Below are 144,179 nucleotides of genomic sequence, written 5' to 3'. Positions count from 1 at the left end.
AAATAAAGTGGAAAAGCTGAAGTGACGCATATCAGATGAGTTGGGTATTTACACTTGGCTGAGAATCATGCCTATCACCTGTTTGGTGCAGAAGGGGAAAACAGATAGCCAGAAGCTGCTGAAAAATCACAGCTGCCTCCCAGTTGCAGTCACCCAGAGCTCTGTGAGGAATGGGTAATACTTCCTTTTAAAAACTTGCTTAGGGGATGCAATCTTCACAACAACAACACCAACAACAAAAATTTGCAAAGCTTATAAAAAATATACCATGTCTCAAAGTACAAGAACTCCGGAATTTAAAAAAGACCTGCAAGAAAGTGATTTCCAGAGTCACAAACCCTTCTCTATGCTAAATTACTCACCCAGAATTAATTATTGAAATCATCAGGATGTCAAGAAATTATCTATGCGCAGAACTTAATTCAATTTTGGGCAGTCTAAGCACACATACTTTAAATTAGAGTCAGCATTAGTCTGAACACTGTAGAGCATACCTCCAGTGATACCTCTGCAAAGGATGTACCATGCAAAGACAGTAAGGATTTTTAAACCACTCAGCCACCCAACCAATTAAGCAACCCCACCTTTCCTGCTAAAAAAAACCACATGGGAGCCTTAGGGAGGTTTGTGAAGGAGGTTTGGAGACCACCATGCCAGAATGGACCATTCTGACAGGGACTGGTCTCAGTCCCCTGGTTGCCATAGAGTGTCCCAGAACAATATTTAGTCATAATAGAGACTGCAACCAGGAGAAAACCCTCTAATGAACAAATCTCCACAATCCCTCTTCCGTGCCCCAATTCCTTCATTAGATTAAGAAGACTTTGAGAGACCAGAGTCTAAGAGCCTCCACCCCACAAATGTTACTCTTTGTACATAAGCCCTTAAAGAAAGATTTCTGTCTTCCAGCCCATCATTAGAGCTTCTTTTAAAGCACAGGATTAAAAAAGTAGCACATAAAAATTCCCCAAAGTCTCCAGTATCTTCCCAAACTCCAAAACAACAGTACTCAAATAGTTTGATTTCATAAAACCACCCTGGCCCTTAAAAAAAAGAAGGCTTTGTTAGCCTTACTTAAACCTCATAGCTGCAATCAATATCAGTGTGTTGAAAAGTTTGGGTTGAAAATAAAGTTCCCATATAGGCCAAATATTACTGCAGGTCAGGAGTACAATAAAAATGCCTTAGAGGGGTGCAAAAACTTGGACAAGGGAGACTCAGGCTTTTCTCGCTGTCCCTTTCTGCTACTGCTGATGTTTTTCACCCTGGCAATACAGCAGATAATATTTCTCTTTGGTATATAACTTCTAGGGCAAAAACCTCTGTGAAAGCTGGAGGGACTGATATTGAGGAGAAAAGCTATTCTATCATTTCTGCAGATCTCATGGGAAAAGAACTCTAAAGACAACCCAGTAGCAGGTGCAAACTTAAAGCATCAGACACAGTTAGTTATGAAACTAGAAATAATTGGGCCTCTCTTTCCTCAACACCTGTGGTTTCCTCCCAGGAGAGCACACAGAACATTTATTAGAAGTACCAAAGGCATTTGGGAGCATGAATTCCTTTGGACTTGCAAGAGTTTTATGCATTTTACCCAGGTGGTGCTTTTGACATACTTTCAAAATGTTTCACTGGAGGAAAAAAAAAAAAAAAAATCAGACTTCAGGGCTTTTAAATAGCAGTTTATGGACTAGACACCATAGGCATCTGGAAATGGTTGGAGACAGACTATCATTATTAGACAAATGACAGGTCAGGGAGTTGCAGATATATGGCCCTCACCCTATTTTTACTTTTTCAGAAGGATTTAGTCCTGCTCAAGCCTCTGGAATGAGGTATTTCCGTTGGTTAGAGGTTACAGTCCATCACATGGTTATACTGGGCAGTCTGCCTTATGGTGGGTTCTTCTAAACTCTGGCATTATAGAGGCACAAGAAATTGATAGCATTTGTGGTTTGCAGATTGCTGCAGCCCTTGGAACAGGCATTACCTGGCAGAAGGCACTACACGAGTGGCCTCAAGTGCTTGGCAAGGAGAATCCATTCAATGATCAGATTGAAGCCATATTCAAAGATCAAGGTGGACACTGACTTCCGAACTGCTGGAACCCTCACGCAATTGGTGACGGCACTTCCACGAGTCAAGGTGATTAAAGACACACACAAAAAAAGGTGGAGAGGAAGTTATCAGAGCCAGTAGCAGTGGACATAACACAAGAGCATTATTTTCAGTTTGTATCTCACCTGCACAAGTAGGCTATGCTTTTTCTGTGGAGCTACAAAAATAAAAATCAAAGGATAGCTGCCAGCTAGACCATTTATTGTTCCAGTTTGAAAATCTGTGCTTCTTTTTTCCACATGCAGCAAACTCCTACCCCTACCTACTCTTTTTTCCTTCTGCAGAACATTTCTAGGTTTTCTGTTTGCAGTGTTTCAACAGTTAATCTGATCCCAAAAGGAGAGGGGGGGAACCCCAAACTCATTATGTTGCTATAAATTGTGTGTATGTAATTGCCTTGACTGTCAATACATTATTTAGCTGCTATTTGCTTATTAAAGTGTGCCAGGAATAACAAGGCACTACAATTTTGATGCGCCTGGCAGCATCAGCACAGGCTGACTGAGCACAGGTTCTCTTCCCCCATTAATAAGTTATTAGGTTGACAACACTTCATGTATTTAAAAAGCAGGTTGTTTTTTCAACCTGTAATGTATCTCTGCTTTTTTTGCTTCCTAAGGAAAATAATATGCCAAGTCCTATGTCTTTTATAGGCAAGGGAATCACTGAAAATACTGGGTAGCCCTTGCTTCATAGGCACTCGAAGATGGAGAATTACTGTATTTTTTCACCAGCTTATCCAATGCTCTTAGCAAAATAAATAAATATTTAAAAATCAGAGACAGCTCTACCCTACTTGCAACCTTACTGATGATGGAGGGACCAGAGAGCATTAAGTGGCATTAATTATGGGTGGAAAAGATCCAGTAAACAGAAAGCATTAACATGACATGACTAAAACACACCCCAACAGCCCAAAGCTCAGGTGGAGTTGCTCTGCTCCTTGTTCTGAGCACAGCCCTTGCACAAGGCTGTCACACATGAGGCAGCTCTTGGGCTGTGGTCCAAACCCAAGGATAGGGCCTGGCTGTAGGATGTGCACCCACTCAGCATTTTGAACAGGCAGGGAATGACTTGGCTAATACTATTTTGATTGAAGCATGTATTACTGCTTTCCTAGATCCTGATCCTTTTTATAGGGTACAGTCAATGCTGGGTCTTTTATTAAGATATTAAGATAGAAATTAAGATAGAAATTCCTTTGGGATGACTGCTAACACTTAAGTAAATATTCAAGTCACCATTTTAGGAAACCAGAAGGGAATACATTCCTTAATTGAATGATACTTGTTAATAAGGCCCCAACTCATTCAAGGCATTTAGATGTTACCAAAATATCCAGTCTCCCAAGGAATAGTTTCAACTCTAGAGGCAGACCTGGGGAAGACTATTTAGCATTACAAGGAAATCCCCTTGCTTCCCATAGAAATTCTCTTCAAACAACATAACATTCCATGTACCCTGGCCAGGTAAAGCACCTCCTATTTTTGTATTACTTCTTCAGGACTCTTATCTTTCATTAAATACAACACAAGGACAGAAACAAGCACATCCACACGTTTTCACTACAGCCCAAGTACAGCACAGGCAATAATTACAGAATATCAGATTATTTTCTCTACATCAACACACAGAAGTGTAGCAATTAAAAGGGGGAAGGGAGTCATGTTTGGAACCTAATTTTCAAGGCAATTTCTTTGCAAATTATTGTATTTCATTTGAGGTTGGGATTTAATAACACCAATTAGGAGTTTTACTAAGTAGTAAAACTGAAATTTCCTCAACTAAAATAAGCTACATTGGCCAGAGGAAAACATTTTTCTCTTACAGAATTTTTCACTTGTGCATTTACTGAATTTCTGAACATTGGGGAAAAAAGGTTTCTTATAAAATTAGAACATCTTTTCAAGGACAACCTGAAACCTCTGTAGCTGAATCCCAGAGCAAAGCCCTCTCAAAGGTTTGCCCAGTACAACTGCTCCATGCTGGATACAGGGTCTCTGAAGGACACCAAGGAATGGGCTTGCCCCTGGCTGAAGGCACACAACACAAAGTACATGCCATTGTGCCTCAAGGTGAGCTCTGCACCTCCAAACACAGCTGCATGCAGAAACCTGATATGTAGCTAATGCATTAACTATTTATCAAAGAAAGATGAATTTGGGACTATTAAGCCATCAGCTTTTACAACCACTACATCTCAATTATTTCAAATGCAAAAAACAGCTGAAGATCTGCACCCTCAAACATCAATCACTTACCCATACCACTCTAAAAATACATATCCTATATTTAAAAAACACTGCTGAAAAAGCTTATTTATGCTAAAGCAGTGACAAACTATGAATTCTGGTCTACTCCATTAGGTTAACTGTCTCCTGGTGCTTAGATTGGTTGAAGGTGAAAAATGCACGGGGAAAAGAGAAATGGGGAAAAAAAGTTTCTCTTGGAAAGTTTATAATTCCATGCAATTCAAAGCTTATTAGCAGTATGAAGTTCTAGAAGAAATGGTCTGTCAAGGTCTGTTTTGGGAAAAGTCAGAGCATGTGAATGAATACAGAAGGAATTATGTCACTGGCTGGGTCCATCTTGATGTTACTCAGCAAACACTTTTTACAAAACTTTAAGCTTTGCTTGAAATCAGAGAGCAAGAACTCTTTTTGAGCCATAGAACATCTAAACCTACCTGAAGTTATTTGAATTCACAGACTGGCCTCTTCACAAAGAATCTGCTCCAAACATGAAAAAACTACGTAACCATTGTTGCAAACTTTCACCACAAAACCTTAAAAGAGCAGAGGAACATGGGAGGGGAGGAGGCAGCACCCAGCAGTGCCAGCCTGGAAATCCATAAACACAGGCTTCCTGCTAAGCTTGTGTCCCATGTTTCTGCTGGCTGCAGCAGCCCATGTGCTCACCACTCATGTGCTCAGAAGTCGCCACACAGGTCAGCTTTTCTAACTTAACACCACCTGTTGCACTTTTTACCTTTTCCTTTATGAAGAGAGCTTCTACTTGGCCAATGAACCAACACAGATTGGTTTCTACAAGGGATAATAGTCCGATTAGCCTAAATAAAAGTGTTCCCTTGAATATCATCCAGTTCTGTTCTTAACACCTTTCCGTGGACTTATTTCATAATTCAAAAATTAATGGTTTTTAACACTCACTTGGGGAGTTTAAGACGACAGCCTACCACACATCCACTGCTGAAATTTGCTCTTGCGCTGTCCATGTTGTTATTCTGCTGCCATGTCTGTCAAAAAAAAACCTGTCTCCTCTTTATATTTGATGAGCTGCTGCACACGGACAATCTGGCCTCCTACTACAAAATTCAGCTAGCTGTGTCCAAGGCTTCACATTATCAAGTGGAATTCTGGGATACATGTACAGAATAGAATCCTTCCTTAAACACTGTGTGGAGTCCAGCTTTTCTTCAGCCTACAAATTAGTATTTCAAATTGCATAGATGACATTATGAAAAAAAGCAGGAAGGGTTTTACTTTTTATTTTAAATGAATAAAATAAATCTCAATACATAGTTTGGAAATATTTAAAGAGATCAGAAAAGAAAATTTAAAATATTTAAAAGCAAGTACAAAAGGGGCAGGATGAAAACAGTATAAGGTAACAGAATTTAGTGTTTCAAGTGTGAATATATAACAGCAATAGCAATCTTAAGTTTTCCACTACTGCATTCCTAGTGAAGTAATGAGCTGGTATTTCAATACACTCAGCGAAAAGCCATGAAAACTGCAAGTTCCCACTGAGGAATGTTGCCATTTTCATGATGGGTCTGAAGTACTGCTTTTATATGCATTTGTGGACATGTCTGTCAAGGGGAGGAAGACCCATTCTTTCAGCCAGAGGAGTATTAGTTGGTACACAGCAGCTTTGTAAAATCTTATTATTAAACAAAAGAAAAAAGGGCACTTTTACTACCTATTAACCTATTCCTGGTTCTCAAATGGAGAATTCTAGCTTGTAAAAACCACTAGTCCCAGGAAATACTGACATATACAGCCATAAACCTAAATTTTTCTGTCTGATTTTTTTATATAAGTCCTAACAAAAATATTCAAGACCTTCCATTTCTATCAAAGTGCAATGTACTGCATACTTAATTCCACACCTGCAAATCACATAGTGTACATGCCATGCACTTATCCACACTAGTTTGTATAAGAAATTGCAAAAGTAGTATGAATATGTTGTGCATGTCTTGTTCTGACCACAAGGATGCTGGACAAGCAGAATTATCTATACTGCATGTTGTAGAATAAAATTGACTAGTTACTTCTATGCCTGATCATTACAAAAGAACCCCAACAAAAGCTACAACATTGAATCTTGTGCTTCAGCAGCATTCTTGTTAAGAGTATTTTGAACTGTTGTTTCTTTCAGGGAGCTGAGTTATCTGGAAAGCTTGTCTTTCACTAGCTAGTGCCCCCCTTCCCGCCCTGAAGTGTGATTTCCTGCAATAATTTAGTTGTTTAAAAAAAGAGAATGCACCTGGCTAGAAGACTTCCAAAAAAGGAGTTATATAAATATTTAGCACATTGAGAAACAGCTAATTGCTTCCTACCATGCTCAAAATTAGGAAGTAAGAAGGTTTTAAAAATTTTTTTAAGTGAAATAAAAATACTGCATAACATAGTCCTGTATAATGTTAAATACTCTCTCAAACTTAAAGCATAAGTGACTCAGAGGACTTTCCACAATTTCATTTAAATTCTTTTCTTGTGTAGTTCCTTTCCCAGGTTTAAAGCTTTCCAGCAGGTTTGTAGCAGGCATCAGGCTGCCACATGCGAAGGTCAATGAGCACTTGGTTGAGCTTTTGCATCCAAAGGTTACGCTCTTCTTTAGTATCAGCAGACAGCCAGTTCCTAGAAGGCAAGGAACCCTGTGGATTATTCTCCACCTCCAATTATTTATTGTGACACATGTCAAGCTGATCAACCACAGAAGCCCACAAGAAATAGTAGGGTTAAAAATTAAGTCAAACATTCCACCATCCTGCTACCAAGCCACCTGGCATTCCCACTTCTAGAAAGCAGTTAGGAAGGCTACCAAGCCACCTGGTTCAAATGCCACCCAAACCCCTCAGCATTTAAGTGACTTTTGCATCATTATGACAAAGTTGTAAAGCTCCTACATTACTAGAACTATCACATGAGGTAAAAAAAAAACCCTCCCACAACCTCCATGATTTCATGCACTCACTTTGTAACACAGAGTGTGTCTCTGCATTGGCTGACAAGTGTCTCTCGGTCATCTTCTCTCTGAGGTCGGACAGTTATTAGTTCAAAAGTGTTGGGACGGGCACAGAACTCTCTGTTGGCAGGTTCAATCTGATGATTAGTGCAGTTAGCCAAGTTTATCCGGCCCAAAGGATGCTGAAAGTGAAATCAGTTCACCAGTCAAGAGCACTGCAATCAAGAGTAATTCTGACCAACATATGCTTTGACAACTCCGATGATATTAAGTGAACACACCTTCTCTCAGTGAGTTACTCCATACAAAAAGGTGATAGAAGTGCAGCTGTAAGAAATTATTTTAAAACACATCCCATGATTTAAAGTAATCATGGACTAATACTGATATTTCTGGGTGACATCTATCTCTGTACGATAGAACAGATATAGTAGGTACGAGGGGATGCATTTAGTAAGTTTAATATTTTTGTAAATCAGATCACCAAAACACAGCTGACTCTCTCTCTGAAAAATAGTGAAACAAGTCTAGAAGATTTTCCAGAACAAAATCTGCAAAACAAACCAAAGCTTCTTGCTTGCAGACAAAAGCAAAATAGGAACCTTCTTGCTTAACTTTTATTTTTTTTACTATCTTGTCTTACAGTAGGCAGAGATTTTTCCCTCTCTCCTGGCAAGGAAAGAAAGCACATTGATATATTTTGGCAATGTCAACTATCAGCATATGGTGTTCCTCTGTTAGCAGGGAAGAAACTAAACTCAGGCATCTGGATTGGCATAGAAGTCCCAAAAGGACCAGAGTTTGCCACGGAATTTGGGAAAGAAAATGCTCTGCCACTAAACAAGAAAGCATTTAATGGTAAATAACTTCAGTGAATCAGAAAAACCCTCTTGAAAGCAGTCTTTAAAAGAACCTGGAAACCATCTAATACACTGCAGGAACACTCTTAGGAGACAAGAAGGTTCACCTCAGTGACAGATGAACCTCTGATTTGTCTCATTAGCCCAACAAGAACTTAGTTTTCTGTGAGAACCATTTAAAAAGCACCAGTTCCAGCTCCTATGTGGAGCTGCAAGAAGACAAGGACTTCAAAGAAGATAGTCCACAATTAAAGCTGTGTTTCTGCAATATACAAGGATTGCCCACTCTAGTTTTTTACCATATTGTTAGTCATCATTTTGTCTAAAACTTAAGGCAACTAGATACAGTCTGCTTATTAAGCTGTAAAAATCCAATCAATTTCAATTAAATAATTAATGATTTGATGAGCACAATGGAAGGCCTTAAGACTAAAGGGGAAATTAAATATAGATCTTCCGTCCCTTTTCCCCCTTTCCTACTAGACAGGGAAGTCAGTTTCTACGTTTGCCATGATTTAGGTCAGCTTTATGAAGACAAGTCCCCTCCATTTCCCAAGGAAGCTTTAGGAACTTGAATCCCATGCTTTACCAGCCTAAAGCCTAAACATTACTGTCCTTAAAAAGGAACAACTATTTGTGTAGGGTACTACAGAACTTTAGACTTAAGCTTTACAAAACAGCATTACCTTTCGTTTCTCATCATCTGGGTATGTCCAATAGGAGATGCAATTTCCAGACAGCACACACCAGCGCCTATGCCACGCTCCAAATCCACTGACATCTTCAAACATAGTCTTAAAAACAAAAAATTAAATGGGGTAACTTTGTACCTTGAGCTTGGTCTGTTTTGACTATTTTTCTACCAGAATGGTTCTGTAAGTTCAACCCTTCATAAGACTAAATGAAAGAGAAGGAAAAAATTATACTGAGAGAAGATTCTACTCAGTGTATTTATTTTCCAGATGGCATAGAAAATTAGCTCATACTATCATTCTCAGGTTTGCAGCCTTGTGCTAAAAGGGCACCTATCATTGCTGTTTAAAATTACAAGATTTTCATGTTGATGGTGATAAGCATTGCCATTATTTTAAGGTAAAGAACAATTATTTACAGTAAATACAGTATAAATGGTTCACAAAATGTATTCAAAAAACTATTATTATTAGATATTTGAGTAATTTTTTACTTACAAATCAGGATTAAAAACATGCAGCTATTCAAGAGGCCACACTCAAAGTTTAGTCAGTTCAAAGGAAATTAGAAATTGATTTTTAAATGTTTGTGTTGGCAGTTCTTTTACTGGATGCTGGATTTCATCAAGCTCAAGCCCCATTTCCTTAGAACTGGAATGGAGAGTTTAGTATCTGACTTCTATTCCTGATACCTCTTGAACTTATAACAGAACTTTTTTCCCAGTTAAGGTATGCATTGTGATTCTCACTCTTCACAACTCAGATTATAATTTTCAATGATGCAGGGAGTTTCCAAACCCAGTATGCATGTACATCGTTCTTCAGGTTTTACATATTGTGTAGTAGAAGCAAATATGGACTTCCTCAAATTAGTACACAAAAACATGGGACATCAAATACCATAAGCATGTGAAATGTTTGCATCTAATGAAATCTGTTCGACTTCAATTAAGTAAAGGGAAAGGAGACAGAAAGCAGTGTTTGAAAAGAGTCTAAAGAAATCGTGATTTCTGGAAACACCAAAATAACAGCAAATGTTAATGTTTCATTTTCATAGCACATTTACTGCCATCTTGTGGACATTTCAACAGTTCCAGCTCCTAGGTCCACGTATCAGCTGCATTTTCTAGGTCCAGTTTTAGAGGGAATGGCACAAGATTTTTCTCAAAAAAAAAAAAAAAATACTGTTGTTTCTTTGTCATTTAGAAAAGCTGTGATCACAGCAGAAAAATACCCAATCTTTTGGTTTTTTTAGACATACACAAAAAGAGTCCTGTAAAGTTTTCTGCCATTGAAATTAAAATCTCATCTAACATCAGAGATTTTAGCAAGAGAAGGTTAATTGAAGTTCAAAACAACAAATAATCAGGTGTTTAGAAGAGAGATACACAAATTCTTAAAAGGTGACTTTAACTTAGACATGTATAGAAGAGAAACTAAAAAATATTTGTGGACTTTTTCAGAGATTTCAAAAAAAAATCAAGCTAGTTTTAAGCTTCAAACACAGGTGTGACATTAAAAAGTTACTATATTTAATAGGACCTGTAATTTCCAAGGCAGGAGTTTGAAGTGAATAGAGTAAATACGTTACCAAGAACCCTTTCTCTTCCACCAAAGAGTCCACTTGGCATTTCAACTTCAGATATATGTGACCTTCCAAAGGAGATAAAAAGGGAACCTGCAAAATGTAAAACAATCATTTAATTTTGACACCTCTCAACTGAGACTTACCAGTTCAAGCAAGCCACCTGCACCAAGATCTTAGCACTGTCTTGTTCTTAGGACCTTCAGCCAGAAAGAAGCAGTCAGACTCAAGCAAAACAGTAATAATCACTTTTGGTTTCAAGTTCATTTAGAAGCTTTCCAATAGTTATTTATTAGTTTGCTCATCAGGATATATATACATAAACATGCACTCTAGCTATGAAAACAGGCTCTTCAAGCATGGTTAGAAACAACAGAAAGCACCAGTCTGCAGCTTTCAAGCTTCTGCCTTAGTTTGACACCAAGTTGTTTGGAAAATACCAAAGTGAGCTTAAACAGAAATGGTACTTGGATACCATAAGCATTTTTGGCAGATACTGATGTAGTAGTGCCTACTCAGATAAATCTTTATATAAAAGAAAACCTAGAAAGTGGAAGAGTAATGAAAACAGTTCTCAACCAACATTCAAGGTGTTAAAGACATATGTTAAGTAATTTCTAACAGAAAAGGTTCCTAGTCCTATTTTTGTCACTGGAAAAAAAAATTAGCTTCATTACTGTACCAGAGGTCAGGTAAATAGCTATTTGATAGTCAAGAGTTTTGAGGAAGAGCATGCAACAACGGGCTGCCTTTGAGCTTTCCCCAATCCCTCCACACATAATGCCTCATTACCTTGACTACTCCCGTGAAATCACATCCCTTTTTTTCTCCTCCCTCACAAGGAAACTGAGGCAAACTGCTAATTCAAGCAAATGATGACCTGCATGGCATTCTACACACTGTGTTTTATTGCTAGTCTGAATAAGCAACACTGCTAAGAATCTTGAAAAGAAATTGACAAAAAATCAGAAACATACATCTTTTGTATTACTAGAAAAAACAGGAAGGTCAATGCTGCTACTCAAATACCAATAAAGAACTGTTTGCCAGAGAATAGGCACAGACATGTGTACACAGTAACAAAATAGCTTTCAGAACTATGGAATCAATACCATTCAAATGGAACTAAATTTTGCTGTTAGTTAAGATGAGCAGGAGTAGCCCTCAGTAGTTACAAGTGCTCATCTGTGGGCCTCAGTGAGTTCTGCAGAACACCAAAATAGGTGTTGTGGTTAGAAATTGATCACCTTGGAATTGCAGACATCCTGCAGCTTCCTCCCACACATAAGACACACATGCAAAAGCAGGTGATCAAATCATTTTCATATGTCAGATCTACTCAACTAACTTAATGGCTTGCTCCTGTACTCAACAGGAATAGTATAGCACAGAAAAAAATCTAAGCATTAAGGAGGAGTCTCCAGGACCACTTGAGAAGGAAAAAATAGTAAAACACTTCCACGTAACAAAAATTAAAAATCCAGGACTGATGCAACTTATCAGCAAAGACAACTATAGCTCTACATGCCACACCAAGGAATAATGACACATAACCCTAATAAAGCACAGTAAACCCATTTCTGAATGAGGGCCTCAAGAATATTTGGCCATTCCCCATTTCAGGTTCATGGGTTTTGCATCTCCTTTAAGCCTTACGTCAAAAAAGAAGAATCCACTTTATGAAATTTACCAGTGAGGAACTCTGTGACAGGCAAAGCAAAGTTGTTGTATAACAAACACAACACAGTTTTGCAGAGCCTACAACCCCATTACTAATTACTAAAGCAGGTCTCAAAACACTCTCATGTAGACATAATGAGAAAATAGAGTTCTAGTTAGAATATATCCATTTCATAGAGTTAAAGGTGACAGAAAGAAAGCAGTTTGAAAAATATCCAGTTAGATTAAAAGAAAACTAAAGCCCATGACTATTCTATCTTGCATTCTGGTGCGGTCACTCAGGTATTTGCCATAGGAACACAGTTTACTGTCACAGAAGATTATCTGTAAAGGGCCTCAAAAGAACTCAAGCATTTGAAAAACTGGTTTCTTAGGAGACTTTTGATTAAAAATCAAGAGGATAGGCACTAAAAGTATCACTTGCCTAACTTTGAGAGAAAATATGAAAATTCACTTAAAAAACTTTCTTCTGCAGGACTCAAGTAAACTATTAACTAGATAAAACAATTTTCATAGGTTAAAGACAAATAATTTCTGTTAAGGATATCAATTTATATAATTTTAAAGCAAAAACATATACATCAAGCAAAATATTTTAAGTGCATATTTGTGTACAAATAAGGACCTCATTTATTTGTTGTGTTTAGTATTTTCAAAACTTTTTGCTTAAAAAAAAAACAAATGTCTTGATATGTCTTGTCAGAACAAGGTTAGAATAAGAAGAAAGATTATTTAGGTTATGAGAGATTTTCATCTTCCTCAGCAGCAATGAGTTGAAACAACATTTAGGCTGCCAGACATTTTTCTCTGGTTCTCTTATCAGCACAGCAGCTGATTCTATGTTCTGTGTAGTTCATCAAGAAGCTGGCTCAAATTTCCTGACTAGAACTCTTTAAGAAACACATCAGTTTGTTCTGAAGCAAGAAACACCCTCCTCTAATGATCTAGGAAGACAAGAGAAACATATTACTTAAGGAAAAAACCCTAGGCAACCTAAATCTGAGTTCCAGCAGCATGCTTATTATTGTGAAAGGGGTAGAACTCTGCAAGTCTTAAAGGCTTCTAACATCTTGTGTTTAGTTAGTAAATCTTTGTAAGCATTTTCTCAGAAGAATAAAAAAAAATCTGCAAAAAAGGCCAGACAGAAATAAGCAACATGCACTAGAAAGGATTTTCCTATTTTAAGTTAGAAACTAAAGGATCATAGCAACCTTGTCCTGGAACATATAGCCCAACAGTTCTTTTTCCTCCCCTTCAAAATTTATCTAGGGAAAAAAAAAGAAACATGCTCAATGCAATTAGTGCAAAGTTATGGTCTAGAAGAAAAAAGGACAGTTATACATTAATATATTTTGGTCCTTTGTACCCTGCATTTTAGCAGTACATAGATAAAAGAGAGGAATGGCACTCAAAAAACCCACTGTGGCATCAGTTTGTTCCATATTAGAAATACATGAAGGAAGCAGCTGTTTGGTACAGCCATAGGCCAAGTCAAAACTGAAATATTACTGAGGTAGTAATTTAATAAAAAAAAACCAAACAAGTCATGAATAAGAATTCCCCTTTTTGCCACCTAACTGTAAGACTGCATCTGCAAAAAATTAACCAAGTGATAGTTTCCCCAGAATTCTCTTTGAATATTGTGCTTTTTCTATTTTTCACTAGTCCAGTCTAGTGTCCTGTCATACAACGTAAACCAATGAAGCCCAAACCTAAAATGCTGAATATAAAGCAAAAGCTGATTCCATTATCTCCAAGAACAAGAGGTTTCCAATAAGGAAGCTACTCAGAAAGATTTGTACCTATTGTTCTGGTTAAGAGGAACATTTACGCTGAAGAACCAAAGCTGCTACTTCTGAAATTCACAAGTCAGTAACAAGAGTGCAATTTAACCATTGTTCTGCCAGCTGTTTCAGTAAAGGAATCTGCTTCTATCTACAAAAAGTAAAACTTCTAAAATGCAGGTTGGGATTATTGAGATATTTTAAGGCTTATACACAAAGACAACTAGTTCTTGTTTTCTCATCTCTCATCAGAAGCTGTAATTGCAATAATACTATTATCAACATAAGACTTGATTAGCCAAAAAAAAGATTATTCTTATGCTGTTGTTTGGGTAGCTCAAGCTGTGATTTAGTACTACCATAAACTGTAGTAACATTTGAATTAATTCAAACTAGCTTAGGATTGCTGCTGGCATAAACACCTATTAAAATAGGTTTTAGGTATTAGATATTACAAGGTTAGAGATTACAATGAATGTAAGAATGTATTTTTTAAACTTCTCATAGCAAAAGCCAATAAACATTCTGTTTAGACAAGGAACTAATGGCATAAAACTCTGTAACAGCTCTCCAAAAAATTAAAGATGATTGCTTCTTGGGATATGAAAGGAAAAACTCAAGCTCCTAAATATATTCAAATGGCTTTTTTTTTAGGTCAATTAAGTGCAGAAAAATTGAAATACTTCATTATCATTAAAACACACTTAATGCCTTCTTTAGTGATAACTGCAAGACTAGGAACAGCAATATGAAGACCACATATAAAAATGCCAACCGCATACATCAATTTTTTGTCAGTGAAAACAAATCAGTAATCAAATTCCTTCATTATCTTTGCACAACCATATCTTCTACTGAGCTACAGAAATGAAAGAGCACCTGGCATAGTAATGAAAATTTCCCTGTTTATGTCAAAACTACATTTAATTAATATGAAATTATATGTAAGTAAAAACGACGCAAAAATTTTAATGTCTATATAAATAACCTATCTATAAACTATTATATGTGTTTCATTTCTAGGATGGTACTTCCACCTGAAAAGTAAACCCAGACTCTTATTTTTCTAGTAGCATGCAGTTACCTTTGGATTAGCAACCAATAATTTCCATTACCTTGTCCAGTGCAAATTTGGTATTTCCCACAGAAGACAGCGATAACTTGTGGGACCCAACAAGGATGAAATTCGTACTGCGTATGGCATTTGGGCCACCTGGACTGGCCATGGCTGTGGAGAAAAGGTAAAGTGAAGTCATAGCAAAACACACAATCAGGATGCTGCAAGGCTTAAAAAAAAAAGTACTTTATTTTTATTTGCACTACTGCATGCATGCCCTGCTCAGAACTCCAGGAGAAGCACTCTTGGCAGTGCAGCCCAGCTCAGCAGCACATTCAGAGAGAATCTTGACACACACCATTCCTCCTCAGCTGATCTTTTCTTTCAGAAACAAGGTTTGAAAACATCCACAAATGAGAAAACAAAGCATTTTAAGTCTCAGGGGGATGGAGAGTGTGCTGGGGCACCCTACAAAGCACACATGCCCTGCAGTAGGAACGTGACTTGTCTATCTCAACCTCTTCTCAAGTGACACACTGCAATCTTCCAGAATTTGTGCACCTTTCCTTTGCACTTACATCATGAGAAACACACACTGTAGCTCAGGAATCTTACTAGTAGCAGCAGCATGATACACATTCCAGATTTAGTTTATGAGCTCCTATTGCTGCAATTTCTGCTAAAGCTAGCTCAAGTATCGCATACTTTAGTCCGATAAGTGTATAACGTTTTTATATACTTAGAAAAACACTTAATGGTGCTGTTTTTCTTTGTCAAGAGCCAGGAATATATAAACAGGTTTATATACGTTTTTTATATATAAATATATATACAAAACACTACACACAAGCAATATTTCAGGATCTGTTCATATTTTCAAATTATTCTGTATTACTTTGTTGACAGCAGACTCTTGTTCTCTACTTTTAAAATCATTAAATTAGTTTGAATTCGTACTTTCAGGAAAAAAAAAAGTAAATTGTGGCTATCTGCTACCAGATTTTAGTAGTGATTTTGTAAAGATATCTTCTGTTGAATGTAATGGTAACAGAATAAGCACAGGGCCAGTTTCTGGGTTGGAAAATTTAGTGTTTATTACTCACAAATTGTCATCTGTTACAAGTACTATTTATTGATATAGTAGTTTTGACAGCAAGTGTAGATTATTCATCCTGGCATAAGATGTTTAGACTTTACTTACCTGGAGTAAGAAGGTTGCTTTTCTAGAAAGAGAGAGAAAAAAAAGCTTAGTGAAGAAGTACTTCTGACAGTTTCTACTGAAGACAAAGCCAAGGTAAAAAGAAATTAGATTTGAAGTGCTTTTAAAAACCCAATCAAATAGAAAAAAAAATTGAAAAGAAAAGTCAAAATAATTGCATATTTCCAGCATCACATATGTAACAAAGCTGTTTCTTGAGCTGATGGCTGAAAAATTTGGCAGAAAACTAGACAATTTATAGAACCTTATGTAAGGAGCAGAAAGAACTTATGGGCACAGCCTTAATCTGTGAGAACATGCCCTTTGTAAGGGGTCATAGTCAAGTCTTGTTACAATATTACATTCATACTTACCGAGGTAATAGATGTTAATAATCTCTTTGGAGTAATAACCTACAAAAGAAGAGAAGAAGATAAATGCATTTGCTACTGAGTTTGTCCAGCACATTTGCATGAAAACTAGACAGTGAAACTACTGAAGGCTTATCTCAAATTTTGAGTGGGTACTCATTACTATGAGTAAGTCTTGGGTTTTGACAGGACATAATATATCTCAGTGGAAGAAATGCTACATAACAAAGAAATAATTACTGCAGAAAAGGTAAAGCAGAAAACCGATCTTAGTAGGCCTTTTTACCTATGTAATGGGATTTCAAAGTTACATTTGCTTAACTAAAGGTAAGAGTTAACAATAAAAGTAAGTATATGTTCAACATACTGTTATACATCATTATTTTCAAATTAAAATCTCAAAGTTTAAGTGAGACTGTATATTAAACACAAACTGGAGTTATGTACTCTTATTGAGGTTGAATGTCTAAGAGCTTGTCAAAAAGCAGATACAGGATGCCACTGGCAAACCTGTAACCTCATATCAGCAACTTACCTACAGTAGCATGAAATCCTTCAATTTTAAGTAAAAATTCCTTTAAACTACAGCACAGGAGAGAAACCCTGGTACTTGAAATTTTTATTAGAGAATAGGTAGAAGCTTTCACTGTGCCAAATCTAAGAATAAAGAAATTTCCTATTTCTGCTTGCAGACACAGGACTTAAGTACTCATCCCAACTGTTTTGAAAGACACTCAAGTTTATTGTTTTTACCAAGTGACAGATATGTCAAGGAGGAAATCATTCCTGAAGCCATTAATTCACTGTGTGCTCTATTAGAATGAAAAGAAGAAAAATACACACACACGCCCCCAAAAGCAACCCAAAATAAAAAAAAAAACACCACAAAAAAAAACCCAAACCAACTCCAGGAAAGGCTTGTTTAGGGTTACATATCTTCACATACCCTTAAAAAAGCACAAACACTTGATATGCACACCATTTTTAAAACAATGTTTTCTTTAAAAAGTAAGCATCTAGTGCTTATACTTAATACTGGGGAGAAAGAGGAGTTTTTAGTTTATCAATAAAACCTTTAAGATAAATCAAACCCAGGGTAGGGCATATTGTCTGGCATAGTTTAGCTGAAGTGGAGAAAAAGGGCTATAAATCACTATTGGAGGCCCACATCTAATAAATAAAGGTCTGCAAAGCATAGTATTTTGCAGAACTAGTAAGACTTCTTTCCCACCAATATATTTCAGATTCAACCAAGTGCTGCAGGTCCAATCTACTAATTGCTGTAGGTCTCCATAATCCATCTGTCACGGCAGATGTTCCAAGAAGGGAGTAAAAGCAAGGAACAGACTGTCTAAGACAGTCAGTTTTCCTAGTGCACCTTCTGTTGAAACATTACATACTGATTTTTCAGGTTTCATTTACCTTAGATTTATTTGACTTTTTCCTTTTATCAGTGCTTGTACCTTCTTTTCTCTGCACCTGTAAGACAAGAAGGTATTGAGACAGTACAGCACATCATTCTCCTTTACACCTCCTCTTCACAGGAAATGATACATACCCAACTGTAAACTTCTATATTTATTTCAAAGTCATTTGACACATCATGCCTAAAAGGGAAGAACAAAAAAACAAGTTAAACAAACGGAAGTAAAAAGGCTTTTGTTGTGATTTGTGGCAGGGTTTTGGGTTTTTTGTGGGTTTTTTTTTGTTGTTGTTTTTTTTTTTCTTTTGATTAATTTAGTTGGGTTTTAAGTTACTCTTTACTTCTTCCCTCCTTTTGCTCCTTATAACTGTCCAAGGAGCAAAAAGATTTTAGTGTATTACTATTTAAAAATACTTTCCAGAACTCAGAAAAGGGGAGGGGAGGACAAGGGGCAGAAAATGTGCATCCACCATTTCTCAGACTGCACCCTCGCCTGTCACATACTGGGTTTTTTGAGTAAATAGCTTTAAGTGAAAATTCCAGTACAACTGAACTTCAAAAGCAGAGTTTGTTTATTTATTTTGAAGACTTACTAGCAAACAGCCATTTGAACTCACAATGCCATTTTAGCTGACATGTGAGAGTTGAAGTTATAGTTGTAAGAGTGCTATTTCCCCAGATACCAAAAGCAAATAGCTATATAAAATGTTAGTTGCTGTAAAAGAGAAAAACACATCTTGGGCACAGCAATCCATCTGTCATGCAGGTGTTCCAGGAAAGAACAAAAGGCAGAAAATGCAAGAGATAAAGTAGCTGATGGATGGTTGAATAAGTCTAGGTTGCTCTTTTGAGAGAAGTGCCTTCCAGCTATTTTTTGAAGAAGGAAATAGGTATACCACAAAATCTCTCCATGCTTTGTTGCAGAATATGACATTCTTATAACTAAGACTTCAAATGGTTTTTTGCATGCTCCACCAGAGTTACAACTGATTCAAGAGTTTCTTTATACTTACATAGTAAACGTCGTAGTAAAAGTAAGAGCATCTCCATTCAGGGAACTGGCAGTACTTGCTAGTGGAGTTGCAACCATGTTTTCTGCTCCAGATCGCAGTATTATTACATAGTAGTAATTTCCTGCTTCTGTAAGCACACATCAGATGGTTTGGTTAGCCAGAGGACTCCAAGTATCTAAAAAAAATCCCCAAGTACTGCATTGCTGTTAAGCACATCTCTGTTTCACCCTACTTAAAACATTCAGTTACATTTGAATCTTTACATTTTGAGACATTGTTTGTAAACTTAATCTTAAAACAATTTTATTTTCTTTATGATGTGTCTACTAGTAAAATTGTCTCCATAGGATTCACAGCAACTGCTTTACTGCCTGGGGCATCTCAGGCCAGACCTACACTAACCAGTGTGTGAAAGGGGAGAGGAAGAACTTTCAGTCAGAACAGCAGATAATCTTAGTTCTTTGTACTCCTTAGGTTCACCAACTTAACCACACATCAGCTTTCACTGAAACATTGAAAAGTTAGTCAGATGAACTGAATGGAATAGCTAAATTTTCATTACCCCTAGATTTGAGAACATCAAAGCAGAAGACAAAAAAAAAAAAAACCAAGGAGAATGAACCAGAAATACATGTTGGGAGAATGAGGAAGGAGGAGAAAAGAAATAAAGCTTTTGTTTGCTACTTTTACCTGGCTTTTGAGCTGTACCACATACAAAGTCTGCTTTTAGAGGTAGACGCATTTCTGAAATGGAAACAGATCCCCTGGAGGGAGCAAATTCAGCGGATGTAGAAGCAGCTTTATTTCTTTTATTATGTGGTCCCTCACTCTTCAGTTTATTCAATTCTTCCAATAAAGCAGTTCTCTTCTCAGCTGCACAAAGAAATTAATTACAGTTCTTCAGAAAAAAAAAAGTACTGAACAATTTTTTCTGCCTTAAGTATGTAAAATGCAACTTAAATATTAATCATAGTGTAATATGAATATAAGGGTCAAGAAAGATACTAAAAATGTCCTCTTGCCTATAAAATGAGCTGAGACAAAACAGATACTATCTTGTTCTTTTATATCCTGTGAGGAGCTATTAATAAATGGCCACAATGTAACACAATAAATGAGGAAGAAATTATGAACCTTGTCAAAATGTTCATTACAAAGAATTTAACTTGAGTAGAAAAACCTACTTGCGAAGAGAAGAAGTCTCTCTGCTTCTGCTTCTTCTTGTGACCCTTTTCCATGTTCCTCATCAAAACAGCAGTTCAGAGCTTGACTGGCTTGATAAATCACTGTCTGTTGCATGTTGATCTCATTGTTCAGTTCCTACAATAAACCAGTAGTAAAAATAATTACCAAGAAGAGTGATCTAGTGTTGCATTCAAACAAGGAAATGTCTCTAGGTGAGCCTTTTTGCAGGGCAAGGCTTCAAAAGAAAATCAGATCCTTAGATAGCAAACTACTAAAGCCTTGCAGTTAACTGTTACTTCAGCAAAAGAACAACACAACTTTTTTTTTATCTCAGAGGTATGGCAGGGAGTGAAAGACTGCAATATTGTATGTTCCAGTCAAGTCTTCCCTTCACCAGGGGAAGCAGCACTAACCAGAAATTCAGCACTATAGATGAACAAAGCACTAGTAAAGATCAGAATATTACCTACTGAAAGTAGGTAGTTACAAATTCTGCCTAATTCAAAGGCTTTGCTAGGACATAGATTTTCTGTCTCTCTCTCAAAATAATGGCTTGTTCTCTCCAGAATTAATCTATAACATGATCCTTTTAAGAGAAGCATTAGCTGTTCAAATTATGCATCATCATTCCTTACCATTAGATATTTATACAAAATAGAAATAACCTAACAACCTTATTTTGCAGTTCTAAGCAGTATGTTAATGTCCTGGACATTCATAGGGGCAATTAAATTTGGAAACAGTAGATCAGAAAAAGGATTTTAAGAAGCATATTAGGTACCTGCATTTTCTTTTTGATATTGACTTGATCAGATGGGCCATTTCTTCTCATTTCTAGTCTGGAAGCCACATCTTCTTTGCGAACAATTATTTGCTTTATTGAAGGACGATCAGTTTCCTTAAATCTTTGGGATCTGTACGCATCGACACTTTTGAAAAAGGAAACCCCACAAAATGATTCACAGGTGTGCTAAGCTCTCTTTAATACAAAGACAGGCATGTATCATACATTGAAGTTTTCCAACTTGCCTGGCTTTAAAGAAGGCATTCTAACAGCTGATTTTAAGTTTAAGCAACATAAAAGACTACACAATCTTTGATAAAGGCTCAGATCTTGCAAAAAAAGCTTAATTTGTAGTTCGAGTAGTATGCATCATTAGAAGAGCTAAAAAAGCCAGTGTTCTAACTTGTACACTTACAGAATCAGGGTTGTGTTTATTACCTGTAAGGAAGATTGCGATCTTCCGACACAGAGCCAATACTGTCTCCAGATTCTGCCCTGGGAACTCTGGTCCTTTGGAACTTCTCAGACTTCAGACTGACATCACTGATACTGCTACCTTCCCCAGTTGACTTAGAAGGAGAACCAAAGGCCTGAGGAAAAGAAAACACCATACTACAGCTATCTGTTCACATAATAATAATAATCTGTTTTCTCTCTCCTTTACATGTTTTACATATAAACAGTAAATTTGTTTAATACTATTTAACAGATGGTATTTTAAAAATACAGACATAGAGCAAGTTTATTTATTTAAGGGCACTAACAAATTATTGAACTCAATGAGATGCCACCTTTAGCTTCCAAATTAGTGCAGTTACATAATTACTTCTCTTTAGATTTTTCATCAGCAGTCACTCCACTGAATGCTTGTATACCACTGCAAGTCCAGCACTAGTAACAGGTTTGATTCCAGAGACCACTTGTTTAGCAGAGCATCCAATCTGCTACACTATTTTCAGAGAAAAATAACTTTGCCTCATTATGCTTTCATTAGCAAAATACCCTTTGTAACTTCTTTATTTGCCCAGATATCCTAATACTACAAAATATCACAGCTCACAAGCCAATTGGACATCTCTGTGTGATAAAAAAACTCTTCCCCACCCTCCCTGAATTCGCACCTCTGAACCAACAGATTCCACTAGAGGGGTTAACAGAGACATTGATGAAATGTTCAGTGACTCTTCCTGCTCATCCTCATCACTTTCACCTTCCAGGCTCATGCTCATTTCTTTCTTCAGTTTTTCTATGTCTGGACCATCCTCTTGAAGAATTTCAAAAATCTCGTTTATCACTTTTGAGCCATTCATCTCACCATCCACATGCATTTTGCCTTCGTATACTTCACCTGAAGGGTGACATATTTCAAAATATATTAGTAGCATCAAGGCTCTCATTAAACAAACAGAAGCAAACTTGTTTTGCTTTTCAAGCAAGCTTGGTTAAAAAGCACTTCTTGCAGTTGGGCATATAGAACCTAAAAGTACACTTCCAGGGCTATTTTAATATACTATTTTTACATATACTGCATAATCAATGCAGAAAGGGAATGAAAAGATGCACATTTTAGACAAATTTCAACCTTTTAGTTCAAATACATCTGAAACTTAACTGCAAGTCAAATAGTAGGGCAGTCATTTCTGTCATTTTCCAATGAGCTTTTAACATCAGCTTTTTAATATTCCTTGAAGACTTGAATGACAAGAGAGAAGGGCTATGTATGATAATAGAAGTTTCCTAATTTGTTTTATATAAATCTCATTACAAAACACATGGGGATCAGCAAATGTTTTCATTTGAATTCATTGTTCAGACTTGAAGGCTATTAACACTGTCCTAGACAAGGGGCCATAGAGAGCTAAGTCATTAATATATGTCTACTCAATACAAACCTTTTGGTTTTTCATCAAGTTGTTCAAGTTTTGAGACAGACATTGCTTTTACAGGGCTCTTTGACTCTGCGGTCTTCAGAGGACTGGATTTATCAGTCTCTTCACATTTAGAAGTATCTAAGGGGTTTATAAAGAAAGTAAGTATTATGTCTAGCCTTTATTTTGGTCATTGAATTTTAGAAGTCTTACTAACAAAAAGACCACTAGATTAAATATTCCAGTTAGCCACACACCAAAAAAAACCCATTAGAATACCCTCCAAAACCTGCACATCTAGTCTATCTTATAATCAGAAAACTGACACCACAAGAAACAGTGCTGAAACCATAGCAGAGTGCAGACACCCAAGAGCAAGTGAAAATTTTAAAAAGATAAAAAAATCCACTACACAAACCACTGCAGGCAAAACCAATTTTTCTAGAAGGACATTTGATAGATCTTTCAAGTGAACCAAGAGCATTAACTAAGTTTACACTTTTTTCAAAGAGAGCTGAAGATTCTTCTGCTCAACGAGCACCAGAAAGGATGACAGGAGCACCTCACAATTCTTTTCAGGTGTCCTACCATAAGAATTAATATCATGAAGGGATACTGACAAGGGAAGAGTTCCCTCCCATTAGCTTCTTATGGAAATTTGGTTACTCAGGTACAGGATAGACTAAATATGTAACTGACAATTCCCATTCACTTTTCTGTACTTAACCTCCACTAAAGTTTGAAACATAGGTATACCCATTGAAAAACAAAAAGACAGTCTTGCCTTGTCGTCCTTCCAGGTGGTATAGGAGTGCAGAATACTACTATCATACAAGAAGATTTAGATAAGATAACCAGTAACCAAAGGAGAGGTCCAGTTCCACACATCAGTGTTACTGGCCTCTTTCTCTGCTCATGGATATCAAGTGCAGTACTCCTGTCCAGCACCAGTCACAGGCAAACTGTGGCAGTTCTCACCTGAAGACTCCACACTGGGAGACTTTGCTGGCTTGTCACCTGCTGATGTGTCTTCTGATCCAAGAGCAGAGGCATCTGAACTAGGAGGATGTTTTGAACTGGCTTGAGATTGGCTTTCCTGGCAAGAATAAAAACAGAATGCACTCAGAAGGTAATGTTAAAAGTGACTAAGAAACTACCAGAAAAAAATAAATTTCAACATCTGCTAGGAAAAAGAGGTTTCCTATCCAGTACCCTATTTATTTATCCAAGATATTTAACTGAAGTAGTAAATATTAAATGTTTGCATGAGAAGCTCTTTTGCTTTTGCAGTTATGGAACATGAAACCCCCCACACTTATCATCAAAAAGTAAATAAATCAATTGGCTCAAAGCAGTATCACTTGTCTTAGTTGATTCTACAAGAGGTAAATAAACTAATAATTGCTTAATCATCATACAAATCACTAGACAAGTGGTCTTGCCAGCCTAGGCACTCCCAAAGCACAGGTTTTTATCCCTTATATACATTTCCACGTCTAATTCTGTATTCAGAATATGTTAAAGCAATTCAAAGTATCATATTTTGATTGATGAGGTAACACATTACCATTTTAGCTTCTGGAAGCTTCCTCTTTGAACTGCCACTTTTCTCCGCACTCCACAGATTGCCTCTATCAAATCGGCCACGAAGGCATGCAAGCTCTCGTTCACGTTCCTAAACAAACGATGGGAGAAAAGCTGACAGCCTTAAGATGCCACAACACTTCAGATTCCTCAGGTAGGGGCAGAACAGTAATAACCTTCCCCAAGCTTATAAGCTAACTATGAACAGAACAAGTCATACCTGTTTAAGCTGAAGTGCTAGACTGGCAGTAGAGGAATTTTCATTTTGTTTGAGAAGCCTCTCCTGGATTGTCCTCGTATTTGGGGTAACAGTGGGTGTTCTGCACGCTGGAGTATTCGTAGCAGGGCTGCGTGCACTGCGCTCTTGACAGCGCTCCCCAAAGCGTTCCAGGAAGGGCTTAATTCCAGATCCCCCTACAAGAATAATTGTTTTGCCTTGAAAGAAACTCTCAAAATTAAAGAAATCACGGCAATTTTGTATCCTGATGAAGGTTCCCAGTGAAGCAATTAAACTGTCTCCTTTACAGCTCTTACTCCATTATACTTTATACAAACTGAACCTGAAATGCAAATCATTAACAGTGATGTTAATAAAACAGTAAATCAAAGTAGATGTCTCTCTCTCTTACTACAGTTCATATGTAATACACCAGTTATTTAAATTGGTTTGCCTTTTCCAAATTACCTCTATAACCAGCCCCACTTGTATCTTTCACAGAAATTCTAGTGCATGGGGAGGATATGTTGTTTGGCACCCACCCTGCTTGACTGAGCTTATCTTTTACTGTCAGCATATCTAAAACTTGCTTTTCTAGCAATCATTTTTAAGAGTTCAAGCTGTTAGTCCAGGTTTCTGACCAACAAGCTGTTGAATTTAAAACTGAGGATGTTCACTTGTTTTGACATCAATGGTATCACTGAAAATAAAGACACTGGAAAGTTAGAGCACCTATGTGGCAACAAGCTTTGATTTCTTCTAAATAGAAGAAATCAAAACTCTTAACATTATATCAAATGGATACATATAGTACCAAATAATCTCAAATTTTGAATAATCCCAATTAACATGTTAGGCTGCTTTTTCTCTTAAGAGTTACTAAAACCATGTCCAAGAAAACATCCCCTGCAAAATACAGAAGCTGTATAACTTAAAATCATTATCACAGAATTCATCAGCATTTTATTCAAGTTACAGCTGGAAATAGGTATTATCTGGTACGGTACCTTAAATTCTTAACTAGTATGTTGTTTTCAACACAGCACACATAGGCCTAATTTGAATTAATATTTACTGAAGCCAACAAACAGCCTACCTGGTGTTGTGGGTTTACCCTTAGGTTCAAGTTGCACATGTGTTCCTTTGACTGGCTCTGCTTTGGACTGAACTGGTTGAGGCAAAGCTGACTTCGCTGTTTGTGTGCACTCTTCAGTTTTCCGAGGACTGCAGGGATTCTCTGTTGGCTCTTGTTGTACTTCAGACTCTTTAGAACAGGGAGCAGTAACTCTTGAAGATGGCGTTAAAAAATTGTTTGGATCCTTAACAAGGGAAAAAGAATAAAAGATGAGACTTCTTATTCTCTCAAGAGGAAAAAGAATGAAAGCACTCTGCATAGCATACCATTACCTAATACAACCGTTCCTTCAACAAAAGAAAAAACCAAGATCAAGTATTAAGATTTTAGTACTTTTTTTTTTAATCCAGTATTTCAAATTGTTTCAGCGTTTGATTCCAGATGCTCTTGCCAGCTATTTCCAATATTATCCCACATTTCCCTAAACAAGAATGGCAGATATTGTCATTGTAGAAATTGCATAAATTGATCAGTAAGTGTCTGGTACTACTTATTTCATCATTCTGATTGAGTCTTCATACAGCAATAACATTCACAATTTCAGTCAATCAGCTACATGAAGTTACAGAGTGAAACCCCATATCTCTGTAACAAGCCCCCCTTCTGATGGTCAAGAGCAGCAATCAAGTACATTGACATCAACAAAACACATAAGTACTCTCATCTTTAAGTCGCAATAGAAAGAATTCTAAGCTGTTTCAGATCTGCTATTAAAAAAGGGCATGTGGGATTGCAATAAAGCAAAAGTTGTAAACAGACTAGGACTGCTCCCACCAAATTTTTAAATTCAGATTAAACAGTTATGTGCTAACATTTGTCCGCCCCAATACAATACTCAAATTAATTTTTAATCAGCAACTAAATCAGACACTCACCGCTCTCTTTGAATTTGCTGGTTTATTAATAGAAGCCTCAACAAGCCTTTGAGAACAGGATGCAGCTTCCTGCTTTACACTGCTACTATTGATTCTAGCAGATGCTCCACTTGTAGTGGACAATTTGGATAAACAAGTAGTGCCAGGCTGTTCTTGTGCATTGTTTTGCTTTGCAGATGGATGACTTAGGTCATCTTCCCAGGAACCAATTGTAGCAGCAAGGTTAGCTAAACGGCCTCTTCTCCCAATTGGGGTTTCGCTTGCCAGGGCATTGGATGTCTGCTTAGGTGGAGAAACACACAGATCTTTTGATTGTAGAGGAGACAGAGGAACACATTCAGAGGGATCTGGGAAAAAAGAAAACACATTTATTTTGCTAAAAATGATATTGAGATACAGTTGTATCTTTTGCATTATACTATATATTGAGTTTATCAACAATTAGATGTTCCTGCCATCAACAGAATCAAACTACTAGCCCCAGAGGCACTGAGACTAAGCAAACTAAAAATTTTTAATCAAGCAGTTTACTAATTTATGTCAGTGTTGTGAGAAGCAAGGCATGAGAGTAGAGAAAAATAAGTTTAAAATTAAGCTGTAGATAACAGCTTCAATATTTTAGGCCTGCCCTAGTATTGTCTTAGAATTCTTTAAAAAAAATCAATCTTCCCACACACAACATTACCTTCTTCTAGCCAACATAATCATCAATGCAAACACTGAGAGACACCAATGGTGCTTAGCAAGTAAAACGTACCCTCACTATCCCAGCAGCGCCGCTGTTCTGCCAACTTCTGCATACGTGTTTTGACTGAAAGGGCCGCAGGAGTTTCTGACTTGGTGTTTTGGTTTACTTTCTCAAGAGGCTGAACCAATGAAGCTCTGTTAGAAATAGTTTCCTGTGATTCTGAAGTCATCTGAGCAGAATCATGGCTTGTGGAACTTGAAGGAACTGGCTGTACATTCTCTGAACTAGAAGCTTGAGCCTCTATATCATTAGGGCAGAGCCTTTTTGATGGTGATGGCTTTGTATCTGGTTTTGCTGGATAGGTCAGAGTATTCAAACAAATTAGTATTCAAACAATCTAAAATATTTTCCAACAACACATAATTGTAGTACAAATAAAGCTATGATTTATGAATACCCTGATATACTTCCCAAAAAAATGCACTTCCCCAAATCTACCAAGCACAAGGCACTCTCTTTGGCATTATGCAATTATTTCTAAACAGCTTACTAATGACTTGGCACATCTGCTCTCAGGTCCAGCTAAACACAAGCTAGTCCTAGAGGCAAAGTAACTGCATCCATCACTGTTTAGTTTAAGATAAATGCTCAGGGTTTTCAGTTTCCCTTTGGAAAAAAAGATGAGACTGGTATCAAAACAATCTTTATTAAACACGCCACTAAATACCTTCATCACCAGGAAGAGGTGCCTGGTTACCAGTTTCTGCCAAAGGCTCTCTGGCCCTCTTGGTCTGCATTGTGGGTCTCGCCCCCATCTTCGGCCGCTCTGCCATTTTCCTCTGCAGGTTCTCTCGCCTGGCACGGGTTCTTTCAAGGAGTTTCTGAGTGGAGAATAAGTCATGTGTTACCAGACACTGCAGTGTGTTAACTGGTAACAGCTCAGAGTAAAAGATGATGGAATTCTGCTTAGCATAGATAGCCAGCAGGTTCCAAATTTCAGTCATTAAATCAACTGTTGTCTCCAACTAGCTTGGCACTGAAAGAAAATCAGGCTAAAGAGACACGAGCGATGGCAAAATTAAAGAAGAGGGGCTCCTGCAGAACCCAGTCATCAGAAATGTTTGAAAGTAATTTTTTTTTTTTTTATCCTGAATCATCATGTGACAGTCTTGATCAGTCAAGTCTTGCTAGCAGGGTTTTCTGACACATTGCTAAAGCATCTGGTCAAGTCACCTGACTGGCACTAGCCCTCAAACAAAATAAACAACATTGAAGCAATTGTCAAGAGGTCTAAAAACGTTTAACAAATATAAGCATGGCTGTTAATATTAAAAAAAAAATGTTATTACACCTTCTAAGTCAAAAAGTGAATTTCTTTGTCTCAAGCTTAAATTTTAAGAATAAACTGATATTATACCTGGCTATATAATGGTAAATAGCTTGTTTATTTAAGATATCTCTACACAGAAAAAACATATAAAGAGATACCAATTAAGCTACATAACATTCTCTCATTTCCTACCCACTGGAAATTTGAGTAGCCTGATTATATTCCATATAAAATAGCTGGTTTAGTAAGTGTTCCACACTACTACAAAGTGATTCCTTACAGTACCGAGGTTTACAATAGGTTGTGGTTTGTTTGTTTTAAATATAGCATTTGTAAGTCATTATCACTCAGTTTGATCACATCTAAAGGATACTTAATGACTCTTTTGATCTAGGTTTTAATGTTGAGACAAGAAATTGTGCAATTGAACTGATGGCCTTTAAAGGGAAGCATATAAACTGCACTTGTTTGGTGGTACATAAATTATTGTGAGAACTGTGCCAGCCATTATCTGTCCTGTTGCATAGCAATTAAATACACATTTCACATTTTTAACTGTCTAAGGCTGAAGTCTTAAACAATGTTCTATTGTAGGGCAACACAGGACAAATAGAATGCCAATCTCAACAGTTTTTTTGTGAAAACAAATCTCAGCATTGCTAACTTTCACCGAAGAGGAGGAATTTGGAAAAAAAAAATCCCAAAATGCATGAAATGCCATGAATGCCTTCAATGCAGGTTCCATGCTAGTTGTGTCCACAAGTCAACTTTGCTTATTTCCAAAATGCAGAGACACAAAGTGCATGTAATATCCACATTAAAAAAATCCTAAAGGCAATGTAAATTAACAGCTCTTCTTGCAAAAAGTTGAATATGTCTTACAACAGTATTCCTACAATTCTATTCAAAGAGAGGCACATTCCTTTCTGTTTTGTTAGCTGAGCAAAACAGAGTTTCAGTTGTTACATATGAGATGTCACTTCCCAAGAATGCACGCCTCTGTTGTTCAGCTCCAGCTCCTATTGGCTTCTTGCATCTCAAATTTTCCATTCAACTGCCATAATTCCAACGGTGCTGTTACACACGATGACTAAGCCACACTCCACAACTTGAGGCTTACTTTCCAAGTTCATCAACAGGGTATTTTCTAAAAGTACATTCTCCAATTGTTCTGATGACAAAGTTTCAGAGTATCATAGAAGTTCAAAACTGAAGAATATACTGAATTGGAAGTGACCCACTAGAAATCCAGCCCCTGACCCTGCACAGAACAGCCCCAAGAATGACACAATGTGCGTGAGACCATTACCTATTTTATTACATCAAGCAATGTGAGGACTACAAAGTCAAAGTGGATTACTGTGTTACAAAATACTTGCTAAAAATCAGAAAAAAACCTTCCCACTTCAAATGTTAATGGGCAACTTCTGTGTTTCAAAAGTATGTTTTAAAGTACATATTAGAGGAGATACTTAGGCCCATATATAATCATACGTGATTACGTTCTTAAACAAGAATTTGTTCAACTACCCTGCTTTACTAGCAGAATAGAGCAAAGGGAGCAATTGAAGGAACAGTTAACTTCAAACCTCACACTTGCAAACCTTCCCCAAATAAGCATCGCTTATTTCTCTTTGCTCATCCTCCATGCTAGGAAACCATCCTTGCCTCTGTGAATGGCAAAAACTACTTCAAAGTACAAAATAACCTAGACTATTTCTCACATCCCATAGTAACAAATATAAACCCTTTTGTGCAAGAAAGGTGAGTTATAAAATCAGCTGTGAATGGAGAGTCACAAATAGTATGTTCACAGTGATCCTGAGAAAGTACCCAGTGTACCATCTCCTCAGTGCAATCTGTATTAATAATTTGGTTGAGATTCAGAAGGTTATCAGCTTTTTTTTTTTACAAGATTAACCAAAAGAAACATTATTTCAGAATTGTTTTGAAAGCATTCCATCGAATCTTACACCAAGATTTATTTGAGCTTAAATTCTACGAGACACAGACAAAATTAGCCACTGCAAAGTGATCAGCAGACACTGAATTAACAGTATGCTTTGTCCAATTAAGGTTCGAATTATTACATTTTACATAATCAACACTTACAGTGCCTCACCAGGTCCCTGCAATAACAGAGTACGGTAATGTGTAGACAAAGATTATTTGAAAACAGTTAACCTAAAGGAAGGTTATATTAAAAGAAAAAAAAAATAGCAAACCACAAAACATAAATAAAAACAAACCACAGAACATAAATACTTAAAAATATGTGGTAAAATTTCTTTTCACAGAACTTGGGGAAAAGTTACTAAACTTCAATACTAGGACACTAATATTGGTAAGAACTTTACACAACAGTGGAATGTCCTCCACAGCAGAAATATTCTTGATAAGGTGACTTTTTATGCATTCTGCAATACTGGCTAACACTTGAATGAAGTTTACTCTGGGGAGTGGCCTCACAGTTGGTCATTTTCAAAGCATTTCAAAGTCAGCTATGTACAAGAAGGGCGTGTATAGGTTGGGATATCTCCCAGCATGCAAAACCATTTTAAATTTGATTTACTAGTCCGGACTTGAAGCTTATTTAAGACAAGCTGGATCATGTCACTCACTACCAATTAAGGAAGGAAGTTTTAGGTGTTTACACTTAGCAAGGCCTTACATGGGGATAGGGTAGGACTGCCTTGGCATAACACATTTAGTAAATCTGTTCAGATCAACGCCTTATGTTCATTTTTTTTAAATCAGATCTGTCCAGTCACCTGTTCTGGACACTCAAATTATCTAAAGAATGTCAGTTTGATAAACAGACTGTCCACAAGGGGAGGAGAGAGTATTTCATCAGTGTATCTAATTAGAATTTTTTTCAAGTAGTTCAGGTTTTATTTATGCAGGTTGTGATTGAAGGCCCTTTTTACTATGACATTTCTCAAAGCAGTCACAAGACAGCTGTAAAACTACACCTCTGACATGAAATGAGAATACAGCATAGCATCTTTAAGAAACTTTCAACCTTCATACAGATTCAAGGTGGCCAATTCTTCATTTTACTACAATTTTGCTTCTGCAAAACTTAAGCACACAGCCAATTCACCCTAACAACTAACAGCCCTTTTTTTAAAAAAAAAAAAAAAAAAAGAGGAACCGTGCCTGCCACAGAAAGTGACCAATCGCAGCTGGTAATCGTGCCAAATAGGATGCATTTTTCATCAGGTGGTCTCCTCTTTGGACAGATTTATGCTCCGACCTTTAGGTACGGCAGGCACAGAGTGTCAACAGCGCTCCCGTTGCTGCCGGGGTCCCTTCCGTCCCCGCTGGAAATCTTATCTGCCAGACGCGCATGAAAGGCGAACTCCCGGTTCGGGAAATGGCCTCTCCCCCGCAAACCCTCGCTCCTATCACCCGTGCTCTGTCCTCTCCCGGCAGGATCTGACACAACCCGGGCGGCTCCAGGAGCGGCAGCACCGGCAGGAGCCAGGATCCAGGGGCGGGGCAGCGAGGGTCACCCCTCTGCAGAGAAAGAGGGTCGCTGCAAGCCCGCAAATCCCCCGCGAGCGGGGACGAGGGTGGCGGACAGGGCTCAGCCAGGAGCAACTATCCCGTCCTGAGAGGAGTAGCTCCTTCCCTTGGGACCCCAACCGGCCCCTTCCCTGCTCTGTGTCCTGGCCGCCCCCGACACTGACAACCCGCCACCTCACCGGCTGCCGGCCTGGGGGAGGCCGAGCCCTCACCTCGGTGAACGGGTCCATCGCTGTGCCGGTGCCCGCGCAGGGTCCACTCGCCAAGGCCGCCTGCGAGCGGCCGAACCTCCACCCCAACCGCTACCGGGATTTGAATTTCAGCGCCCGCCGCGCGCAGGCACCACGGGAAGAGGGGGCGGTGCCCGCACGAGGGCGCTGATTGACAGGAGCGCCGCCCAATCCGGCAGCAGGTGGCAGCGCGCGGGCCCGCCCCGAGGAGCTGAGGGCTCCGGCGGCGGCTCGGAGGGCGAGCCCGCGTTCCTGGTCTGGGAGTTGTCGCTGGGTCCGGGAGCTGCACCGCGGGTTGTGCACCGCGGGTTCTGCGTCTGACCCTCTCTGCGGCCATGGAAGGCTGTGCTTCCTTGTGCTGTGTGCCCCGAGTCCATCCCGCCATGGCTGCCCTGTCACAGAATTTGTTCGGAAAAGTCCTCTGAGATCAGGGAGTCCCAGCCTATGGCGGAACACAACATTGCCAACCAGGCCATGGCACTGAGTGCCACGTCCGGTCTTTAGCACCTCCCGGGATGGTGACTCTGCCACCTCCCCAGACTACACATTCCAATAGCTAATCACTCCTGTGAAGAAATTCTTCCTAATAACCAACCCAAAGCTCCCCTGGCACAGCTTAAAGGCTATGTCCTCTTGTCCTCACCTTCCTGCTCCTCCTCACTGATGCCCCTCTTTGAATTAAGAGGCTTTTACCTCTTTTACAGGCAAGTAATAGTGCTTGGTCGGTCACACATCTTGCTGCAGTTGCTCAGTAGGAGTGTGCCCTTTTTTATTAAAGATTAATTTTTCACCAGGCATTGACATGACAGCAGAAAGCAAGATTTATGTGTGACACAGTAAATGCAGAGGATACTTACCCCAGTGCAGCTGTGAAACTTGTGGATCCTTTTCATGAATCTTGAGTTTCTCCTCATGCTGCAGCCTGTGGGTCTCATGAAACTTCACCCACCACTTCCTACAGCTGTCCCCTGTACCATTCCACTTTTCTCAGTGAATGTAGAATTAGCAGAGACCCACTGGTTGCTGAGGTTCACTCCTTGCTATCCATGCACCATCACAAATTCCCTTTATGTACATGTTTTCAGCACAATCACAAATACAGTTTGTTTTTTCCATATCTGCCATTCCCATTGGGAGGCTGCTATAGGCTTGCCTGCCCAAATGAATGTCTTGTCAAATTTCCAGTGTGTCCATACATACTGGCACCCCTTTAGACCTTTTTTCTCCTGTGCAAATAGTGTTCTTGCATGACTGCCCTTCTTCACTTGCCTCTTGCCTCTTCGATTATTTATAGGCAGCAGTCTTTTCTTCTTTCAGCCTTTATTTTGCCTTGCTAAACAAAACAACACTCTTCTAACTGTCCCTCATTAAAATTTTTTTCCAGTGTCTTATTTGCAAACACTGTGGCATCAGTGTGCAGCAGAATCTAAAAATACAATATCAAATAATACTTTTCTGAAGAAATCGTCAAGATTGGACACTCTCACAAACAAACATCTTTGCACTGTTCTCAGATAAACATGGGTTGGAGCAGTCTGAGGTCCAGCATCAGAACTTGCTCACACACCACGCAGAAAATTAGGACTTGCCAGATGGGACTTGTCACTCATTCATAATCTATGAACCAGCCTGTTCAGTGGTAAGAAAGAACAGGCTTTATTTCCTTCAAGAGAAACTAGGTTTAGCTATCACTGGTAAACAACAGAAAAAAATTCCTTTCATGAAGCAGTAGGGAATGCAGGAAAACACCAGAAGACAAAATAGCCAATATGGAGCTCAAAGTCATTGGCAGAAAATAGAGAGAATCACCATTAAGTCCTTTCTTTCTCCTGCCATCCCAAAGCAAGAAAAGTTGTGTACAATTTGAACCCTTTAAATAATACAGAATTACTGCAGTCTAAACATGCTTTCTGCTTTACCTGTGGGTCTGTGAGATTTATACAGTGCAGCTCCATCTGTCCTTGGTCCATTTCCAAATGTGGCTCCATCCATTGCTGGTGTCTTTCAAATGACACAGCATAGCACATGATGCTCAGCCTGGGGGCTGACAGAATGGGGGTGGCTGCACTGTTAGTTTACCTAAGGATGTGTAAATAATACTGACAAATGCTAATTATTACTACTAAAAACAGGAAAATCTTGATTCTTAATCTGTGCAATAAATTTCCTATAAAATGTATTTCTATACAGCGTACTCTGAAAACTGAAATGGAGATTCCTAGGAGTTTATAACTGCTTAAATCAATGCAGTGTGTATGTGACAAATGTCCTTCCCTTTTGCTCTCTACAGAGCCAATAATTTCTTCATAATTTCGATCCAGACTCATCAAGGTCCTGCTAGAAATAAATAGAATACTTAGTTTCTCATCTGTCAAGGAATTATGTCTGTCTTCCAGGAACCGGTGGATAGTAAATATCCTTTTACCACTCTAAGGAGACAAAGAAAGTCAATCCTTTTTAGGAAATGTGATATAAAAATGAGGCCTGTTGTCTGCATAGTGGTGGGGGTACAGCTCTTAGCAATGGAATTTTCAGTTGGAGTTGTATTTTTCTTAATAAATAAGTAAAACTATTTCTACAGCAACTTATGGGAAGAAAAATCAACTGATTTTTCAGAGTGAAAGCACAAAGAAAAAGAGAGGGAAAGAAAGGAATGCCATGTGAAACCAGCAGAACAATGAGCCAGCTCTGCCTGTTCAACAGCTTTATATTTTATGCCGGACTTTTGCATTCAAAAATTATGAATCACACCCTTCACTGTCTCCTCCCCTCTCATGATGTGGTTTAAGATGTCTTCTTGCCAGGCATAAGCTAATGAAAAGAAATTCTTTCTGTAATGATAAATAACACAATACAAAGCACTGGGGGAACAGTTTTTGCTGGCTTGCAGTTTTCGTGGGAGTTGAAAATTTATGCACTGAAGCCAGTCATTTTTCATTTAACATGGCAAGAAGAACATTTTTACTTTCCCAGGTTTTCCTTCAGAAAGTTTTAAAGCGTAATGACTGTTTTCAGAGGGACATTTTCAGAAGGTTATAAATGTTTGCACTAGTACTTTAATAAGAGTGGAGCACTGTTTAACTAATAAGGAGAACACTTGCCAAAGTGTTTTTTATCTCTGGCTTCCTTACAATACCAATACAATCAGAAATGTAAAATATTGACATTGAAAATGCTGATCTCACTGTAGTCCACTGTGTAGCTCCATTCTGTAATTGTCAGAGAATATTTCCTAAAACTTTCTTTCTGCTGAGAAACTGAGTTCATAATTCTGATTCCAAAGGAAACATGAGCCAAGTGCTTCCTTGATGCACAGAATAATCCTGTCAATTAGAGAAAAATTTCTACTTTCCATTATGTAATTTCCTTTTATTCATTGTTTAATAACTCAAAAGTCGATGCTCACCCATCTAGCACTTGCAAGCAGATTCAACTTGTAGCATGGTAATTAGAATACAGTAGTGTAGTATTCCTTGTAGTGTAGATTTCCTTTCAAAAGGTGTTTTTTCCTAGAAAAAATCCACTCTTCCACTAATAAGCTGGAGACCTGTCATGATTCTGAAAACCATTTCCCACCTACTAGTAGGATTGCATGGGAATCCACAGAGAGGAGAAGCAAATGTATGGCCTAGCACATGATGGTATGCACCATAATTTCTGGACTATAGTTATAATTAGAATTAATTCTTCCCCATGACTTCAGACAAAGAGGGAAGAAGACCCTTGAGGAAGAGACAAGGTGACAGCCCTTGAGGACATGTCCTTCCCCTAGCCCACCTTCTTTTTTGCATCTCCTGGATCCTGGAGGATGTATGGCACAGTCTGACTCTGTGTGTTTTGGCTGTGTCTAAGTTGAAGTCATGCTGTAGGAAATTCCCCTCTTCCCAGGACCTCTTCCCAGCAGGATCCCTGTAATAAGGGAATCCTGCACTACACAAGAGCAGTAAGAATATAATATCCATCCTCTCAGTGATTCTGACATGAAGAGCAAATTGTGCCCTCAGATCCTCTTGAATATCCTGCTATGCCAGAGAGCTGGCCTGGAAAAAGGCAATTTCACCTCCAAACAGAGAAGGGCAGATCTGTAGTGTGGCAAAACACTGCAGTTTGGATTAATCTGTATTGTCTACTACAAACATTACATAATCAAAAACATTTTGATGGGTAGCATTTAGGATATGTTCTCTAAGCCAAGCCAAAGGTGATTATACTGCTTTTGTCAGTTCCTATGATAATCACAGAGGCAATTTATACTGACATTATCCAGTAAAGGAATATATTTATGTCAGGAACAAGACAGGTTTAGTGAGTGAGTAACCCAATGTGTGACATGGATTTAAATTAGCAATGCTCAGAGCACAGGTCTCTCTCCTAATAGTCCAAACAGGAAATTCATAACCAGCCCACCCTGTGGCAGCAGCTCCCTGGCCTAAGAAAGCAATGCACAACTTTTCCAGGCATTGTCCTGGGGAAGGCTGTGAGAAAACCAGAGAAAAGAATGATAAACATTCTTATCTTCACTTGCTGCACCTGTTGTTGTGAACATGTGGAATGTGTTATGGAGATTTCTTTACCAAAGGGTGAATTCTTAAATGGTCAATATGATGGTGTTTGGATGGAAGGACCAATTGGGTCCACCTGTATCATGACTGTCTGTAAGGGCAATGGGTTTCTTAATAAGTATAGAATAATAAAGTGATTGATCAGCCTTCTGGGACTCATGGAGTCAATGCTAATTATTACCTGAGTGGGGGCCTGTGGTGACATCACCCAGACTAAAACAATGCGAGACCCCATAGCCATTACAGTGGAACTTTTACCTAGGACTTTGTTTTCTGCTACCAAAAGGATTCATTCATTACTCTGCCTTGACAAGTGTAGTTGGGGAAAATCCTTAAAGTGGATGCTTGCTGGGGGAAAATATTACAGAAGCTCTCTTACGAGGAGCAACTGAAGGAAAAAATCTGACGGAAATCAAAGCTGGAGGGAAAAACAAAAACATTATACGTTAATGGCTGGACTCGATCTTAGAGGTCTTTTTTCAACCTTAATGACTATGATTATGGGAAAAAAGAACTAAAACAAGATGAGTGAAAAATGGCAAACAACCATTTTTGGTTTGATAAGGGAGGATAACAAAGAAAAAGGGGAAAAGAAAGAGGATATATTCAAATGGAGAAGTAGTGAAATAAGGAATGAGATGAAAATCATATTAACAGCAAAAGACAGTTGTCAAGTAGACTCAGTTTCAGAAAAAGATCTCTGGGTCATTGAACTCTGCTTTTTTACAAGGCTGTGGGACTTAAGAAATATTTGCTTTTCATGCACTCTCAAAAGATTTATTGTCTTCAGTCAGTATAATATTGCATTTGTATCACTAAATCACAGAAAGTTTCTCAGGGCTGTTCATTTAGGTCTCCTAACTGATTTACACAGGAGAAGGAGAATTAGACTTCTTGTGTCTCAAGGTAAAATACCCCCTTTCCTTCTTTATCCATATGGTACAGATGTACCATTTGCAGATTTAAAAATTCTGAAATTAAGCAAAGGGAGTTGAGAGTACTTGAATGCTGCTATGTTAATTTAGACCAGGATATTACTCTCAGTATCTGAGACTTGCTTGCAACTACAACACAGTGCAAATGGAGTAATCACATAATCACATCAGCAATTTCACCAGCCAAATTGCATTGCATTTTATATTTTTGTAATATGTTCTGAACAGTGGAAAAATTAGGACATTCTTGTTGAGAAACCATTGTTCTCAAAATGAACCAAAAAAGTGTCCTATCAGCTCCAGCTTTTTTTTTTTTATTAAGACTCAGGAGGCTGTAAGCTTAACAGGTGGTAATTTTTTGACCATTTGTCATCATATTATAGATAAATAAATGAAATACAGGACACACATAAAATAAATTATTTATAAGAAAGGCCAAGAATGTTACCTACAAAATCACCTGAAAGTTTTTAAAACCAAAATAGGTGCTTCAAATTAAATGTAGTCTATATGTTTTGCTAAATAGGAAAAGGATATGATAAGGATACAAAATGGGTTTTTTACGTGAGCTACGGTAGTTTTTTTCACTTTCTATGTTAGTTCTTTAGAAAAAAAAACCATACAGTATAATGAAATCCATTCTGCAAAAGTAGCATATTTACACTAGAGGGTGCTACTTGGACAGGATTTTAGACTGCTCAGTGTCTTTCAACATTTGGAAAAAATGCACATATGAAATAAGAAACAGATGTTTCTTATGGGACAAATTCTACTGAAATTTAAATAAACATAATTGAAATTTTATTTTCCAACACATACCCAAGAGGGACACTGGTCCCTTATGTCATCTCAGCTTCAGCACAAACTACATACATAATTACACTGGGAATGTGTTAGAGATGAGTAAATATCCTTAATATTTCAATCTGTTTCTGCTTAACAAAATGCTATGACACAGAAAATAGACTAACTAAAGGAATATAAAAATAAGACCATGGCTTTTCGTTAATGAGAAGGACAGAAGCATCTGATGGAGTAAAACCTAAATTAGCAGTCTATAGTACAAACATAGTATTACTGAATGCTTGGGTGTGATATGACAAAGGGTTGCTTCACCTTACAATAAAGCATGAAAGAAAGCAAAGGGAATGGAAATGGCCAAGAGGTTATTTTAAACAATTCTTGCTTAATTCTTCCCATGGTGATGAGAATTGTGAGAACTCTGAACATGTCTCTCTACCTCTCCAGGGTCTTTGGCTGCCTCAAGTCAGAGCCCACATGGAGATGGTGCAGATCTTGGGCCATGAAGATAGCTGCTGCTCCCTAACAGCTGTTTGCAAGCAGCTTATCTTCTTATCTGTCTAATCTGATAAATCTCTTTTGAACTTGGCAGGTCTGTAACAAGGTAAGACGGTGTTTGCCCTGCTCTGTCCCCGTCTCAGAAACACTGCAGCTCCAACTCTAGGACTCTAACACCATGATGAAGAGGTAGCCCGGGAATCTCCAAAACCAGCCATGAGGTGGAGGCGAATAAAGTCTGAAAATACCTCTGGTTTGGTTTACGCTTCTCCCCAACACTACTGAACACTATTTCCATTGGCTGGATTTGTCACTGATACCACTTGGAAGGTGCTATTCCTCATGGAGTAAATAAAATAGCTGCTTTATAGCTGCATTTAACATCACAAATTATGTGGGAATCTGCAAAGTATAGTTCAGTAGCAGTGCCAGGCATATACTTGGAAACTAGAAAAAGATAGTGAGTTTATACCTTGGGTTCTGCCCCTCACTGAGTCAGTGTTTCTCCTTGAAAACAGGTTTTACCAGAAGACCACCTTCTCCAGGCCAGGAAAAGTCCCTTCTGCTCTACAGATCCTGTCCTAACTGTGAGAATCTGCATGTCCCATGAAATGAAATGCTTTGATGAAGAAGTACATTATCACTCTTTCCACAGCTATTGCATCACTGCCCCCTAATGTTAGCTGCGAAGGGTCCCCTGCTCCCAGCACTGGAGCTCCTGCTGCAGGAGAGTGCTGGGCCCAGCATGTAGGTGAGAGATGCCTCCAAAACTCCATGTACTCGCACTTACTACTGCACAAGTAGTAAGTTTGTTTCTTGTAAAAGTCTGTTAAGGAGGTGTTTTGTGTTTTTTGGCTATCCCCTTCTCGTTTTATAAGGCTGTTGTATAGCTTGGACTAGCAAAAAATAGGGGATCAAATAAACAAAGTGGAAGAAGAAAAGATAAGGAATGAATGGCAACAGAGAGAGGAACATTGTGCTTTTTTCAGGTTGGTTAAGAAATAAGTGAATTGCTCACCTGAGAAGCCAAAAACAACAATGCACTACTAGGAAAACTTTGCTTTTCAACTGAAATTATCCCAGCACCACAAAAGAGTTGACCAATTTCAAAAGATACAAACTACAAATGTAGAATAGATTGTCATTTTTTTGTGGCCTCTGGTTTAACCCCAGCCAGCAGCCAAGCCCCTTGCAGCTGGTCACTAACTCCCCCACCAATGGGATCAGGGAGAGAATGGGAAGTGTAAAACCTAGAAAAACTTGTGGGTTGAGATAAAGGCAGCTTGATAGAAAAAGCAAAAGCTGCATGCACAAGTAAAGTAACACAAGGGATTAATTCAGTGCTTTCCATGGACAGGCAGGTTTTGAGCCACCTCCAAGAGAGCAGGGCCCCACCACACACAGCAGTGACTTGGAAAGACAAACACCATCCCTCCTAACATTCCCCTCTTTCTCCTTCTTCCCTCCAGTTTATATACTGAGCATGATGTCACATGGTCTGGAATAACCCTTTGGTCAGTTTGGGTCACCGGTCCTAGTTCCCTCTCCTCCCAATCTCCCATGCACTTCCTGGCGAGCGTGGCAGTAGGAAAAGCAGAAAAGGTCTCGGCTCTGTGTGAGCCCAGCTCAGCAATAACAAAACCTCTCTATATTGTCAACTCTCTGTTTAGCACAAATCCAAAACACAGCCCCACACCAGCCATTGTGAAGAAAATTAACTCTAGCCCAGCCAGAACCAGCACGGGGCAGATTGTCTTGTGCTGCCTGTGCTGCCTGACCTGGTATTTGTGTTGCCACAGCAAGGCACCTGTGATTCATCTGCTGGTGTTTGCAGTTTGGCAGGCAGCTTGTGCTCGGCTGCTTGCCACTCCTGCCTGCCACTCCTGCCTGCCACTGCCAAAGGCAACACCCTGCCTTTCTGAGAAGGACCCCTGTAGTGACAAGGCATTGCTGCAGAAGTGGACAGATGGTTAGAAGAGGAAAGGTCAAGAGGGGTGAGTTGGTCCATCAGTCCATACTGAAGGAGTTGAATGCTTTACTGTGACTCTTATATTTTTATAACCCGCTTCTCTGCCATAGGAAAGCAGCCTCCTTTTCATTAATAGGTATAAGTGCATTTGTGAATGTACAATGGACATCTTAGGTTTCTGTCCTTATATGACAGCAGACAACAGTCAGACGCATTCATAGGTTCACATCACAAGGATCTTCCATTGCTTTCACTTCTCTGTACTTTACTGCAAGGTTTGCCTATGTTTTGTTTGCCCTTGTTGCATTGAGTGTATGGTTTTGAGCTTCCTTAGCATAAAGTGTGAACAAATTCAGTGGATAAATCAATCTGAATACTGGAGCTGTATCAAGTTGTGCATCTTAAAATAGCAGTCCCATTGAATAAGTCCATGAGTAAGCAGCTCCCACAAGCATGTGCTGCGTTTGCTGTGTACTAGGAGTGTAGGACCCAGCTGGAATCAGAAGGCAATGTCAGACATTTCTGAAGGAGCTTCTAGAAAGAATATGTCTGGAAGGACAGTCAGTTGGAGTCACTTGGTCAGTGAAATTGGTCAGCAGATACTCAGCCAGCTAAGAGTCATTACGCGGGGGGGCGAAGGCTGACCTTGCCACTCGGAAGGGCCTGAAGCTGTGCCAAATTATGCAGAGTTAGTTAAGGACTCTCATTCTCAGCTTTCATAGTTCATCAGTGATTCTTTGTTGTCATAGAGAAGTGGTGGAAAGATGGTGTGAATATGAGGGAGGAACCAAATAAAACCTATATTAAACCAAGTGTGTGTACATATATATGTATATATGTATACATATATATATATACACATATATATATATTAATCTCTATATATATATATACACACATACATATTTAAAATCCAAATGCAGATATACACATGTATATTTTCATATGCATCTATATGTATGTGCATTTATATATGTGTGTGTGTGTTGGAATTTTGCAGTGATAGCTTCTGACAGATACAGAGATCAATAAAATGTGTCACTGCTCTTACAGACTGTACACATTGCAGAGCTTGTTGATGCTAATATTCCTATAAAGATACTCCTCTGTGTGCAAGACATTGCAGTATTTTTGACCAAGTGACTATGACATTACCTCTGAAGACATGACCAGGTAAATCCAAAATTATCTGAGGAAGTAATGTTCTGTTAAAGCTGAAATACAAGATGCATGTCACCTTTAATTCTGGCTCCTAACAATGGGTATAGATCCATTTGGACTGTGGAACTGTGTCATTTAAGCTGTATTCCACAGTGTGGCTCATCTAAACATCACAATTTGTCCCTATGTTCCCTCATCTTGCTACAATGTGATCAGTGCCAGATGCACTGATAGCCTCCAGAAATTTTTTCATGACAGAGTAGCTTGTCTTTTTCCCTGCTGTCTTTTCAGACAGACTTGCAAGCTAAGATGTCTTTAAGGTCAGAACTGCTAGAGGTACACTATATATATATAAAATTATATAATTATATATGTGTGTGTGTAGCATTTCTGTCATGAGGTATTCAGTAATGTTTTTCTCAAATGACCTTTCCATGTTATGCTTTTCATCAACAAATATGACAAAGCTCGCTCGGAGATGAAGCAGAAAGCTGGGACAGGTGGCCTTTTAGCATCCCTCCTCTGTGCCTTCTGCTGCTATTGCTTTTGGCATCCTCTTCAACAGCCAGGAGCTAGTATGACCTAAAAAAACCTTCATGCCATCCTGCAAAGGAAAAGGCTAGCAGGGAAAGAGGAAAAACAAAGTGGATGCAGCAGATTCAGGCGTGAGTGACTACCCAAGCACTCAGGGAAAAAGGACTTGTGAACACCAGGGAGAAGCAGGCAGGAGATGAGAGAGATGGAGAGAAGGCATCCACTGGATGGAGCAAGGAGAGGAGGTAGATGTGTAAAATACACAAAAATAGCTGGATAGTTACTGATTCCACTGCTATGGCATCCAAGTATATATAAAATAGCACCTCTAGAAGGAGAATTGGGGTCTATGCAGTTAAACAGCTGGGAAATTTCAGCAAAATGGTACATTGACTTTATATTTTAGCAGTTGTCTATCATTTCTTCATCAGCTGTGCTAATTATTTGTAGTGCTTGAACAGATTCACTGTTTTTTGGGGTTTTTTTTCCTGTAATTGCCATGTATCAGAAGCAAACTCTAACCCATTAGGGGTAGCTTTGTCTCTCTAAATTTAAAAGCGTTTATTCAGTTCCTGCAATTTGAGATTTGGAGACAAGCCTGCATGTTCCAGATGCTACATTGTTAGCAAAATAGTTTAGAGGGTATTTTAGGTTAAACTTGGATATGTTGACAGAGCATATATCTTTTTGGATCTTCAAAGAACTTAAGTTAAAAGAGACATCAAATTTGTCAGCTAGGTAGAAGTGTGTTTCAACACTGGCTCCTCATTAGCCAACTGAGAAAAATGACACCTCAGTCTTTTCATAGCTGGTCTTAAGAGTACCTGGGTTTCACTGTGTGTGAGGCAGCAGAAAATAAAATGAAAATATTTGCTTTAAACCCTTAGTTTTGTTTTTGTTTTTTTTTTTTAATAATTGCCCATGAAGACTGACATGAAAGCATTCAGAGCTAGCTGAGCAATATCTACTCAGTCTCATAATTGCATACTTGCAAGTATGCATGTCTGTCTAAGAAGGATTCATGAAACTCAGTAAAACATTTCCAGATAGGAGGCAGAAGGGGAATCTCTGAAGTATCAACAACCTGTGATCCATAGAATTTCCTCCACTGCTACCTGATGATAGAGCCAGGTCTTATTGGACAGTGTTATGGAGGGAATCTCTGTGTAGAGCACATTGCAGATATGGATTTATTGATGAGATGGAACGTGGCAGATATTTAAGATACTCAGCTAAAGCACCACACAACTTCCCAGCTCTCTTCTCCCTGGGAGATCACTACACTCCCGTAATCTGTGTTAAGCACTATTGTGCTGGTAAGTCACTTTCAATTAAATTGCTCTCTCCAATAAATGTTGACCATTTAAGAAAAGTAAACGCATTATTAACACAGTAAAATGTATTGATGTGTAATCTGACTTCAGTAGTCCCCTTAAGTCTGCATGAAAAGTACAGAATCTTCCTACACCATGCCTACATTAATGGGTTACACAACCATGATTGCTAAGATAAAATAACTTGTTCCTATTTGATGTTCATTTTTAAAACACGCAGATTGTATTTCAAGGAGTGAAAGGTTTCACAAGTAAAGCAACAGATTGCACAACAAGTAAGGCAATAGGAGGGTGTAATATAAAGTCTGTCTTCTACTTTAAATTCTATTTACTACTTATCGGTGTATGATAACCATCAGTTACAGCCCTAAACCGTTGCCCTGATGCAATTCCTCCATTCTCTTTACATAGGAAGCATCCCCAAGCACAAGATCCTTCTCCCAGGGTGGCACATATCCTGCTAAGCACCCTTGTCCCATGCAGTCCTTCCTCTGCCTGCAGATAACTACCAATCACTCCAACTATTACCAATTGCAGCGATGATGGCTGCTGATGATTATCAGAGGACTGCAGCGCTTGTCTCTGCGTGAGTTATGCTCGCTAGATTCCTGCAAAGGATGACACTAAAGCCTCGCCTATGCTGCTGACACCTGGGACCAGCCGTGCCGGTGGGATACAGCGTCCTGATGTTCGCGGGTGGGGTCGGCGGGGTGGCACCCCGGGACACCGACAGCTACACTACAGATCCCAGGGTGCAGCGCCCCCGCGCCCCGCCCCCTCAAGCGCTCGGGCCCCGCGGAGCCCGCCGGGACTTGTAGTCTGCAGAGGAGGGCGGGCGGGGGCTCTGCCGGCGCGGCTCCCGCCTGCCGGCCCGGGGCCAGCCGCGCTCCCCGGATCAGCCGAGGCGGCGAGGCGGGCGCATCCCGCGGCGCCGGGCGCTGCCTCTCCGCCGCCTCCCCTCTGGGCTCCCCGCCCAGCAGCCGGGAGCCCGCCGCGCAGGGGGCAGCCGGCGGGGCAGAGCGGCGGCGCTGCCCGGCGGAGCACCATGCTGGAGTCCATCTGTGTCACCGGTGAGGAGCGGGAGCGGGGGCGGCGCGGTCCCCGCCGCGCCCGGGGCAGCCGGCGGGCCGCCAGCGCTTCCCCGCCGAGCGAGGAAGCGTCGCCCGGGCGGAGCCGTGGGTGTCGGTGGGGTGTCCCCTAGGGACGGGGAAAGGGGCTCCACACCTGCCTGGCTCCAGGAGCAGGAGCCCCCCGGTTAGTGGGGAGTGAGCGTGTCACCTGCGGGGCCTGCCCCGGGACACGGGGAGTGCCGAGGTGACACCCGCTCCGCTGGAGCGAGGGACAGAGCATGCAAGGAAGAATGCCAGTAAAGCTGCTGCTGGTTATATCTGGTGCTTGCACGTTTTGGCTCTACCCTTTGCTGTGTTCTCAGAGAAGTTAATAAATCTTTATAGTATGTGTGTATAAAAACGTGTATTATGACTATATAACGATAATATAGACAGGTACTTGGTGCCACACAAAACTGTCTTCTTGTGCTGTGTACAATACAGTTGCTGCTTGAAAACAGATGTTTTCCTTGTTTAAATATGACATCCTTTCATGTGTCATTATTTCAACTGCTCAAGCCAATGTTACTTTTCCATGGGGGAAATCTATCTACAAGAAATCTGCTGGAGGTGTCTTAGTGTGCCCTCATTCAATACCCTTGCAATCATAACTAAGATCTCTTACAGCTACTCTTTCTCTGCATAATTGATATGCTGTGCCATCTGTGCATGGATATGCCTTGAGTGTTGCTTCTGATAATGGGAACAGAAATAAAGTTCATGGGATTGATCAGAGCAATGCTGGAGATGTGCAATGCCACTGCAATCTTAAAGGATGAGATTTTGTGAAAAATAGTTATTTTGAGTCCATATCCCTCCATCAAATATTCCTGACTGCACCTGTGTTGCAGTAGAAGCCAGAGACCTGCTTGGATGAGAGTTTCATCCTGTGCAGGTCTGCCTGTAAATCAGTGTTCTGTGATTATATCCTGAGTTTATTACATCAGTAGGAGTTTGTTGCTTGATTTCATTAGAGCCAAGTCTTCACTTTTATTGATTATTACTGTGCCCATGTAATTTAATTTGAAGGGCCCGAATTTGGAGTCGGTTACATAATACTGTATTTCAATTTTTTTTTCTTTTTTTTTTTTTTTTTTTTTTTTTTTTGGGGTAGAAAGAGTATATCTCAAATAGCATTGTCATTTTAAAGAAGAAAATCCAAACTGCCAATCATCCCTAAAAATGCAGAGTTACTTATGAACTCTGGCAGCTAATGAATCAGAAATACAAGTTGGCTGATAGCTGAAACCTGTCCTTCGTTTTGAAGCTCAGAATTAAAAGCTGGATGACAGATAACACCTTTACAGGAGAAAAGTAAATAGGTGGATTTTTTTTTGTGGGAAAAAAAAAAAAAGAGTCTTAGGGTAAATGCAAAAATTCCCAATATCATACAAGCTCTAGTTAATAACTAAGATGCTTGTGAAAATAGAAAGTAACTCAATGTCAGTGTTTTTACAGAAACTCATTGCCTAATTCTGCTGTTAAACCATGTTCAGTCATAGACAGAGCTTCCAGTGTATTTTAGGTCAAGTTGCCTGACAGCTTCTGTTCGAAACTGGAGTGTTTCTAAACTTTAAAGGGGTGTCCAGTGGTGAAAAAATAGAATATAGGATTGTGGTCAGATTCAGTTATGCCACAAGTACAGGCCTGTAGTGTCTGAGAGGCAGTGGAACATTACAGGTTCATATACAACACTTTTATGTTGCCTGCTTTTTTTCAAAATATTATTTCTATAGCCTTCTGCACACACAGACCATACAGTCTAGAGCCCATAAACTAACAGGGGGTGTGAATCTATTCAAATTTTCTGAATATTGGAGATAAACATGTCTTTGTAATGTAATTGTACCTTTGCACAGTGTGTCAAAGGAAGGATCTTACTTGTCACATCTGTGTAGTTCCTTCTCATCTCACAGTTTCAAACTTAACTATTGCTTGTAGACAGATCACATACATTATTTGCATTCCTATAAATTTGAAAATTGAAGTCAGCCTTGAAATGATTTCTGATTTTGAGCTAAAAGCCACTCAGCCATATTCCAACACGGTAATGGTAATCTTAAAAACAAAAGCAGTGGCTCAGACCATTACATCCCTAGGGCAGGAGGGAGTGCCCCATGAACATGTTTGCTAAGCACCTTAGTCACATGTGCAGTTTGGACAAGATTTGTTCATTGTGCGTATATAACCTGAGTGACAGCTGCTTGAAAACTGCAGAAGCTCTCTGCTATTTTAGAGCAAGGCTAGCTAGACAAAGATATCCGTGCCCACAAATACCTGTCATTAACCTCATTCCACCTATGGAACAGGTATTTAAGAAGCTGCTTGGAGAGTAGCTGCCCTGTAGTCTAGAGGAAGATATTATTTACACAACACACTCCAAAGGCTAGAAAAATGCTTACATTGGGATTTTACCACACATATTATTGACTTATTAGCTCAATCCATCAGTTTCTAAAGGACAGAGACCAATAATATGATCTGGCTCCTAAATATAACATAAAATCTAACCTTTTTTTTGTAACAAATAACCTCTGACAAGATTATGCGGTGTCTGCAGTGGTGCAAGTCTCCAGGCTAGTGACTGGGATGCAATTTATACATGGAACGTGTTTCATTAGTGCAGAATCGTCATGAAATTTGTGGTTCCCATGTATTCTCTGTTAGCACTCATGGACTCCATCCCTTTTCCAGTACTGCTGTGACACTGGAATAGCTACCTGTGTATAAGTGAAGTTACAGATGAAACTCCTCTTTCTGCAAAATCAAGCCTGTGGAATTTTGAATTGTTCTGTGACACGTAGTGCACTTGTGTCTGTAGGATGGAGTAAGTCCAGTACTGCCAGGTCCAGCTGATGTCTTGACAATGATGGGATTTTGGCTAGGGCACAGCCTGCTCTCTTGTGAGATTCTTTAGACTCACAGGGGTGGTTGCCTTTGGCTGGCTGGCTGCCCTGCTAGCCCAGCTTATGGGACAGCAGACACTGAACACCATTGTGCTCAAGAGTGGTAGAGCTCTACTCTGGCCCAAGACAGACCAAGTTGCCATTAATAGGAAGGTTTTCTGTTCTTTGGTACCCTAATTTTGACAAAATGGGGACAGGCAGCTCTTCTGTCCCCTCCTTGCTTATCCCTTGCCATCACCTTGCACTCCCGGTGTAGCAGTTTGTTGCATGTAATATTTCACCTGCGTCTCTAGGACCATGTTTTTCTTAGTGTTGTTGCAGAAAGGAACAAGATATAAATAAATGGAAGTAAACATGATGGAGAGAATCTTTTAGGAAGAGACTGTATTAGTTTTGTTGTGGTTTTGGGGTTTTTTAATTGCTGAAGGGCTTATGGCTTTGTGACTGTTGAGTGTTTGGAAGTGAAAACAATGAAAAGAATCCTGGTACATAAATCACACAATCACACGATGGGGGTTCGCAAACGTAACTGGAGCCCTGGGCATATGTTCTTTGATAGTTTTCTACTGGAAAAACAGAAATAAGTCAAGTAATGAAATTCAGATTTGTACTTCTCAGAACACATGTAGCACATGTGGATGAGATACAAAAGATAAAACCTGTGGGATCTGTAGCATGATATCTATATTCTGGTATGCAGGGTAGCGTTACACCATAGCATGGTGGTTTTCAGTTTGCCTTTTTCATATCTTTTAGAATTAATCTATCCAATGGTATCCAGAATTTAAAAGCTGGGAATCACTGCTAAGCAATCCATGCAATTAATCTGGGTTGATAATCCATTCCAACTGGCTACTTTATAGCAGTACATTATCTCAGTACTTTTTGAAATACTGAAGAAGGTTTTCAGGAGGCAGGCTGTGCAATGAATTTTTTTTTATATTCAGAATACTAGACCTCTTTTTCAATCACCAGGCATTGCTAATCATTGGAGCCTCTTGGATGTAGTAAGACAAGTTTCCTAGAAGACAGTATATTCTTAATTTGGTTGATGCTGTCTGATTTACAGATGTGAGTTTAAAATATATTATAGCTTAAATAAATGTACTAGAGAAAGAATTTTGAATTTGATGCTTTGCAACATGATTTTGACATAGTCTCAAATATTATTTTCTAGTTTATTTGGTAATGACGTTCAGAAGACTTATACAAATTTTTAGAATAGCAGTTAAATTACTTCTGTGAAAACTGCTTTGTTATCTATTATAATATTTCAAATGTCCCAGATTACCTGTTGATTCTAGGTTTCCAGCACAAATAGGCATGGAACAGGATCCTTTAGTCAGAAGAAAATTAAGGACAGCCACACTTAGTTTGGCAGCTGAAAAATCACTTTGCTACGAGATTGCACTTATAAAGTAACTACAGATTGGAAACAACTATTTTTGATATCAGCCATGTGCATGTGAAACCTGCCAGTGCATGTTCAGCACTCAGCCACCATTTGTGACACTTCCAGGAGAATTCTGAATCGGTGTTCAGCGATTGTCTCCATATAAAAGCATTTATTACTGGCCAGCTGTACCTCTTAGCCTTAACAGCTTGCTGTCATGAGTTTTTGGTATTAGATTGACACAGGCATTGGGGGAGGGAGGGAATGGGTGGTTTAAGGTCATTTTGAGTTGTTTTCTTGAATTAAATTTCTGGGTTTTTTCTTTTCTATTTATCACTTCTTAGATACATGTGTAATATTAGTTCTAATTGTTCCATTATAGCAGCAGTTCAAGGCTTCTATATTCTTTGTGGCTTTTAAGAGCTGGTTAGCAGAGAAGGTGAAGCATTAATGCCTCTAGTATCATGTTATTTCTTTGTCTATATTTTAAGAGTAGCGTGTAATTTCCAACTCCAATTTTGTCTTCTTAAGCAAAGTCCAAAGCTCAGAAATTTAATATGTGTTCAGACATTCTGGAAACCTTAGTTTTCATTTACCCTTCTTAAAAGTAAAGATTCTCATACTGTAGTAGTTGATACAGGTCTAAAGTCAGTCTCAAATACCAGAAATATGAGAGTGGTCATCCTATTCTGTTGTCCAAAAAATGCATCTCTCTTACGCATTTAGTTTGATGTTGTTCTCCTTGTGATGGGGAACTATGGTTTCTCACCACGACAGCTCATGGGAGAGCAAGATAAGCCATGTAGGCAGGTTGTCATGTATGTGATGAGAATGATCTGACAGAATTTGAACAGGAATGCCAAGGAGCATGCTCCTGTGCCAAGCACAGAAAGAGGATTCACAGACTTATGATGGAAGGAAACTGAGTTTGCATAGGGTACATGTGCTTTAGTGAAGGGGAATAATCTAATGCTTCTACCTCTCTTCTTACCAGTGAAGAAAACACCCTGGCTGCAGATCACTCATCCTGTGTTCATGCAAATAGGACCTCTGGTCTTTTTGGGTTTTAGGGCAGGATGTTCTGAGGAGAACTGAGGAACTTAGGTTGATATGGAACTGACAAAGTTCCAACAGCATGAAATACGTTGTCATGGTGCTTATATTGGGAGCAAACCTGACTTTTACTGTGAAAATAAATCCAAAATTAAGCCACTGTTGATTTTTTTTCTGCCTTGGAGGCATTTAATGATCTCTTTCTGCTGTTATATTCAGAGTATAATTACTGTATGTAAAGTAATTACAGCTCAAGTACATCTAACTGTGGGATGAAGCTCAAATCCCTTTTGCAGGCTTTAATCATGCTTCAGCCATATCTCCTGTTCTGTCAATCCTTTTATTTTAGGTACAGAAGTAGGAAACATTTCTCTGTGGCACAATTTATTTGTACGTGTAGTTTCAGCTCACCTAATGTTCTAGGAGGAACTGGTTGTCAAGAGGAGGGGATGGTTAGAACCAGTGAAGCGAGGTCACTTTCTCTCTAACAAACCAGCACAAATGTTAAATTTATTTTAATCCTCAGTGACTTTTCCGTGCAGCTGCTCTGCACCAGGGACCAGGCTCCCCCAAAGGCTATGCCAGGGGTCGGAGTAAGAAAGGAGGGCTCACTCTTTAAATTAAAGAAATTTTATTTGCTTCTTGCACTTAGTTTGATTTATAATGTTTCTTCTCAAGTGTTTTTTTTAAGCCAGCTGTTAGGGTAGAACGACTTTGATTAGATGAAATACCCACTGTTGTCTTAAGGCTTTTCAGGAGTGTAACTAGCTAATCTCTCGCCTCTTCAAATATAGCTTATTGTCTGTATTAAGACTGAACACGTGAAACTGAAGTCTTTCAAACATATATTACTATCCATATGCTGTTGTAAATTGTTCACAGTGGCTGGCCCTTTCCAGTGTTCTCACCCTTTTCTGAGAGTAAATTCTGTGAATCAGATTTTGCAGATGAAATCACACCAGACTGCTTGTATCGCAGCACAGATCCCTGTGGGACTTCACTGTAAACACTGCTCACATGCTCCTGTGCAGTTTCCTATTTTTTAAGTTATTCTTCATCCTTACAGAAAGCTTTCATTGCATGATAAAGATCAAGCAGCTCAAAACTATACATTTGTTAATGTAGCAGTAAATGTTCCTGAAGTCCTGCAGAGTCTTTTTTTTTAACACCTAAGTTCTTACCTGCCAGTAGTTGTGCATGGAGATGAAGGCATAAAGCACTCATTTAGCTGGATCTTACAAGTCCCAGTCTACTTGTTCAAAAGTGATGTACACACTCAGTTCTCCCCTATGCCTAGAAGTCAAGATTAATGTGATGTGACTGCAGTTAAGACATTTTGTGTTTCCTTCATGTTGCAGTTTTGAGTCCTTAACATTAGCATCACTGTGTGAAAATCAAGTTTGTCCTCATTATTTCCTTTTTTTCCCCCCTAAATGCAGAAAAACTTCACTGGCCTAAGACAGAGCTTTCTAGGAAATCAGTCCTGAGTCTGGAAGTACATAAGCTGAACATTAATAATGAAAACAGCCTCCAGCATCCGCCTTCTGGCATCCTCAAGGACATTTTCACAACAGGAACCAGTAGCTACAACGTCCTTCTGCAGAGCAAAGAGGAGAAAAAACACCACGCTCAGAAGCAGTCGTCCTCCCACCACAAGAAGCACAGGAGAGCCACCCCCAAGCGCTCCTCCAGCCCGCGGGGCGCCGAGCACCGCCGGGGGAAGGCGCCGCTGTCGCTGCTGGGCGGGCGGCGCTGCGGGCCCCGGCAGCCGCCGCTCCTCGGGGCCTGCCCCGCGCCCGCCGCCCTCCGCTTCGGCGGCGGCGCCTCGGCCGCGGGCAGCGCTCCGGCACCGCCCGCTCGGCCCAGGAGCAGGGCTAAGAAGCATTCTAGTCTGGCAAAGCCAAAGCAGTCGCCGTCCTCAAGAAGCCATGGGCAGGAAGGCGACGCCGCTGGCCAGAAGCTCTGTTTGCTGACTGCCATCAAGCCGTCCAACGTGGAGAAAGAGAAGGTTAAGTTTTTCAGCTCAGATTTCACGTACAATCCTCAGTTTGAATATGAAAACCCTGCTCTGCCAAATGTGTTAGCTAAGCACAGCCATGCGTCCGACAGATTTCTTAAGCAGGTAGAGTTGCTTTTATTCCCCTCCATTTCCAGTGATTATTTCTTCCTACTCCTACGTGGTATTTTGCTTTGTTTGTAGCAAGCGATATCTCCTTATTCTCTCCTGCTGTTTGAAAAATGCATCAAAGATGAGAATGCATTAGAGAACTGAAATGAAATCTTTTTTATTAAACAAAATAAAACCTTTCTGAAATTTACAGGATTTTAAGGAATAAAGGCACAGTTCCTTCTAAATGGGTTTACATGAATCATAGTTTAAAGCAAGAAAGTTTTGTAGGCAATGAAGCAGGATCCAGTAGAGGAAAAATACAGTGCCTAAACAGGCAGAGGAATGAGGCAGCATAGAAATCCTGCCAATCCTCTTGGTGACACAGGGATTGGGAGGGGATAGCAATTATTTGAGGTCATAGTTACTGGATAAGCATATGTTGATGTTCCTTGTTTTAATCAACTTTGAAATGTACATTATGTTTAATCAACTTTGGATGTACATTAGACTCAATCAAGCAGCAGCCAAATTCCATTCCAGAGAGAGGTAAATTTTAAGAAGACAATTTTGGTTTTTCGTAACTTGCAGCCACACTGGTAATATAGCTACAGACATTCCCATTCTGTGTAACTGCCTTGGCTTCCTACCTGAGTTACAAAAAACCTAAACTACAAAATCCCTGCTTTCAACTTTGACCTAAGTGACAAAACCCAGTGCTTATCTGTACGGTAGCAGAAGCAGTATTCTTCCCACTTTAACCTATTTTTAAATGGTTTACAAGATTTTTTTTATTTTTAAGTGGTTTAGGTCTTATTTAGGTCTGACAAGCTTTTCCAAACAGAGACTCTTGCGTATTCAAGTGATACTTAACTTGGGAAGACATCCTGCCATTCCTGCAAAGAGTTTCACTTCTTTGCAATATGAATATTTCACTTAAAACTAAAATTCCTGATGGCAAAGATACGTGAATTAAAAGGACTAGGCATTGTAAGAACTGATCCCTGACTTATGAACAGACTGATTTTTTTTTTCCTTTATCTAAATCCAAGAATGTACAAAAGTATTATTACCCATTAGATCATTGTATTGATAGTCTCCATTTTCACATTGAAAACATCTGTATATTTTAACAACTCAGTTTCTGGGTTTTCATTAAAAATTTATTTTCCTTATGAGAAAAGGGAACAGCTGTTCTATTCTTAAAATCTTCTTCCATACTTCCAAACAACGAACTAAAGCATAATGACACCAAATAAACTGCTCCTTGACTAGAGCTTTTTAATAGGTTTTCCTTTGATTTTTTAGCAGTATTAGCCACATAGATGACAGCAAATCAACAACTACTGATTTGAGAAACCAAATTTAATACAAATTATCCCTTTTAGTGTGGGCTAGCAGAGCCTTAAAAGTCCTTTTCTGCATGATGATTTTCTGGAGCAAACCTGTCTTTGGTTTACCCTTCTTTTAACAAAAACCCGTAAGTGTAAATACTGAATATTTTAATAACGAATGATTCCTCAATATTTTTCTGATTTGTAACTCTACCTTCTTCCGTGTCCATAAAAAGTATGGGAAAATAAAGGCCCTGTAACAACTTTATAAAAGGCAGTAAGGGATTTAATATTCAAGGAAATATATTTCTGACAATTAACAAGGGATATGTAAATTGTTTCACAAGATTTAGTTTGAGTCACTAGAAAAGTATGTATTCAAATTTAATCTCCTAAAAATGCCAAACAAAAATACCTTGCACTTAAAAATGCCCAATCCAGCAGCTTTAACACAGCTCCAAGCCCAGCAGGTGTCACTCTCTCTCTTTTATCTACAACTGGCGTTAGAAATTTTCATCTCCACGCAAATTTGAATTTAATTTCATGCAAATTTACTCTCCAGAAAAAGCAGCATTAATCAAAAATTTTAATCAGGAAGTATTGTGGGAGCACTTGCTTTTCCTCATTGCTGGTTTTTTTTCACGCAGATTTTACTTGTCAGAAGAAACACGTAGGTATCTTACAGGCAGTTCAGAAAGGATGACTTCAGTTGCAAAAAAAGTACTCACAGTATCAAGAGCTGGGTCTGCAGTAAAAATGCAACTGTGTGTAGTCATCCTTTTTGCTACAAGAAGGTTCAGTTTCGTTGGGGTTTTTTTTGGAAGCATATTTGGCTTCTGTTTATTGCTCCACTTATTTTAAAAAGTCTTGGTAACTGTGAACAGTTATTCCTATTTTTTCTACAAAAGGTGCTCATGACAACTTATACTTGCTTGTTCTTTTATGAGTAAAAAGCTGTAAACGCAGCTCTTACTGACTGAACCCGCCACGTTTATAGGGGGCTTTTAGGATACTTAAGTGAAATGAGCTCGAAACCTGACATTTCAGAATTTTACAGAATTTTTCAGTCACGTCAAGAATCTTTTTACCCGCAGCTGTGCATAGGCTGGTAGGACATTAAAACAGATTGTGTTTTCTTATGCCCTGTCTGCATTTGTGCATGTCTATGAAATTGGTTAATATAGCATTACTGAAATATGTCTGGAAGACAAATCGCATTCTGCCCCATATATTTACTTTTTTAAAGGCAAAGAGCACTGAAGGTTTGCAAACCATTAAGCCAGCAATGCTGCAGTGGGGAACACACAGGCTTGTGACCACCCAATTTACCTCATGCTCTACTTAAATCAGAGCTTTTAAACCTTGGGCACAGACCGACACTTTCATTGATTGACTTTTCACAGACATAGGCAAAACATTTTTGAGTTATTAATTCATTTGCAAAACGCTAATTTTAGTGTCTTCCTTCTCATACTGTGTTGTGTTTGTTTCTCTCTTCATATCTACGTTATGATATTTTATTCATAATAAGGTTTTTTAGTGAGTACACAATACAGGGCCTTTAAGGAAGTAAACTGGAGAACAGAAAATCGCATGCAGATTTACAGTCTTCACAAAGATTAGCATATTTGATATTACAGAAGCTAATTTTCTTACCACTGTGTTTCAAGGTCACTGCAGCAGCTCTGTGCTCAAAGTTTTCTGGCTCAAATTACTTATCCCTCATAAAGCTTCTTAGCACTCAAAGTGTTTGCTATTTTTGCTCAAATGCTAGAGGTGGCAATATTTGCTTAGAAATAGTTGTTCCCAGTGTTTGCAGAGCATATGAACTTGAAAGTTTTCTGGCTCAAACTACTTATCCCTCATTGTAAAGTTTCTTAGCACTCAAAGTGTTTGCTGTTTTTGCTCAAATGCTAGAGGTGGCAATATTTGCTTAGAAATAGTTGTTCCCAGTGTTTGCAGAGCATATGAACTTAACGGCTGCAATTTGCTGAACCAAAATCAGCAAGTTGCAATTTTAGGTACCCTGTTTCATTGAATTGTAAAAGGCAGCAAGAATTTTATTTCTGTATACGTTAAAAAAAAACAAAAAACAAAAAAAAAAAAAAACAAAAAAAAAAAAACAACAACAACAACAAAAAACTCTCAACCATTTCATCAAATGAGTGATCCTCCCACTAAAGAGTTACACATTCTCTTCCCTTGTACTCATAAGAGTATAGCAGTTTTGAGTTCATAAATAAACCAGTTATACCATGTTGCAAGTGTTTGTGTGGCACTTTTTAAGGCAATAATAAAAGTAGCCTACAATTAGCAAATTTATCAGAGGTTGGGGAAAAAAAATTAGGTGGAGCTGGAAGTCTAAACAACATGGCATTCAACACTGAGTAATCCATTGCTATGTCCAAGTGATGTAACAGCTTAGGCATGTGGAAGATTCAAGGACATTACACTGTCTGTCCAAAGCACATAATTGTAAAACATTCTGCACTAGTAACAAATTCCCCTGCTAACTAGGATTTATAGATGAGGTGTACTAATCCATAACACAAAGCATGTCAGGCCATCCAAGTGGCACAGGTGCTCAGGGTCTGACACAAGTGTCTCTTCCACTGGAAGGGACTAAAAAAACACTTCTGGTAATACCACAGTAGGAAGACAGCTTTACTTCAGAGCACAGTCTCATACAAAAAAAAAACCCAGTGAGTATTAACTTTGAATTCTTTACAAAGTAATTTAAAAGTTTTTAATTAAAAAGTATTTCTACCAGCTCTAAATTACTTAAATGTGACCTTTATACCACTAAGAACAAGCATGCAGAAGAAAAGCCCCTATAAACACTAAATAAAATAAAACCCCAAATACTACAGTCTGAATGGACTAGAAATGTATACTTACCTTCCTCCCTCCACCCCTCTTGACCCAAACAGCCATGATGTTATGGCTGTTGATTAGACTAACAAGCTCAGCCTGGTACTAAATGTTACCTAATGATGCACCTTGGAAGCTTTTCCCCCCCTAGCTGGTAAGTTATGCAGGAAGAAAAGCAATGGTGTGTGTCTGTCTTACAAATCTCTGCAGACACTGCCACCCCTTTGCAGCAGAGCTGCTTCTGAAGGTAGGATGAGCTGACTCAAATAGGGGGCTGACTCCTAGATCACTGAGACTCTTCTCTGACTTGCTTGCCTCACACTACTCATAAGAAGTCTTACAAGTACATTTTTCTACAATAACGCTCAACCACTGAGCTGAGTTGCTGGACATGGGTGACTTGAGATTCAGAGACCTACTTGGCTGTAAATAATTTGTTTTAAAAAGCCAACACCACCATAACCTAATCCAGTCAGTTAAACAGCCTTACCTTGCTCTTGTTAGTGCTTCTGTGTCATTGCTTTCTTGAGCATCAGTAGAGTTTGCTGTGCAAGGGGGCTTGTCTTGGGATTGCTACTTCTTTTGGCACTCTTTGGTAGTGATCAGAGGGATAAGCAGACATTTTAGCTAATATTGAAAAGAGCAGCAGCAGGCATTAGTAACTAGTAACCTGGTACAGCCACATAGTTCTTCTTTTCTTCAATTTTTTTACTTGTTGCTGAACAGTTTAGGAACTGCAGCAGTACCAGTGTTCTGCTGGCCCGGAGGCTGGAAAATAAGCTCACAGTTGGATGCTGCACTAGGCAGCAGCTGGCGTGCTGGTCTGGATTTTCCCCTTTCCCAGCAAGTTCTTGCAACAGCTGACTGAGTCATCTCACCTTGGAGGCAGGTGCAGAATCCCAAATTAAGGGCTTGGTGTTGTAGTCAGTGCCTGGAAACCAAACATTTCCCAAACCTTTTCCCTTCAGGAACCACCCCCAATGGGAGTGGTTGTGGCAAGAAATGTCCAAACCAAGGAACATCACTGGGGATGGGGCTCACCCCAGTGTCGGGGCCATCTGCCATTCCCCAGGGATTTGTGTGCAATATGTCTCCCTGTGTGTGATGACTCTCCCTGTTGTTTGGTGCTTCCAGAGCCACACCTGCCCACTTGGAAAGAATTTTCGGGATTTTCTCCTGTTTCACTTGAAACAGAGTCAAGAGAGAAGGTGATAGGGGTGAGCACCCTTCTTAGTAATGTCTGAGTATCTGTTCAGCCATGAGGAGGCTTAAGCTTAATGACTTTCTCAGTATGCAGGAGCTCAAACTTGCAACACCTATCTGGATGTGGATGGAATGCCAGGATGTGGCTTACCTAGAGTGGCACATAGAGAAGTTTCCCCTTGAAGCTGTGAACTCTGTCAGGCTGAGGTAGGAGAGGTTGGAGTGGGTCTGTGTCTGGAAACCTGCTGTTTGTATTGTGCTGTTGATTCAAATGTCTCACAGCATTTAGGAAAGTTTCAACAGCCCAGGAAGGTGCCTGCAGGCAGGCAGGAAGGAAGAGCTAGAACTTGGGTCTCCTGACTCCCAAAATCATGCTGCCTTCTGTAGCCTGGAGGTCTCAGCTCCAGGGAGTTTACTGTTACAGACAGCCAGGCAGGAGGTTTGATGTGTTCAGTGCTCATTTTCTCACTGTTCATTGTGATGAGGTGGTTTTAGAAAATGCCTGCACTCCAACTAAGGTCAGAGAGTCCTCTGGGATTTCACAGAATTCACAGAATGACGAGGAAGAGACCTTAAAGATCATCGAGTCAAATCCACGCCCAAACATCTCAACTAAACCATGGCACTGAGTGCCACATCCAGTCTTTTCTTAAACACATCCAGGGATTGTGACTCCACCACCTCCCTGGGCAGACCATTCCAGAACTTTATCACCCTTTCTGTAAAAAACTTCTTCCTAATATCCAACCTATATTTCCCTTGATGCAGATTGAGACTGTGTCCTCTGGTTCTGTCAGTTGCTGCTTGGAGAAAGAGACCAACCCCCACCTGACTACAGCCACCTTTCAGGGAGTTGTAGAGAGTGACAAGGACACCTCTGAGTTAATTTCAAATGAACTTAGGCATCCTAGAATTTAAGTGGGTACTTAGTGTTTAATCTTACAGATTTACTTGAAATTTAATATCAACAAGTTGTGAAGACAGATTTCATGCTGGAAGATTGATTGACAGATGACTTCTTCCAGAGTGAACAAATAAAGTTAATTAATTGTTGATAGAAGCCCGATATACCAAACAACTAGTAGGTGACATAAATATCTTAAGGATCTGATACCTGGCAAAGGAGACTGAAGAATTGTTATCATGAATTGTTCAGGCTGCTGGCTGAGAATAAACTTCCTGGGAAAAGGGTGGGAATATTTAGGTCGCTTCTTTAACCAAGGATTTTGTGTAAGACAGGCAAATGCCTCAGAATGTACAGACACTAAAAAAATTATAAAACAGAAAATGTTTTTAGAAGTTCAAATGCATAGATAATTTTTAAAAAGGAAGAAATTGCTTTGGAAAAATATACAAGACAAAGAAATACTGAACATTAGGTGCAATATTTTTTTGGCATTCAGGTAAGTGACATTTCCTTCATCAAAGAGCTGTTAGACTTTAAGGATATGTCAATCTGTCATTTATGGGTTTCAGTAGCAATTACGCAAGGTTGCCTAGTTTCAGCTTGAAAAACATTAGAGAAGGATTGTTGGTAGCTATGAGAGATAAAAAATTAATCCAATTTTTGTGGAAAATCAGTCAAACTGCCAATGTCAGAATTACACAGCTGGAGACAAGCGTGTTCCTGAAGGGATATAAGTGTATAATGTAAAAAGAGATTCCATAGGCAAGATTTTCACCTTTTATTGTTAGTGGAATTTTCTTAGCAAGCACATTAATTTTTTAAGGTAGTGCCAGGACCTTCTGTTATCAAATCTGTGACAAAAAGCTATTCCCTGTAGCTGGACTGTTGCTGGGAAAGAAGTTATTCCATACCACATTTTCTTTTAAGGGTGTGTAATGGCATGCTGGAAAGAAGATAACTAGGGATGAGCATTTCACACCCCAGCAATAAAATCTTCAGTATGCATAGTTCAGATCATGGTTATGGGCATTGTGCTGAGCTTTGCTCAAGGGACTTCTAGCAGCAATTCATAGGAGAATTGTTGATACTACTCTGTCTCAGGAAATAGGCCTTCATTTTGGGGGGTTTAAAGAAGTACTGTGGTTTAAATGAAAAAAATACATTTTATTTTCTGTAAATAACAGTTCCTGCTCTCTCTCCTTCTTTCTCACACAGACACCCATGGTACAAGGGATTTTATTGTAAGGAGACATTTTTGGTAGAGGTATTATTGTTAAAATTATAGTTACACATCTGCTTAATCAGTGTTCCTAAATTAGAACATGCCAAGAAATGAAGCGAGATGACAGTAATAGTTGATCATTTTCAAATTCTTTGGAAAAACGTAAAAAGAAACATGCTGTCAAACTGCAAATGTCCTGGAGACCTGTTACATCTGTTTTACAAGGCAGTTGTACAACATTGCCACAATTAAAGAGAAAATGGGTATTATTTCCCTAGACTGATAATCATCTAATCATCACGCAGATGTATGTGGGTCTAAGATGAGTTGATCAGAATCTTTTTTCAGTACTTTGGCAATAATGTACATCTGAAGATGGTATAAATTCATTGCAGAGTGTGTCAGCATGTATTAAATGAGTACAGCCTGTTAGTGACTGCCAGTGAGTTAAGAAAAGGAGGATTTTAAACTAAGAAAAAAAGAGAGATTGAGAGGAGAGGAAGAATACAAGTGTCAGTCTGACATGAGAATCTTACTGCACTGATACTTGCTATGTTTTTTCATTTTATAGTCAATTAACATTATGAAGCGGACGTTGCAGAAATATGGAAGCTATGAAAAATTTGAACAGGCCACTGGAGGCAGCTTGCTGACCAAAAGTCGTATCTGGAATCATGTCAGGAAGTACATGGTGAAAGAAGGCTGTCTTGGTGAGGTAAGTCCTGCTCTGGATCAGGAAAGAAACACTCGTGTAGACCTTAGACATTGGATGGACCCAAGAGACCATCTGGGAGGCCTTTCCTCCATAATTACCAGAATATTCCTTACATCATACTTTTCTCATAGCTAAGCCCAGTCTAATGCCTGAACAATTGAAACGACACACATTCATTGTGAGCGCTTCAGTCGTCTCACTGAGCCTGCTTCCTGACTCATATATGCTTGTTCTTAAATTCTCTTCTTTTGGGAGTACCCAAGAACGACACCCTTCCTTCCCTCCTTTTTTCAGCTACTTGGAGACTAGCACATTTCCATTTATTCATCAGTTCTGCCATCTGTTCTCCTGTATCAAATTATTTACACCAAAGGAAAGAGTTAAGAAAAGGCCAAGAAAAATAAGCAGCAGCCCAAGAGAGTGATTTATAAGAAGCAACACAAATGAAAGTGACATAAGTGAATAAAAATGTCTGAAAGAGCTTGTTGAGTTGGTTTGAGTGCTGTTTTTTCCTGGCTTTAACCATCTAATTTTTAGAGCCCTGTGAAAAAAACTTATTTTCTATATTCAGAATTTTAGAAGACCAGTTTGATGAAGTTACATGAAATTGCTTGGAAAAATCAGATGAAATTGAATGTATAAAAAAGGGATTAATCCAAATGAAATCACCAGATGACAGAGTCAAAGACTTGGATGAGATCACTGACAGTGAGCAAGAGGAGTCTGGAATCATGAGGCAAAAATTAATTTCCCAGAAACTAGGTTTAATTGGTAAACATAGTAGAAGAAATGGCTAAACTCATCACACATTTTTGTGAGACTATGATTTGACAGTGATAACCAGACTTCACCTCTGTTTCTAAGGGTGGGATTCATAAACTACAGTTTAGAGCAAGCAGAAAAAATTTGTGTGTTTTGTCTTTTCCTGTGCTTTTATCTCCCTCTTCATTTTTGGCTTGGTTTGACTTCATGGCAGCTGGATCCTACATCCTCATCCAGCAACCCATGTCTTTCTTAATGAAATGCTTCACTTTTTGTGTGAAAATAGGGTTAATACATCATGCTTAGGGTGGTCTAAAATATGAAAGTACTCTCTCCAGCTGGAGAGGTGTTAATAAAGCTAAGTGGCACCTGTCCTTTAAATCTAAATGTTTGGGATTTACCTTTTTTTATTGCCTCTTAAATGCAAGTTTTATGGGACTGATGGTTTGCTGTTGAACTTGAAGCTGAGGGTGTTTTGAGTACAGGGAAGTGTTACATTCATGCCTTTGATCCCTGGGTCCTTTTTTTTTTGGATACTAAAAAAGTAATCTTTCTTTAAAGTCTCCCTTGTACTCTTCTGAGCAGTACTGTTTCATTAGGCTTTACATGAAGAGGGAAAGGTGCTTAGTCTTCAACAAAGTTTTACTTTTTTCTTTCAGTCACTTGTTTAAAAAGGCCTTTGGAAGTCAAATAATATAACATATCAATATGCATTAGTTTCCTTCTCTGCTAGTTTTTGTTTTGATTACCAGTTTTCCAAGAGAGACAGGAAAGCGAGAACTATTTTGCTGTGTAGAACAGAACAATACTGTATTTCAATATTTCAAGTCAACATAATGGAGCAGGAGAAAAAGTACACAGTACTTGCCCATCTCATTCAAGTTTAGAATTGCAACTGAAATACTTTCAAGCAGCTAATTATGTAGATACCTAGTCAATTTACATATTCTTATCTAGTATTTTTCAGTTCTCAGTTATCTTATTTTAAGATAATTCAGCACACTTCAGAAACTGCTGTTTTCTCTAATTTATTGTGCATGCAATTGCTCCCTGCCCTCTGAGTTTACTGAGTGTTACCATTCTAAGTTTTTCAGTCTCACGTTGGTCTGTCTTCACCCTCACTCACCCCATAAGGTCTGAGCTTCTGTCAGTAGCACGGGTGAGCAGGATAAACTCATTCAGAAGGCTCTCTCAGGTGATTGCTGATCACAAGACAGAGTTGTGGAGGACAAGGGACCAAAGAGAAATGAAATAATGGAAGAGCCAGAGGAAAAAGCAGGATTAGGAGTGAGAAGAGAGCTCTTTCAGTTCTGCCTGAACTCTCTCCTCTTCAGATTGTGGTCCATCTCACGGAGGACCTGCTGTCCCGAGCCTCCATGACCGTGGTGAATGGCCGCCCCACTCTCACCATCAATGTCTCCACCGCGCGAGAGCACTGGCTGGAGGGGATGCTGAGGCACGAAATTGGTATGAGCATCACCTCCCTTCTGCAGGCAAAGGGGAGTACTTGCATGCATTCTTACTTACGGCACAGTGGTGGGCCAGGCACAGAAAGAGGGAACATCCCTATCCAAAGAACCTGTTCTGGAGATATGCTAAAGGGAAAGAGAAACCATTTTGTTACTGCAGCGTGCAGTAAAAGGATTCCTAGGGTTCATAGATTCATAGCATTTTAGGTCAGATCCAGAGCAAGCTTTTGAAGTAAGCCTACCAGCCAGTCCCACTTACAGCACTGAGGTTCCCATGCCAAAGGAATCTTGAAGCAGGCATAGAGAAATCCTTTCAGATGATGCTAGCCCAGAGGCTCTGCTCCAGGGCATACCTTCTGTGCAGTCACTGCTTAGGGACATTTTGCTCATTAGAGAATTTTTTTTTAACTACTCTGGAGTTAAAGAAAAAAAAAGGGGAAATAAAAATAGTGTGACAGTTCAACCTTGGCTCCAGCCATGTCACTTTACAAATCTGCGTCTGTCACGCTGCACTGCTTGCAAATGTAGGCATGCTTTAAGTATGAAGAATTTACCCAGTGATCCCTAAAGTGGTGTAAAATTGCTGTGGTTTTGCATTACACAGGGTTGGCCCAGCCCTGTGGAAAATTTCTTCAAATTTTTCAGTGCATCTGTTTCAACTTAGTACATAAAATATCGATAAACTTGACTAGTGCCTAAATAGCAACTGAAGAATAAGCCTTGCAATTGCCTAGAACCACTGTTACTCACATTTTAGGGGACATAACATCCTCCAAGGCTGCAGTAGTGCTGTTTAATCACCTTCAGGAGGCAACATTTCTGTCCTTTAATTTTGATTTTCCTTCCTGCTGTTTCCTACAATGCCTAGCCTATGCCAGATACAATTCAGCTTGTAAGACTTCTGAAAATTCCGTGTCACAGATTTAGAAAGTCAAGTCCTTCTGATAGTAGCGTTCCTTAAGCATTTTCAGGAATTTCACTTGCAGTCAGCAGGTGAACATTTGCATGGTATATATATCTCTGACAAAATTCTCTATTGTAGACAAGGCTAAAGTCATCGCTTTTCCCAGTGCCCAGTCCTACCAGCTCAGAGTTCTGAAATGGATATCTCCTTATATATTTTATAATTTTTTGTTAATCATTGGACGCTACTGTTCTAAGTGCCAGACTCCTTTTATTTCTTTTTTTTTTTTTTTTTTTTCCAGGAACTCATTACTTTCGGGGTTTTAACAACAACAGCCAGCCCTGGTGCAACCGTAATGGCCGTAGAAAACACGGGTTAAAACCAATCAACCCTACAGAAGAGGGGCTAGCGAGCATTCACAGCGTCCTGTTCCGCAAAGACCCTTTTCTTTGGAGAGCTGCCCTGCTCTACTACACCGTGTACCAGGCCAGCCAAATGTCCTTCAGTCAGCTTTTTCACGATGTGGGGAAATTTGTCAAGGACCCCAACACTAGGTGGGATTACTGCGTACGGGCCAAGAGAGGGTGGACTGACACCTCACAGCCAGGTGAGTTCCCTATTTGTCTTCTCTTTTGTACTTCAGGGGGGTTTGCAGAACATGCACAGAGCTCCTTAATCATGTCGCACAGTAAAACCTCTGCAAAAGGAAGAAATTGGACTCCACACTTTCTGAAATGAGGTCTCAGGAATTCTGCTATGGAAAACAAGGCTGAAAATGCTTGTGAGCGAGACCTTCAAGCTGAATCAGTAAAGGATTTTTTAATTTTTTTTTTTGTGGAAGTGGAACATAAATGTGAAACTTTGGAAAAATTCATACTCACAGTTTGACCTGCTTTCTGCAGATGGAATATTGCCTGTGGTTATTCACAGGCCCTATCTTCTATGTTTGATTTCTTTTTCTGGCTAGTGGGTTTTGCCTTCTAGCTAGTTTTTGGAAAGGTGTTCAAAGTCAGGGATATAAATATCTGGTTTTTAAAATTAAAATTGTTCTGCTCATAATGGCTTCTGAGAACATGCCTTGATGAAACACTGATAGAGTGCAATGTATCTCCATTCCTTTCAGGCTGTTTCAATAAGGACCAGGTGTACTTGGATGGCATCCTCCGAATCCTGAGATACAGGGAGTCCATTGATTTCCATCTTCTGACAGCCCTTGGAAAGGTGATTGAACTCATTATTCGCAAGGGTACAGTTTTATCATTTCGGCAAGCCCGCCTGTAATGAACTATGAGTCATGGTGCTTTTACTTTGATCTAGAATTCTCTGTTCTGTACAGCACCTTCAATTACACTGTGCAAGTTGCAAGTATTTTGAGGTCCTAAAAATTTCTACCAGCTTGACCTCATTCTTCACTTATCAGATTAAGATTTTATGGTCATATCTCAGACTTTCCTACCTTTATGGGATACTAGCTGACTTGCAGTACAACAGACTGCCTTGGCCAAACAAGACAGGTACTAGATAAGGCAGTGGTCCTAGAAGATAACAAAAGGAACCATTTGACATGAATGCACCCCCCCTTCCACCACAAAGAGCATTTCATCTGAAAGTTGTCTCACTGATGGCAGGTGTTTTTAAAAAATGAGGGTTTTTTTCCCCCCAGAATAATAGTATGTCTATATTCACAGAATGGGAATGAATTTTATGTCCATTCTAACTGTCATGGCTTGTTTGTTCTCAGTTCATCCTAAAAAGTGCAGAAATTTTGTCACACTTCCTGAACCAAATCCTTGGGTTGCTAAGCTTTCACAGTTCATTAAGTAAGGTTCATAGTCACATAAACAGGGAGTCAAATTGACTTGAGATGGAATTTAGAGCTGGTATACCAATATTTCTGCCTGCTTAGCAATCAACGTGTGATAAACAGAAGGGGCATACTATGATAGAGGGTTTTGGTCCACGTTGAGTTTTCCCTTTACTGTCAGAATCATCCTTATTGATAAGCAAGAGCTATTTAGGTAACTGAACCAAGTTAGGAAGCTTTGAAAATGAAATCACACTGTCAAATAAGTCTGCAAGTTTCTCTCTGAAATTTCCTTTTGCTTTAAGCCTGCTTAACTCCACACAGCTTCTGCCTGCTAAACCACTGAGCACACAGTTCCTTTACTGCTTTATGCCTGTCTCTATTCGGGGAATCTGCCGGTTGTCAGGCCACTTGAAAAACACACTAAGTCATTCCTCATAAAATTACAGATTCCACTATGATCCATATTGCATGGCACCCACATTAAGGGTCTACAAGCAATTTATTTCTAGCAGTATGATAATTTATAAGTGTTTGATTTTACAACTTTTAAAATCAAGGGATCTTAAAATATGTTCTGAATGGTTTAGCTTCAGACATCTGCAGTCAAGCTGGAAATGTGTGTATCAGAGCCATGTCTGCTCTCAGCGTCACAGATCAGTTGAGGTCTGCAGAGATCTCTCTCCACCATCATGGAAGTCCAACTTCCATGCTTAAGCAGTGTCAGCTAGAGCAGTTTGCCCTGGACCATGTCCAGTTGGGCTTTGAGTATCTCCACTGATGGTGACTCCATAATCCCTCTGGGTGGCTGGTGCCAGTGTTTTTCCACCCTCATTGTACAAAAGAGTTTTTTGTTCAGAGGAATTTTATACATTTTAACTGGTGCCCACTGTCCCTTGCCCTGCCAGTGTGTGCTGGTGAGAAGAGCCCCATTCCCATGTTTACACACACTGATGATTCCCGTGAGCTTGCTTTTCTCCATGCTAAACAGTTCCAGCTCTCTCAGCCTTTCCTCACAGGAGGGATGCTCCAGTGCCTTAATCATCTTAGTGACCCTTCACTGGGCCTGCTCCAGTATATCTTCTCATGAAAGAGAGAGGCATAAAACTTGCACTGGGATCTAGCCTAGTGATTTATCACCACTTTAAATGGGGGATTTACTTGTTTTTTTTAGGGTGGAATGGGAAGATCAGGTTGTTCCAAAGGGAGTATTAAGCTTGGCTGGCACATTTTCCAGGTCCTGCCTTCCAGTTGCTTCTGACATTACTTACAGTGGAGAAGAGTGTGGTGTGGATACATGCAAGCTGTTCAACATGCCTAAAAGTGATGAAGGAAAACACTTGAAACCTGAGAAAAGGTGCTTCTTAAAAGGAGCAGTTTTAGAACTTCACAGGAAAGAATCAAATACAGGAAGCACTGCAAAATATTCATGTGGTAATTGCATGCAAATATTGCCAAAGAGAAATAGAATGCAGATATTGGGTGCACCTGAGTTCAGCATAACTACCAGAGTTTGAAAAAGTAAAAGCAGCAAAATATCACCTATTGTTGTGTTTCCCAAGAAACAGATGAGCACATTACGAAGCGCATAAGTAAGCCTGTTTTAGCTTCAGTCTTTTTAATCTAGTGCAATGACTAATAAAATGTGGTGAGGAAAACAACCTGTTTCCACCACAGGATTGGGATTATGTTTTTGATCTCCTCAGGATGTCAGCTTTGGTAATTTTTTAGCAATTGCAAGGACTGGGGAAATGCATCCCATTCAAACCATATCTCAGATTGTAGATACATGCTTCTTGTTTGCAGCACTAACAGAAACCTCTGAACATGAATAGGAGGGGAAAAGGATCCTTTTTCTTTCTTTAGGCAGGAAAAGAGGTAGAATTGAATTGCTTGTGGTGCTGTGTCTCCAGACTGAGAGATGGTATGGTTTTGTGGAGCTCCTCTCTATCGACTTCTAAGGAAGTTAATTAGATGTAATACCACACAATCTTCAAACAGCGGTATCTTAGTGACTTGAATAAGCCTGGGCATGGGTGTCTGTTTGTTTTCTTAATTGGGTGCATCTTGTTCTTGCAACTAGAAAAGCACACTTGTGTACTCAGATGCAAATTGATTCCCCTTGTGGGCTTTGCTCCAACTATCATTGCTGAGCTATGCACCTGTCCCTATGGATCGGGTTTAGCAATCTGGATTGCACTGTCCTGTCTTTCCAGAAAGCCCTTCCATGCCCCTTGCATGCTGGTGAATCCTTCATGCGCACTTTAATCGCTGCTGAGTAATCACCTGCCAAGAGGACAGGCTGCATCCAGGGAAACCAGACCATACCGGGCTCAGCTCCTCAGGGGAAACATGGGGCAAAAAGGTTGGAAGGAGCAGGCTCCACTCAAGCCACGTGGCAAAAACCTCCTGTGAAGCACAGCGAGGCTGGTGGGCTTTGCCAGAGCATATGCTGCTGTCTGCAGGGTGCCCAGAACACACGGCTTGGAGACAAAGCAACAACCACAGAAATTTCATCACACTGGACAGCTGCCCAAGGGCTCCTGCTCTGCGCTTCCATGGCAGCTTGTGCCCAGCCAAAGCAATCATCCTTTCTGGACTACATTCACAGCATCTTGAGCTACAGTGGTTAGAAGTCCTAGCTTTTAGAATCATAAGACAATATCCATTTTCTTTAGCGAAAAAAACTACCAGATCCTGTAATAGCTGCAACATGAGAGTTCAGCACCAATACCCAAAAGGCTCTGATGACATAAGGCAAACCCAGTCTACACTCTGCTATTGAATGTGGAAAACAAAAAAAACTAAAATTGGGATGCTTAGGTATTGTTCATGCTGTAGTTAGTTACTAGAGGTGCATTTTAATTTAGCTTTGCATAAGCACATTTACTAGTGAAAATGAAACAGCAGAGTTCAGGTCAGCTGGCACCATGCATTTCCCAAACTCTTTCCTGTGCCATGTCTGTGCTGCCCTCCCTTTCTAGCTCCTTAGTCTTTTGCTCAGTGTTTTTTCCATTCTCATATAAATCTTTCTGCCTTGTTAAGAAGACATTCCAGGACTCACATGTGCTCCATCCTTTTCATCTCTATTCCTGCAGCTGCTATAGATGATTCTCATTCACATTCCTACAAGTCTCTTCACTGATTGAATCAAAAGTAGAATCAGGAATTACGAAGGCATTTGCTAAATTTACACTTCTTTTGCATCTTCCACTGAAGCACACAGTTGCTCATGTTTTCAAACGCTTCTCCAAGGTTTTAAATTCTCATGCTCTGAAATATTTTCTCATTTACAGGAGAGAATTTTTAGCAGCAGCAGCAGCGAGGCAATGGGTCTGTACTGCTAAATTGACCCATGTCCTTCCTTACAGATCTCATATGAGGACGTGGATCGCCTGAAAGGATTAGCCGTGATTGAGAACATGAGGGTGCCACACTTTTTGCAAGACCACGCCCGGTACATGGAACACTTGAAAAAGATCATGGAAGTCAATGAGCTGACTGATGAGGAGCTCCAGGATCTCATAAATTAACAGTATTAGACCTCCATTCACTTAATGTGTGAGGATGTAGAACTGGACTTCCCAGAGCTTGCAAAAAGGGACTTATGAGGAATGGGAGGGAAGAGTGGCCAGAATATGTGGAATTCAGAAAAAAACCCTTTATGTCCTTTTGCATTGTGATTGTATACTGATTATTTTTTAAAGGGATTGTGCATTTTTGTAAAATTTGGCTTAGAAATTCCTCTGCAGTGATCTGTCCAATCATCTACTCTGTTTTGTGTGCCTGGTGTAGTGCTCAGTGCTGTCTCTTGTAATATATTGCCTTTTCCCTCCCACGTTTAGAGCTGGAGGAAAGGAGACAGAGGAGAAATTCCCCCTTAGTTCACTTTTGTTTGCCTTATCTTTGGTCATAGCTGTCACGGTTCATAGCAATAGAACTGCTGTAGATTATGCTGCTTTGCTGTCTGCATAACTTTCCCATTTAGTCATCACTGCAATGAAAACAGAAAGTTTAAAAACAGTGCACAGAAGCAGGTCTTTGTGCCATGGGATCAAAGTCCGTAACGTTACAAAATGTTTCAGGGTTTTTTTTTTAGTGAGAGGATTAGTGTTTAAAAAAGAGGGAAAAGTTGGGTAGTGCTGTTTTAATGATTGTAAGCAGGTAGCAAAGCTTTCCCCTTCATTCCCTCAAAAAGTTACACTGTTCTACATCTTCATGCGTATAGTACATGTTTCAGGAAGCTGAATTCTGGGAAGAGCCTCCCTCCTTTGAGGACAAGCGTAGCATGTCCAGGAAATTCAGCATGGCAGTGTTTTGGAAGGAGGATCGAGCAAAACTGTGATTTCATGACCTGTGGTTCTAAATAAATTCAGGAACACAGGGCCACGATCCAGCACAGCAGGCAACACTCTCTTCTTCTTCGGATCACCTGAGCCTATAGAGGATCAGGTCACATTTTTGAGCAGTACCCCCACACTACAGCAAGCTTGAGCTTGCAGAGCTCGTTTCAGAAACAAGGTGTGACTTGGGGATAGAAGACAACTCTCAAGTGCCCTATTCCTGTGTTCCAACAGAAGTGCTGCACCACTCTGGAGCAACTTTACCTCTGTTTTAACTGCTGGTGCTATATCCAGGACCAAGGAAAGAAAGCTCCTTGCAGCAAAGAGCTTTCTCGAGTCGCATGATGGATAACTTAGATGATGCAGGAGGACTTACTATATAAGCTACATTTTCTGACTGTGGAGTGTTATGGAGTTGGTGAGGCAAAGTATTCTGACAAAGGGTTTTGTTTTAGTAGACAGAATTTTACAAGGGCTCCTCTGAGCTCCTGGGAAGCAGCTGTGGTCAGACGGGCTGGGCAGAAACTAGTGGGAGCCTTGGACAGGGCTTCTGCCCTTTCTTATCCTGCTGCTTTTGCCCGCTGGTAACAGGACTGGCATGGGATAAGGTGAGTAGATGGAGCCAAGGTCTCCTCCACTCCACATTTGCATGGACCTGACCACAGTATCCCTCCCCTCTTATCTGTTCTTTAATGTAACAAATGCAATAACTCTCCCACCTTGTTTTGTACCAGGACATTACCAGACATTACAGTAAAATCTTGAGAACATGTTTCCTGATCCATAGGAAAATCTGTGAGGAAAAGGTGATGGCTGGCTAAGAGGTCTGAAGGTTTATGAACAATTCCATAAAAGCAGCTGCCTTTCAGATACTATTGCAGATTGTTTGCAGTGGCTAGCAGACTGCTCCAAAAAAGAAAATGCATTCAACAAGCATAAATTTACTAAATTTAGTTGTTTTCAAGGCAGGGACTGAGAGCTGTTTGCAGCAGCCTTAATTTTGTGTTGTCAGTATTGTTCAGGAGCTGAAAGCCATTCAGCCTCTGTATGCTGTTTTCTCTCCTTTCCTCCTTCAGGCTGTCTAGTTTGATCACTGGTGACTTCACCTGCCCAGCTTTGTTTTAGAGCTGTGCAGAGCAGACCCAGAGCTGCCTGACAGGAGCCATTTGCAGTCAGTCCCGCACGTGTACTCCAGGTTTTGGCTCCTTTGCCAGAAACGGCAAGAAAGTCTCACATGACTGAAGCCAAGCCAAGCCATTACAGTCAAAAGCTGTCTTTGGAGTAAACTGGGCAGAGATTATTTCGGCTACACTGTGGAAAAATCTGGCTCACTTTGCTGACCCTGGGGTATGCAGAAGGGACAGTCCTTTAAGGAACAATTTCGAGCTGATTTTATGCTGGCAGGAGAGATCCCTGCCTTTCTCCCATGACTTTTACATAAACAAAGTGGCTTTCCTCCTCCCACAGTCGTAGCATCTTATAATCTAAGTGCACGTGGATAATGTGTCCTCAAAACCAGGAGGCTGTGCTAGTCACGCTTTTGCCACAGAATGCCATGCCTGCAGGCCAGACTCTTTTACCACTCTGTAGCCCTATACACTACTGCAGGCCTTTTTGCTTTACTTGAAGACCTGCATCACTTTTTTTGCAAAGCAGTAGGTGCCATTAAACTTCCATTCTTCATTAATCTAGAAATAAATTTGCCTGGTGCAAAGTTTGGAGCCTGGAAGCGGTCAGTATCAATATGTAGCAATAGGCGAAGCTGTCAGCTTCTGGTTTTGGCATCATGTCATTCCTCCTTTGTAAAAGTATTCCAAATTTTGAAGTGTAGCTTTTGTAAATTTTCCTGAATTTTTGTTCTTCACTGTGAAGAGGCTGGTTACTGAGTTGTGATACTGAAGTTCTGTGATGGAGTGTGTGGACAGCAGTGAACTCATGTCACTGCACAGTTTCATGGTGTCAGTGCTGTGTTGGCAGCCTTTCCTGGCTGGCTGGCTTGGTTGCTTTGGTGTGTTTCTATGTCTTGCTATGTTATTGGTATACAGAAACCTGGCTGGCATTGGAAAAGCCTCCCTGTTTTACCAGACCAATTTTGAAAGGCATTTTATACAACTTTTACAAATAAAGACAAAATAATGACAGAGAAGAGAGTACTGAGTGTTACATCATGTTGTGTCAGATGGTTACTTTCTCCAATGGCCTTGGCTCTACAGCAACTTGGACGTCCTATGTTGTGTGTGGAAGAGGTGCCTTTCTGACTCTTTCAAAAACATCACTTAGGGTTGGAGTCACAAAGGGTCTGTTGAAGTCTTACACTGGGTATGGCTCTCCCTGCTCAGTCAGAAGGCCTGGCTGCTCATGAGGAAATTATCCTCCTATTTTCTAGGATGTGGTCTGAGGCAGCATTGGAGCCTCTTTGCTGCAATGCAATTCTCAGCACCATCCATGTGGGAAATGGCAACTCCAAATGTTCCACTTTAACACTTTGATCCACCCCCCAAACCCCCCCCTCCCCTGCTGCTTCATTCCAGTGCTCCCCATCCCCTCTCACATTATAAAATATGCTTACTTACCTCCAGGGAGTCCCGTCATCTCCTTATGGCTCAGCTGCCTCATGTCTAAGTAAGGATAACATGCAAGGGTTGTGGGTTCTTTTTAATGGAAATATTTTCAAAGTAAATTGCTAATTTTCCTTGCAAGACTGCTAAGTATTATCACACCGTATTCCCTTTCCCTTGCTAGAAAGTTTGGAGAAAACAGCCTGAAATCTGTTCCCTTCAAAGGCTCCCAAACCACCACTGCTATTCCTTGCCTCATGCATCCCTGCCACCTCTTGTACAGCATCAGTAGGGTGTAACACAGCCCTCAGCCATCACTGGCAGGTGGATTTCAGTACTGAATAAATCTCACATTTGGTACAGGTGATCTGCAGGACCAATGCAGCTCTGAAGTTTTTTTGCAGCACTTAAGTGCCAGGCTTGTGAAGCTGGATGCCCTGCCAGCAGTTTGAGAAGCAACTTAAGCAGCAAAGTTCTCTGAAAGGAGGGAAAGATGGAAATCATTGATGCTGGAAACCAGGATGGAAATCTGGGGACCCATGAGTCAGAGTGGAAGTTGAGAGACACCTTGTCTAAGCAAAGAGAAAGGCAAAAGGAAACAGCTGGAACAATTCTTTTGTCTGGATTTGTTTGGGGAGATTTTTGTTATTTATTAATTTTGTTGGTCTGTTCAGTTTGGGTTTTTTTAAGGGAATAGTCATTTAAAAGTGTCTTAATAACTTCCGTAATATATTAACACAAAATTAAGTTAGAGGGTTTTTTTTCAGTATGGTCTGAGATAATAATGTCTGAGATACAGAAGGCAGAATCTATTTTCGCTTTGATGAACAATTAGAGACTTCTCACAGTCTATATTAAATCCAGAAAAATCTGGATATTGAATTTTAAACCCTTTCATTTACATTGATTCCATTGCAGAAAGATGTCATCAGGATTAACTTTCAAGGCATATCCTTACCCTTCCCATTAAAGTTGTCCAAATTAATTTTTTATGCTGCTACTGAAATGTTTTGTATCTCCCCCTATCACATAATGCCTCTGAGACACTTTAAACATCTTTTTCTGCAGTGTCTATGGACAAGCAGGGTGAAGTACAGCATTATTTCACCTCTTTAGAAGAAGAAAGTGGAGAAACTGAGGCTGAAGTTGGAACTGCCTGAAGGAAAGAGCAGGGGTAGAGAGCCCACAAATAGGGCTCTCATGAGTGAGCAGGGTTGGGTTGTATATACATGGTTTTGAAAAGAAAATATTCCTGGAAAAAATTCCTAAAAAAGTTGGTGGCAGGAGAAATGCAGATGGTGGCGCAGGAGGGGCTGGCATGAAGCCACAGTACCTCTGCCATCCCCCAGGGTCAGAGTGGGATGGACACCTCCCTGCAGGGACCTTCTCACTGGATCTGTGCCATTCCACTTCACAGCTACTCCAGTACAGCAGAGCTAGGCTCATGTTCACACTCTGTCCCAGGAGTGCTCTGAAAGGGACACTTGGAGGGTCTCACATTTATATTTTAGGGCCCAATTTCCATTCTGTGGCACATTCCAAGTAAGAGACCTGTCAGGCTGTTTTCTCCAGCTTACTGGCTTATTTCTGTCTTGTTTGACTTCTGTCCTGGTCTCTAGCACTCATCCATCAGGCTGCTTTTTTTAAATCCAAGTTCTGTTTTTCAATCCAACGTTCTGTTTTATCTAAGGAATATATTCACTACCATATCATGCCTAGAAAGTAAGTAAAGTCTCTCCCACCCACCAAAAATTCCACAGGTGATCTGTAAGTCAACATCTTCTTCCTCTCCTCCTGGCAGCATTTTAAAGCTAAGCTGTTCTGTATTTTTCCTCTTCCTATATAACTTTCAGCCAAGAAGCCTTTCCAGGCATGGGCAGGGTATGTCACCAGAGGATCATATGGAGAAGCCTCCAGTGGTGATTCACTCCTCCATCTGTTGTCTGATCTTTGTCCTTCCATTTCCCTGTCTCTCTAGTGCCCTCTCCTCCAGCTCCCAGCACCCTTGGTCAGTAAAAGGAGCAATAGCTGTGCAGTTGAAGGAATCAAGTTAAGGTTCCCCCAAAGGAGGGTGTGCAAGGGTACCGAGGTGCCCGGCCAGGCACGTATGAGTGGCCTTTGTGGGAGCCTGCTGAGAACTTCAGGCAGTAGGAATGGGGGGAGGTAAAGTGACCACCCAGCTGCAAGGCAGCCTCTCTTGTCTATAGACAAGGAAGTCAGGAGGTCTGAAGGAAGAGCTTCCCTGAAGGCCACCCCCTAAAATCTGGTGGGAAAGTGCTCTGAGACTCTGGTGCTCCCTGTGTTTTCACATAAAGTTTGAGCAATGTTGCAGTTCAGGCCTGTGCACATTCCATTTTTTTCCCTTTTTAAATGAGGCCTTTCACATGGCTGATAAGGAGAAATGTGGACATCCTTCAGGCTGGGAACATCACATTATGCAGGGTTATGAGACGGCCAGAAGGATGGGTCATCAAAGGGTCATCCAGCAACATATTTCCTAAGTGTACACCTAACCCGTAGGTACTTCAGAGTAAATCCTTTTAGCTACTTCGATTTTACAAAGGAGCTTTTTTACCTACAGATATGGAGGTAAAAATTGCTTAAGGCTTAAAACCCTAAAGAACAGGTAAGCAGACAAAGGCTCTGTCTGTAATTGTGGTCTTATCCTGCTCCTGTGGAATGTGGGAAGCAACCCAGAACTGCTGAGTGGTGACAGTGAGAGCTGTGCAGTCTGCTGGCATGGCCCTCCAGTCATCCTGAGCAGCCTGCTCACAGAAACCTGCTGCTGCATCTCTTCTGGGAATGAAAAAAGCTGTTTCCCACAAGAGCCCTGATTCATAGTCAGTGTGAGTCCTCTCATGGGGAAAAACTTCACATTTGCTTAAGAAAAACAAAGAACATAAGCCTCCTATAAAGTTTTTCCCCTCTAGAAACTCTGTACAAAAGTGTTAAAGTCAGCGGCCAGGAAATGCCTGCATGACTTTGCCTTGCTTCCTGCAGCTGAGGAAAAGCTCATAACCTAAATATGGGACATTTCCACCTAATTTCTGAGCGCTTAAATTTATGACCTGACGTGCTCCCAGTGAACAGCAGCTGCTGACCCGGGAGCTCTGCTTACCATCACATCTGGCTCCTGCCCGTGGCCGGTATGCTCTTTCAAGACACCAGGTTTAAAACCAAACATCAACTTGATGTCAGAAAGTACCTTTTAGATGTCTAGGAAAACCTTGAAGTCCACTGGACTGACCCTTTTCTGTCATTTTCTAGGAACACTGAGCATTGATTCCCCTTAGGGTTTAAGAGTGCCAAGACCAAGCTGATTAACTTCTAAATCCTGCCTGCTGCATCAGGATTTATCAACCCACTGCTGTCGCAATCTGGCTCTTGGAAGTTCATCTCCAGGACAGTTATTTCCTTGTGTTTGCTCCTCAGAGATTTTTAGCAACTCTCCAAACCCTTCTATATCACACCTCCTTTTATAGATGGCTTGCAACACTGCAGTGCAACAACACTGCAAAGCCAAGTGACCAAATGGACATTTGCCAAGTTCCTTTAAAAAGCCCACAGGACAAAGCAGAGGCTTGCCCATGAAGCAAATAGGTCAGAGCAGAGCAAATAGGAAAGGAGAATAATCGCTGAGAATAATTTAAAATAATAATTTTCATTGTGAGGAGCAAAGAGGCCAAGTGCTAGACATGGCCCCCTCAGCCTTGGTGAGCTGGGTGCTGCTTTAAGCTTTTTCCAGAAGATTCTAAAAGGTAGAAACTCAAATATGTCCTTCCAGGAGCCACCTCTCCTGCCAGAAGGAGGAGTGAGCTCCCTGCAGAAGCCACCACAGTGAGGTCTCACCAGCCACAGCCACCACAGGGACCATGTGCTGTCCCCTGGCCAGGGGAGGTCTGAGGCTGGCACATGTCAGCAGGAGACAGGAGGCAGCACTTTGTTGTGAGGAAGTGGCCAAGGCTCCATGTGCAGTGGGCAGGGAAGAGCTTCACCATCCTTCACTCTGCACAGGTATAAATGTCCTTACAAAAAAATAAACCTGGACCAAATCAGTCACTGGTGATATTACTAATGAAGCATGACCCTGCCTCACAAAATTTGGGCTTCTGAGAGGACCCCAAGATGTGTAAGGTGTATCCACCCTTCTGTGAGAATTGCTCACTGCTTTTGTACCTCTCCTTAGTTGCTGCCTTCCTTGGCACTGCCTGGGCACAAAGCCACAACCAGGTGGGCCAGCAGAGCTTGCACCAGGAGCATCTTGAAATAAAACTGCTACTCAGGTTTGCTCCCACTGGGGCAGGAGGAACACAGCCACCACTTCAGCTTCTGAACAACTGTAGCACAACAGATGTTCTTGGGAACTCCAAAATCCATCAGACTCAAAACCACCTCATCCTCCTCCAGGGTTGTCAAAAAAAAGCAAACTTTTGAAAAACGGTAAGAACAGTGAGGCACTGCTGATTGCCAACATGAAGTAACCAGGCACATACAAATGCTCCATGCAAGGCAGAATTCCACTTGTAGGTATCCAATTCCTCCATCTTCCTCCCATCTTATCCCAATGCATCTTTTTATCTACCAAGTAATCACCTTTCCAGAGCACTCCAATGGGCTGAGGAACCTCTGGGCTACAGACCAGCCTCATTAACTTTCCCTACAGCTCACACATGGGTTATGAAGGGAGCTCAGCTCATTTCCCACATCAGCAGCCCCTGTGAACTCATGAGCCAAAGCAAGGGCCCCTGCAGCACCTGTGAGCTCTATCACCTGCTCAGGAGGCTGCAGGTGCTTCTCTAGGCTTCGGTGCCTCTGCACTTATTTGCACCCGCAGCAGAATAAATGGAATCTGGCCTTTCCAAGTTTTATTTCTAGAGCTATGAAAAAATTTCAGCCTCCAAACATATTTATAGCAGGAAAACACTAGCTGGTACAAGAAAGTGAGTGTGTTCTTGGGTATATTACTGCCTCTCATCTCATGTAATATTCATTTAACTAAGGCAACTCTATTGCATCTTTGCCTATATTTTGCAGTTATCCAGTGAGAGTTTCTTGGGGAATCTAGTGCTGCTCAAATTAAAAGAGGGCAGCAAAATTGTGCCTAATTGAAAAGGACAAAGTTGCAGCAAGGATTGAGAATGAAATCTGGAGCCAAGGTCTTCAGCTAATTTCTTTAATGACCAGAAATAAGTGCCTGCACCTTCCATTTTCAACAGGGAATGTTGAGCAACTAAAGGTACATTTTTGGTCTGACATTCTGAGTTCCTAGTCATTCACTTGACCTCTTAAAACATCCTTGAAATCTCCCTCAGTCTGAAAGTCAACCCCACCTTTTTCTGGATTTAGATTTGCATACAGACAGAAAAGCTGTTCAACTGTGTGTGTTTGCATGGCAATTTATTTAGTTGTTGAGAAATTAGTTATTATTGAGTTGTTAGAAATGAGGTGATATCTCAGAAAATTACAGTAATAAAAATACTGCAAGAATATTTTACTGTTTCACTCTAAAACCCTCAGTTACAACATCTCCTTTGGTGTGGCACTGCTGTCAAGACTAGTGAGCTATGCCAGAAAACTTTCCTTTCCTCTCAGCAGCAAAGTGTGTGGTCATCTGCAGCCCAGAGCAGCAGGTGCTGGATTAGGGGGCAGCTCAGCGCCTTTCACACTCAACCTATTTCTTTTGCAGATGCTGAAGTGCTGATGTGTTTCCCTTCTAGGTCACTGGTTATTAACTGCTGCATGAAAAATCTCATGTGGGTGGCAAATGCAATGCTCCATTCCTGGCACCGCTGGGGCAGGGCGCTGACTGAAGTACCCCCACCCAGGACACGCAGAGAACCCAACTCTGCTTGGAAGCAGCCCCCATCCCTGCCATAGGCACGATGACCCCACACTGTATTTGTGCTTGCTGTGGTGAGTGAACCAGGCTTATGCAGCAGCGAGGCTCAGGAAGGGGATGCATAACTGCCTGGTGTGCCACAGGGAGAATCTGAAACCCTCTAAAAAAGTCAATGGACTTTTGGAGGTCAGTGCATCATGTGGGCGGCCCCTGCAGGGATCACATGAATATGGGCTCATCTGCAGACCTCCAGGATGCATGGCCTGCAGAACACCAACTCCCAGACAAAGACCCAAAGACCCATGGCTACATCTCACTGATACTAGCTGCAGGCCCAGAGGACACAGGCTGTTCCTGTGACATCCCCAACAGGGCGCAAGGCAAAGGGCACTGGAGAAGTGGGCCTGGCTATGCAGAGGGACAAGTTGTGCTTTGCTAGCTCCTGAAAACTATTGAGCAGGAAGAAAACCCAACACTGAAAGTTGCACCAAACAAAAAGACAAAGTCAAGCTCCAGGAAGCTCTTCTGGGGCAAAATTACCTTGCTAGGAGCATAAGGAAGAAGGAAAGAAAGAATGGGGGGGTGCCTATGTGGGGCTGTGGAGGAACAGTGTCTCTCCAGGCTGGGTAGAGGCACCACTCAGGTCTCACTGCAGGTCACACAGGGACCAGCTCCAGCAGCTTTTGCAGGTATAGAATGGAATTTGAGACTTGTCAAAAATGTGCACCATGTCTCTCTTTTTGGGGCCTCTCTTATTACCTCAATTTACAAGCAGGGAAAGGAAAATAACCATCATCTGCCTGTCCCCCTCCCAGTAAAACCCCGTTCAGCTGCATTTTAGCAAAGAGCTTTTCCCGTATTAAAAGTACACTTTATTTTCTGTACAATTCTCATCCAAATCTCCAGGTGTGGAAATATCCACTGTGTCCCCGAAAAAAGTTGCAGATCATTCTGCTGCCATGAGGCTCCGTCCAGAACTGTCCAGGAGGGGCACAAAGCCAGGACCACCAAAATCAAGAGCTGATGCTTTCTAGATGCAGGGAGGAGAGCAGGAAGGAGAGGGAAGGGAAGGCAGTCCTGCCCTGCTGTGGAGTCATGAGTGACCAGAGCCTTCCCTGGGTGGCAGGAGAGGCACCCTCAAGTTCACGTCATCGTTCGTGCTTAGCGTGGGAGTCGTTGCGTTCAACCGTCACCCCGTTCCCATTCCGCGTCACCTCCTTCCTGTTCCAGTCCTTTTCCAGGTAAAACTCAGCGAGCACGGGGCAGTGCTCTGAAGCCACCCCACCCCAGGACCAGTTATCGGGGATCCAGGGGTTTGTGAGCCCTTCTCGCACGACAGCCCAGTGGCCTGCATCAAAGAGAGTCACAGGGAAAACGTTAGGAGACACTGCCCAAAGCAACGCTAACCTAACTAAAGTTACACAACTTCACTCAAGCAACTCTACCTGTGAAAACCTTTTTCAAGCTCCGACTGATCCAGATGTTATCCAGTGACTTGGACCCTTGGGGGTTCTTTGTGCTGATGTTGGTGAAAGTGCTGGAAGGGACCAGGTGGTGAAACTTCTCCTTCCTCAGGATGTCATGGTCGCTGCTGTCTGGGGCCTGGTTAAAATCTCCAAGGATTATTACATCTTTTTCTCCTAGAAAACAAGAAAAATAGAAAAGAATGTGAGGAATGGACATCCATCACTCAAGTACAAGAGGATTAATGGAAAGAGGAAAAATACAAATACTGAATAAACAAAATGATTGTATTCTGAACTCCTGAATGGAATGCTGTTTAAAGCCCTTTCCACTGACTGTTTACTCATGGCCATTCTCTTCATGACAATAAAACCAGCCAGTACACATTTGAGGCTTGTTTTTAAATATCATCTCATTTATTATAGGGTCATAGAATCATAGAAAATGCTGAGTTGGAAGGGCCTCATAAGGGTCATCGAGGTCAACTCCTGGTCCTGCACAGGACACCCCAAGTCACACCATGTGCCTGAGAGCATTGTCCAAACACTTCTTGAACTCAAGCAGGCTTTGGGCTGTGATCACTTCCCTGGGAGCCTGTCCTCTGGGAGCCTGTCCTCAGCCACTCTCTGGGTGAGGAACTTCTTCCTAATACCCAGCCTAAACCTCCTCTGAACCCAGCTTCAGGCCTTCCCTCAGGTCCTGTCCCTGGGCACAAAAGTGAAGAGTGCCCAGGGACATGTGCCCCCCCTCTTCCTCTCCTGAGGATGTTCAAGATCACAATGAGATCTTCCCTCAGTCTCCTCTCCTCCAGGCTGAACAGACCAAGTGACCTCAGCTGCTCTTCATTAAACTTCCCCTCAAGGCCCTTCACCATCCTCATGGCGTTCCTCTGGACACTCTCTAACAGCTTAATGTCTTTTTTATATTTTGACACCCCAAACTGCCCCCAGCATTCAAAGAGAGGCCACCCCAGTGCAAAGCAGAGCAGAGCAGAGCAGGACAATCCCCTCCCTTGCCCAGCTGTCCATGCTGTGCCTGACTGTCCCCAGGTTTGCCCTCCTGGCTGCCAGGGCACTGCTGACTCATGGCCAACTTGCCATCCACCAAGATCCCCAGGTCCTTTTTCCACAGGGCTGCTCTTCAGCCTCTCATTCCCCAGTCTGTGCACACAACCAGGGTTGCCCCATCCCAGGTGCAGAATCTGAAACTTGTTAATCTTCATATGGTTGGTGATTTTCCATCTCTCTAGTTTGTTGAGGTCTCTCTGCAGGACCTGTCTGCCCTCAAGGGAGCTGACAGCTCCTCACAATGTAGTGTTGTTTTCAAATTTAGTACTCCTTCAAGTCTCATGTTCATTACAGAAGATGCTGAAGAGAATTGGGCCAAGGATGGAGCCCTGTGGAACCCCACTAGTGACTGGATTCCAGCCTGATGTCACCCCATTCACTAATTTTTTGGGCCTGATCTGTGACCTGGTTGCTCACCCATCATGTAACATGGTTATCTCCAGCTGTGTGCTAGATATTTTGTCCAGAAGGATACTGTGAGAGACAGGCTTTACTGAAACCCAAAGATTAGCATCTTTTCCTTGCTGTTAGTGATAAACTCAAAGACAAGCAGTTTTAGTCTCAGAGATTTTTAAAAATCTGTACCTTTTTGTTTTGTTTTCCTGCAAGAAATATCTTCTGGCTTTAACTTATGCAGACATTTTTTTTAAATAGATTTTCTTTAAGAGACAAGGACACTTTTGTGAGGCACCCAGGAGGATGCAGCCTTATGCTGGTATATACCACAATGCCAAAAGTGCAATGCTCATTCTAAATTCTGCATTAAAAAAATCCCAAGGAATAGGACCAAGGAGCAGTCTGCAAGTCTGATGGCAGAAGATGAGTTGAGAAACCACATGGACACTCCCTGACTACACCAACTTTCTTTTGCCTGGCTGACTGAAGGAATATTGCTCAACTAGGTACAGAAAATTACTTCAGTTACATTTTGTTTCCAACCCTAATGAGTGAGAATAGAAACTCCAGACTCTAATCTCATATCCACAATGTGTGTTCTCCTAGCCCCACAGATGTGGATGCACACATCCCACCTGTGCCCTGGGATAAGAGGACAAAGCACACACCTCCATGCCCATCTCAAACCATTGCCAGAAATGTCTGACAAGAAAACTAAAGAAGAATGCTGAAAGCTGACCAGAGATGCTGCCAAGTCACTACTTGGCACTCGAGAAGGATGGTGAAATGAGGCACAATTGAACCAAAAAAAAAAAAAAAAATTATCCCAAAGCTGACTTCAGAGGAGAGATCCATGAAGAGCCTATAATCTTTTTCTTTCCTGGGATTGAAGTGTGAGAGGGGATGGGGTGGACAGACTTCCTCTACCACATACTCAGTGCTCTGGATAAACCTCATTTTTTGCTGTTACTGTAGAAGTCGCTATCCAGGAGAGGGAGCACAAGCTCAACAAAATCTATTCCACTCCTGTCTTGCAGTGCAGGAAAGATGAATTGGGAAAGTGCAAGAGAGCAAGCAAGATTGAAGACATATTACTTACAAATACTTCAAAATATGATGCTTGCTAAGATGCAGATAAGGGGCAATGAATAGTTAGTGAAATTATTTGTGGATTCTCTACCCTTTGTAAGTCACAAATCATATTGTAAATAACATGAAGTTTAAATATTATTCTATAAAGCATTCATTACAGCAGTCTTCCCACCTTTGAAGGAAAAAAACCCACCTGAATCTGAACCTGAGTTATTTTAAGCTCCATCAGAACCCAAAATAAAAATCAGTCCTTGTCTAATGGGATGACTGTGCCTGCTGTGAGCTGGTAGTTGTGCATGCATCTCATGACCAAGATCTCTTATAAGATTTCTTGCTTGGCAGGACCAGGAATCCTGAAGTGTAACTTTGGTCCTTCAGTGCTAACATTTGCTTAATGGCCCAGGCAGCACTTGGCTCCTTCCATGCTTTCATCTGCACCCTATATGGGAAAAGGCCATTACAGAAACCTCTGTAGCACATCCTTGGTGTTTAAAAATTATAGACAGGCTGGGATCTTAATAGCAGTACCTTGATTATGCACAAAATCTATTCTATTCTATCCTAAACTACTCATGGTTTTTTAGCAAATCTTCAAGACTACCTCCCTTACATCTATGTAAACCTATGAAAAAACCCCACAGTACTTACACGTGAAAATTTTAACTGACAGAAAATTTTAACCTTTCCATTCTGGAGGGGTTAGAAATAGCAGAGAATAAAAGACCCAGCACTTGGATGCATGCTTGGAAGGAGGTAAGAAATTAGCCTGCAGCTGATTGCCCAGGGAGGGAATCACTATATTCGTCACCCATTGAAAAATTGCGTGCAGAATAACTAAGCATAAAATCATAACAAAGCATAAAGTTGACAGACAGAATAGGCTGAAGCATGTTAAAGAAGCTGAAACCCCATTTGCCATTGGGGAGAGAAAGGAGTGCTTTTGGCTCCCCTCTGGGAGGAGCTTCTGGGGCTCCTCAGACTGCAGTAGAGTAGGGAATACATCAGGCAGCCCTGTGCTAAGCAAGGAAGAGCAAGCAACCAGTTTTCTACACAACCACCAACTTCATTTCCCCTTCGTCCTGGCTCACTCTCAGCCCTGCTCCTACCTCTGCCAGCTCCTGCAACAACATCATGCACTCCAGCACTGCAGTTTCGTGTCTTGTCTGCCTCCCAAGACACTGACAAACATCCAGCCATGAGAGGGAAGGAAGTGAACCCGCCCGGATCCTCCTGAGTGTGTGACTCTATCTAACAGGACACTCCTGGGTCTCTCAGCAGAGGCAGGGAGCAGAGCTGCTGTGGAGCAGCTGCAGCTCTCAGGCGTCTCAGCCCAATGGCTCTCAGCCAAACTTAGCAAAAGTTCTGGAAGAAATCATGCCCTTGCTCATAATGAGGGATTGCAAAAACTGCAATCATGATGTTCACAGTTACAATCAGATGGAGAGAAAAATACAAAATTAAGACAATGCTACTGGTGCTGCGCTGTGATTTTCCTCTTTTGGAGGAAATGAGTTTAAGATTGGCAGGGCTTGATTCTGCTCCTCAGGAGCCAGAGGCTCCCCGGCCAATGCAATCTGGTCCTCCTCCTCCTCCAACAGACAGAGCAGCAGGAGCTCTTTTAACAACCAATCTTCTGCTGCAAAGGTCCCTGACACAGACTGTACTGTCCACAAGGACCCAGAGCCTCCATCTGTTGGGACATGGTGGCATAAAGCCCACAGCAGCCAGGCATGTGTCCTGTTCATGACCTCTCAGCAGTGCTCTCACACACATTCACACCCTCTGGGCCCAAAGCAACCGTGCCCTTGTCAACGGAGAACTCCTCAGGTGAAAAAATAAGTCTGGTCTGTTTGCAAAGGCATCTTCAAATTCACTAAAGCACCAGCAAATTTTGGCAGTGCCTGCAGGTGGCTCTTGGCCAGCAAAGCAAAGCAGAAGCTTAACTCAGCCCTCTGCTGCAGTGGCTGAGGTCTGGTGTGCCAAGGCAATCAGCTGAGGGACTGACAGTGCCTGCAGAAGGTCTGCAGTGTTGAAATCTGCCTCTCTGCAGGAACTGGGAAACACTCCTTTGCTTCACGGCAGGGCAAGGGGACATCTGTGGAACACACTCCCTGATTTTACCATGCCCTGGATGATATCCCTCATGAATTAAACAGACTCTTAAATGTTCAAATCCCCCCTGGACAGAGTGACACACATATAATGAGAAGGATGTGATGTTACTTTGGCTGCTAAGAAGTCTTCTTAGAAGTCTTGTAAGCCCAGTGCCTGATGCATGGGAAACCCATGGAATATGGCCAAGCCACATGGGAGAAGATATCACAGAATTGCAGCATGGTTTATATTGGAAGGGACCTTTTAAGGTCATCTAGTTTGAACGCCCTGCCACGGGCAGGGACACATCCTACTAGACCAGGTCATTCAAAGCCCCATACAACTTGGCCTTGAATACTGCAGAGGAGGAGCATCCACAGCTGCTCTGGGCAACTTGTGCTTCACCACCCTCACAGTCAAGAATTTATTCCTAACATCTCATCTAAAACTACCCTCTTTCATTTTAAGGCCATTCCCATGTCCTCATAAAAAGTCCCCTTCAGCTATCTCGTGGGCCTCTTTCAGGTACTGGAAGACTGCTGTAAGATATTCCCTAAGTCTTCTCTTCTTCAGACTGAACAACCCCAGATACCTCAGCCTTTCTTCACAGGAGAGGTGTTCTAGCCCTCTGATCATCTTCACAGCCCTTCTGTGCACTTGCTCCCACAGGTTCATGTCCTTCCTACACTGGGGATCCCAGAGCTGGATGCAGCACTGCAGGTGGGGTCACATGGGAACAGATTAGAGAGACAGAACTCCCTCCCTCACCCTGCTGGCCACGCTGCTTTTGATGCAGCCAGGCACGAGGCTGACTTTCTGGGCTGCAAGTGCACATGGCTGTGTCATGTCCAGCTTCTCATCCACCAGCACTTGCAAGCTCTTCTCCTCAGGACTCTCTCAATCCACCCATCACCCTGGTGCCTGGGTCCAGCCACTCACAGGACATCCAGAATAACATCTGTGTGCTGCCCATGGTCACCACGCTGGAGACAAACTGGTGGAGCTCTTGATAGAACACAGAAGAGCTGCTGCAAAGAGTTAGCTATGAGCAGCTAACAGCCACTGCATCTCTCCAGGGCTGATGAAAGGAAAAAAAGAGACGGAAAAAGGAACCAGGACCCACCAATCTAATGGGAGAAATATGGGGATACTATGCCCTGCATTAAGGGAGGCTGTACGTAGTAAACAATGCTCCTCAAATGCTCACCTGCGTCTTAGTAAGAATAAAAGATAGTAGAACAGGCATCTGTTAGCAAAATGGGAACAGAAACTCACATTTACTGCAGTACACACAGACAAACCAGTCCTTACTGCCCATATTTTGTGGACTAATTTGGAAGAAAGTGAAGAATAGTGGTAATTTTAAGCATGAAATTCATTTTGCAGGGTAATTCAGTACTTCAAAGTCACATGTGTGCACTACCATTTCCTTAGGAGACCACACCTGCATCCCACAAGTTTGGAGGAATCTGAATTTCTTCTTTTGTGAAAGACTAAGCCAAGAACAAGCATGGTCCAGCAATGTGCCTGCCATATGAAAATTAAAACATGAAATAAAGAGAACACCAACAGTCTAAATTTAGATGCAGTGGAAGTGCAGCTCAGTTGACTTCAGAAGAGCTACACATTTATCCCGTGTTTCAGTTCAGACTTTGGGGATTAAACAAATGATCCTTTTGTTTGCCTTCATCCTTTCCAATTTTAAAGTACGTGGACAAATACTTAAATCAGTAGCACTCAAAATAGCTCTGACTGGCTTCTGCAGCTCAAAAGGAACTACAATAGAACACACAGAAAAACACTCTTGAGTTATACAAGAGGGACATTAACACTTCCAAGTGACCGAACTTGCTGAGCCAGGCCAAGTTGAAAATCATCACACGAATAACCTTGCAACCCTTTCACATCTTTCTTGAGCAGTAAACAAAGGGCTAGACTTTTTCTGTTCCAGTTAGAAGACCAGCAACATTTACAATCTAAACTGCTTTGTTCTGCTTCGCAGGAAGTTAAACATAATTTGCAAGCTTCAAAGTAAAAACGAAATTCACAGAAATTAAGTAAAGAAATCCAGCTGCCTATTTCAAGCTCAGGGTCTAAATTCTGGTGTCATTTCATCCTGGTGTAAAGCCAGAGCAACTTATTTGAAATCAACAAAATTATTCTACATATTACATTCAAGTACTAAAGCAGGATTTGGTCTCTTTTCTCATTAGCAGCTGTCTGCAAATTTGACTTGGGTTTTCCAAAGAGCCTCCAATCATCCAAAAATTAAATATATAGAACCTATTTTTCTTGGAAGGAAAAAAAAATAATTAAGCTTTGCTCTGATAACAGATAGGTGTCATTTCCACAAAGCACTTAAAATAGGGTCTCAATTCTAGTGACTTTTCTTTCCTTTGGCAGAACTTGCTGTTACAGTAGCACAAAACCAGAAGGAACTTAATTTGAAAAAATGGCGTCAAAGCCAGTAGGATCGCCTGTGCTGTTTGTGTTAATTAGGAAAGACTGTAAGACAATGAGCAAGGGAAAAGCACGTTTGTTATGCTATGCATCACACAAATATGGGCAAAGAATATTGTGAGGCTGATAAGGGTATTTCTGAAATGCTCACTGAGACAAGTTTGCTCTTTTAAAAATTCCTTTGAATCAAGATAGCGTGCACGTGACAGCTGGCAGGAAAAACCCCTGCCTTACCTTTCAGAGTCTCCTGCAAACTCTGCGCACAGGCTGCCAGTTTGTGGCTGTCGTGGTTCTTCCCGGTGTTCTCTCCTGCGGAGGGTGGCAGGGCAAGGTGAAGGTTAACCACGGTCAGATCATTCATTCCAACCTGGGGGGCAAGGAGGAGAAATCAATGCCATGCACATGGGGAATGGACGGTCACAACGCAAAACCACGTGCCAGCTCCCAGTACTTTCAGTAAATCTGGGGCAGTAGGACTCACACTGCAGTGTGTGTGGTGTGTCTTGGTGTGTCTCAGTGTGGGGAGGAAGAGGAGGCCCAATGTCTAGCTCATTTGCATTTTGCAGCTTTGTTTGCAGTAACTGCATACTCTCTCAATTCTGGGGAAACTGGTTTGCATTAGCAAACAGCTTCCTTTCACCACTGTGGTGAAAAAGTCAGCAGAAAGAAGTCAGCTGCTTATGAAAATCAGTTTATGCAAAACCAGTTGTTAATAAGCTACAAATAATGTCATGGTCATTACAGGGGCTAATTACTACTGTCTTGTGATTAGCCCCGGCTTGTCACAGAGACTAACCAAGAAACTTAATGTGCCTTGAAAGGAGTTTTTGGCTGCCTGCAATTTCCTATTTACCTTCTGGGAATTACTTTGACCTATTTGTATGATCAATTAATTACTAATACTTTATTTATTAATAATTATTCAATTAATGCTTCTCTCAAAGCATTACCAGAGATGTCAAGTTCCCTAAACTGGACTCTTTCATCACAGCCTGTGTGGAGATGGGCTCTCTTTGCTCATATGTTTGCTCCAGCATATGCCCAAGAACTGGTTCCAGAAGTGATGATGTTCTTTTAGATAGGATTAGCCCTAGCGAAAAAGCTTTAAAATGGAAACTCTGAAGCATGACAGCAATATAACATAGGCCAGCCCAAGTCTCACTGGAGCACTGTGCCTTATACACACACATACTCATATATATATGTGTGTGTGTGCATATATATATATATATATATATATAAATTCATCTCCATAATTCATCTCCATTCTCCCTGCACTCATCCCTCTTTGTGGCACTGACAAGAATCCCAGCCCTGTGGCCTGGCTGCTATTGAGGATCCATTGACTCTCAGGTTCCCAAATACTCCTTTGCAGCACAGTTTGCTCCCACAGGAGCAAGGGAAAGGACTGACTGTAGTGAACTACCACATGTATTAAGGTGCATTAAGCACCTATCCATAATCAAGCCATGGGACAGTGATAAGAAAGCTCATGCAAATTTTTATCTGTGAGAAGGCTGTGTCTCTTTTCATCATAGCCAAATTATTTTAGTAAATGATCTGCAAGGTTGGACTGGCACTGTGGCAGATACCTTGAAATGTGCAAGATAAGGATGAGGATATGAGTGCCTCCCGTTGCCATTAGTCTGTGCAGTCTCCTGAGACGAGGCATCTTTCAGCTCAATGCCAGCTGTTGTATCCCAGAGGAAGCCAGAATATTCAACTCCCTGGAATTAGAAAGGAAAAAGAGAAATGCCAGTCACAAGATGGTAAAAACAAAACTTTCTGCCCAAATGTAGCTCCATATCTATCTATCTATCTATCTATCTATCTATCTATCTATCTATCTATCTATCTATCTCTACATCTATATTTATATATCTATATCTAGGCTTGGTGCCTGCTGAGGGCAGGAAGCCCAATTGGCTGTGCCCAAGCATAAAGGAGAAAAACCTTCCTGGGCTATCCGTGGAAGATACAGAGGACAAATAGGCTTCTTCAGTTTACCCTTTCCAAAACTCCCACCAGATGTGGGAGGAATGCTTCCTGGGAAGCTCCACTGACTTCACTGAAGAGTGAGTGTGCCAAGCTGAAACACTCATCGCTCTGTTACTCACAGCCCCTCACACCTGCACACTGGCTATTGGACACCCAGCTAATTCCAGCACTGTTCCAGTAAAGCCAAGGATTTAATAATATGTTTTATCTTCTACAGGCAGAGCATGGTCAGGACCACTGCAAGGCTGAAGGATGCTGCCCCTTGTGTGTGTGTTTGGGCTGATGCATCCCCATTTCCTCCTACTCCAGGCAAGGCATTGGGTACCTCTGAGCGTGGTCAGTAATGAGGCAGTTTGTTACACACATAATTATTTGTCTAACCATGAGTTTGGTGCCCTGAGGTCTCACTGGGTGACTGCTAGGGCTTGCGTAGATAATGCTGTGCACAGTTGTTCCTTCTCCACAGGCTCCACACCATCTCAGCCTTTTTCACCTGTAAGCTATAAATATCCCAGCCCCTTCAGTCTCTTAGTGTGAAATCTGGTCTAGACCTCTCAGCCCTGTCAATTTCTCTGTCTCTTTTCCAGCTTTTATGTTTCATGCTTAGCTCTCTGCTCCTTTCAGCTCTGCTTCATGATCCTGAATGAGGGTTTTTTTGATCACTTCATGACATGGAATTGGCATTTTCAGAAAGCTGTCTATGCTGGTCACACCAGCAGCAGTATCTAATTCAAACACTGTCAGCCTCTTCTCTCATCACCCAGACACCATTTCCCTTGGCATCATTCAAACCCACTTCCCTTAGCAAATCACAATTAAATCTATTGTAAGGAAGAGTTTTCTCCATTTCAACTGCAATAAAAATTGTTGAATGCTCCACTGACTTCCCAAGAGCCTTGAAAGGATTAAGGCTGGTTCAGATTCTTTGGCAGCTCCTTTGATAAGTCACCTTTAAAATACTGACAAAATTATTCCACCAGTAAGAAGCCTAAGGTCTAAAAAGATACAGGAAAAGATGTGAAATAATAAAACTGCTGTCAACAGCTGTTGGCTATTTCCAGGCTACAGACTTCATACCAACAAGGCAGTCAAAAGTAATTACCTGGTTGAAATACTCAGACCGTATGGAAGCACAAGCCAGAAGCACCATCCACAATTTTTTTAGCCCTACACACCATCCCAAAATCACCTTGTGCCAAAGATGCTGTGTTCTTTGGGTTACACTGTGTTATCTCACTGCATTTGTGTACACAGTGCCCAAACCTGACAGACTAACTAGCCCCAGAAAAAGAAGAGACTTTTTGGCCTACTGAAGGGTTCTACAGCTCAGCCAGATTCCTGTTAAAGCAGCTAAAAGCAAGAGTCAAGTAGATAAAATTTCTATTCTTAGTTTGGCTGCACATTTCTCCCAGAATTTTGGGAACTGTTCATCCTTATATCCCTATCTGTAAAACAAGGTGGATGATAATTTTTATTTAGTCACCCTGTAGTCAAAGCTGCTGTTGTTATCTTTGGAAGGACAGCTCAAGAAAGAACTGACTAAAGACTCTGAATTTAACATAGAAATTCTGAGATATTTATTAATAATTGTTGGTAAAAAAAGAAAAAGTGGAGGGAACAACTTTGCAACTTTGCACAACTATTTATATTCAGTGTTTTAATGATCTGGCCTAACAGGAGATCCCAAAGGAAAACTTCAGCCACAAATAAAGACGTCCTGAAGGGCATTTACATTCTGCACTGCAATTAAGTGTGAATTGTATTAAACTTTAGACACATTCAGACACTCTGTATCTTTCCAGACCCTTCTTGACACTGTGTTTCTGTCTAGCTAGAGTACAACCCTTGTGCTGCTCAGGTGGTAGGTTTTGGTTTGTTTGGGTTTATTTTCCCCTCATTCTTGAGTTTTTCTCAGAAGGGCAATAAAAGGAGGTGCACCTGCAAAAACATGAGTCCAAAACCAGTGAACGCTGATGCAACCTGGTTTGGAAAAGCCAAAATGAAGAAATGTGGACTCTAAGCATCATGGCTATAAGCTGTAGCCATGTATTTAGTAACAACAGTGCTCAGAATAGATAATTCTGGATCAATAGATTGCTGAAGACTGCCCCGTGTGCTATCAGGCACTACTTGTTACGTGACAGGTCTCAGATCCTGCTTCTACCCACAACAACATCCACACTGCAATAACTGCACCATGAGAGCGACCCTGTTCAGCAACAACAGTCTCCAGCTCAAGGAGGGCACTGCTCTGAAAACTCATTAGCACCCTTAAAGGTGAAAAAGAGAGATTTCCCTTGGGAGAAACTGCTTTTGGGCACTGTTAGTGATGTCCAGTACAGCTACACCTTGAATATTGTCAAGGGTAAGCAGGTGCAGATGTCACCACCTTAATAAATCAGTACCTCCCTGCAGTACACGTTTAAACACACATATAAATATATTCCCAGAGCAGAAGATGCTGCAGGGAAAAGCACAGTGCAACACAGTGCAGATTTCAAATGGAGTCCATAGTATTTTAAACACCTGTGCCGAGGACTCTGGGGAACAAAAAAGTTAAACTCTTCCAGGTGAGGATGGCAGGCTGCAGGGCTCCTCTGAGGGCTCTTCACTTGCAAACTAGGAAAATGGTAGAAAAATGGAAAGCCCTTCCAAATGCCAGCCAGTGCAGCATCAGGGAGCAAGCTCAGGTGACCTGCACAAAAAATGTTGAAAGTACTGCAGCCTGCCAGGGAAAAAACTCAGGACTCTTGCCTTGTCCAAATGTACGGCTTTTCATCTACATATCTGTACTGCTTTTGTCCACCTCCCCCAAAAGTATGCACACCAAATACACACACACATCTTCCTCCTTACAAGTGTGCCACAATTCTTCCAAAACATAAATTGTAAAGTCGAATTAAAAGCTATAGGAACAGCCAGCTTAAAAAACAAGAAATGCAAACCTCGCCAAAAAGGATTTGCAAAAAAGTGTTGCCTTGAACATTCAAAATATGTCCTTGGTTAGAGGGGGAAAAAAAGCAAAGCCAAAGTTCAGACTTAGGGATTAACGTACCTTGTGTAGCTGGCCTGAGGGTTTTTCAGAAACAACACCCTTCCAACATCCTCTAGGGCCCTTCCACTTGCGGATGTTTGGCAGCATCGGCTGGTTCAGCTCCATACAAAACTAGAGAGAGAGGAAAGGGGAAAAAAATAACATCAGCTTGGAGAGTTTTAAAAAACTTGCAAAATAAAGTGTGTAGTAAAGCACTGGTAAGAGGCAAAGAGGAGCACAGGCTGTGCTCTCTGCCTTCCCTGAAGGCTTGCAAAGGAGGTGGTCTGAGCCACATCCCAGGCTGACTCACCCTCGAATTGGAGATAAATAAAAACTAAAATAACTCAGTGCAAATCCTGCAAGGAGAACATTTATCCCTCAGACCCTTTTCTTTTCCTCCAGAAAAGAAAAGTAGCCTTTCCTCCAGAGCTACTTGTTTGATTGGAAAGAGGTTTCCTCTGTGCTGCCTCCGAGGATGCTGGCTGCACCATACCCCACCCCTGTCTGGGGCTTCACAAACAGCTGCAGAATCCTCCTGGGAGGAGCAGGCCCCCATAGCGTGGCTGGCCCCACTCCAACAACCCAGCCACGGGCACGACATGAGAGGAAGGGTGTAGACCAAGCTCAGTAGCTGGAATTTTGGGGTTAAGGCTCCTCTGACTTTACACCAGGGACACATGCTCAATTTCCTCCGCGCATGAAGGAAGCAGCTGCACACTTGCACGCAGTTCTAGCACGTCCTTCTCATACTTCCCAGAGGTGCTCATCTCCTTGGTCACTGCTGAACAGCCACAGCACTCAGACACCATTACATGTCCAAGCTCAGAGCTAGAGAGGCTGCATCCTAATGCCCAGCAGATCAGAGATACCAGAACTGTGGACACTGGAGAGCCCCCGAGTCCACCTGTGTAACATCTTGAGATTTAAATAAAAGTAACTAACTAGCTAACTAAATAAATAAATAAATAAGAAAAACCACCCTGGAATTTCTGGGATCTGAAACTCCTTGGTACAGACAATATGGAATACTTTTTGTTAGGAGTTTTTCAAAACCAGGCTCAGCAGGAGCTAGAGTCCTTTGCAAGGCTGATGTTAACTCCAGGCAGGCTCTGGCTGGAAGTTGGCAGGGATAGGCAGCAGTCAGATGCCCTGGTTGTGGGGAAAGGGGCTGGGAAAAAGTCCTCTCTATGAAAGAGCAACAGGGATTTCCACTGTGCATCTTCTTGCATCATATGGAGAAACTGGATTGAAATGCAGAGGCTTTCACAGCGAAGAAGGATCTCAGACAAAATCTTAGATCCAGAACACCCCTCCAGATCAAGCAGCAATTTAACAAAGGATTTGCAAGGTAAAGAATAACCTCATGTGCACAGTGACTCTTTGCAGTGGGACATGCCTAACACAGTTTGAAGAAATACAGAGCTGCACGGATATAAGTATTTCCTACATGGACATCAGTAAAATGATGGGATAGTTATTTTCATATTTATCTTTTGATTCAGAAACTAAAATCAAGTCCTGATCTTTCACTGACTCCCTTGTCTGCAAGTTCAGCATCCTGCAGGCTGAAGCTGTAGGCATTGATTCTCAGATACACACAACCCAGGCACCTGTATCTGCCTCAGAAGACCAAGAGCTGTTTTGGTTGCACATCCGAAGCAAAAACATTTGGCACAGCCTTTAAAACAGTTTTCTGACGTGCAGAGGTTGGCTGGGGCTTCTTATTCAAGATGCCATAGTAACATATCACATTGTTGCCCATTATGTACCTTCAGGCAGTGCTGGGGCTGGGCTGATTTATGGAACTCGGAGGCAGGTAGGGTGTTTGCACAGCCTGGGAACACAGCTCTGCTCTCAGCTGATCACCAGGTGCTACCCCAGCTAATACAATAAATCACAGCAGCGATAATTAATCACTCCTGATGCCTTTCTGATGTCTTCAAACCAAGTGGATTTGATCAATGAGTTTTCTAACACTTAAATAATTTGAATCAGAAAAACAAAAATATTGTTGAAATTAGAAGTTTAAATGTAACCTGACAAAAGACTTATCTCTAGGTTGCAGCTGCCTAGAAGGTCCAGCTGGCATAAAGCTGTGACAGGACTGAAAAAATCCTACAGAAACCATCACTTTATTAAAAATTGTATCTGTGGTCTACTAGTTTGAATAGTTTGTTTCCTTCAAAGTGATTTTTTTTTTTTTTAAGGCCTTGATTTGACTTTGTGGAAACAAAAAGACAACAAATAAGATTACATGGTTTGTTCAGGAAAAAAAGCCCATTCTGGGTATGGCTGCAGCCATGGAGAACTTGGCCTACAGCAGCTGATTTCAATCTGTACTCATTTTCCAAGGCTTACAGGCACACATATTTTGAAGCCGTGACAGCATACTTGCTGAGGTCATGTTTTTTTTTCCTGAAGTGAGAATGGCATTTTTCAAATCATGTTGTTCTGCCCACAAAACCCAACGTCAACCAACATTACGCTTTCCCTCATGCAGCAAAAATATACAGACAAGTTCCTAGTCCATGCTGGAAATGAAAAAAAATGCCTTTCCTCTTTTGCAAAGCTAAGTTAGAGCTATGCCAACCCCTTTGAGAGGCAATTCTTCACGTGGTAAAGAAAAACAAAAATTAAAGTCTCAGTCAATCAAAACAACTCCCCCCTCCCCCCCAGAAAAAATCCTCCTAAAGAAAAAAGCTCTAGCTTTGTTTTTATCTAGAGTCTTTCAAGCTGCAAGTTTCCTGAAATTCAATCACCTTCTTCATTATAACCTACACATTCCAAGTCAAAGCTCACACACTGTGAGACCAACAGCACCCAGGCTTATTTACACAGATGCCCTGTGGTCTGTCCTCCAGCTGGGTGCTGGTTTTTGTGGGATAGGCAGTGCTGCCCGGGAGCAGGAACATGGCAGCACCAGGCTCCAAGGCATGCTCGAAACAAAAGGAAGTCTGTGCTTCTGAGTGGTCAACCTTCTTGTGCCAGGTAACTACCTGTCCATTGGATTCAATGATCTTTAAGGTTTTCTCCAACCAAAAACTAGTCTGCAGTTCTATGATTGCCCCGTCTGCAGTTCTATGATTGCCCCTGTCTGGCATACAAGGCACCAATAAGAGCCACTATCCCAGGAACTGGGACAAGCAATTGCAATTGCTGATAAGCAACACGTCATTTTTCCAAGAAGGGAGGATCCAAAGAAGCAATTGCTCTTTGTCCACCATGATAAAGAGCTGGCACCTGTCCCTCCCTGTCTGTCCAGAAGCAGAGACAGGTACTTATGGCTGAATTCAGAAGAGAACAGAGGGCAGCTGGAAGAAGCTGGAGAAATGCACATTTGAGGAGTGACTGGAGAAGTGAAGGCAAGGGGTCTTGGACTCATTTGGGAGTAGGGAAAAAAAGCATGTGCTGGGCTGGCATAAGGCAGTTACACACCCACCTGCCTCCCCAGGGCACTCCAAGCACATCTAACTTGGGCATGAAGTTCAGTCTCTTCCAGTGCAGTAACTCTGCCCACTAGCAGACCTGCCAGCGAGTGCTCTGCAATTCTGCACACAAGCAGCCTCCACCACCTCTTCCTCAGGATGCCCTGGTTACTCTGTGTTTTATTTTGGGGTGCTATTTGTGCAGCCAACCCTGCTTGTGCAGCAGGGTCATCCTTCCCAGATGATGACACCCCTCCATGCTGAACATCTTGGCCTGCCAAGTGTTACTCCTGTAATGCCAGGTCTGGGGACCATCCTGAGCCAGCAACCTCCCTTGTGGTGAATGTCTTTTGATCAAAAAGAAGATTGGCTACTCCTAGACCCTGAGGAAACTAAATGTGACCAAGGAAAACAATGCCTTAGGGCTTAATAAATTACACATTTCTTATTAGCCAGGGCTTACTCTTTGGAGGATACCTTTGTTTCCAACCTGAAGTCAGAGCAGAGGCTGTGAGAAGGGCACGGGGAGAAAGAGCAGTCAAGAAGAGATTGCAGAGTGAGCCTGTTGTTGTGGCATGATATGTCTAGATGCAGTAATCATCACCTGAACTTCAGAAAGGCACTCAAAACAATTAAATATCCATTTTGGTTAACCACCACAGAAGCTGTCAGGCCAAAAGGGCACTGCAGTTGAGGTAAACTACTTTCTTCATCAAAGAAAAGGTGATTTTGGTTCCTCTTAATTGAGGAGATGAGAACAACAGAATAAATTTTCCCTTTCTAGATGTCACATATGCACAGTTACTTTTTTTTTTTTTTTTTAATAAGCACTAGAGGGAGCAGCTTTAATGAGTACCAGAGATGAGTAGAAACTTCTATCAAGTCCTTATCATCTCAGCTATGTGTAGGTGTCATATTAGCAAAGATTTGTCTTTCCATGGGGAAAGACACTTGCAGTTTGAGGTAAGGGCTGTTTTGTGCTACAGAGCATCTCCCAGTATGGAGGACTAGGTGCACCAGGAAGGGTAAACAGAAGAGCTCTAAGATAAACCTTGTAAACTGAGCAGTGGCACTTGAGGAGAAGGCCCCCAACACTCTCCAATAAAAATCCCATCCTGAAATATGATCTAGTTTATTTCTGATAGAAGATACAACAAAATTGACAGTGGCTTCATGAGACCATCTGGCAATGCTCATTTTTAATCCATACTTGATTTCCCTGTTCTAGCCCTTTGTACTGTATAAATTAAAAATTAAATGCACATTATCCTTTCTTTATTTATCCAAATGGACTGTACGTTTATTTCTAATTGAAAAAGCAGACTTGAACACACATAATCCAAATCCAACCTACCACAGGACACACAGCTGGCTCACCCTAAGGAAGCCTGACCTAGAAAGCCAGGAGCAGTAATGTTACAAGTATTTCCAAGAACCTGAAACCAACACCTTTGGTTTTCAAGCAAAACTTCCTGATCTGACTTCCAGAAGATAGTGTTTTGTTAGATCAGGTTTGTGAGGAATAAAAGCAGAGTTGGGGGCTGAAGAGACTTGTCGGTGCTGTATTTTATTGTGCTGGCTATTGAGATAGGGAAAAGTCAGAGGCTTCAGGACTGTTGCCCTGGTGTAGGCACACCCTGCTGCAAGGCAAGTCAAAAGGAAATCAAAGACACAGCAGGACCAGGATGCTCAGCACACTGAATGCACTTCCCACAGGCTGGAGCAACTCAGGAAGGGGACACAGAGAAGCATCAGGTGTTTCAGTTTCATCTGGATTCTCCTACAACCAAATGTAACAGCACGGAAGGAAGCATTATTAGGATTAAAGCCTGAAACTGACAAGAATGTTGTCTCAGGCCTTCACTGCTTGTTTGCCTTTCTCTCAAGCATATCCCTTTCCTGTTTGCGACACAGTTGAAAAACACACCCGTGAGAAGGAGATGCATCCCCTGCCATGCGGGATGCACTCACTGCCTCTATTCCATATAAGTGGCATGTGGGAAAACTGGGGTGACCTTATGTTAAGTTAATATATGTTCATTTTTCACATGCCCATTCAAATAGTCCCTTTCAGGAAGACTTCATTAAAGACTGCATCATCTTTACTGCTTGTGTTGTTCATGTATTGATATTAGACAAAGGTAGGTGGGGGTCTGATAGGCAGGTAATTATAAGTGCTTTCAAAGGAGAACAACCCCTCCTTCAGGGAATCAGTTTCAGTCTTAGCCACAGGTATATATTTGTGATGGAAAAAGTTTTCTCTTTCTCAATATTGTACAAAATTCTACAATGATATTAGAGCTGAGGAAATAATTTTTAAAAATTTAAAAGTTTGGGAGAAAAATTCTAGAACAAAGAAATAAAATAAAAAAGGAATCAATCCACTGAACAGGCAAAGGCCATAGATTCATGCCTGGAAAACTTATCTGCCCATTTGGCCATGCCAGCATGTCCTATTTGTACTGGGTCATTGAGACCTGGGGCAATACCTTCCCATCCTTTCTGTACTGATTTGTTGTTCCTAGAACTAAATCAAAACATCCAGATTCATGACCAAATAAATTCTTGCTACCCTCCACATTCTTCACATTACCCAATTCACCCTTGAAAAAGCTATACATACTCATTTCAAGAGGTGAAATCAAGGCAGAGCCCTTCAGCACAGCCAAATATTCACCCCTTGTCTTTCTTCAGAAATAATACGGGACCCATAGGCGCAGTCACCACTTCTGCATACCATTGTGTATTATGGACATACAAAGCTCATTTGTTGGGATAATGTGCAAACTGGGGTCCTAAAGCTTGGTCCATCTGAAGGCACCTATAGCTTTTTCCTCAACTCAAGAAGGATTCATTTTTTCCTGGAAAATGTGCTGCTTCTGCTTCTTGAAGAGCACACCAGTAATTCAGACACCCACAGAGGAAGGATTTCTTTCCTTTGAAGATCAGATTCTCACTCAGCTCTGGAATGATAGCTCCAGGCACTATGTTATGGACCACAGAGCAAACACTTACCATACCACAGCCTCACCCCCGTTAGCCTTGTGGTGGCCTGAATTCCCAGCTTTGCTGCAAAAACCACATCTAAGCTTTATACTTTTAAAAAAGGAAACCTTCAGGACTGAGCTTCTCAGAGGAGACAGGATAAGGAAGGATCATTTTTCAAGCCTAACTATGCATAGGCTAAAAACTAAGTGGTCCAGTCCCTCTGCCTGCTTCAGAGGTGGGTAATTCCATGTCTGCAGAGTGGCACTGCTCACAAAGTGTCAGAGGAGACCATCATTTAAGGCACCCTGGGGTTAGGCAGCAGCTAAATGATGCTTGGCAGGATTGGAAGGTTTTTCAAACTGAAGGCATTGTTTCCCACATCAGGTATTTGAGCCCCTTCATGAGCTTGACTCTCTTTTGAACCAGCCCATGGATGTGGATCCAGCTGGACATGGGCCCCTCTCCTGCCACTGCTGTGTTACTCACCCATTGTGCTTCGGGAATGTGCCGGAAATAATTATGCTGCTAAGTTTAACATTATCTCAGCTATCAAAAGTGTGTGATGGTTTGTTTCCATATACAAACTTGTTGGAATCAGACCACTTTTTGTTTTCCTAAGGCAGAATTTACAGGATCCATTGGGAAGTGGTAAGAGCCTAAGTTTGCACTCCCAAGTTACTTGCTTTCCCTTTTAAGTACTTACTTTGGAAAAACTTAGGAGAAACAGTGAGTTTCTACACTACCCTCCCAGATGAATTACAGCTCACCACAGCCACTCAAATGCTTACTTTTCTGTACTATCTAAGAGGAAATTACTGTCATAATCTTTGAATATATGATTAAAAAAACATATTGTTGCCCACAAACCCAGTTCTTTGCTCACCTTTAAACACTGTTCCCAGGACAACAATGCAGAGCATTCACTGGCCTGTTCTCCTACCTTCAGCCTAAACAAAGGTGATTATTTGTATAAACAGTGTCTTTTTATAGATCTTCAAAAGGAAGACAAGGAAGAACCTTTGGTGCAGAGCAGCAAAACAACAACTGAAAGAGTCAATACAATAACTCCACTAACATATTTTTAGTGCTGGGGGCACTAGAGAAGAATTATGAGATGTTCAGCTGCCTATCGTCAAAATTGAATACCCACTGCCTTTCATCCAGTTTGCCATTTAATGGGAAGGTGTCTACAGAGATCCTTGGTAGAAATCTATGCTGTCCTTTCCCTTTGGAAGGGGGACAGCCATATCTACCAGGCCTTTATGTAGAAAATTTGTGGGTTCTTAATTTTTCATGTTTCCATTCATAAGTTGAGCTTTTTCCTTGTACTTTGCAGGATAGACTCATTTGGCAGAAGATATTTCCTTGACTACTTCTTTTCTTACTCCTAAAGACTTTTTATTTTAAACATAATTCATAAATTAAGGCTCAAGAGACCATCAAGCATAGTCACAATTTTTTTCTTGAAGTCTTTTCAAGACAGTGTTTTATACTTCATAAGTAGGCACTATAATCATTAACAGCTATAATGGCATGCCAAGGGGATTGACATGATATAAAAAGGAATAAAAAGATGCCCTGATGACTGTGAGAATATTTTTTTTATCACACTGGTTTTACCAAAGTTGAATGTTTGAGTTCAAGTAGTTGCACTGTGTTGTCATCAAACAGTACCCAGCTCAATTGAGTAGCTGTGCTAAAATCACAGAACCACAAAAATCATGAGCATCCATGCAGCAGTTGCCTGGAGACCTAAACTATGTGTGCATTTGGACTGGATTGCATCAGGTACTGGGCAACCAGGAGTCAATGGCTTCCTGGGAACACCTTTTTATGGTTTTGATTTGGTTTTTGTTTGTGTGGCTTTTGGATGTTTGCTGGTTTTGGGGTTTTTGTGGGGTTTTGTTGGGGTTTTTTAGTTTGTTTGGGAGGTTTTTTTTTATTTTTCCTTAGGGCCTGGGGGTTTGGTTTTTTATGCTTAATCCTGGGTCAATTATTTTCCCATGAAACCCGGGAATCAATTTCTGTGGTGTGGTGTAAAATGACACCATTGTGAATACAGCCTTACTCACCCAGGAACTACCAGGACTGCACAAGGTGACAATGAGTTTATCAGAACCTAGCCCTTAATATAGAAAGCAAATAGAGAACCATCCCATGAAACATGAGATACAAAAGTGATAAGGAACAGTAGATTATTCACTGACTAAAAGCACCCCAAACAAACTGACTGGTGAGCTCTATTGATTTGCCATCATCTGAATCTCCTCATCTGCATGCCACCTTCAGCCAGAGGAGAAGAGGAAGGGGGGAAATGTTCTAATGCAAAAGAAGAACAAATAAAACTGAAAAGGAACAGGGAAATCACAATATTTGGATGTTATTAATCAAAGAAAGCTGCTTAAGCATGTAAGCTCAGGTCTCCCTCCATCTCATGATCAAACTTCACTGATATCTAGAGGTAATAGTGAGTGAGTTGGGTGTTTTGTGGCTTCATTTCTTTCCTACTGTTAGCATTACTGATTTACATCTCTGCTTAGAGCAAGCATTCTTTCCCATGGTAAGAACACAAAAACAAGGAAGAAAGAAACATCTAATATGACTCACAAGCATTGCCAGCCTCAAATATTTATTCTTCCTTCAGGCATTGATTACACCACCCTACACCACTGTGCCATCTTCTGTAAAGTTATTTTAATCTGCCTCACCTCCTAATTTTTTTTTTTTTTTTTAATGCTTGTTATCTGGAGGATCTCTCCCAGGCTGCTAGCACTAGGCCATGTTATCCTACCTTTTAAAATTTTTTTAAAAAATCACATACTCTTTTCTTGTTTGTTTTTACAGCTCTAGCCCTTAATTCAAAGAGCCCAATTTGATATTGATTTCTCTCTGAAACAGCTCATTCTTTATTTATAAGTTTCCATGAGTAATAATACATTGTTTTCTGTCTGTCCTTACTAGCATGCCCTCCACGGAGTGTACAGGACTATCCTTCAACCCTGACCAAAGTTCTGCTCTAACAGATGCCACAGATTCTGGCTTCCCAAAGAGAGCATATGTATTACTATCAAAAATTATTTGGGATGACATTAAAACACCCTTGCTGCTATGTCAATATATTAAAAAAGGAAAAGAAAAGCAACAAAACCAAAAAACACTCTTCCTCAAATTGCTGAATATTCAAAACTGTTCCTGTTCTTTGAACTTGCTTTGCCTTCTACCATCTTCTAGAAGAAATCAAGGAAAAAGGACTAAGTCCCTTCTTACTTTTACTACTCACAGCCAAACCTTAACACTTGCCAGCACATATAAACACATATTTTCTGTTTCTCCCTGCTCTGGAAGTGTAGAGAATGACTTCATTATTGGGTGAGTTTGGCTTACTTTCATGGATAAGAGCAGATGATTTGCAAAAAATGCCAACTATTGGAACAAGCAATCTTTATACCACCAGTGCTCAGAGAGGCCTAGCAGTGGGAAGCTTCCTCTAGGGAAGAAGAGGGCACCTACTAAGGGACAGCATTTTAATAGAATTTGTGTTCTCTGTAGATCTTTGTGCTGTGTATAGCATGGCTTCTAGTGTTCTGTTTATTGAAGTCCACTGATCATCAGAAAATAGATGGGCAATGCAACTACAGAGAAAAAGAATCCAGCCAAGATCAAAGACACCAGAAATCCTAGTAGATGAAAGCCTGTGCTTCCAATGCTGCTGACCACATGGTGATAGTTTGCAGGTGAGGGGCCTGGAAAGATAAAGTAGTCACAGGTCCTCCTGGAGAGAGCTACTGAAATCATCATGGACCTGGCCAGAACTGTAAGGTCCACCAATACTTGTCCTTAAGCTTTCAGCCATCTAGATCCCTCCTAGAGAACAGAAAGGAGGAAAATATGAAAGGCCAGAAGCAAACACAGTACAGCTGCTGTGTTCCTAAGACAATTTAGTAGGTAAGATAATGCCAAAAAAAGGCACCCATTTAGTAAAAAATGCTACAGCATTTGCAGCTCCACTTAGCCAAAAATTATTGCTTTCCAGTTACAGCTATTCTTTCCTTCACTCTGAGATTTCATGAGCACATGGGTTGCAGTCTGAAAAAATTAATACTTTGTACTTCTGAGTATTACCTGCACTCAGGTAAACAAGCAAGACAACAGAGAGAGGGGGAAATACAGGGAGGGTGTGGGAAAGCAAAAGAGTAAAGTAATAGAATATAAGGTGAGAAAAAGAATAAAAGCAAAATCAGTGGGATGATTTGGAATAATCTCCTCTTACTCTAAGTGGTCAATCATTGACTCTATGGTAGCTTTGAAGGAACAGGGCCAAAGGACCTACAGCAACTGATGAACTCTGCAGAAGCCCATCCCATAGCTCAAAGACTTGACTCCAGCTATCCTCTCTAGAAATGGGGAACAGAAAAATGAGGCAGTGACAGGGCTGGAAGAAACTGATCAAATGTCCTGACTGGGTCACTGGCCAAGCTGACATCTCCTTTTCCTGATCTCTGAAAGCAAGACTGCTGTTTCCTTATCTGACTGTAGAGGACATCCAAATGTACTTAATTTTCAAAGGGGTCAACTGCTTTCTGGAAAGGATGGGTCTAAGAACAGGCAGCAAATATAACTTCTTTTCAGCAACTAATTCATTCATTGCAAATCGCCGTATGATCTTTTTAAACCAACAGCCCAAAGCAAGATTGCAAGATAGGGCTCACACTGTACAGCAGAATTATGGCAATTAAAAATATGCACACAAAGACTCAATTCCAAACTAACTTAATTTCTGGGCTACATTAAAAAAAAAAATCACATCAAATGCACACACAACCACATTTATATCCATGCAAGCAAGATGCGATGTGCCTATGCTTACCCCTGCAAATGAAAACCAACACCTCTCTTTCAAACACTGAAAAGCTCCTAGGGATAACCTTTCACAAATAAACAACCTGCTCTGCTCGGAGAGGGATTTTATAAAGAACAGAGATTACAATGGGCTTAATCATGATTAAACACTGATCTGGCTCAATCTACTCAAAAGCAGACAAAAGATAAATAAAAACCTCCAGCAGATGCATTTCATACTGGAAATTCTGGAACCTCAATTGACGTCATACTTTTTATGTTCTGATAATATCTGGAGGAAACAGTACACTGGATCAAGAAAACAAAAGCAAATTTTTAGTTAAAATTCTCCATGTGCTGTGTAAAAAGAAGGTGGCTACAGCAGGGAACAGACAGGGCAGCTCAGCATTTTACAAACCTCTTTTTGACTGCAGCTGAAATTGCACCAGCAGAGCCATGCTACTAAAAATAAACAGGCACCCCCTTTTTGCCTCATCTTACCTTGTAAAGCTGTGCGACAGTGATCACTGAATTTCCCCTCACACAAAAGACACTTCTGATCAATGGCAGGCGTGCTAAATTTCTTCTAGTAAAATAATGCCACCTCCTCAGTATCACCTCAGTTGTGCTTCACTGATTCCTCATGCACAGTGTGCAAATTCTGTGTGATGGGAAGGGGCTGAATTTAGCAAATATTTCCCAGATACAGACATCTGGTCTTTCCTATGGGTGAGAAAACCCAAGAAACTGATTCTACATCATGAAAGACAATTCCAGCCAATAGTACTGCTCATGGAGGTGGGAAAAGCCAAAAATGAGCACAGATTGTAGAGAATGTTTCTCTACAGAGCTAAGCTTTCCATTTAATGCAGCAAGGTAAACATGAAGAAAGAGAAATGGCTCTTTAGATGGGATGGGGAGGGAATCTACCTGGAGGAGAAGGCTGATCAGAGTTTTCTCATTCTGAGGAGAAGGCTGATCAGAGTTTTCTCATTCTATCTTCTCCAGCAAAAATTCCCAATGGATGACCAAGTAAGGTTAGACCAGCAGACAGAAGAGATCCCTTCCTGTATTGAGAAGGTGCACAGCCGCCTACCCTCGTGTCCTACCCTCGTGTCCAGACACCAGACCCTGTGCTTCAGAGATACCAGGTGAAACCCTGTCAATCCCTCTTGATTTGTGACCTCCAAAACTTCTCCAGTGAAGGTGAAAATCCCTACAGAGACAATGCAAGCCTACTGATAATTGTTTTGTTCTTTTCACTTTCTTTTCACTGACCTCTTGGACATAGCTCACAAAAATTTGCCATCATTGTTATAGGCAGACATTAGTAATGAAACTTATGTAACTCACACTGATTTTCAAGCTGCAAGTTATTGTCAACTTCAAGCACATCATCCCTAAACAAAATCAAAATCTTCACCCCAATTCCTATTGTCCTTTAGCCCACCTAGTGTGTCTCATAGCAGTCTAAGTAGATCTCTTCCAATTGCAGGCAGAACAATCATCACTTTGCAAATGAATTCCACACTTCACAAACTGCAGTTCAGAATCACATGATTTGCATTTCCTAGATGAGAACCCAACAAACTTCTCTGTGGAGTCAAGTGGACAGTCCTTTCTCATCTTGAGTAACAGCAAATGCATTTACATTTTAATACACAAATAGGAAAATAATGGGTTACTGTTGCTTGCTCACAAAGCAGGCTTACCTTTTAAAAAGCTGTCAGGGGATTATGGAATTGTACAAATTATTTATTTTCCTCTATAACCCACCTCTGAAGCAGAAATGAGCTCAAGAACCCCTGTTAACACCTGAAAGATGCAGGAGGAAATGCTCAGAATGCAAAGAATTTTTTTATTTTCCTTGTAAGATGGATGAGTCTTCCTGCATAACTTACTGGCATCAAGCACCAATGAGAACAATTGCTTTGGTGTACATGCCTATGGAAAAGGGCTACGAATTTAAATGCTAAAACAGTAACCAATGATAAATGTCACCTGGCTAGGCAGTTTAACCTAATTACTTACACAGATTTATTTTTAAACTATAAAAACAGCATGTTCCTTGGGAGAATTATTTTTTCCCCTTCCCCAAATAAATACAATTAACATTTGGCAAGTAGAATTCTTCTTCTGCAATTAAGGACTTGCCAAAATTAGATAAAGCAAAGTACTCAAAAACACATTGGGGCAAGAGTGTCGCTGGGAGCGTCTCCCAGAGCTGTGCTTCTGGAAGAGGAAGAGGTGTTCCATACAGAACTCGGCACCAACAAGCCTGCGTGTCTGTGATACTTCTTTCTAAAGCCTGAGCAGCCTTGAACCCTTGTGGGGACGAGGCTGGCATGGCTGGAAGCCCTCCCATGGCATCTTGCCATCTGTGTTCTTCCCTGCCCTCGGCAAATGCCAGCTGCACTTCTGAAGGGAAGGCACATAAGTAACGTGATCCCATAGCAGCAGGGCAAGCTCAGCAAGGGGGCAGGGGGAAGCAAACACATTGATGTGAAGGCTCAAGGTAGGACAAAATACAGGTAAGCACGGGCTTGGTTTTAAGCTGTCTGCAAAACCACTCACATGGAGCCTGTGCTGGAATGGATCTGACAGGCTATGGCCAAAACAAACACAAACCCACCTCTGACACAGAATTTTCCTCCAGGTAGAGGCTCTTGTTCTTCTGATGTGACCTGGTTCACTGAAATAAACTACTATTTTCCCATTCCTCCTAACAGCAGTAAGCATGGTGTTGGGGCTCAGCTCCACAAGCAGCACCCTGTCTGTGGTGCTTTCAGGAGACTGTGGCACCCCAGAAAAGCAAACCAGCTCATGAGCAGCATCCAAGGGTCAGCCCAGCTTGTCCCAATCCAGGACAAGCTGTAATTAAACCTTGTCAATCATTCCTCCTGTTTTGGCAACACCAGGCATAAATGACACCAGTGTGGTAGATCTTCAGCTTAAAGGGCCATTTTGGCCCAACTTGCCAAAACGTTGGGGTTTAGGAAATTAAACAAATAGATTCTTTGCATGACACAAAGCTTCTCACAGTGTGCTAGTTCATTTTCAATAGCCAAGGTGGGAGAAACATTTAAAGACACTTAAGTACCTAAGATAGAACAGGACAAAATCCTTTTCCAGCAAGCAAGACCCCAACAGCTCAAACAAGTTCTCTCAGCCTGTTCCAACAGTCCACTGGCTTCATGTGCCTCACCTCACAGCCTGCCTGTGTTATTCGTGGCCAGAATAATTTTATGACACTGCCTTGAGGCCCTGGTTCTCAAGAGAACCAGGCCCAGCTGCACATGCACCCAATTTCAGTGTGATTTGATTTCATTGAGCTAATCTGCAGCCCCTAAGTCTGTTCAGCAGGGGGCTTGTGCTCACTCCAGGATGCCATGCAAGTGTCAAAAATATATAAGAACACTTTCAAAACTGGGCAGCAAATTTTAGAAAAAATAAAGTTTCCAAAGTTCAAAACCATCTACAAGAGACTGGAAAGTGTCCTACAGGAAAAACAGTTTTAAATTATCATGTCCATAGCTACTTTAAAGGAAACTTCCCTTCGAAAACCAGAAAAACTCATCTTAGAATAAATATGAAAATATTATCATTAATAATATTCTGTATTCCTGCAGTATAATGCTGACAAATAATGACTTAACAATACAAAACTCAGCACAGTGTTCTCAAAACCTGACTCTGCAAGCAGGCTGGACAAGGGATTTTGTTCTATTCTGTGGGCTTCTTCCCCTCCTGTACTTAAAGACTAAAGACTGCAACTTCTTTGAATTTACATAATTCAAGCCTGTTATTTTCCATAGGGCTAAACTGGCCTCTTAAATTCTTTAATCTTGGCATTGTATGAAAGCAGATATCAAATATTCAGAGAGCTCAATTTAGAAAGATCATTTTTCTGAGGCTGAGCCTTTCTGAAGAGCTTCCTGCAGCACTCCAGACAATGCCTCAAGCTGCCATTCCCACCAGGCTGAGGTCACCTAACCTTGCCAGGCCATGTTTTTGGAGGCATTGGGCCAAAGGGAGGTATGGGTCCGTTGGAAAGGTGGGAAGGGTACAGGGTATGAGGGGCCAGAGAATCCAACTGCTGCAAACAATGAACATTTGCTAAGATCAACCTGATTTGCACAATGAGTAGTTGAGAACTGTGTCTTGTTCATATGTAAAAAATGACAATGTCTCCTGCATAGTCCTGTGTCACTGCCTTTTATCAAAATCTATCTCTTCAAGCCAAAATCAGAGTTCACAAACACCAGTAAAGAGATGCCCCATGTGAATTAACTGGGTGTATGGAGGAACTCTGTGAAATGCATCTCCAGTCAGTGGCAAAGCACAAGGCTGAAGCACCCACTGCTGCTGTATCTTGTTTTACTCATTATTTCTAGAGTACCCAGCAGGTGCAGCCTGAACACAGTGCTGCAGGACATCCTCCTTCTCACAGACAAGGATGTGTTCAGGCAGGAGAAGGGTTGCTCCTTCCTTCCCGAGCCTTGCCACACCACTTGTAGGTACAGAGGAGCTGCTTGGATCAGGACCAGCTCAATACCTGCTCTAAGACAGCAGTTTTTGCAATAGGGCTCAGAATCCACTTGTTTTGTTTGCATTCTAAAAGGTCTCCCATGCTGCCTCACAGCTGGCTCCTTGCTCTTGCAGGTGAAGGAGTTAGCGTGGAAGGTGAAGGGAAGCCACTGGTCCCAGTACAGGCACCGGAGTCCAGTCCCACTTGCCAGGCCAGAAGAATCATAAAGCAGTAAGAAATTTGGTTCTCATCCAGAAGCAGGCCATCATAGAACATTTTGTGTTGGAAGGGGCCTTGAAAGATCATCTGGTTCCAACGCCCCTGCCGTGGGCAGGGACACCTTTCACCAGACCAGGTAGCTCAGAGCCCCATCCAACCTGACCTTGAACACTTCTTGGGATGAGGCATCCACAGCCCTGAGGGTCCTGTTCAAGTGCCTTCTCACCCCTACAGTAAAGAATTTCTTCCGTGCATCTGATGTGAGCCTGATGTGCTTGCAATACCCTGGGATAAAGAGCAACGCTGGATTTTATTAGTTACTGCTTATTATAAAGCATTGCCTACCCCAAGCTTGCTGTAAAATCAGAAAACACCAAAAGCACATGGTCAGCTGAGACAAAACATCGACCCTCTGCCTTCATGCACTGTGTAGCTAGGAAGATGTCCTATTTTATGCAGCATGGTATTCCACGAAGTTAGGAAGCACAACTAACACAGAGGGCTTTAAGAGCTTAAATCTGTTACAATAATTGCATTAGATGTATTTTTTAATACCTTTTCCAATGCTTCTCTGTCAGCCAGCTCCTGCACAGCCAAAAGCTTGATACTGTAAGAAAAAAAACAGAGAGAAAATGACAATTAATCACTGTACTGAAAGCATTACAGAAATTCAAGAAACAGCAGAACTGAAGCACTGTTTTTATCTTCTCTCTTGCAAAAGAAATACAAGAAATGCTCATGATGAAACAAAATAAAGCAAGAGAGACAATGTCACTTTGTTTGCCATGAATTAGCCATAACAAGCAGATTTTTTTTTTGGTTTCCAAGTTACAAGTGTATCTGAATTTGCTTTACAGAGAAACTGCATCAATCATTACTTTTGTAATATCCCAAATTAACACCAAATGATCTTCTGAATGACAAGCACAGAAAAATATTCTAGACATTTCTATCAGTTGTAGTCAACTTTCTTCCTCAGTGTCAACAGGTTTCTACGAGCCCCAAAAAGCCATTCCCCTGGATTTACAATATTATATATGCAGTGCAGTAACCAAGACAACCCAGCTCAAGAAATTTGAGAGAGATAGAAGGGAAATGTGCACCACCATTTAAAATTACTGTAGAAAGGTAATCCTCAATTATTATTCTTGTAATGCCCTTTGCTAATCAATCCCAAATATCTTCACCTACTGAATATTTTCTAAGTTTACCTCTAGGGCCTAAATCCTGCACACTGGATTTCTTTCACTTGAACAAGGTTATGAGATTCACTCAAGCAGGATTCTACGCCTGTATTGTAAATCCACAGGCTCACTTCCCTTACCCAGCCTTAAACCCAGTCACTTAATATATATCCTTGAACTCCAGAGGGTAATTTCCTTTACCCAGGGATACAAAAACATTTGCATGGCAATAGAAGAATCAAATGATGTATATAAATATTGTTTAAATTACTCTCACCACCCGGCACACAGACACAGTAAAAAGCCAGTATAGTTAAAAGCTCATATCCAACAAGGTGTGAATAGTCAACACAGAAGCCTGCCAAAGGATATAATACAAAAAGTTTTATTAGCCTTTCAAAACCTCAGAGCAATATTACATAATTCTTGAGCATCCACTGGCACCTTGTATGCTAATTATGTACATCCATCCTGCAACAGCAGCTGGCAAAGCATAGTTCTAGTCCTGTCTTACTATGGCTTTCCACTGCAGGTATTCACAGCCTAATCCCTAAACACCAATGTACTTTCACTTTAATGGACTTCTAGCTTTCAGTGTCTTCAAGGTACCATAAAAAGCCTATACCCAATGAATTATAAAATAGCCACAGACAATGCATTTCTAGTCTGCAGAGACTATTACTGCTAAGACAAAGAGGGTGGAGATGGTTCAGAAAACAATGGGATAATCAGAAAAATGAAAAAGATATTCCATTAAAGCCCAACCACTCTGGTAGCAGGGGACATGTGATTTGGTGTTACTGTTTGGTGAACACACTAGGCTGCACACACACAAATTCAGCTGAACTGGAAGGAAGTTAAGGAAAGTACAAAACCAGCACAAGGTATTTTTAAACGTAACTTTCCTTGCAATTCAGCCAGCATGCAAAATAAAGATGGGCTGGGCACAAGCAAAGAAGGCAGTTCCCTTTAAAAAACACTGCAGTGCTGTGTCCAGCTCAGAAAGAGCCTCAGCTGATGCACCGTGGAGAACGAAGTCCAATAACCCAGGCAGGAGCAATGCAGCACAGTCAAAACCTGTCTGTGAATTCAGGAGTCCTCTCTTCATTTTGGATGACTCACCTCTGTTGCAGTGCACTTGAGAAAATCCCGGACGGGTGAGAGGGAGGTAGGCTAACACTTGTGTGGATGCACTCAGGGTGCTCACAGGCACCTGGGCTGCTGCAAAGGTGGCTTCAAGTCTATGCATACATGGGTTGGGGGTATGCAAATTACTGTTGTATTTTTCTTTTTGAAGCTAGACTTTTTGATTACTTAATCAAATCAGTCAAGGCTGCGGATGCTTCTACCAATTGACTGATTTACTTCTAGAATATTATATGTGACTTCTCTGACTCAACAGCTACAGAAGAAATATGTAGACTGCCCTAAAAGCAAGTACCACTTTCATTAAAAATCATCATCTCACTGTAAAAACCTACCTTCCCTCCTATTCACACCTGAAAAGCCCCACAAGAACTTTTTCAACTAGTATGTATTTTTTAAAAAAGTATCCAGTCACAAAGAAGCAAGAAACAAAACAGGAAACAGGAATCTTTTTACTTTATTTCATTATATTATGGAAATGCTGTACCCGTGTTCAGAGGTGAAGAAACCATACAAAGGGTTTACATCTTGCAGAGATACTGCATATGCAGGGTCAGAATCAAATGTCAATTCAAAATTGCTACATGATTTGCAGCAAATTGGTTTGATTCCTGGAGAGAAAAAGACTTCCTCTGCTGTTACAAATTAAGAGATCAGTGTTTGCCCAGTACTTTACTCTTTTCTCCTCAGGTGACAACTGAAAATACCTCAGGTATTTTTTCTTGGTCAGAAGGAATCTGCAAACACAAGTATCAGCCTTTATACAACCAGATACAACATCCCTCTTTCCTTAAAGCAGCATCACAGACAGTGTCTCTGTCCATCGGATCACAGCCCACTACCTGGAAAATTGCTCTTGATAACCACTTATTTACTGCTTCTCCCAGCAGTTCCAAGCAACATTAGTATGTGCTACTTTGATGCAATGTCAGCCTGGAAATGCAGCTTCTTTCAAGGCCACTGCTTTGGGCATTTGATGCTTCAGAAAGAAATCAGGCTGCTTATTTAGGCACTACATCAGCAATCTTACAACCACTGAGAGCAGCTCATAACTTCATTTGCTGTTTGTAGCTTTTTGGTTCACCAAGGATTTCAAAGTAGATGGGAATACAGACAGTATTATATACAGATGGGGAGAGAGGGGGAGGAAGTCTCCAATTAAAAAAAATCTCAAATGAAATGCAAAGAGTTACCAAAAGCTAATGCTGAAGCCCAAGCTCTGGCAGTCTACAATACAACACTGAAGTACTACTCTGTTTATGTATATCCTTGGCATTATTTCTTTCATCCTCCCGTGTTGTGCAAACACTAACTCACAAATAAAGTTGTAGAAAAGTTGTATTTCCCAAAGAAACCTTATGGCTCCTGGAGAGACTGCTCTAACTTACCAGCTTTAAAATATAATGGCTAAGAAAGCTGTAATATGAATAACTATACTGAAAAGGCCTCTGCTTGAATCTGAAGCTCTATTACAAATACTCACTGACTGAATTACTTACACGAGCTATTTAAACAAAGCTATTGAAATTAATATCCTGGCACCCCAGGCACACTCAAAATACTTGAAAACATGCAGTGATCAGGATGAAGGACTCTCCTCCAGCACTGAAAATATGCAAACATGATGTGCTGTCAAGGAAACATGACTCCCTCTTTTCTTGGCCATGGGTGACGCATGGCATTCTCCTCTAAGGGAATTCCTTTTGGTTTCCAGAAGATTAGTCACAGCGCTGAGCAAATGCCTATAGCTTCAACACATTTCTGCACCTCAGGGTATCATTGCAATCCTTTCCTCAAAGTCTTCCTACTCAAAAACAAGTAGCATTGGGTTTCTCTTTTTAATCCCACATACCCTGGAGTAATTTAAGTCTTTTTGGCAGTCTTTTGCAATGCTGCAAACTTGCAGATAGGTTCCTTGCCTGCTGATGGCTTCCTGTTCACCCTGAGCCATCATGACCGCGTTTAATTTGCACTGAGCTTCACTTCCCAGCTTGAACTCACATTGCCCGCAAAATCCCATCTGCTCTTGCAGTGGGGAATGTTGGGGCTCTCCTAAGAACCACTAGAGAGTCATCTGCCTGCAAACCAGTGAGCCTATGGCTCTGCAGCAAGGCAGATGGGATGGTCTGAGACTGCCGCACAAGGCAGATCCCAGCTCCATCCATGCAGAATGCACCTCAGGTCTTCGCCTGAGGAAGAGAAGCTGGTTCCTCCAAAATCAGCTTGAAGAGTGCTTTAGGGATAGGAAGGTTTTTAGAATTACGGTCAGTTTCTGGACCACCCCTGCACAGAACTAGAACTGCAGCCATTACAGACACAGGTCACCTGGCTGCCACTATCAAGAGAGAAGGTCTCCAGAGCAGAGCATCAGTGAGCACAGTGACCTAATTCTGCTGAGCTGAGCACAGCACAGAGCTGAGGCTTCCATTCAGTGCAGAACCTGGTAATTTTGAGGAAAGGTGAAAGAGAAGAAAGTGAGGAAAATGTGAAGCATTAAGTTCAACAATCAGGGACTCAGTGAAGTGCTTAAGCGAACACTTGGCCCCACTACGGTGCCCTAAAAAAGCTCAATTACATACTTTTGCTCAAGGCCTGAGTTTTTCCAAAACCCTCATGCTTGTTATCAGTCAGTGCATAAGCCTAAAGTTAACAACATTGAGAAATGCCATTTGATTTCTCTTGCTTTTATGTCACCTTCTTCAGCATACAGCTGCACCAAATCTTGCTTCAACTAGACTCACAGATATTATTATAATAGCCCATGCAAAAAACACTCAATCCCAAACCATTTCGAGCAACATTAAATAATTCCTTTCTCCCGTCCTTCTAGTCTACAAACTCTTCCTCTTTGCTCTTGAGATAAGATCCCACAAACATATTATGGCCCATGGTGAAATTTTATGGAACACTTACATATCTAAGAGTAGAGCATGAATGCATGTAACTGCAGTGTTTACTGACAGACACATGTGTGAATTAGTTAACAATAAGAACAGGACAAAATCACGTGGGCCACCAAATTTGTACTCCAAAATTGTATCTGCAAACCTATCCAAACCAGCCATGCTCATAAATCTATTCTGCTCTAAGAGATGGGCATCAAATGGGACAGTTGGACTAAAAAAAGAAAAGCTGAGCTGTGCTAATGGTACCTGGGAGGGAGCACTCTCCATCACCTGCCTGCTCTCCCCAACCCTCACCTTAGTCTCCACTTGTGCTGCACACTCATCACCATTCACACCACAGCCCCTGTTTTTCCTTCTGCATTTGCCAGATGACAAGGCGAGTAACAATAAGGATGGGAAAGCACCCCATGCATGTATGTGTTCACTGTGAGGGCTGCGGTGGTTCCTGCTGCCCCAGCTGTCACCAGCCTGAGGTTAAGGGTTGTGATTAACTCTTTTCTGATTGCTTTAAGGATAGCGAGGTGCTTAGAGAAATACATGGAGAGCAGGGAAAGCTAACAGCCCAAAAGTGGCAAACACAGATAAACACAGATCTTGTGGTTAAACAAATGCAGGGTGATGGGGGGGTGGGGGGTGGTGTGTATAGAGGGGGTGGGAGTGTGTTTTTTTTGCTGTTTGGCTGTTTGTTTTAAATATAGACCTGCAGCTGGACCTTGCTGCTAATACCTAATGGACCCCAGGCTTCTCTTCCTGACTCTGCCTGCCCCTGTGATGATTACCTTGCACAAGGACAGGTGAAAGAACAGCAGGCTCCCACCAATAGCACTTAGCAGACTAAGTTTAACACAGTGGGATGATGGGGAGCAAGTCTGAGCACCCTGGGGCTGCAAAGGGATCTGTGCTACTCTTTTTTTGGGGCAGCCCACACTGACCAGGGCAATGGGTCACCTAAGTGGGATGCCTTCACAGTGAAGGATCAACTTTTAAGGCTTTCATCAATACATGCACTGTAAAAATACATCCTATTTTTGCTGACATATCCCTTTTACAAAGTTGTCTTCCCCCCCAGACCCTGTTTGCTCACACCCCCATAAAAAACAAAAGCAGAAGGAGGAAAGAAATGCATGCTCAATGACTTTCAGCCTTGTACACTTCCTTCATCTACCCCTGTGAAGCTGGATGAGGAAAAACCCCCAGTTTCTCCTTTTCCAATAAAAGCATCTGCATCTTCTCAATCACTCCTTAAATGGAAGGAAAAACTGTGTCCAGTGCCACATCTTAATGGCTGCTGGAAGCCACCAGAGAATTTCTAAAGTAAGCTTAAGGGCTTGGACGGGAATACCATGCCATATTGCTTTGGGACTAACTGCCAGCTAATGACACAACAAAATATGTTGGAAGATTCTCAGGAAAAAATGCATCCACAGTAAGAAGAAATAATGATAAAATCAGGGAGCTGCATTTCTTACATATTAAATGTATTTATATCTATCTATACTATAGATACATAAAAACAGATCATATACATGTTATATATAATTTTTTGAAACATTCATATATTTACACAACTATATATAGGCGAATTTATTTACGGCTACTTTTTTTTGCAGCTCCCTCATTGGGATGAAAGCAGATAATCTTCAATGTCTAGTCATTGCTGATTTGCCTGCAGCATGGTCGGAAACCAAAAAGCAGATCAAGACACTGCAGCTGGAAAGGGAACCAGGAGTAAATGGAAGGAGCAGAGAAGCCAAAATCCATCAAGCAAATTGGCAATGTAGTGCAGGCCACACAAACACTCCCACCCTGATGTTTGCATTCATGGATCCTATTACATTATGTGAGTGATTGAAGTATTTGTCATGGGGAGAAAGGAAACTGTAATGGAACTAGAAGAAGGAAAATATGAATTATGGATGGTTACTACGGAGAGTTGAAGGGGGAGAACAGCAGCATTACAAGGCAGGAGGCAATTGAAATAGTTCATTTCTTTCCTATTTCAGTGGTTCCCTGGGTTCAGGGATGCTCTCTACTTGCTGTTCTCTGCTCTAAACTGGCTGCAAAGCCATCACTTTGCAGGACCTATGAACTTTGCACTGAGGATCTGATTTATGTTCAGCTGATGCTGTGGTTTCAGTGCAGCTGTATCATTGCAGGAACTCAATGATGATTCATAAACTCTGAGCATGGTGTATTCCCAACGCATAAGAGAAAACCAAAAAGTCTGCAAGAACAGCAAACTTCTTCCTAGAATTCTGGAAGAGAATAAAACATGCTCACAATGACCCAAACCCAACCAACTGCAGGAAACACGTGAATGTCCGTGTATAATGAAACCTAGAAGCCTTCTTGACCACCTCCTTGGAAACACCCAACCCAAGCTATTTTCAAATGGATGAAATCCATGCTGCTGTGCATACAGACTTCCACTACATCAGTAAGCAGAGCAGGTCACACTCAGCAAAATTTAGAGGGGAGCTGCTCAAAACTCAGAGAATCTCTGTGAGGCTAAAGAAACATCACTCTTATCCATCTACCCAGAAAAGGCATCTCCTGAGCTGTGAGGCAGTGATGCTTTTTCAGGACACTGGTGCAAATTCTGGGGGGTTCTATCAGAGAGAGTAGGTTAGGAGCAACTGGGAAGAGTCCTATTCACCTCTTTCTCCACATAGAGGATCAGATCTTGGGCCTAATTCTTTCCATTTTTCAGAAAAGGGGGAAGAAGACAGGACATCATTTCTACTTGCATAAAGTCTCTCTGAAGATTCCCTCAAACTTTTACACTAGAGGAAGTCACAGAAGGGTCATCCTTTGTGTGCATGCAATGCACACATAAATACTGTCCTTTCTTTCATTATTAGGTTCATAAATCTGCATTTGAGGTACAGAGTACTGAAGACTCAAGCACTGTACTAACAGTACTTTTCAGAAACACTTGATTAAGTTAGAGGCCATCCTATGGCCTTTTCTCTTGATAGCCTGTTATTATTCTTTCCTGTCCTTCTCCAATTCAGTCTCTGCAAACTGGTGCAATGCCAAAAGAGTGGGAGCAGTTAGAAAAGTATAAGTCAGGGAAGACTTCCAAGGTCCTCAGAAGAAATGCTGGTTATTAAGGGCTGGGATACATGCACTTGATTGAACAGAATCAAAGCTGATTCCTGGGAGGCAAAGGTTAATTAGGCAAAAGGCTCAAAAGGATCAATCTGTTCTAAACCATTATTTGTTGATTTTTTTTTTTTTTTAATTTTAAAAGAGTTTAAAATAGACTAGGCAGCTGAAAATATGTCCCAAATTCCCAAACGCACGAGATGAAACCACAAAAGGCCTGAGAATGCCAGGAACATAATGACCACAAAATAGTAACCTAATGAATAAAGAAAGAGTAAATCAAATACCTATATTAAATTATACTAAACACAGCAATCTTGTCCATATATAAATACTAACAAGAACCAAGTACATGCAGCGGCAATGCAAGTGAACTCCCAAAATCATTCAAAACTCAGGGTGACAGTCCAGCAGGCTTCTTTGTCACCACTTCCACCTCCACCTTCACTGATTGCTCCTGTGACAAACACTTCACTACATGATAATTCAGGCAACAGAAGAGAGTACTACTGCAAGTGGCACGTCTGTGTGTATGTGTGTTATATTTATGCACAAAAAAATTACACCAGTTGTTGCAACTCCCTTCTGACAGCAAACCAAAATCAGTTGCCTGCATTAAAAAAAGGGGGGTAGTTGCCATTTGGTTTAATTCATATAATGATAAAATGCACTTTTCCTCCTCAGTTTTTAATTTCTTATTATATTTAGCTAAGAGAAATAATGTCTTCATCCAAACCAGTTCACCTTATGCTCAATTGTTTTGAAGCTGGGCAAAATCCTCCATATAACGTCCACAGTCACAGGATTTTATTTTTTAATTTTTCAAAAGATGCCTGTTTCCTTATAATTCCACAGGAAAAGAAAGACTCACAGAGAATGTTGCATCTGTGGCAACACTGATTTCTTCTGAGTCATTAAACTGGACATGAACAGCTTATTTAACTTGCACTGAATTATTCAAATCTGTCCAACAAGGGAGGAGACCAACACTGAAAACAAAAATTTAGAAGGTCATAAAAATCAAAGGTGACTTAGAGCTTCCAAATATAGGCGTTATGTTATAGTGTACGCAGTCTCTGACATTTGGCTCTTTTTCTGGATTTTCTGAATCATTCCCTGCTGGGGGAGAATCTCCTAGTTCCAGAAACAGCGCCTTCTCCCACCCAATCCTGCCCTAGAGCAGCAGTGGAAAAACTGAGTAGTCCCTAGTTAAATAAATGGATATGCTTGGAAAGGGCACACCACCACACTACCATTCTGCCGTGAATTACAAAGCTTCCAGCAAAATTACGAGGCCTTGGGAGGCAAAGTGGTTAATTGTGACTCCACTTTAAAAATATGCCTCTGTATCCCAGCAAAATCAAATGTGATTTGAAATAGCCCACGTCCCTTTCTCTGTCAGGTATATGAACCATATGCTATCAAGCTGTCATGTGAAAGCTTGTCATGGCCATTTATTCAGCCTCAGAAACTTAAGGCAGTATTACTTTGCCATACATGCACAGCCTCATCTCAGAGAAATGAGTTTCCACAGTTAAAATCGTTACAAAGGAATACAATGAAAATTAGTTTGCTTTGTGAAATACTTGCTCAAGAGCAATGGTGCATCTTTATGGCAGTGAAACTACAATTAGCTGGTGACATCTGAGTGCCACTAAGATTTATCCTGGTGTTTTACAGAGAGTAAGCTCTGTAAAACAGAGCTTAAAAAATTCAAAGAAAAAAAAATTCAAACAGAGCTTTTAAAAATTGAAGCTTCCTGGCTGAATCTGGATACAGAACTCTGCAGTTTTTTACAGCACACTCTTAAGAAAGGGGTTGACCCTCAAGAGCTGGCTCCTACTTCGAAGAGGCTGGCAAAGCGCCACAGCCATTGTGCATTTCATATGCGCATCTTTTGCAGAAGACTGCATGCCAAACTGGAATTGTTTAAGTGGTGGAAGACACTAAACACTGGGTATTAAAACAAAAGAATGTGCGCAAGAAATGCTCCAAGAGACCCTACACAATTATTGAGGAGAGGCATTGTGATGAGGGAAAAGGAGCACTACAGAAACCAAGAGCAGTGCTTTGGTCAAGTGCACTTTTCTCCATGGCTCTTTCATAGGCAGCATATGTTATCTTACAAATTGAAGGACATTTTGACAAAAGGCTAAACTGAAGTGCATCATTATAACAGGTGGGAACCAAAGCAAAAACTGTATTAGCAGACAGCCCGTGTGTTTTAAGGACTTCCCACTCTGTGGCCAAAAGCAGCCCACCTGTATTCGCAGAGTGGAGCTTGGGAAGCTGGTGACAAGACTTTAAAAACAGTGTTCTGCAAGGGGCAGGCATCCAAAGACTTTGTCAAGGGGACTGAGACCTTGTCATCATGAGAGGGGGGAAAGTGTGGGTTTAGCAAGATAACACTCATGCATTACTACTCCAACAAAAGTCTCCAGTGCAGGCCTAGCCTAACACTATTGAGTCCGCATGTCAACACAGTGGAGCGTCAGTCAGCACAGCCATCTGCTGCTCCACACAGAGGAATGGCGTCAGGACCCACTGCCAACAACTGGGGTGCTCTCCTTACAGCATCTATCCCAGATGGTGAAGGAAAGGTCACAATAGATGAGAATTCCTCAAAACTGTCACTCAGCTAGCCCACGCAAAGGTTACTAAAAACAGAGCAACCCCAGCTTTGAATGAACATGAACATTCATCCTCCTACAACAGAGGTCAATTGCACAGTCCAAAGCAAAAAGTGAAGAAATGGAAAACTGTGAAGAGGAGCAGGCCAGAGGCAGCAAAGGCAGAAAACCCAAGTTTTGCATACCAGTGAATATGACACTCCTCCCTCTTGCACGCACCCAAGCCTTTAAACGTCAGAAAAGCCACAGAAAACATCTCAGCCTTCTGTCAGTCTTGACTACTATTTACAAGTGGTGTTGATGTTAAGCCATAAAGAATTTTGTTTACACTGATGCTATGCTCTTAGGTTGCCAGAAATGCAAAGAATATCGTAGTCAGAAAACAAGAGTCAGCAAATACTGAGGTTGCATCTGCAGGAGCCCACAGAAAGCACAAATTAGATATGAAAACTACCTGTCAAATAAGGGTAAGAAGTTAAAAGCCTTCTTTCCAAGAGCTAATTACAAAAGTATCCTATCAGCTTCATCTACAACATCACATGATACTGCATTAGAAAAGCAAATTTAGCTTATGGGGCATTTGAAGTGCCATTTATATAACTTCAACCCAAATAACAGAGCAGACGGTCTTTCTATCAGTCCAGTTGTTTTGTACTTCAGTAATGACTTTGAAGTGTGATGAGGGTTATGTGAAGCTTAAGCCTCTGGTTAGCCAAAAGCCACAACTGCATATAGCCTTTGCTCTTGAGTATCAGAGTAACACGGAAAGGTTTGGATTTAAACCTCCAGTGGATGCATCACATAGCTGTGACTCTAATCCGGGAGCAAATGTAATCCGTCCTCAGTTCTCAAAGTCAGTAAAACCGGCTGAGTCGACACTCTCCCAGCCAACAGCTGTCCTCAAACCAGCCTCTGCTCAGTTTGCTGGCAGAGATGCACCCAGCAGAAGGGACAGACCACTCAAAAAGAAAGTAGAAGCAATGCAAACATGCAGCCAGGCAGACTATGGCCTATTTCCACAGGCTGCTACCTTTCACTTTTTCTACTGCATCTCCAAAAATTCCTTGAGACAGTGTGTGGCAAAGAGAAGAATCTTCTACTAACCAAATCCTGAGTGCCTGTCTCTAGCAGCAATGTCCTCCACACAGGGCTATCATGAGGTCAGCTGTAGTCTTGAAAACCTCTAAAACACTAAGACACCATGACCTTGAGAAAACATCTTCCAGTGCTGCACCAGCTTCTGAGTGAGGAAGCTTCTTTTAAAGTCTGTTCTAAAGATCCCAAACCAACCAACTGCCCACTTGTACTAAAGCAGGGGGTTATTTTACCGCAGTGCTGGGCTATGGGCTTCCATTCGAGCTTCACAAGGCTTCATTGACACAGCTGAGTTTCTTCAGGATCTTCTGGATTCAAGTGCTACCATCTGCCACAGTGGCCACTCCCTCAAATTACACACTGTTATAGAGCATAATAACTTGTTACTCATCATAAAGGATAATTATCCTGCATGGCAAATATCTATTGCCACAAACGGTCTTTGTTGACAAAGGAAGAGGCTTATCTGACCAGACACAGGGGTTAAGTAATGTTTTCTTTCCCCTGCCCCAACAGTAGCTTGGGCCAGATTCTTTAGAGACACATGGTAAGGAAGGCAAAGGGTTTTTCCACTTTCCCTGCTGCTCTCATCTCTCATAACAGGATGCCACCACTGTCCATATAAGCATCTCATCTGGTGGTTCCCAGGCTTTCTGGGCTGCAGCCTGCTGTCAAGATTGAAGCTGCCCTCCACAGCAGATGACATGCTGTTGTGAAATATTTGACCAAAAGATACACAAAAGGGATGTCTCACCAACAACGAGACCACAGTCAAATCAGTCACACCCCAGGAATGAGGTAGGTGAAGGGCAACTAATCCTTTATTTGAGCTCCTGCCTAGGTCCTAAACTGTGTGGCATTTTCTGGCATGGGTTTATTAATGTGCCATGTTAAAAGTTCCCTTGAAGAAAGCACAGTAGAAGGCTTTTCCCCTTGTTGTATAATGTGCTTAGCAAATAGCACAGTTGAGTTACTTACATTCACTTATCACAGCAACCTCTTTGTTCTAGTATCTTATGACTTTGAGATCAGGGCAAACTCCATCAGTTAAGGAGCCTCATTAAAGTGATCTATTCATCCCAGAGTAGAGGAAAAATCTTAAGTTTCTGTGATGGAAGTTATCACTGAGAGTTTTAAATAGTGGAATACTTGTATGTGGAATAGCAGGTTTCAAATCAAGAGTGTTATATGCGTACACACATAGAAGCTTATACTGCCTGCAATAATTGGCACTGTTACAAAAGCAGATCTTTTGGTCAATGTCTGCAGAAACACTGTGCACAGCAGCCTGCCTAATAAATGCTTCCCTGCAGCAGAGATCTGTGCACAGAAGCATGACAGCTCACAGTTTCCCCTTGGTCCTAAGGAAAAGCCATGTGCGGTAGAAGCTCAAGAGGAATGCCATCAAAGTGGAGCCTCCTGAAACTCCAGGTGAATGAGCAGAACAGCAACGAAGCCAGAACCCCATGTAATTTCTAGAGCAATTCCTACAATTCCAAGAGCATGAGTCGTGACTTTATAGCAAACAGAATCCCTGGATTTGTCAGAGTGTTCAAACAAATAAAAAGCAAACAAATGAGAATTAGTGTCAGTGTCCAAGTGCACGAATTTGATAAGGAATAGTACAGCACAGCTGAACGAGGCCAGGCAAAGCAGCACTGCCCAGGCACCCTGCTCCCAGTGCCAGCACCAGGACCACGCTGGCCACGTCCATCCTCCTGGGGTGACTGAATGGCACGGCTCCGTCTCCCTCACTGGGCAGCAGGACTGATCAAATGCCAGAGGTGATCACCCAGAAAACCTTGCCCCATGCCTTGTTCCCACCACACAGCAGCTCTCCTGCCTGTGTAATTTAAAGTTCATGTCTCCATACACCATTCCCTGTGGACTTCCACGTGCTTTACAGAGGCAGCAAGCAGGGATGGCCCAAATAGCCAGGGCGTAGTCTGGCTGTCTCTTGCAACTGCAGACAACATGGTCTGAGCAGTCACCACTCCTGCTCAGCAAGCTGCATTCAGCAGCTGTTTAAGTGAAGCCAATTTACTTGGCAGACAAAGAAGCTCCCAGATTAACCTGGATCAGCCCTGGGTGCTGAGAAAGAGTAACAAGAAGCTAGCAGGAGAGCTCAGGGACATGTGCTGCTTCTTCTTCACTGATCAGAATGTGCTTGAAGCCACAGAGAAGTGATGACACTCATCCAGCATTGTGTCAGAGAGGAGGTGGGACAGACCCAGAGTGGCTACAGCTCCCAGCCAGTGTACTCCACTTAGACCACCTCATGTTTTAGTGCCTCATTTAGACATTTTACAGTGCAGGAATACATACACGTTATATAAGTGCTAATTATATAGTGTACAGGGCTCCTACTTCCAACTTAAGGGCAGCATTAATGCATTATTCATTACTTCAGCATTTACTCTTCACTATTTGGATCATTCTCTGATTTTTGTAGTAGCCCCCCTTCCTCCTCCTCCCTCCGCCTCCCCAGTTTAGTCAAATAGCTCCTAGCTATAATCTTGATTACAAATTGCAAGCCCTGGTTTTTAGAGAATTAATTATGGAGTCAGAGGAAAATCCTGGTGCATGACAAGTGGTAGTTTAGAAGCACAGGACAGCAACAGGAAGTGTCAGAGTCTTCTCAGCAAGGCCCTGTTAAGCAACAGAAGTCTGAGACTGTCTCTTTATCACAGGGCATCAAATAAATCTCCAAACAGTGAACAGCTGCAGCTTAATCCTAAATGGCCATATGCTGTTTAAAAAATAAGCCAAAATAAACAAAAATCAAAACCAAAAACAGAACACCTAAAAAATCACAAAGGCTGGGAGGATGGAAAGGGTCATTAACTTTATTTTAAAGCCCTTAATAAACACTGATGCCTGCAAACTGTCACAACTGCTGCAGTGCACAGCCAGTGTGCAGGTATGTCACCAGTAACAGTACAAAGTTGTAGAAATGACCATCACATAAATTGCAGAGGACTGCATCAATGGAGGAATTGTATTTAACCAGCCTGCTAGTATCCGCTGAGAAAAAAAAGGAAAGATTTAAGGTCTAAAGAAAGGAGGACTTGTCATATCTGCTTCACCAGATGCATAATAGTGGACAATAAACACGATTCTGCTGTGTCAGCTCTGTCACCGAAGGTTTTTCTTTAGAGAGGATACAGGTAAACAAAAGTAAAATCCCGAATCCTTCTAATTTTAAAAGACTGTGAACTTTTTGGGGATTAAAAAAAAAAAAAAATAAATCTTTTTAAAGCTCTTCAAAGAGCCATGGAAAGGAGATTTTGTTAAACACATGATTCTCAGCATCTTCTTATTTGTGCTACACAGTGTGTGTAGGGTAAAGATTTAAGACGCTTTGCCTGTGAGTGGATGCAGCCTGCCACGAGCTGCAGCAGTGTGCACTGCCTGAACTGAAATAACCCTGCACAGGCAGGGATCCAGCCAGACGTCTTAGGGGTTACTAGGATTCACACTGAAAGAGGAGAAACACTGACTCTCACTCTCTCTCACTAATAAAAATTAAAATTGCCAAAGGCAGATGTCTCCACATGCTTAAATTCAGCTGGATAGTATTTGGTTGGGATTGCATTGCCACAGGACTGAATAAGAGGAAGTTCTCTAATCTCCCTTGGTTAAGCAAAAACAGCATGTCTTTTTGGCTTTACAGAGAAAAGAGAAAAATAGCACACATGCCACACAGTCTCTGTACTGTAAGGCCTCCCTCTGTAAGGAAAAGAAGTTCCTGATGTTATGCAAGTCCTAGCAGTGTAAGAAAGGTTAATAGAGTTTACTGAACTTTTAATAGGGCATAACTCTAGCATACCTGCACTGCATCAAAAAGGTGATTTAATTCCTTTTCCTGTTTATTGCTCAATGACTAAAGGCTTAGAAAGGAAAGGGGTTTGGAGGCAGAAGCCATTTCTCCTTTCCATTCACCTTGCCTAAACATTCCAGTTTTTTGCAGATGTACAGCACACGTTAAGGGTACTGAAGCTTCCAGACACATTTATCACTTCAGTGGGACTGATGTTGGTTTGCAGTCCAGGTGGCCAGGATACCTGGCAAGAAGGAAAGCCTCCTGATGAAGGGGAGTCCATGGAACAGCAGCTTGGAAGGCACAGTCCCCCCATCAGGCTGGCTCCTCTCATGCACAATGCCAATCAGGCACTTGGGGCTTCCTGAATCTTAATCTACAGCTGAACTGCTTGTGGTCCCTTAGCGGCTCGCCAGCTTCACTAGCTTAATCAATAAAACACTAAGCAAGTGATAACCCTACTGTGGTATAATACTTATAAGCCAGTAAGGAAAATCACAACGCTTCCCCATGCCTGAAAAGACTGGCCAGGTCACAGATGATGAAAAGAAAGCAGCATTCAGTCACTTCACTGAATAAAAAAGCTGAGTGCAAGATGGCAATTTCAGCATCTCAGTAAGGTCACCATGAAGCAGCACCATTCTTGGGGAAAGGAGCATGAGGTAAAAAAAAAATTAGTCCTAATAGAGCAAAGAGGAAGGATGGGTGTCTGGGTGACACCATAGGTCACAGCCAACCTTTTACCAAGTCCACAGGATGGTCAGCAAGGCAATGATGACAAGATTGGGTGGTCTCACTCGGACAATGCCAGATGTACAAATGACCATGTAGTGACACAAGAGGATGAAGAAAGAAGAGGTACCCTTGGGAAAGAAAGGCTACAGAGGCTGCAGTTGTGCCTTCCTCTTTTATGAGAACATCGGGAGGAGATGACAACATACGTTACTTATCTCATGACATAAGCACAGGGGAAAATGCCAAGGACAGCTTTCCCAGAAAAGTGGGGTAGAAGAAGGGAGCAGAAAGGAGAATTTTAAATTGCCCTTCTCCTCTTCAGAGAAAAGCACAAATAGGCAAAAAAAATTACACATTTTAATAGTCAGCATGGGCAGAAAAAGAGGCTGAGCTAACAGCCTCATTGCTCATCACTGCTGAACAGATCTTCAGCAGTGATGCTCCTCCCTTAATTTAAAAGGATAGCAGGGTGCTCATCCCAGAGCCTGGGTTCCTACAAAACCTCCCACCAGCTGAAGTTTGCTGACTGCAACCAGAAGCAGAGAGACAACCTGTTCTGATGAGCGAGCAGGGGCAACTCGTGCGTGCGCAGATACAAAGACACCGTGCAAAGGGAGCTTCGTTACACCATGAGGCAGAACCAACACTTTGTTGGGATCAATCTACCCCCACTCTGGCAGGAAAACATGAATTAGTCAACACTGCCACAAACCACCACCTCACAACCAGCTCTGCACTGGAGAAATCTCTCACAAGGCAAACCATCTGATTTCCTAAGTCAGCAAAGCCAGCATGCTGGGCTTTTGATTTCCTCTCTGCCCTACCCCCATCCCAAAACACAATAATGCCTTAAAGCCCTTTTTCAAGAAGGGAAATACCCATCATGTCTACAGGATGTGAGGTGAAAGGGATGTGGTTAGGTGGAGGAGGTGGAGCAATGTGTCTCCGACTGCTGTGCCCTGTATGTCACACCAGGATGTGATACATAGAACCAGAAACATTTCATCTGGAAAAGAGCTGCAAGATCAGCAGCTCCAACCACCTGACAGCACCAAGTCCACTACTAAACCCTGTCCCTAAGCACCACATCTTTTAAATACCATCAGGGTTGGCAACTCAACCTCTTCCCTTGGCAGCCTATTCCAATACATGACAACCCTTTCAGCAAAGAAATCTTTCCTAATATCCAATCTAAGACCATGCATATCATTGTGGGATTTGACTGACTATCCACCTCCCACTTTAGCTGTCCTATCTCCCAGGAACACAGCCTTTTCTACAGGAGATGCTCTGAGGGATGAAAGCAAAAAGTGTGAGATTACAGATCACAACAGACCTGCAAAATTGTTAAGTGCAGCTCTAAGTTAATTCTGCTATTTTTTCAGAAACTATCTTCACCATTTTTGAATATTCCTAAGAGGCAAAACTTGAAAGTTAGAGCCTGACACTTCAAAGGAGTCTCCAACATCTATTTAGGGAATAGATAGGACCCACCATAGATCCACCATTGATTTAGGGATCCCAGTCATGCTGGCTGGTGCTCATGGTTATAGATGTTTCCAGGTTCTCGCCATTATGAGAAACCCTGAAAAAATCCCAGATTCAATCCCAGCTTCCCTCTCCTTAAATATCTCCTTCAGCAATCCAAATACACACAACTAATAACATTGGAAGGAACAGCAGAGAGAACAGAAGCACAGCCAGATGTACCAGAAGTTCTAATTTCACCTGGGCTCCTGACCTGCTAGAAGGCAGGAAAAGTGATAGAACTTAGCTGGAATAAATTTTCCTTACTCTTCTTTCCCTTTGGACCTGTGAATGCCTTGAGAGATGTGCAAAGTCTTCTGGAGCCGCACCTTGAGGCCACCATCTTATAAATGACACAATCCAAATTTCCAAGGTCAAATCCCTGCACCAAAAGATGCCCTTGTAAAGACATCTGAATATATCTATTTATTCATTACCTTGTTCTCTCTCTCTCTGCTTGTATCTGGGTTTGGGGGAAAAAAAAGCCAGTTCAGTAGAAAGCACCCTCCTCCCTGTCCCATTAACCTGCTTTTATTTCCCCAGGCACCAGCACACAAAAAGAAACAGCAAACCAGGTGTGGATCAACCTCTGAGTGGCTGCAAGAAGGGGGATGGGGGGTATGGCATTTCTTCCTGCTGAAACCCAGCCCCACTACTGCTAAACATTTGTGTTTCTTGTTGGCAAGCCAGGAAGCAGATAAATGGAACACAGCCACAAGCCAGCCTGGCTAGCCAGGCATCCTCCCTAACACACCACAGAGCCAAAGGCTCATCCCACCATCACACCATGCAGCCGCCCCCTGCTTTGGCTCATCGCTAATTCAGGGTTGTGTTATTCCCAGGAACCGCCGCTTGTGTTCCCACATGGAAAGCCAGCAAGGGAACATGCTAGCCTTCCGAAAAACCATGCTCTGTGAGAAGGAGGGGATTAGGAGGGAACAATGTCGGAGTGTCTTCAGTGAGCTGGAAGCAATCCCAGCTTCTAGCTGCACAATGACATGCAGGAAGGAGTTTTGAAAGCTTCTCAGTCACAGCAGACCTCTGCGTGCCAGGCTCGGAGATGTCTGGACATAAGAATGGCTCTTACAGCATAAGGATGCAAGAGGACTACACAGCCCCCCATGCAGACCAGCCCTGGCCAAGTGGAGAATGGTGGCTCAAGCTTAGCTTTTCCTTTCTTGGCATTGAGTGATAATTGTGTAGCCCAGATCCTCAACCTTATTGAGGTCAGGGGCTTCGGCACAAAACAGTCTTAGAAGCACCAGACTTCTGTGGGAATGAGAAAGTCTGCTTTATGCAGACGCAGAGCTCTCCAAATATTGGAGCTGAAGTGCAAATGTATCTTGGAAAGGGAAGACAGAAGGAAATCGTGCTTGATGGGATGCACATACTGGTGCAAAATTATGTCTTGTGCAGCTTTTGGTATGATTTGCATGTTTTGTAACAAGATCCAAGGCAAACTCTTAACAAGCTCCAAGTCAAACAAGCTTTTAACAAACTACATGCAGGGCATGAAACAGGATTATGTGGATGCTCATGAAGATGTTCCCCATAGGTTCTCCCTGATGCCCTGGTCCCCCACTGCCATGCCACACATGCCTCCCACTGATCTTCTCAGGCCTGAGCAGGGGATAACACCCCAAAAACAGTGTTTTGGGGAAATGGTGAAACTGACAGCAGACACCACCAGGGAAAAGGGGCAAGAACATTGAATGCTGAGCCCTGGTGACAATTTTATTAGATTCAATAGTGGATAACATAAAGAGGCAACATAAAGAAGGCACTAGTGATTCTTCTCAAGGGTGTTTACAACCTGCAGGTCTACAAAGGCCATGGAGGAGAAATTATAAACCTTTAACAATGCTGATCCCACTTCAGTTTCTTGATTATTCTGAGGAGGAAGTAATCATTGCTCCATGGAAATCATTCCAGATTATTTGAAGAGGTGTGCCTCACACAGACTTTGTTAGCATGACTGACTGCCTGCCTCCTAAAGTTGTGCTATAAAAACAGCCTATAAAAACAATCAACCCAGTAATTTAATACCTATGGGCAATAACACAGTACTAAAATATATCTTGCCATTCATTGCACCCATAAGGCAAAATGCCAGTATGGAAAACAAGACATAAAAATAGGGCGACAGGGAAACATGCAGAAGTGTTTGATTGGATGAAGCGCTCTGGAGGATAAAAAAAAAAGGGATAATCAAAATGTCCAAAATTTAACCACCAATTCAGTGGGAAAAAACTTATAGATATGACAGCATTTCCAAGAACATCCCAGTTTTGAGGAGCAGACCTGGGAGGTGAAACTTGAGCCAAGCACAGGGAGTAACAAAAAGGGAAGCAACAATCTCTGTGCTTTTTTTGGATGCTGGATTTATGCTGTTGTATGACCCTTGCTCCTTGATAACATGAAATTGGCCTGTAGCAGATAAATACACATGGATATCTCATCTCCAGAAGAACTGAAGTTTTTAGACCATCATAGTTACATTCCTACTGAAAAACACACTTAGGTATGAGTTAAGTGAGTACACACACTTTGTGCCGGTCTGGCTGTAGACTCCAAAACAATAATCCAAAATCTATCACTAAGCACTCTAAAAACTGGAGCACAGGGAACCTTGTGTGGGCAACTCAGGCTTTCTCCTACTAATACCGGGGATTAGCCAAATCAATTTGGCACTGATGATGAACGACACCGCCATGACAAAGCTGATATTCCTCCAGTACTTTCTATTTTTAAGAGATATTCTGAACAGAGTGCTGTGCTGAAGAGCTGCTAGACAAAAAAGATTCTTCTGATATAAATTCATCAGTCTCTCCTCACAGAGCTGACATCTCCAACACTATCTTCAGGAAGATAGTATGCATATGGAAGAGGAACCATAAACTGTCAGTGCAGGATGCACCCCCACAGCATAATCAGATAGGAAAAAATACTGAGTACTCACACTGCCAAGCGCCTAACGTACATAAAAACTCCTTTAAAACTCTTTAAGAAGTTAAAAATTATACCACATCCAACACCTCAGGAAGCTAACAATTTATTTCTCTGCAGAGCTTTTAGTACCTCTGAGGAACAGAAATAGAAAACATAAATACTTTTTTCCTTTAAAGCAATGGTACAAGAGCCTCCTCTAATTGCAAGAATTCCTAACAGCCCCAGACATAAAAGGCAAGGCTGCAGTATTCAGGCAGCTTTTGCCTGAAACTTGATATATCTTAAAAGGCACTGATTTTCAAACTGCCTGGCAAGAGGCCTCAGCAGAGAAAGAAATGCTGCAGCACATCTTGGAACAAGAAGATGGCATTGGAATGATTTGGGGGAAGTATTACACATGATCCAAGGAAACTGAAGTCCTCAGCCTTGTAGGTGAGAGATGATTTCATTCAACCCTCATGGTGTGAAAGCAAAGGCTTGATCAAGCAGCGTTTGAGATAACTGGAAGTGTTCAAGGTATGGCAAGACTTGAACATACCAAAAAGCCAAGTAAAACCAGTGAAAAGGCTTTAGATCCAGGAGGGGTGGAAAGAGGACATGGAAAGGGGACTCATGTTCAGGTTGCAAGAGCAAGCTTCAAATATAAGGTCAAAGATAGAAGCAAGTTTATGAGGCAATTTCTTTTCAACCTATAGACAACCAATATACAGATATCTGCCCAGTTTCTTACTTTCAGTTTCTTTTTGCCAGATTTCAGAGCTCAGCTGGGCAATATAGGTCACCATCATCCTTGCATCCAGCTCCTCAAAAAATCTGCTGCACACACACACATAGAGAAAATTTAAAAAAAAATTTAAAAAAAGATGGAAAAATGGATAGAAAAGCAAGTCAAACTTCAGCCAAGTCCAAGTACTCTCAGTTTAAAATAGAAATGGGAAACACCTCATCCTTGGAGGTGGCTTTTGCACAGCTTCCATCCAGCAGCATTGCTTTCAGAACTTTTACTGACAACAGCCCAGGGTCAACATTTTTGAAATATCTATCTGTATCTATATCCAGGAGCTGATCACTGAAAGTGTATCTTGTCATTTAAGCCACAGCTTCCTTTTGTGCAGCGCTGCTTTGCACTAGAGAACTCAGAAGCAATAAAAACATGACATTGTAGGGGTTTCTTGGTAACCAATGGGTAATCTTCACCAGGAGATCCCTCTGGGATGTGCTGGAAGTACCTCTGTGCTATCTGCCAGCATTACTGACCCCTTTGCCCTCACGCAGGCCACATGCTGCTTATTGCTCAATGCCGTGTTTTCAGGAGAGCAGCCAACAGGGACGGCAGTGGGCAGCTGGCAGTCTCCATGAATTATGAAAGGGGCCTGTAAACACAGCTAGAGATACTGGAAAGAGCTGTACAAAGGACTAGCAGGAAGATATAGACAGATAGATAGCCAAAATTTGCACTGTCATTACTGCCAGAATCATAGGAAAACTTGGGCCAGGCAGAATAAAGGTTGCAAAGGGCAGTCAGGTATCACTGCAGTATTTTCTTGGCAATAGCACTTATTTTAGCTCTTAATGCACCAGCAGCTCTGGTGTTTTGTGTATGGGGGCAGAATCTCCTGCAGACACAGTGTACTTCTCCTCCTGCGTATTGTGGCACTGGTATGTGCCTCACCACCATCACAAGAGGGGAACAACTCAAAGATTTCCCTAAGGCAATCCTTACAGAAAGGAAGGATTCCATCACTGTGTCCAGTGGAAGAGCAGTATCTGCCCATATTAGCTTAAAATGGGATTACCACTGGAAATTTCCTGCCCTGTTAGAAAAGCAGACTGTTTTAAAATAAGTCATATGGGTTGTTCCCAGCTAAGGCTATCCTCCCTGACAGGGGTTCACACTATTCCATGTTTCTGCCTGCTTAGAAGGAGAAAAAAAGAGGAGTAAGGCAGTCATTTAACATTCTACAGGTAGTAGGTTTGACAGCAAACCCGAAGAACTTGCCTTGCATGTATGAAAGGAAAACTTGCCTGACAGTTCATTTTTCAACACCTAATTAAGACCTGCTTTTGACACAACACCCTGCAATTCAGCAGTATTGAGACGGAACCACACTTGGGCTTATTTGTTTAAATAGAATAAATAAAGAAACCAAATATAAGGTTTCTAAGTTAACATCCAGCGCGTATCCAACAGCACACTGCTTCCAGTTTGGCAGAAAGGTGGCTAACCTTTACTCCAGCCAAGCCTGAGCTAGAGAGAGTGGGCACTGACCGGCAATTACCTCAAGGGAGCCTGGAGCAAGCCCTGGGCAGCGGAGCGCCTCCGCACCCGCACCCGCAGGGCTGCGAGCGACACAGCGGCACGGAAGCGCAGGGGAGCAGCGGAGCTATAAATACCGAGGAGGGGAAGGATAAGTCTGAAGGCAAAAGCAGCAGCTTCTTTATTGCGCCCGCCGCGTGAAGCGGAGGGAAGGGCGGCTCTGCAGGACTGGCGTGCAGCAAGCACGGCGGATTGAGGGCAGGAAGGCTGGCACTGCCTCACGCAGCCAGAGCAGAGCTGATCAATTAGCTGTTCAGTAACCCATTAACAACCCGTTCAGCTGTGAATGGCTCGGACAGCTGTTGTAGCTAAATTTGCACAGGAGATTGATCACATTACCTGAAACACCTCTAAAACCAGAGAGAAAAATAGCCACGCAGAAGGAAAAGGAAATTTTCTGGTTCTTCCTCATTACCCATATCCATAAGCCTACGGTGAGAGCTGCTCCCAGGTACAGCCTTGCCCATTGGGATTTTCAAAGAGCACAAGGGCATTACTGCGCTCTCCCCCCAGCTCCGTGACAGACACAGGGACAGAACAGACAGACAGACTGCATAGCCATGAGGCTCCCTTCCAGACGGCCTCAGTCAGAGGGCTTCCAATCCATCCTGCACAAGCAGGCTGCATTAATTCCACTGCACTCACAGTGCACACCCAGTATCCACAGCGTTCTCAGCCATCCCTAGCACACACGACAATATAACCCCAGATGTATTTTTCCATAGGAATCAATTGTTTTTTAAATTATATTTTTATACACAGTTGAACTTTTGGAATATGCCCGCACATGGGGCGTATGCAGGGTAAACTTATTTCTCCTGCTCAATGGCCTCTAATAATTTTACCAGAGGCACTGAAAATAACAGCTTGGTGCTGACACTGGGTTCCTTCCTGCACAAAACCCCCAGCAGCAGGGAGGGAAAGGAGGTCAGCGGCACTGAGCCTCCCCGCCGGTGACCGAGGCGTTTAAAACACTCGTGCCATTTGAAAATGTCACATGGTCTGATCAGGGCATGGATATGCTGTATAAGCCAGGGGTGGGATGAAAGAGTTTATTGACAGAAAAATATCCTTTTTTACCACAGCTACGTATTCCCTCCATATTTATCTACTACTGATATGATGCCCACTATGCTTTTGGCACCGTACAAGGCATTTTGGAATCCACTGTGGAGCACCCCGGCCTGAGATGAAGGAGAAGACAAATGTGAGAAAGGAGGTCTCTAGTAGGTCTCCCCCTCCCCTCAGCAAAGCCATCATGCACTTTTACTCTTTGATAAATCAGAGGGGATCACCAGCTATTACTCAAACAAAGCACAGTACCTCTTCAAAATAATAATGAAAAAAAAATCTGGAAGTGAAGAAGCTATTGTGTTCCTATTTTTAAGCACTGTTATTATTAATGTGCCACGGTTCTTGTCTCTATCACCACACCATATAATAGTGTTAAGAAATTACTGCAGCATATTGTAATTATTTCAGTAAGCGCACTGTGCTTCCATCTGTCAGCTTACACTTGCATTACAATGAGGAACAATGTGACTTAAAGTTACATGCACACTGTAATCTATGACCTATCACCTCTTCTCTGCTCATCCAGCCAACTCTTGAAATCATGTTCCCAAAGAAACATTAATTAAAGACTAAAGAAGCAGGGTCCTCCTAACAATTAAGCTGTAGGAAACACACTGAAGCTCAACTCCATCAAGAAGGATACAGCTAAATTTGAAAAAAACTCATTGTGTCTTAGATGTCCCTGTTTAACACTGTTGGAGACCCATGTTCACACTAATGCTAATATGCTTGGTTGCAGAGACAGTGTTTTCCTCTAGTTAACAGCAAATGACCAAGTTTTTGCTTGCACCTTGTCAGGAACTCAGTAGCCCTTGGTTCTTCTTTCCCAGTAAGAAATGGAAATGGTTCTATTGCTCTTTTCAAAGACAAAGTTAGAAAACCACCCCTCCTGCAGCTGTACTGCAAGTTCCCAAAGCACAGAAAAAAAAAATCACAAAGCATTAAATATTTCTGCTTAGAGGAAAAAGCCCTGTAGGTACCTAGTCTGTCTCCCACAGCCATGTGGCACAAGATTTCTGAGAAGTCAAGCAGAATGAAGCTATAGTCTTGTGGCCTCTGCTTGTGATTCAGGAACAGGCAGTACAACATCACTTAATAATTCACCAATTTATTACCATAAATCAGCCAGCCCGTTTAATCTTTGCCGCGTGGAATAAAGCAAACATTGCAGGATCTACAGGAATAAGCTGGCAGCTCTGGTTTACCAAAATACCTGCAATGTGAAACATGAATCCAGTGACACAAAATAACATGTGCAAAATAGTCAAGCAGGCATGGATTGAAACTATGTGGCCATTAAGTGCTGCCAGATGTATCAATTAGACATGTTGGGAGAAAATAATAACATATGAACCAACTCTTTCCCCACTAATCTGTTTCATTTTAGTCAAGCTTTATGGCACAAGTAACAGTGGCAGGGCATGGTTATAATTTTAAAAAGGAGAAGAATAATGTTTATTTTATATGGATAAGCCAGCCTTTAACTATACTATTTTCCCAGCCACATTCTCAACTTTAAAGCAGATAAAAATGACTGGTTGGATACAGCTCTTGAATGTTCAGGAAATACGCTGAAACTGCAATTGTGCAAAGTTAAAACAATGCCCAGATCTCCACTTAAAACAGAAAATCCCTGGAAAGGCTACTCAGGGGTAATTTCAAGGGTCTGTCCTACATTCCTATGTCATGTCTGAGGAAGGAAAGCTGTGGGGCTGTGGCAACAGAGACCAAGCAGGATCAAGCAGCTAGCTCAGTGCATTCACCCCCGAGATCTCCTGCAGAGCACGTGGCTCCAGATGCCTTCTCCAAGTGTCCGGCCACAGGGATGGCGTACACCCTCCACAGTCTTGCTGCAAGTCCACCCACTGCTTTTAATCTCTCCTGCAAAAACCCAGGAGCTGCAAAGTATCTCAAACAAGCAACCCACCTCCTTCAGGAGGAGCAGGTGATGCCCTTGTACCTCGTAGAGGGGCTCAGTACTGCATCCCTGTGAAGCAAAAGTTTGGAAATGGAATTCAATTAATGTGTTATTTTATTAATTTGAAACTGATATCACCTGCTCCCCCAGCAGCAGTCCTGAAAGGGGCTGGAATCGCTCTCCAAAACGAGAGAGGAGTCCTAACCCCAGGGAGAGGGCAGAGTACCTCAGAGGAGTCCTAACCCCAGGGAGAGGGCAGTGCTCTTTAGCATTAAGCTTGGCAGCTTCATGTGATTTTACACAGGCAAAGGAATGGACCAAATCCTGAACAGGAGTAAATGAGTCGAGTTTTATTTCACTGGAAAATACAAATCTCCAGGTGTGACCTACTGCTTTCCCATGCCACATGGTATGCAGAAGGCAGTTCAAGACTCCCACTAGTCTCCAGTAGGTAAAACATCATTGTCTCATGCAGGTGGAGGCCAAAAAAAACCAACAAAAAAGCCAATCCCCAAAACAACAGCTCTTCCATCACCCCACATTTTGTCCTCTGAGGTATCAGAGGACAAAATAATGGTGGCTTTATATGCATAATTTTTTCTACTGCTCATTAAAATCCTTTGTGAAGTACACATAAATGATATCATCTAACAATTCCTTTTTTTCTTAAGTTTTCTCCGAAGTTAGAGGAGGCAGGATTTCCTCTGTATTACATAAGGAGAAGAGGGTGTATTTGTTCTTCTGCTGTTTAAGACTTATTAGCATGGTCAGGTTACTCGGGCCAGGCCCTCTTTCCTGATCTTTTCCTGCAGGGGAATTATTCTTGGCAAGGCTCCAGCCTAACCCAATGGAGGAAAAACCACGTAGCTTTACAAAGAGATATAAAACAGACGCACTTCAGGACTTTTACCAACCACTGGGAGCTTCAGCAACAGCATAGAAACAACAAATACAAGCTGGTGATGAGCCTCTGAAGTGTGCAAGTACACCCATCACTACTACCATGATAAATTACATGATGTCTGCTCCATGGGGGTGTAATCTTTTTCCATTGTCTTGATGGGAAACCCAATACTTTCCTGGAGGCAAGGTACCACACCATACCCCTTCCCAAGTAAATTAACAAGGCCCAGTAGCAAAGAGCTGCCCCTTGTAAAACCACACCTCTCAGCCCAGACCAAGAGACTGGAGAGGAAAGTACAAGTCCCACCCTGTTATTTAGTGTAGGGGAACAATGGCAAAAGTGGTTCTCCTGCCTCCAGCACCTAGTGCAGGGGCCAGAGCAAGATTAACTTTTCCTCATGTCTTAATAGGAAGAGACTGCTTCAGAGGCTGGCTCAGAAAGCTCTCTTTTTATTAGGTGACAAGAGGATGTGCTTAAGGTCTCCTGGGGCAGGTAAGGTTAAGAAGAGGAACTTTCAAGCATGGTGGCACAGCAAGGGTTACCCAGGGCTTACCTGTCCACCCACTGCCTCCCAGGAAGCAATTTTGGGCTGAGGTTTACCTATTGTTCCCCCAGCTGGAACACTGATTTAAGTCCCAGACACAAAAATTGAGATTAATTTCTTGCCTTTGAGAGACCTCTATGTTTCTGTTTAACCAAACTGAAAACAGCTCACCAGTTACAAACCTTGAGAAGGAAAAAGGACTGACATGTTCCTAAGGCTTGCTGTCCATGCCAAGAAAAAACCCCACCAGTGCTAAGTACAAACCTTATACTGCTATTTGTATTTATTACTCCAGGGACATGCAAGCTATAACTTTTTTTAAAGTGAAAAGAGTCAATCACTGGAACAACCTCCTAGGGATGAAGAAGAGGTTTTCAAATCTCTAGCCTGTGTGACTGGATACAGGGATAGATAATTTCATCCAGGCTCCCCTCTCCAGGAAAGGATGGGTCAGATGATATTCTGAGATCACTTTCAACTTGAGCTCTTCTGTGGTTCTGCAGTTTTTGTGACAAGTGTTAAGGCTTTATTACTTACACTTTTTGCATGTAGAAGATGTAACCACACCAAGAAGCTGCCCAAAGAAAGCAGCAGAAGGAAACAACAGCTTGAACTGCTTGACATCTGAAAGGAAGAGGAGCTGGGCTCTGTGGGCCTTTGGACGCACAATCATCTTGACACACGGTCCCCCTCCTTTAGATAGAGTACAAGTTCTGGCCTTCACACCCCCTATCAATTTTCATTCAGTCAACTACAAAGTGTGTTTCCAAGGGAAAAAAAAAAAAAAAGTTAAGAGGTCTTCACAAAGTTGCTGCTCAGTATTACAAAGCATCATGAAAACCAGTTGGAAAACCTCCACTGGAAACCATGCTGGGGAAGGTGCACAGCTGATCACTGCCCTTGGCTACTTGCAGCCTTTGAAGCACAAAGACACACCTTTACAGTGCCCTGTCTGTCGGTGTTGCTCATGCCTGCCCCACACTTCTTCATGGGATCATCCAGCTGGCACCCTGACAGCCACAGAAAGCAGGCACAGGGTGTCACAGGGTGTCACAGGGGCCACGAGCTCAGTTTATGGCAAGGAGGGACAGGCCTGAGGCAGGTGTGGATAAGGAGTGGCAAAAGTACCCTTCCCTATGGACCTGGTGTATGGGACAGTTCTAGGGTGCTTCCACTGTCCTTGTCCAGAGGAAACATCCTCTGGGGTTGGGAAGATGGGGCTACATATTCTCCACAAAAACACTTGCTGCCTTTGACCTGAACTTGCCCTTTTAATCCGTGCTGCTCTTACCCTACATTTTTCTTTATTTTTTTTGGTGAGAAGAAGCAGTCGGTTCCCTCATTCCCCCTGAGAATGGGGAGGACATGGAGGTCAGATAGAGGGGATGACCTGCATCCCCAAGACAGACCAACTCTCTGTCAATAAATCCCAGATTTTCAGAACAACACCTGCAAGAAACACTGCAGGTTTGGGCAAACTCACCCCAGACTTGATACTTCAATCTAATTATGTGTCATGCTCGCCTCCTCGTTCATCATGCTAAGCTATTCTAAAATTACCCTCTAGTCCTCTGAATGAAAACACCTCGCTCCTTCACTTCAAACACTGTGATAAACATAGATCCTTGTAATATGAGAAAAGAGGGTGAGGACCTTGCTGTATTTCATTATTTTTGCACTACAGCAATGAATTTCAAAATAGCTTAGCAGTAGTAGTCATGCTTACTGATTTAGTGTACATTCCCTTCACTGCTCTTCAGAAATTTAGCACTTCTGGGAACAAGTATGAGACTTTGAATTAGGTTTTTTTTTTTTTTTCCTCCCTTCAGTAGGTTACAATATGACATTTTCTTGCTTTTTGTTTAGCTTGAATGAAAATCCGGCCCTCTTTCCTTCCTGCACAACTGTTCCCTTAATGCAAAGGGCTGGAAGACAGGAGGAGCATAGCCTCTAGCCTCACCTGGAAAGAGGCAGTACTTTTCCCTGTTGTTAACACCTGAAAGAACAACCCCAAGAGGTTTTAAAGCTACTTGCTGTGACCAGGTCATTAAAACACAAAAAAACCCAACCAACCAACAAAATTTTAAAAAGCAAACCCCAAGGCAAGGCCCAAAGCAAGCCTTTTAACTGGCACAAAAGTCCCCAATACATAAAATCTAGATTCTTTGCTTCTCTTTACACAGTTTTACTAATCTTCTTGACTTGCTGTGCTTTATTTCTGGACTTAAGAAACCAGGTGAGGCAGCTCCTCCAGCTGTATGTACTGCAACAAGACAGTACTCCAGCTCCTGAGAGCATCCCGGACTACCTGAGACCAGCCCTGACTATAAGGAACCAGCATGAAGGAGCACCCTTATTCCTGCACATCAGGGCAGCAGCAAGCAGGTGCCCATTAGCACAGCTCACGAGAGCACCTACTGTCAGGCCAAAGAGCTTTCAGATCCACCTCCAGCGTGGGTCACAGCTGGAGACTTGAGCAACACATGTGGGACACCCACAGAGCACCTTGAAAACACACCCATGGATTTTGTGAGGCTGTGAGTGCTGGCGAGCCCCAGTGATATATTCTTGCTTGGAGAAGCAAGAGGTGAATTTCTCCAGCTGACTGTCTACTGACGTTGATTTACCTGGGCAAAGATTAGTTTGCAAGGCATTCTGTCCATTCCCAGGGTACACAACCTGAGCTGGGAGTGAGACCATGGAGCCCAAAAAGCAGAATGAAGGCAATTTCTGGCCTCAGCTGAGGCTGTTTTACAGCTGCAAAGCTCCACTGACCCCAGCAATGCTCACACAAGCAAGAGGAAATTTCTCCCTGAGTTGCTGAGTATAGCTTTTCCCAATGTATATATTTTTCCTGCATAGTGTTGCTTTTTTCTGTTCCCACATTTATTTTCCCAGGGAAGTTTTGCAGGCTTGTCTGTGGATGCACATTGCTCTCATTTCTTTCCTGCTTCTCACATTATCACAAATTGGATCAAGTACAGAAAACAATTGCATCGTACTCACCCTGTGTGATTGATGACACAGATATGTGCAATAAAACAGAACAAAAACAAGTACTTCTACCAGGCTCCTTTGAAACTTCAAAGTATCCAGGAGACATTTTACAGCACCCAGCACAACTAAGGGCCTGTTGGCTAAGCTGCACAGAAACTGAGCACCATGCAGTCTAAAGGCAAAAATTAAACAAACTTCTAGGGCCACACTCTGCACACACAATGGCCAGTTTGGGCTAAGGCACCTTTATTTAATAAGCCACTACATGATCCTGGTTTTTGTAATAGGTGGGCCATCTTGTTTGGAGCTTTTTCCCCCAAAATGTTGAAGTTGCAGAAGTGACAGTTAGCACTTTACTGGATGAGGTCCTTAAAAATTCCTTATATACATACATAAAGCACATAAATAAATCACTAAAGTCACTTTTCTTCCAAACCTGCTTACCAAAACAAACAAAGAAAAAACAAAACAAACAAACAACAACAAAAAAAAACCACCAAAAGAAAAAAGAGCAAGAGAGAGTAGAGACAAAGGGGGAAGCACAGGATACCTGAACTAGCAAAGCAGAATACTGACAGATGTTAGGCTGAAGCCATCAGTGTAACATCTCAATAACCCTGCTGGTCTACCATCTTCATTTTGGGTATCAAACAGTGGTGGCTGTGAGATGATAGATGTTTCCTATGAGGGACCATCAGGCTCCCAAGCAGTGCACAGCAGAGGTACCCCTGGCCACAAATACTGTACTGCAGCACAGGATTTCATATCACTGTCACCATCCTGCTCGCATGCCTGACCTCTGCAACCGCACCGACAAGAGCTGTTATTCAGCGTATTATTGGAAAAGGACAGAGATAACAGCTCATGAGCACTTCCCCTCCCCACAACATCCCTTTTGCAGAAGCCCAAGAGTCCCCTGCCCATATTCATTTCCTGCTGGAAGTCTGAGTCACAGCCTGAGAGAAAAGTAACTTTACCTCTGTTGTAAACTAAATGTCAGATCAGCTGGGACAGATTTGACACATGAAAAGAAATAGGCTAGAGTTATTTCAAAATACTTACTGCAATCTACATTTCTGTGTCCAGCAGAAAGTTTAGTATGGCAGATATCCCCAGCACTCTTGCCCAATTACACACAAAAAACAAAACTCAAACACTCAGCTTCGCATTAACACCTGAAGTACCACCCTGTCTGCCACACCACCAAGTGCTCAGTGCAGTCAGGGCACAAAGCCTGACACAAGGACAGCAAAGCCTCCCCAGGCAGGTGCTCCATGTCTCATACCCCCAGGGATGAGCAGTCCCTCCGGCTCAGGAGATGCCCCATGACCACTCATTAACAAGCTGTGTCACCCTTGTGGGACGAGCTGTGGCATTCCACACCTGTTACACAGCCCTTCTCCTGCTACTGCCCCCCAGCTTCTGGCAGGAACAGCTCTCCATGACACGTTCAAAAGGCTCTTAATGGAGAAACAATCCCTGACCAACCATTAACAGGCCTAAGGTGACTGCAACAGCCCAGTCCCCCCTGCACAGCTGTGTGCACACACACCCCCCTCCTCAGGAGCTCCACTGCCTATCGAGGATCACAGCAGCTCTATGGAGGGACAGCCACTACAGTCCCAGTGTTACGACTCAAACACAGTTTCATGCAAGAAGTGGGAAACATTTAGTAATCTCAGGAAGGAGTGAGTCCCACTAGGATCACAACAAGACTCTACAGTGCCCAAACCTCAAAGGCATGAGCCTACAATCCTGCGTGGAGCTGGGCCTGCAGGCCGGGTGCTGCCTCTTACCTGTTCTCCAGCAGCGTCATGCACACCACCTCCCGCACGCCTGGGTTGTTTGCCTTCTCAGTGGAGCAGCTTTGCAGGTTCCACGTTGCCACCCTGAAGACAGGTCTGCCATCTCTCACCCCCCCAAACATCTCCACAGAGGGACGAGTGGATATGATCTGGGTTGGACCCCCGGGAGGAAAGTCCAAGTCCTCGCTCTGGAGGCTTAGAGAGGTGGGGCTGGGGTGAGGCTTGGCCGTGAAGTTGAGGCCACCATTGGTATTTGTTGAAGGGGGCCTGGAGCGCTCTGCAAAAATCTGGTGCCTGATTTTGTCCAGAAAGGAGGAATTGATGCAGTCCATCCTCACCAGGTCCTCGATACTTTTGAAGGGCCCATGCTCTTTACGGTAGTCCACAATGCTGTTGGCGATCTTTTCAGTGATGCCACGGATGCTCATGAGCTGTGCCGGGGTGGCCGTATTGATGTTGATCTTGGTGGCGGACAGGTGGTGCTCAGAGGCCGGGTCCTTGCGCACGGAGCTGGGCGAGTGTTGCGCCGAGCTGCCCTTGCTGCTCACGCAGATCTCGAACTTCACCTGCTCCAGCTTGGCCGCCCCCACCCCGCTCACCAGCGCCAGGTCCTCCACTTTCTTGAAGCCGCCGATGTACTCGCGGTACTCCACGATGTTCTGGGCCACCACTCGGGTGACCCCGGGCAGGGTCATCAGCTCCTCCTCCGTGGCCGTGTTGATGTTGAGCCTCTCCTGGTTGACGAGGATGTTGCTGAAGTTGCACGCCGCGCTGAACTTGCGGCTGTGGCACAGGTCGGCCGGGTCGCGGGGGATGGAGCGGTGGCAGCCCAGGCTGCCCCCCATCTCACCGCCGCCACGGGCCGCTGCCGGAGCCGGGGGAGCGGGCGCGGGGCGCTGCCGGGGCTGCCCGCCCGCGACTCATGGACCCCCGCGGGCAGCCGGCGGCGGGGCAGCTGCGGACAGACCCCGCTCCGCCACAGCCGCCCGCTCAGCGGAACCCTTCGCCCCGCCGAGGGGCCCCCGCGCCTTTCCTCGTTCTTCTTCTCCTCCTTCTCCCCGGGCACTGCCTCTCTCCGGCGCAGGAGGAGCCTCCGCAGCCTCTGCCCGCCCGGCCCCGCTCCGGCCCCCGGCGCTCGCAGCCGCCGCTGCCCCGCGCCCCGCCGGCGGTAGTAGTAGCTCTGCGGGAGCCCCCGCCCCTCGGCCGGGCGAGGCGGGGCCGCCGCCGCCGCCACCGCCCCCCGAGGAGGCTCCGGTGGTCCCGGAGGGCGAGGAGGAGCTGGAGTGCCCGCTGTGCCTGGTGCGGCAGCCGGCGGAGAACGCGCCGCGGCTGCTGTCGTGCCCGCACCGGTCGTGCGGGGCCTGCCTGCGGCAGTACCTGCGCATCGAGATCACCGAGTCCCGCGTCAACATCTGCTGCCCCGAGTGCAGCGGGCGGGGCGGGGAGCGGCGCCCCGGGACTCCCGGCGGAGGGGACACGGCCCCGGCCCCAGCGCCGGCGGGGCTCGGAGAAAGAGGAAGGTTGACCTCCTCCTCCTTCCCGCGTGGGCGCAGGGGGACTAAGAACGTCCCCAGCGCTGTCGCCTGGCCGCTGAGGGCAGGCTTTTTCCGTCTCCAGGTGAAAGGACGCTGAGGTCTCAGGTGTTTGTTTAGACGCTCCTTGCAGCATTACTATCCCAGAAGTTCCCTGGGCTCGTCGCTGCATCTCAGGGGGCATAGGTGTGTTTTTAGACCTCATGAAAGCCTCATCAGTCATCTGCACTGGTTTTGTGCTCCTGCAGGCACTATGCTTTTATACATCGGGGTAAAGCCTGCATTTTTTCCTTTCTTTTTTCCTTTTTTTTTTTTTTTTCTTTTAATATCGCAAACAATTACAAGAGTGCTGAACAAACTGAAACTCCCCACAGAATGATGCTTTTGGACACATTAGATCTATATACTAGATCTGCCTCAGCCGGGGTAGTGGTCCGCAGCATGCCCAGCCCTTCCCTGAGAGTAACCTCATTCTGCATCAAAATCGTGGCTATGTATTGCCTATGTGCCTCAGCTGGCTTTAACGTAGTTTGTTCGAGCACTGAGAGCCACAGCAACCCGCCACGACACATTTTGGTGAAGCCACTGAAATATTTACCCAGTTTCTACTGCATCCAGTCCCATGCTGCACTGTCTGCAATGTTATCTGTAGCCAAATTAGCTCATTTGAAACTAGCTTGACTGTGCCCACACAGGAGTGACTGCAATGTCAATGAATCGAAATATAATCGGTGGGTGTAATTGAAAGGAAGGGGGAATTGAAAGAAAGAGCAAATATATGATTGCAGATGCCAGCTATGCGCCCTGATGCTGCCTGGTGCTGACAGTCTCTCTCTCTGTATTTGTTTTAGCTGTATAGAATATGGTACATATGTATTTTCAACACCAAGACTCTTGGTTGGCCCTCTAATGAATATGAAACCACTTGCAATAGCAGCTTGTACATGTATTTTTCATGGCAAGCTAATGGAAATGATTTGGATCCACCTGAAATAAAAAGTTACATTTATTCAGCTTCTTGTCGAAGACAATGTGATGTGCTTAAGGGAGCGCAGGCTGCACCAGGCTTTACGAGGCTCTCAGACTGCACAGGGACGCGGGCGCTTTAACCCTGGCTCCGGATACTCTGCTGCGCATCGCACATTTCCCTTCTGCTCGCCCCAGCAGTGGAGTTAGCAAATTGTCATTACGGGAATGGTGCTGGCTGCATTAGGGCACGGGCTGCATTAGGGCATTGGCTCTCTGCTGGCTGGTGGAGCGCAGCAAGTTCTCGCTTAGGTGATTAAATGCTTCCACGTCTGCTGGAAAGCGCTCTGTGCGCTGTGATAGCAGCGGCCAATGCAGCAGAAGTCATGCTGGGCCTGTTCCTGCTGGGACGATACCAGCACAGAGCTGGAAACAATTAACCATTGAAATGAGTATTCTTTGCAAGGCAGTATTATTACAGTAATAGCTCCACAAGCTGTTATCTCAATGGAGAACACACTCTTTTGCTTTCTACAGCAGGTTGTTTTGCATTGATCCAGGCTCATTAACTAAGTTTTGAAGCTGAAAAGCCCCAAAATCCATCTGAGGCATCATCTACATTGCAGGCAGCACTAGGTTTTCTGTGTTTAAGAAAAAAAAGGCAGGAGCATCTTCAGAAAGAAAATAGATGTCCCTTTTGTCCAGC

At 41.9% G+C, this 144,179-nt stretch overlaps 4 protein-coding genes across 6 annotated transcripts in view; 2 read left to right on the top strand and 2 right to left on the bottom strand.

The window, feature by feature from the left end:
* AOAH (acyloxyacyl hydrolase) overlaps nt 1-2,838 on the top strand; it is a 73,844-nt gene extending 71,006 nt beyond the window's left edge. For both annotated transcript variants that reach the window (XM_041466479.1, XM_041466478.1), the window contains exon 22: nt 1,962-2,838. In XM_041466479.1, coding sequence (XP_041322413.1) covers nt 1,962-2,090 — 129 coding nt within the window. In that variant the 3' untranslated portion in view covers nt 2,091-2,838. The remainder of the gene's footprint in view (nt 1-1,961) is intronic.
* A 4,002-nt stretch (nt 2,839-6,840) lies between these two features.
* Nucleotides 6,841-32,460, bottom strand: ANLN (anillin actin binding protein). Its single transcript, XM_041466495.1, has 25 exons — nt 32,402-32,460; nt 28,059-28,212; nt 27,401-27,685; nt 26,644-26,990; nt 25,730-25,952; nt 24,637-24,830; nt 24,400-24,507; nt 23,811-23,928; nt 22,857-22,973; nt 22,086-22,312; nt 21,403-21,554; nt 20,962-21,109; nt 20,180-20,315; nt 19,686-19,868; nt 18,996-19,122; nt 18,118-18,166; nt 17,982-18,038; nt 16,563-16,601; nt 16,192-16,213; nt 15,049-15,161; nt 13,361-13,414; nt 10,476-10,562; nt 8,879-8,986; nt 7,342-7,514; nt 6,841-7,004 (listed from the first exon to the last, which is right to left on the bottom strand). Exons 1-25 carry the CDS (start codon nt 32,417-32,419, stop codon nt 6,881-6,883), a joined length of 3,363 nt encoding a protein of 1,120 aa, XP_041322429.1. The 5' UTR covers nt 32,420-32,460; the 3' UTR covers nt 6,841-6,880.
* A 12,594-nt stretch (nt 32,461-45,054) lies between these two features.
* KIAA0895 (KIAA0895 ortholog) lies at nt 45,055-72,455 on the top strand. 2 transcript variants are annotated; one of them, XM_041466615.1, is made up of 7 exons: nt 45,055-45,283; nt 52,114-52,796; nt 60,890-61,033; nt 63,130-63,262; nt 64,470-64,775; nt 65,292-65,389; nt 69,344-72,455. In XM_041466615.1, exons 1-7 carry the CDS (start codon nt 45,259-45,261, stop codon nt 69,503-69,505), a joined length of 1,551 nt encoding a protein of 516 aa, XP_041322549.1. In that variant the 5' UTR covers nt 45,055-45,258; the 3' UTR covers nt 69,506-72,455. The 2 variants fall into 2 exon arrangements, with proteins under 2 accessions (XP_041322549.1, XP_041322550.1); XM_041466616.1 differs by having other exon boundaries at nt 69,269-69,463.
* A 5,575-nt stretch (nt 72,456-78,030) lies between these two features.
* On the bottom strand, nt 78,031-141,957 carry EEPD1 (endonuclease/exonuclease/phosphatase family domain containing 1). Its single transcript, XM_041466471.1, has 7 exons — nt 140,967-141,957; nt 108,872-108,923; nt 92,339-92,449; nt 88,878-89,012; nt 87,520-87,652; nt 80,158-80,352; nt 78,031-80,060 (listed from the first exon to the last, which is right to left on the bottom strand). Exons 1-7 carry the CDS (start codon nt 141,818-141,820, stop codon nt 79,861-79,863), a joined length of 1,680 nt encoding a protein of 559 aa, XP_041322405.1. The 5' UTR covers nt 141,821-141,957; the 3' UTR covers nt 78,031-79,860.
* Nucleotides 141,958-144,179: the final 2,222 nt, after the last annotated feature.

Source organism: Pyrgilauda ruficollis, unplaced genomic scaffold (assembly GCF_017590135.1).
Source record: "Pyrgilauda ruficollis isolate IOZ18807 unplaced genomic scaffold, ASM1759013v1 scaffold2, whole genome shotgun sequence".
NCBI classification, from domain to species: Eukaryota; Metazoa; Chordata; class Aves; order Passeriformes; family Passeridae; genus Pyrgilauda; species Pyrgilauda ruficollis.
Note: the sequence above shows the minus strand (reverse complement) of the source record. Positions and strands in the feature narration are given on the sequence as shown.

What these genes read in the sequence shown, in the direction of transcription:
- ANLN (XM_041466495.1), bottom strand. An exon ending in TGGAATCTGTTGGTTCAGAG is followed by an intron (nt 21,555 to 22,085) that starts GTGCGAATTCAG and finishes TCTTTTCCTCAG; the next exon opens with GCCTTTGGTTCTCCTTCTAA. An exon ending in ATATAGAAGTTTACAGTTGG is followed by an intron (nt 18,039 to 18,117) that starts GTATGTATCATT and finishes CTTGTCTTACAG; the next exon opens with GTGCAGAGAAAAGAAGGTAC.
- EEPD1 (XM_041466471.1), bottom strand. Translation starts at nt 141,820, where the DNA reads ATGGGGGGCAGCCTGGGCTGCCACCGCTCCATCCCCCGCGACCCGGCC. An exon ending in CCTCAGGCCAGCTACACAAG is followed by an intron (nt 89,013 to 92,338) that starts GTACGTTAATCC and finishes TTCTAATTCCAG; the next exon opens with GGAGTTGAATATTCTGGCTT. An exon ending in CTTATCTTGCACATTTCAAG is followed by an intron (nt 87,653 to 88,877) that starts GTATCTGCCACA and finishes CTTGCCCCCCAG; the next exon opens with GTTGGAATGAATGATCTGAC.
- KIAA0895 (XM_041466615.1), top strand. Translation starts at nt 45,259, where the DNA reads ATGCTGGAGTCCATCTGTGTCACCG. An exon ending in CCGACAGATTTCTTAAGCAG is followed by an intron (nt 52,797 to 60,889) that starts GTAGAGTTGCTT and finishes TTCATTTTATAG; the next exon opens with TCAATTAACATTATGAAGCG. An exon ending in TTCTGACAGCCCTTGGAAAG is followed by an intron (nt 65,390 to 69,343) that starts GTGATTGAACTC and finishes CCTTCCTTACAG; the next exon opens with ATCTCATATGAGGACGTGGA.